Raw genomic sequence first — 106,126 nt, forward strand, 5'->3', positions numbered from 1 at the left:
CCTCCTCCTAACAGTTCTCAGCATTGACCTTGGAGGTGAGGCATCCTTAGAGGGACCTTATTGAGTAATAGGGATAAAGAACACTGAGAAGGGGGAGTACCCAGGCTCTGAGCCCCCGATGAGCAGGGCTGGTAGCGAGGCGTCCCATTACATCCTGGAGCTATTACCTTGGGGAAATGGAATTGGACAAGCCTGCCTTCCCATTATGCAAAGAAAGGGCTTTTCAAGTAAATTTCCATTTAAGTATGAGCTGAGATCAGTGAAGATGGGGCCATAATAGCTTAGACGGTCATCGCAGCTATTAAAAATACATTTTTTACCATGTGCTCAGGCTGCCTTGTCATCTTCATATCATTCATCCCCAGAAGACTGTGACTCAACCTTTTGTAAGCTTCTGGGAGGCAGGTTAATGTGCATCTGTATTTTCAACTTTTTAATTCTTTGACATACACAGTGGATGAAATTTACATCCTTGACACAGCCCATGGATGTATTCAGAATGTGATAAAAAGTCGGTCCAGGATGGAGATGGAGATGGGTGGTGGGTGGTAAGTAAAGCACTTCACTCACTGGTCATTGCCTGCAATGCTGGGCTTGCCTCTCTCTTTAGACCATCTCGTGCCACCATTCCCTGCGTAGGACCTCAGACAAACACAGTTCCATTTTTAGCTCAAGGCCTTCAAATGGTGGTCTCTGCTGCCTGGATACTCTTCCCCCATGCTCTACCAGGCTGACTCCCACTTATTCTCCAGGTCTCAGCTTGAACCTATGTCTTCAAGGAAGCCTCCCCTGACCCACTCCCTGCCCCCAGACCAGGTTAGGGCCTTCAACTGGATTTCTGTCTTTGGATAACAAACTGCCCTTAGCCATTTGCTCGTGATTCTGCCGTTTGACTGGGCTCAGTCTTGCCTGGGTGACCTCTGCAGCCGCTGTCAGTTGTTGGATTGACTGGCTGCTAGCTGTTCCTAGATAGCCTTGCTCATTGTAAGGATCCTCAGCCAAAATGGTGGAAACAGCTGGGACAGCTAGAATGCCTGAGACAGCTAGGAGGCTAACCTGGGGCTTCCTTACATGGTGGCTTCAGGGCAGCAAGAGGGTGAGAGTAGAAGCTGTAAGGTCCCTTGATGCCTCCTCCAACTCTCAAGCATTGGAAACTGGGCTTTCAGGGCAGGTGGCCCTCAGAGTACATCCCTTGAAGGTCCCCAGAAGTCATATAATGTCACTTCTACTGCAATTTGTTTTACCAATAGGTTAAAGAAAGTCATAGGGCCAGCACAAATTCAACAGCAGAGAAATAGACTCACTTCTTGATGAAAAGTCACCTTGTAAAAGGGCATGTATCTAGGGATAGAAGGACTTACAGCCATCTTTGGCCATAGTCTAGCACAGGTCTAGTTCCCTAAGTGTTTCCTTCACTGCTCTTATAACTGTTGTTGACTAATTCCTTGTATGATTGTTTCTTTGTCATTTTTATCTCCCACTAGACAACACGGTCCATGAATGTAGGGACTGACTATCTTGTTTATCACTCTATTCCCAGAGCTTGGCACATAGTGGAAACTAAGTAGTTGTTAAATGAACAGATGGATGAATGAATGAATAAATAAGGCTCCAGGAGTCCCAAAGTTGCAGCATAAGGCTTTGGAGATAGTCCTGGGTTTGAAATCTAGTTCTATCACTTCCTAGGTGTTTGACCTTAGGCAAGTTGCTTGATCGCTGAGCCTCAGTTTCTTTATCTTTAGAGATTAAAATAAACCACACCTGGGGACTTCCCTGGTGGCGCAGTGGTTGGGACTCCATGCTCCCAATGTAGGGGGCCCGGTTTCGATCCCTGGTCAGGGAAATGGATCCCACGTGCATGCTGCAGCTAGGAGTTTGCATGCCACAACTAAGGAGCTCACCTGCCGCAACTAAGACCCGGTGCAGCCAAATAAATAAAATAAATATTTTTTAAAAATAGGGACTTCCCTGGTGGCGCAGAGATTAAGAATCCGCCTGCCAATGCAGGGGTCACGGGTTCGAGCCCTGGTCTGGGAAGATCCCACATGCCGTGGAGCAACTAAGCCCGTGTGCCACAGCTACTGAGCCCACGTGCCACAACTACTGAAGCCCGTGCGCTTAGAGCCTGTGCTCCGCACCAAGAGAAGCCACTGCAAGGAGAAGCCCTCGCACCACAACGAAGAGTAGCCCCTGCTCGCCGCATCTAGAGAAAGCCCGCGCGCAGCAACGAAGACCCAATGCAGCCATAAATAAATAAATAATTAATTAAATAATTAAAAATAAAAAAATAAACCACACCTCACAGTCTAATCCTAACCATGAGGGTTTCAACTCCACATTTGCTCTCTTCCCTTCTCTTTGTGACCCCCTTAGCTTTTCTTACTCAACAGGTGAGGGCTAGTTTCCTTGTTTTAAGGGCCTTCCCCCAACTCCCAAGCATTGGAAACTGGGCTGTCAGGGCAGGTGGCCCTCAGAGTACATCCCCTGAAGGTCCCCAGGAGTCTATTCTATATAGACCATTGCCCCAACACTATTAGTGGCTGCAAACCAGTGGTTCTCAAATAGGAGTGATTCTGCCCCACAGGGGACGTTTGGCAATGTCTGAGACATTTTTGGTTGTCACAGGCATTTTTGGTTGGGGAGGGGAATGCTACTGGCATCTAGAGGCTAGCAGCTAGGGATGTTAAACATCTTAAAATGCACAGGACAGCCCTCTCCCAGCCCCAACAAAAAACTAAACGGTCCCAGATATCCGTAGGGCTGAAACCCTGATGGGAACTGACTGTTCTTTCTGTCCTCACCAGTTTAGATGTAATAGATTCTTCCTGGTAGTAGTCAGCCCTCACCCTTCTTTAGCTCTGGTGTCTGGTGATGGCCACAGTTCTCCCATTCCTGGACCACACATCTTTTGAGCAACAGCTTTTCTGCTTAGGCAGTTTGAAGAGAAGGGAGGGAGGAAATGGCTCTATCTGTTGGCCAGAGCTGGGATCACAGCAGGAGAAGACAAATGGAGTTTATTCTGGGAAAGGCCTCAGGTGTGTCAACCTTCCCTGTATTACAAACCCCTAGGGCAGCTGGAGAATGTTAGTTGGGACAGCACATGACTGGATAAAGTTGTTACTGAAGCTATCGTGTGTGACAAGCTTGGGGTTAGGGCCTAGAGTTGTATTCAGCAACTTCTTATTCTTTCTTCTTTTTTAGAAATTATTGAAAAAATTATCCCAGGGGTCCAGACCCAGGCATGGAGATGATCCTAGAACTTCATTTTCTCAAAGGGGGTTAGTGTCCTAGGCGTAACAGCACACCAGCCAGGAAGGTGTTTGTAGCCACCTAGTGGGTGCTTGTTAAACACTTGCTGAACTGAATCCAGAGTTTAGGAGAAACTGCACAAGCACACAGCTGCTTTTAATACCCCTGTTGGGAAGAAAATTTATCAAAGAAAGAGGAAGAAAAGGAGAGAGGAAGGGAAAGGTTTTAACTGATTACTGGGTACTTTATGTGTCATTTCTTCTGATCCTCACAACAACCCTGTGTGGTCAATTACTGACCATTAGTATCATCACCCCCATTTTATAGATGGAGAGGTTTAGTGACTTTCATTAAGCCACTGCTGGTATATAATGGAACCACAATTTGAACCCAGGTCTCTATGACTCCAAAGGCCTATTTCCATTATACCACAGAAATCTTCCATCAGAGAAGAAATGATTTTAAAATAATAATAAATATATAAACAACTATTTATTGACTTCCAACCATATGCCAAGGTCTGTGCTAAGGTTTCACATAGATTATCTCATTTAACCCTCACACAAACACTATCTCATTAAATTTTACCATAAGCCTGTAAGGTAGGTATTGTTCTTATTATTCCCATTTTATAGATAAGGATACTGAAGTCCATAAGAATTAAGTATGTTGCTCTAGGTTTCATAGCTGTGAAATAGCAGAGTGCGGAAAGAAAACAAAAGAGGGAATTCTTTAAAAGGAGGAGAATGGAAGAAAGAATGTACAGAGGGAGGAAAGGAAAAGAGAAAGAGCAAAGGGAAAGGAGGGGAGGAGGAAGGATAGTGTCACTGGAGGGGCTTCTAAAGAACTGGTAATCTCTTTGGTCTTGGCCACAGAAGAGGTGAGGAAGGGGATGTCATCACTGAGAAAGCGTCACAGTAAGGTGCATACATTGTGCCGCTCCCACCTTCAGAAGTCAACCTGTGGCAGATGTGCCTACCTGGCCAAGAGGAAGAGAAAGTATAATGGAGTGCAAGGCTAAAAGACAAAATATTGCCTTGACCAGTGAATGAGGCACCTAAATATTGTATGCTGTGGATTCAGGCATGGATTCTGTGAAGGAGCAACACCTAAACCCAAGAGGGCAGCTGTTGCAGCATACAATTCATCTTATGGGTTTCAACGGTTAGTCATGCATTAAGTGTTCTGGTTTAAAAAAATTTTTTTATAAATAAATAAATAAAAAACTGGTAATGTTCTTTAAAAATTTTTTTTATTGGTGTATAGTTGATTTACAATGTTGTGTTAGTTTTAGGTGTACAGCAAAGTGAATCAGTTATACATATACATATATCCACTTTTTTAGATTCTTTTCCTGTATAGGCCATTACAGAGCATTGAGTAGACTTCCCTGTGCTATACGGCAGGTTCTTATTAGTAGCTATCTGTTTTATATATAGTAGTGTGTATATGTCAATCCCAATCTCCCAACTTATCCCTTCTCCCCTTATCCCCTGGTGACCATAAGTTTGTTTTCTACATTTGTGACTCTACTTTTGTTTTGTAAGTCAGTTCATTTTTTTTTTTTTTTTTTTTTTTAAATTTATTTATTTATTAATTTTTGTCTGTGTTGGGTCTTCGTTTCTGTGCGAGGGCTTTCTCCAGTTGCGGCGAGCAGGGGCCACACTCTTCATCACGGTGCGCGGGCCTCTCACTATCGAGACCTCTCTTGTTGCGGAGCACAGGCTCCAGCCGCGCAGGCTCAGTAGTTGTGGCTCACGGGCCCAGCTGCTCCGCGGCATGTGGGATCCTCCCAGACCAGGGCTCGAACCCGCATCCCCCGCACTAGCAGGCAGACTCTCAACCACTGCGCCACCCGGGAAGCCCCGTCAGTTCATTTTTGTATCCGTTTTTTAGATTCCACATATAAGTGATATATGATATTTGTCTTTCTGTGTCTGACTTACTTCACTCAGTATGACAATCTCTAGGTCCATCCATGTTGCTGCAAATGGCATTATTTTGTTCTTTTTTATGACTAATTTATTCCATTGTATATATGTACCACATCCTCTTTATCCATTCCTCTTTCAATGAACATTTAGGTTGCTTAGGAACTGGTAATGTTCTATTCCTTTTTTTTTTTGCGGTACACGGGCCTCTCACTGTTGTGGCCTCTCCCGTTGTGGAGCACAGGCTCTGGACGCACAGGCTTAGCGGCCATGGCCCACGAACCCAGTCGCTCCACAGCATGTGGGATCTTCCCGGACCGGGGCATGAACCCGTGTCCCCTGCATCAGAAGGGGGACTCTCAACCACTGCGCCACCAGGGAAGCCCTGTTCTATTCTTAATCGAAGTAGTGGGTCATGGGTGCTCTTTTAATTTCCTCCCTTCCTCCCTCCCTCCCTCCCTTTCTTCCTTCCTTCCTTCCTTCCTTCCCTCCCTTTCTTTTTTGGCTGCGCTGGGTCTTCATTGCAGCATGCTGGATCTTTTAGTTGGGGCATGCAAACTCTCAGTTGTGGCATGCACGTGGGATCTAGTTCCCTGACCAGGGATCGAACTCGGGTCTCTGCATTGGGAGCACAGAGTCTTACCCACTGGACCACCAAGGAAGTCCCTTAGTATTATTCTTTAAACTGTTCTTATATACTGTATGTTATGTATAAGCATACTTATATACTGTATCTGAAAAAAATGTATCATACCTGTAAACTGCTTTGCAGAGTTGTCCTGCAAATTAGTGATCTGATATGTAAAGATCCCAGCAGAGAGTAAGTGTTCAAGAATATCTTACATGTATCCAGTGCTCATTGTGTTAACAATTGCTCTAACTATATTACATGGATTATCTCATTCAGTTCTTACCCCAACTGAATAGCAGGAATTATTGTTATGGTCCTCATTTTATCATTGAATGACTTAAAGGACATAGAATAAGTGATATTCTCAAGATCTTGGGAATACTGGTAATGTTGGAGTTAGGGTTTGAACCTAGGTAATATGGCTTAGGGCCCACATTCTACAGCTCTCCACTCAACTGCTTCCCAGTAAAGAACTCATTATTACCACCATTGTACCCCTGGAGAGAGAAGAAATGTAAAAGGAGGACTGATGTCAGCTTGGAAATAAAACACCTTTGAACTGGGCTGAGATTGGTGGTGTTGGAAAGGCAAGGAAGTAGAGATCAGGAGTTCACAAAGGTGTTGGGGGGGTGGTCCACATCATTAAAGGTGGTGATTATGGCTTTCATTTTTTAAACATTTGACAAATAAGATAATTATTAAAATATTTTCTCCTGATAAAAGGAAACAGTTTGGGTCTTGAGTGAATGAAAGAATGAATGTGAGGTGGTTCTTGGTGATCAGAGGAACATGAAACAGTTTACAGTTGACATCTGAACAACATGGGATTTAGGAGTGCCAGCCCCCGCCCCCCAGTCAAAAATCTGAGTGTAACTTCTTTTTTTATTTGGCTGCGTTGGGTCTTCATTGCTGCACGCGGGCTTTCTCTAGTTGCAGAGAGCAGGGGCTACTCTTCGTTACGGTGCGCAGGCTTCTCATTGCGGTGGCTTCTCTTGTTGTGGAGCATGGGCTCTAGGCGCACGAGCTTCAGTAGTTGTGGCACATGGGCTCAGTAGTTGTGGCTCACGGGCTCTAGAGCACAGGCTCAGTAGTTGTGGTGCACGGGCTTAGTTGCTCCACAGCATGTGGGATCTGCCCAGACCAGGGAAGCCCACGTATACGTATTTATTGAAAAAATCTGCATATAAGTGGATCTGCACAGTTCTAACCCATGTTGTTCAAGGATCAGCTGTATTACTCAGCTGAACACTGGAAGCCTCCGTGGTGGATTTGACTGTTGTAGTGTTTTATTTTAAGTCATATATACTTTAAAAATTTACCCACAATGGGCTTCCCTGGTGGCTCAGTGGTTCAGAATCCGCCTGCCAAGGCAGGGGACATGGGTTTGATACCTGGTCTGGGAAGATCTCACATGCCGTGGAGCAATTAAGCCCGAGCACCACAACTACTGAGCCCACGTGCCACAACTACTGAAGCCCATGCACCTAGAGCCTGTGCTCTGCAACAAGAGAAGCCACCACAATGAGAAGCCCGTGCACTACAACGAGGAGTAGCCCCCGCTCGACGCAATTAGAGAAGATCCCGTGCACAGCAACAAAGGCCCAATATAGCCATAAATAAATAAATAAATTTATTTTTAAAAATTGTGTGACAATTATATCCAACTTATCTTTTCATTCATTGGGACAAAAGACTGGCTACACTAAAAATGTGTTGTTTGTAAATAAGTGCTTGCCAAAAGCATATTGAAATCATCTCTATTTTCTTGTTATTTAAAAACAAAACAAAAACATAAAATTAAAGACAATTATAAAAATAAACAATAACATTTTAAAGGGCAAATATAAGAATTCTAAACAAGTCATAAAAGCATTATCTATCTATAATGCCATAAACAGTTACATTTCATTCTATGTGTCAGTATTTATTCAGTTTATATTCAGTATATATATATAAATATATATACATAGATACACATAAGTAGATGTATGATATACTGTAATTTTTGTATTTGCTAACAAATCATTTTTTCTTAAATTATAAATTTAAAACAAATACAAAGTGTGCAACACTTATGAAACAAGAATAAAGTAGAATTTTGCCTTCATGCACTGTATAGTATGTTGCGATAAAGTTGACTTTAGAATACAATCTTTAGTAATACATGTTAATCTAAACAACATGATTTACTTAAAATCACTTCTATATAACACCCAAAGAATGGGTTCAAAACATTCCCAAGGGAGTTGGTAAAACCATATATTACTATGAAAGGGTTAAAAACAAAACAGGTTGAAAATGTTCATGTAGTGTTTAAGAACTCTGGGTTTTGGAGTCAGAGCTGGGTTATAATCTAAACACTCTCCTTGGAAGAGTGATGCAAACTCTCTGAGCTTTCGTTTTCTTCATCTGTAAAACTGGGATGATACAATATCATAGAGCTGTTTTAACGGTTAAACCCGATTATGTATGTAAAAGTACAGAACCTGTCATAAGGTAAGCCCTCAATAAATGTTAGTTACCCTCCCCACTCCCCCGGGGTAAGAAAAAGGTGGGTAAAGAGGAAGAATTCACCTGTGGCCATACAATTTACTTCTTTAAGAAAAAATCTAGAGGATACCAGACATCCTTGCTACACACATACACCACTATGTCATCCAGCGGCACAGAATCTGCCCAAGAACTACACTCTTATCTTTCGTCCAATCACATCATTCTGCACTCTCTTGCCCCTGTTCCCAACCCTAGTTTCCCAAGCCACTTTCCCAATCACTCATTCCTCTCTGCCCCGCCCAGAAGTCGTGGCTATCCCCCCTCTTTCTTGTTCTAACTTTCGCGCCCCACTAGTTCTTCGCCAATCGGAGAAGTAATTGCCTCTTCCCTCCCCGCCTCTTACTGACGTTACGAGAAGGAAGATTTCTGATTGGTTTTTCTGGAGCAAGAGCGTGCCAATAACAGACAGACTTTTTTGGTGCGGAGGGGCAGCTAGTATTTTCGCTGGTGATTGGCTGGGGTGGCCAAGACGGGAAAATGGCTGCCAGCTCTTCTGTAGTCCCGGTGGTAGTGTCGGCTGCTGTGGTCCCCGCCCTGTCATCGAGCGGCGATTTCTCAAATTTGCGGGAAATTAAAAAGCAGCTGCTACTTATCGCGGGCCTTACCCGGGAGCGGGGCCTACTGCACAGTAGCAAATGGTAAGATGTCGGAGTCCGAGGGGACCGGGCTTGGATCATCGGCCTTGGGAGTCTTTAGCTGATTCAGTTTGTGTGGGTGTTCCAGGTCTGCGGAGTTGGCCTTCTCCCTCCCGGCGTTGCCTCTGTCCGAGCTGCAGCCGCCGCCGCCTATTACAGAGGTAAGCACGTCTTCACATTGAGTGCTCCCCATCATCAGAAGGGATACTGAGCGCTCTGTCACCGGAAGGGAGCATACTGCTTAGCAGGGATGTTTGTAGGGGAAATGCAAGCATTCAAAGAGCTGGGTGTTTTAAGCGATTTTATCTGTATGTTTTTGCTGAGTTTTGAAAGACTTAGTGGTGCTCTTACTTAAGCTGGAGAGATTAGTAAACAATCCTTGCTTAAGATTTCAGCCTTTAAGGTTTTCTAGCTCAACCTAGACAGTATTCATAACGGGGAGAAGCGTCAAAGGTTTTTATTGGGTTGGCCAAAAAGTTCCTTCGGTTTTAAAATAAAAATACAAATCACGCATTTTCACCAAGAAGTTTATTGAACAACGTATTCACTGTTTCACTACCTCCTCACATTTTTCAGGCAACTTCATAATTCCATCTTACCAAAAGTTTTTATCTTTTTTTTTTTTTTGCGGTTCGCGGGCCTCTCACTGCTGTGGCCTCTCCCGTTGCGGAGCACAGGCTCCGGACGCGCAGGCTTAGCGGCCATGGCCCACGGGCCCAGTCGCTCCGCGGCATGTGGGATCTTCCCGGACCGGGACACGAACCCGTGTCTCCTGCATTGGCAGGCGGACTCTCAACCATTGCGCCACCAGGGAAGCCCCGAAAACTTTTTATCTTTTTGAGCAAAGAACTGTTCCAGGTGCCTTTTACAGTCTTCCAGGGAATTGAAATTTTTTCCATTAAGAGAATTTTGTAAAGACCTAAATAAATGGAAATCCAAAGGTGCAATGTCTGGTGAATACAGCAGTTGAATCAGAACTTCCCAGACAAGCTGTAACAGTTTTTGCCTGGTCATCAAAGAAACACGCAGTCGTGCGTTATCCTGATGGGAGATTATGCGTATTCTGTTGACTAGTTCTGGAGGCTTTTCATCAAGTGCTGTTTCAGTTGGTCTAATTGGGAGCAGTACTCGTTGGAATTAATTGTTTGGTTTTCTGGAAAGGAGCTCATAATAAAGGACGCCTTTCCAATTGCACCATATACACAACATCACCTTCTTTGGATGAAAACCGGCCTTTGGTGTGGTTGATGGTGGTTCATTTCGCTTGCTTCACGATCTCTTCTGTTCCACATTATTGTACAGTATCTATACACTTTTCATTGCCCGTCACAATTGTTTTAAAAACGGAACGTTTTCATTGCATTTAAGAGAGAAAAACACATGCGGAAAAACGGTCAAGAAGGTTTTTTTCCGCTTAACTTACGTGTAACCCAAACATCAAAGCAATTCATATAACCAGGTTGGTGCAAATGATTTTCAACTCTTGATTTGGATATTTTGAGTATATCAGCTATCTCCTGCATGGTATAACGTTGCTTGTTCTCAATTAACGTCTCAATTTGATTGCTATCAACTTCAACTGGTCTACCCAACCATGCAGCCTCATCCAGTGAGAAATCTCCTGCACGAAACTTTGCAGACCACTTTTGACACGTTCGATCAGTCGCAGCACCGTCTCCATACACTGCACAAATCTTTTTTTGCGTTTCAGTTGCATTTTTACCTTTCTTGAAATAATAAAGCATAATATGCGGAAAATGTTGCTTTTTTCCTTCTATCTTCAATATTAAAATGGCTACACAGAAGTTCACCAGTTTTGATAAGTTTTAAAATAAGTTAACCCTGAGGGCTTCCCTGGTGGTGCAGTGGTTGAGAGTCTGCCTGCCAATGCAGGAGACACGGGTTCGAGCCCTGGTCTGGGAGGATCCCACATGCCGCTGGGCAACTAGGCCCGTGAGCCACAACTACTGAGCCTGCGGGTCTGGAGCCTGTGTTCCGCAACAAGAGAGGCCGCGTTAGTGAGAGGCCCACGCACCGCGATGAAGTGTGGTCCCTGCTTGCTGCATTTAGAGAAAGCCCTCGCACAGAAACGAAGACCCGGGCTTCCCTGGTGGCGCAGTGTTTGAGAGTTTGCCTGCGGATGTAGGGGACACGGGTTCGTGCCCTGGTCTGGGAAGATCCCACATGCCGTGGAGCGGCTGGGCCCATGAGCCATGGCCGCTGAGCCTGCGCGTCCGGAGCCTGTGCTCCACAATGGGAGAGGCCACAACAGTGAGAGGCCCATGTACCGCAAAAAAAAAAAAAAAAAAAAAAAAAAAAAGAAACGAAGACCCAACACAGCCAAAAATAAATAATAAATAAATATTAAAAAAAAAAACCCTGATGTGACAGCTGTCACAATACACTAACAAAATTGTTTCAAATGAAGTTAAAAACAACTAAGCACTACTAGAGTCATCTAATGGAAAAAAACCGAATGAACTTTTTGGCCAGCCCAATACAACAGCACGAAACTGATTTTGGATCCAGACAGCTCTGGGTTCAAATCTCAGCCATACTAGTGACTTTTGGCAACTTAATTAACCTCCTGAGCCACAGTTTTCCCTATCTGTGGATAATAGTATTTACTTTGTGGGGATATTGAGACAATTAAATGAGATAGGAATACATTTTATGTATGATCTATAGTATATATGTTTGCATAGTCTGTGTCATCTGAAAGATCTTTATCATAATCCATTTTATTTTTCCTGAAGATGCCATTTCTTGATTACCACCCCCACCAACCACACACACACACACACACACACACACACACACACACACACACACACTTAAAAACAAGGAATGTTCCTTAATCCAAAAGACACAGTGCAGGTGAGAGGCAGGAGAAGAAATAAGTAAATGGTGAGTGTACGTGAAAAAGGCCACCACAATCCTAAGCTGAATGGCCATATTTAGGACATTTTCATCCAATGAAGAAAATATTGAACATAATTTTGGTTCCAGTTTTGTGCTGGTAATATTTGGACATGAAGGATGAGGAGAATGAAATTACTAAAGTTTTAATCAACTTATCCTTAGAATTTGGGGGGATTGTATGTTTTTACCTCAAATGTGCATCATTTCATTTTTTTTTTTTACATAGAGAATTATAGCTGTGTTTTTTTGGTTTTTACAATACTAACATGCAAAACTTTGTTGAAATACAAAAAGTATAAGTAATTCCACAGCATGTTGCATTTATGTGGAAATTTAAAAGTCTGCCGAAGGAAAGGCATGTCATATATTAATGCTAGACATTTTTCATGACTTTCTCACTTTTTCCTCATATCAAATCCGTATTACTGGCTCCATTTTACAGATGAAGAAGTGAATACTCAGAGAAGCTAAGTAAGTTCCCTACTAATGTCTTGAAACCAGGAAATCAAGGAGTCAGAATTTAAATCCAAGTCCCTAACACTAAAGCACATGCAATTTCCCACAACATTTGCAGAAACAATAAAAGTTTCTGAGTGCATTGGTTTAGTTTTTTAAATTTTAATGTTTTCCCCAAGCTTTTATTTTGAAAAAATGTTCTGTGACCTTACTTCATAAACTAATAAATAAGTATTAGGTTTTTGGGAGGAGGAAAATAATTATCTTTTCTTACATCTTGAAATTAATGAATATTCTTGGATTTGAACTTTTGTTATCCTGTTCCTAACCACTTACATTAACTTGTCTCTCTTTTAGGAGGATGCTCAGGATATGGATGCTTACACCCTGGCCAAGGCCTACTTTGACGTTAAAGAGTATGATCGGGCAGCACATTTCCTGCATGGCTGCAATAGCAAGAAAGCCTATTTCCTGTACATGTATTCTAGATATCTGGTGAGGGCCATTTTAAGATGTCATTCTGCTGTCAGTGAAGTATCCATATTTAGAATCCCAGTAGCAAAAGTTTAATCTTCAAATAGTTTAGCAAAAGTCTACTTGGTGAATGTACTTTATAAATACTTAGCAATAATAAAGAAGACATCGTAAGTAAAGTAAAAAAAATGATGGTACGAAAGAAAATATAAAAATATTGGTAATATTCATTATTGACAAAGGTATGGGGCAGTAGACACTCTGTTTCAGGAGTAAAAGTAGTTTGGCGTTGGTTTGGTTGGCGTGCCTGTGGGTGAGATTTGGCACCCAGAGCCACTGGGGCCTCAGCCCACCACCCACTTCTTGGTATGGGGAGATGAAACCCACGCCCCGACATGAGTGGGCCGCTGCTCTGGGCAGATTATGTCAATTTGAAATACTATGCCCAAACAATTCTTCCTTAAGAAACTTAACTTGTCCAATAGAAATACTTCAGTGTGTGCACAAGGATATATATATGTACAGGGCTGTTCATTGAAGGGTTTTTTGTAATAGACAAAAAAATTAAAAACCTAAATAACCATTAGTCAAGAAATTCATTGTTAATTTTTGCCTGAAGTATTCTTTATTATAATGTTGCAAAATGATGATTTTCTACTCCAGCACTCTCTTGAGTAGTAAATTCTAAGCAAGAGCCTGTCTTCCCCTTCTCCACTTATTTATGTATTTATCTAGTATCAGTATGGACTCAAGAATTCCTATATTTTTAATTGTTTATAATTCATTATTTCACTTTATCATTTTGATACTCAGATTATTCCAGATTTGGCCAGTGGGAGCCCCCGAATAGTTGTTTAAAATTAGTGACCAATAGTAGATGTCATTTTGGTTGGACTTTTTGGTCGAATCAGGCTGCTACAGGTTTCAGAATAAGCGGAAAAAAAGACCTATTTATTGATTTTCTCTTACAGTCTGGAGAAAAGAAGAAGGATGATGAAACAGTTGATAGCCTAGGTATGAATTTCTTTCTCTTACCTTTTGGACTAAAACAGAGGTTGCAAACTCTATAATGCCTATAGGAGCCAGGCAGGTAATATAAACATGGGAAGTGGACGGAGGAGGAGTTTGCAAATTGGAGAGCACAACTGGCTGGTTGTCACCCAACTCCCTCTGAGGGTTGCCCTGTGGGAATGTGGGCCTGGTGTTGTCAGGGGCTTTCTTCTGCTGGCCCTAACCTGTTCCCTGCAACCTGAACCTAGAAATTTAGATTTTTAGTTGAGGCTTCTGATTTTTCAGCATTGATAATTAATTCAGATTTTTAAAAACCTGTGTGGGCCTAACAAAATATGACTGCAGACCACTTATAAGTTGCAGTTTCTATAATAAAGTAAGTGGACTGTGTAAGATGTCATTGGAGGGGGCTTCCCTGGTGGTGCAGTGATTGGGAGTCCGCTTGCCAGTGCAGGGGACATGGGTTCGTGCCCTGGTCCGGGAAGATCCCACATGCCGCGAAGCGGCTAGGCCCGTTAGCCATGGCCACTGAGGCTGCGCGTCTGGAGCCTGTGCTCCGCAATGTGAGAGGCCACAACAGTGAGAGGCCCGTGTACCGCAAAAAAAAAAAAAAAAAAAAAAGATGTCATTGGCCACTTGTGAGTGTTTGCTGGAAGTTCCAGGTGTAACTTTGGTTGATGCCAAAGGGAATATCTAGGTCTATGAAATGAAAAACAGCAGTCTACCCTTAGATCAGAAACTCTGTTTCTTTCCTAGGCCCACTGGAGAAAGGTCAAGTGAAAAATGAGGCTCTCAGAGAATTGAGAGTGGAGCTCAGCAAAAAACACCAGGCTCGGGAACTTGATGGATTTGGCCTTTATCTGTAAGTGTTATAGTAATTTGGAACTTATGTGAGATATTCTTCTGAGTAGAGGGGAGATGTTGTTAACTTCTGTGATCATTCCCTTCTTTCCTAGGTATGGTGTGGTGCTTCGAAAGCTGGACTTGGTGAAAGAGGCCATTGATGTGTTTGTGGAGGCTACTCATGTTTTGCCTTTGCATTGGGGAGCCTGGCTAGAGCTCTGTAACTTGATTACAGACAAGGAGATGGTAAATTGAGATGAGCTGTGTGAAAAATCTTCTGCTTCAAGTCTTATGTAATTCTTTAATAATGGGGTAGGGGGAGAAAGTTTTGCTAAACCTTTCATTATAGCTACCTCTTTGCTCCTTCTCTAGTCTCTTTCACTGTTGGGATTTAGGTCTTTATTTGAAAGACTGATGTCTAGATCTTGTTTGGTAGTTGCATTTGCATTCAGTTGACTTAGAGTATCTTTTCATATTCATGTTTTCACATTCAAGTTTTACTGTAACTTGTTTTATAGACTAAATGTTATTATAGTTTCTTTCTTAATTCCAAAGATGCTATAGGAACGATTTCTCTGATATCAAGAATTGAGTTAAAAACATTTTTAATGTTTCTTCTGAGCTGTCATAGGTCTCTGTTGAGATTTAGAGATTTGTTAATTAATGAAATAATGTATATGAAATTGCTTTATAAACTGCATTGTTTTATTAGTCATTGTTAGAGAACATTGTCTACAAAGTTTATTTTGCTGTTATTCAATAGTTAATAGAAGCAACAACACACTTCCTTTTGTTGGCTCTAAAGGACCAAGGGCTGGTTGATTTTCCCCAGTAGTGATACACGCTACTACATTTGTGTCTGAAATCTCAATCTTGGTTTACTTGTATTTACCTATCTCTAACTGCCTACTAGACTTTCATTGAAAGTTTGTTTTATCTCTGAACTCAGAATATGCAAAACCAAATTTCTCATCTTGCCTACCAAATTCTCTTTCCTCCTCCCAACTTGATGGACTCTCAGTTGTATCTCTGTTTCTCAGGATGCACCCAGTCTTGACTCCTCAGAGTCATATTTTGTCTCTTCCCTTTCTCTTATTTCCCTTTATCTAGTCGGTCGCCAGACATTGCCATGGTTACCTTCTTGTCTGCATCTCTTTCTCTTGGTTTCCTTTGTTGTCTTGGTTATCATCTCAAATTTGGATTACTTAAAAGTAATAAATACTTTCTATCTTAGCTTTCCCATTTTTATACTCCCATTTCCAAGCCATCTGGCATACTGTTTCCAAACTTATTCTTAAAGTACCCATGTCATCATGTCATTCTCCTGTCAAAAATTGCAGTGGTTTCCTGTTGCATCCCATTTCCTGTTGCAGCATAGGACCCACCCTATCAGTTCAGTCTTATTTTTCCACTTCTTCCCAACTCATAGCCTCCCCTCAAACTGAGCTAGTTGCCTCATTCTATTTACCCACACTCATTATGACTGTTTTTCCTCTATTTTTGTTGTCCTTACCTAGAATGTTGTCTTTTTTCTCTTCCTCTCCCTTTTTCTATTCAGTTTCTACCCATCCTCCAAGGCTCGCCTCAAATCCTGTCGTTTCTTTGAAGCTGTCCCCAGCTAGACCATTCCTCCCTATTCCTTCCTATTGTGCTTTGAGTCCTGTTCACTTAATTGAACTGCCCTGTGTTCATTATTAGGTACTCTAATAAAATTTTGGTGATAAATTCTTTTAGACAATATAGTTCCTTGATGTTCATTTGGGAGAGAGGTCAAAGTATATTAAGTGTGTTCCTCTCTCTCCTGCTGCCAGCTGAAGTTCCTGTCTTTGCCAGACACCTGGATGAAAGAGTTTTTTCTGGCTCATATATACACAGAGTTGCAGTTGATAGAGGAGGCCCTGCAAAAGTATCAGAATCTCATTGATGTGGGCTTCTCTAAGAGCTCATATATTGTTTCCCAAATTGCAGTTGCCTATCACAATATCAGAGGTGAGTGAATAAGGACAACGAAATACCATCAAACCCTGAAGGTAGTGCTGTGTTGTTTTCTGAATTCTCTGTCTTCTTTCTGCAGATATCGACAAAGCCCTCTCTATTTTTAATGAACTAAGGAAACAAGACCCTTACAGGATTGAAAATATGGACACATTCTCCAACCTTCTTTATGTCAGAGTGAGCTCCTTCCTTTGCTTGGACTTAAGCTCTTTTGTGCTTTGATCTCCTGGGTTGGATTGTCACCTAGTAGCATTAGCTACAAGAAAAATTATGTAGGGGTTCCTTTTTCATGCTTAGATCGTCTTTCTTTTCTTTCAGAGCATGAAATCTGAGTTGAGTTATCTGGCTCACAACCTTTGTGAGATTGATAAATATCGTGTAGAAACATGCTGTGTAATTGGTAAGAGTCACCACCTTTTTTCATCTTTATTGTGAGTAATCCAAATGTAAAAATAACAATAATATAAAAGTGTCAAAAGAAAAAAAGGGAATTCCCTGGCGGTCCAGTGGTTAGGACTCCGTGCATCCACTGCAGGGGACATGGGTTCGATGCCTGGTCGGGGAACTGGGATCCTGCATTCCTGCATGCCTCACAGCACAGCCAAAAAAAATAAGTGTCAAAGGTAACAAAATTCGGACTTCCCTGGTGGCGCAGTGGTTAAGAATCCGCCTGCCAATGCAGGGGACAGGGGTTCGAGCCCTGGTCCAGGAAGATCCCACATGCCGCGGAGCAACTGGGCCCTTGCTCCATAACTACTGAGCCTGTGCTCTAGAGCCCATGTGCCACAACTACTGAGCCTGTGTGCCACAACTACTGAGCCCACGTGCCTAGAGCCCGTGCTCCACAACAGAGAAGCCACTGTTATGAGGAGCCCACGCACCACAACAAAGAGTAGCCCCCACTCACCACAACTAGAGAAATGCCGTGCGCAGCAACGAAGACCCAACGCAGCCAAAAATAAATAAAATAAATTTATTTAAAAAAAAAAAGGTAACAAAATTATATACAATAGAATGTGAAGGATCACTGTAATCCCACCCCCAATATTGGTGGATATGACTCCAGAATATTTTTCTGTGTGAGTACTAAAAATGGTGTATGTGTGTGTGTATGGTTTGCTTGCAAAAACTGTATCACTATACACACTGCTTTGTAATGTCCTTTTTTTTTTTTTAACATCTTTATTGGGGTATAATTGCTTTACAATGGTGTGTTAGTTTCTGCTTTATAACAAAGTGAATCAGCTATACATATACATATGTTCCCATATGTCTTCCCTCTTGCGTCTCCCTACCTCCCACTCTCCCCATCCCACCTCTCCAGGCTGTCACAAAGCCCTGAGCTAATATCCCTGTGCCTTGCGGCTGCTTCCCCCTAGCTATCTACCTTACTACGTTTGTTAGTGTGTATATGTCCATGACTCTCTCTCGCCCTGTCAAAACTCACCCTTCCCCCTCCCCATATCCTCAAGTCCGTTCTCCAGTAGGTCTGCGTCTCTATTCCTGTCTTACCCCTAGGTTCTTCATGACATTTTTTTCCCTTAAATTCCATATATATGTGTTAGCATACGGTATTTGTCTTTTTCTTTCTGACTTACTTCACTCTGTATGACAGACTCTAGGTCTATCCATCTCATTACAAATAGCTCAATTTCATTTCTTTTTAAGGCTGAGTAATATTCCATTGTGTATATGTGCCACATGTAATGTCCTTTTTTTTAACCTAACAATATATCTTTTCCATCTTTCCATGCTAGTACATGTAGAGTTGTATTGTATTATTTTTGATGGCTATTTAGTATTTTATTATATAGATGTGCCATTATTTTTATTTAATCATTTTCTGTTGTATAAGTTGTGGCTAGTGTTTGTTAACATAAAAATTGCTTCAGGAAACATCTTTGTATGTATATATTTATTTTTGCATGTTTATGCAACTATTTCTGTATAATTAGTTCCTTGAAAGGCTGGATCAAAAACGTGTGTATTTTTTATATATATATGTGGGTTTTTTATTTTAGTAAATTAATTTTATCTATTTTATTTTTGGCTGCGTTGAGTCTTTGTTGCTGCACGCGGGCTTTCTCTAGTTGTGGTGAGCGGGGGCTACTCTTCGTTGTGGTGCGTGGGCTTCCCATTGTGGTGGCTTCTCTTGTTGCAGAGCACAGGCTCTAGGCACGTGGGCTTCAGTAGTTGTGGCGCACAGGCTTAGTTGCTCGGCGGATGTGGGATCTTCCTGGACCAGGGCTCGAACCCGTGTCCCATTCATTGGCAGGCGGATTCTTAACCACTGCGCCACCAGGGAAGTCCCTGTATTTTTAAATTATTATTTTATTTGTTTATTATTATTATTATTTTTTGCGGTATGCGGGCCTCTCACTGTTGTGGCCTCTCCCGTTGCAGAGCACAGGCTCCGGATGCGTAGGCTCAGCGGCCATGGCCCACGGGCCCAGCCGCTCTGCGGCATGTGGGATCCTCCCGGACTGGGGCACGAACCCGTGTCCCCTGCATTGGCAGGCGGATTCTTAACCACTGCGCCACCAAGGAAGCCCCTATTTATTTATTTTTTAGCTGTGTCGGGTCTTAGTGCGACAAGCGGGGTCTTTGTTGAGGCATGCAGGATCTTCTTTTGTGGCGTGGGCTCTTTGTTGTGGCACACGGGCTTCTCTCTAGTTGTGGTGCGTGGGCTCCAGAGTGCGTGGGCTCTGTAGTTGTGGCGTGCGGGCTCCAGAGCACGTGGACTCTAGTTTGCAGCATGCAGGCTCAGTAGTTGTGGCGCACAGCCTAGTTGCCCCATGTCATGTGGGATCTTAGTTCCCTGACCAGGGATCGAACCCACATCCCCTGCATTGGAAGGTAGATTCTTTACCACTGGACCACCAGGGAGGTCCCAAAGCCTGTGTATTTTAAACGTACTAATATTACTAAAATGTTTGTAAGAATTTCCAATCCTATGAAAAGAGATGGGAGTGTATCTTTTTCTGTATCAGGGTGTCTCACTCTTGGCTCTATTGACATTTTTGGCTGATAATTTCTTTTGTGGGGGTCTGTCCTATACATTGCAGGGTGTTAGAAATATACCCAGCTCTACCCACTAGATGTCAGTAACCTCCTTCCCCCAGTTGTGCAGATAAAGCCAAATAACCTCTTGGGGTCAGAATCATCTTTGGTTGAGAACCATGGCCCTATGTACTTGGCCACACTACTGTGACCTGATAATCAGTTGACATAAATAGATGAATGGCCACTCTTGGATAAAAGTAAGCTTGGTTGGTTGTGATTGAAAGCCTAAGTTTCCTGGAGATGAAAGACCCTGTTCCTGGGTCTTTGGTGACACTGCATTGAGAACATACATTTGTATGTTAGGATGTTGTTAGTAAACTGATAGAATTTCAATTCAGTCATTCAATAAATATTTCCAGCCCTTTAGGAAGTTGTAGTATAGTATGGGAAATAAATATTAAAAAAAGAAAAATCCGGGCTTCCCTGGTGGCGCAGTGGTTGAGAGTCCGCCTGCCGATGCGGGGGACGCGGGTTCATGCCCCGGTCTGGGAAGATCCCACATGCCGTGGAGCGGCTGGGCCCGTGAGCCATGGCCGCGGAGCCTGTGCTCCGCAACGGGAGAGGCCACAGCAGTGAGAGGCCGCGTACCAAAAAAAAAAAAAAAAAAAGAAAAATCCTATGGGAACATAGGTAAGAGGAACAAATAATCTTTTCAATATCAGAGCATTGTGAATGAAGTATAACGTCTGTTAAAGTGAGGATGGAACTCCAGTTTATTCAGAAAACATCTTTTGAACATCTTCTGAGTGCCAGATATGGTGGTTTGTGTTGCAGTACCTACCCCATTACCTACTGAGGAAGACCAGTAAGAAACAACTGTAATATAGTGGGTTGAGGATTATGATTGAAGTAAACATAGGATGCTAAGAGAGTACATAGGAAAGGTAGCTAATCCAGTCTAGTTAGGGAAGGCTTCTTGAGAAGGTGATACCTGAAGGATGGGCAGGAGTGAAAGAGTTCACTAAAGGAGGAAATGGATTGACTTGGGAAGGGTATTGCAGTGCAGAGGCATTGAAGTGTGAAACAGACAGTGATCCTGAAATAGTTTAGTGTCCTGAAGCATGGTGTGGGAGGAGGGAATGTATGAACGGGGCCAGATCTTGAAGAGCCTTTTGTGCCTTACTAAAAGTTTGGATTTTATTCTTAAGGCAGGAGAAGTCTTCTGAAGGATTTTAAACCAGAGAATGATAAATGTTTTTAGATTTTCATTTTCAAATGATAACTGGAGACAGTGTGCTGGGAGGATTAGAAAAAGGGCAAGACCAACAAGGAGGCTTTTGCAATAATCCAGTCTAGAGATGATGAGAGCCCAAGCTGAGGTATTGGCAGGAGGAATGAAGAGAAGCGATTAGATTTAGAAGATATTTAGGAAGTAGAACTTAGAGGAATTGGTGAATGGGTAACCAGATTGATAACAGTGTCCTTCACCTGAAGAAAGGAAATAGAGGTAGGGGAGATAATGAACTGTTCCTTTTTTAGCATACTAACTTAAAGCCAGTTAAAATCAAAGGATATGGGCTTCCCTGGTGGTGCAGTGGTTGAGAGTCCACCTGGCGATACAGGGGACACGGGTTCGTGCCCCGGTCCAGGAAAATCCCACATGCCGCGGGGTGGCTGGGCCCGTGAGCCATGGCCGCTGAGCCTGCGCATCCGGAGCCTGTGCTCCGCAACAGGAGAGGCCACGGCAGTGAGAGGCCCACGTACCGCAAAAAAAACCAAGCAGAACAAAATCAAAGGATACGTACATACGAAGAGTAATGCTTTAGGAGTTTCTGTTTTTTTTATTTTATGTATTTATTTATTTTTTGGCCATGCCTTGTGGCTTGCAGGATCTTATTTCCCAGACCAGGGTTTGAACCCGGGCCCTCGGCAGTGAGAGTGCGGAGTCCTAACCACTGGACTGCCAGGGAATTCCCATCTGGTTTTTTAAATAATCGTTTGATTGGTAAACTTCTTAATGAACTGTTTTTTCTTCAGTGTATCTGTAATGCCTAGCGAAGTTCCTGACTTATGGTCAATAAATGTTTGTTGAATTCAGCCCACCTATCTTAAAAATCAAGAAAAAGGAACATTAGATATGACAAAAAATATATTTCAGCTTTCACAAAGGAGAAAGAAGGGTGGAGAGAGAAGAGAAGAAACTGAAGACCTGAAAGAGAATGAAACCACTTAAGAATAGAGTGATGGCAAGAATCTCCTACTTGTTTAGTCCTTGCTTCTGCAGTTATGTCTTGATGTGAATTGAATGCTTCCTCTGCATCTTTTCTGGAGTCCCAGTCTCTTTACACACACACACACACACACACACACACACACACACAAATACGTATATGTATGTGTATTTATATATGTATATATTACAGTATAGCATGGTTAAGATTTGGACTCTGGAACAAAACTGCCCAAGTTTAAATCTTGGTTTTGTTACTAACTAGCTGTGTGACATTGGATTTAACTTCTGTGCACTATACTTTCCTCATCCATAAAGGGATAATAACAGTAGAACATTCTCCCATGTATTCATTGTGAGGAGTAAGTAAATTAACATATAAAAAGCACTTATAACAATGTAAGTTGCCCAGCACATTGTAATCATTCAGTACATTTTAGCTGTTCCAACTGGTCAGAAAATCTCATCTACTTAATCTTTGCCCAGAACTTGCCTGTTCTGACTTCCTTAACACCTCCTTTGTCATCCTGACTCCTTTAGCAGCTAAAGCTTATACCCTTGCTACCACTACTTCACTTCTCCTGTTCTATTACAGAAGTTAACCTTTGGACAATCTGCCTAGAGTTTGCTTATTCCTCTGTCTCTGGGTCTGAGTCAGTGGCAGAAGCAAAGGTATCCATTTATAGGACATAAAACCCTCCATCTTGCTTTTTTCCCAGGTGAATGTGAACTTGAATGATCTTAAGTGATACAGACAATTGTTATAAATAATTTCTCCTGAAGCAAACTGACAGCTGAATCTAGACAAATTAAAAGCAAAGACAAACGCATATATAGAAATCTTATTACTTGTTTTTTACCAAAGTGGAATTGTATTATTTCTCTGCAATTTGCTCTCTCCGTTTGACAGTATATCATTATCTCTGTAAATTAGTATATATACATTTAAATCCATCTTTTTATCTAAATTGCACATGCAATTTATACATAAAGGAGATTTTTTTAAAGTGCAGGGTTTTTTTCCCTCACTGCACCTTTCCTCCTTTAACATACTTGTGTTAGCATGTCCCATACCACATGAAACATACACATATGCAGGGTTTAATGGGCTGTTTGCTTACAAAAATAGGATTATATTACACACATTTCTCTGTATTTTACTTTTCTCACTCAACAATATCTCATGAAAAATCCCTCAGAGTCTTGGTATATCTCAAATTGTTTTTTCTTCTTTTTTATTTTTATTTATTTATTTATTTAAATGAATTTATTCATTTATTTAATTTTTGGCTGCACTGGGTCTTTCCTGCTGCACGCGGGTTTTCTCTAGTTGTGGCGAGCGGGGGCTACTCTGTTGTGGTGCGCTCACTTCTCTTGTTGTGGAGCATGGGCTCTAGGCACGCAGGCTCAGTAGTTGTGGCTTATGGGCTTAGTTGCTCCATGACATGTGGGATCTTCCCGGACCAGGGCTCGAACCCGTGTCCCCTGCATTGGCAGGCGGATTCTTAACCACTGCGCCACCAGGGAAGCCCTCTTCTTTTTTTAAAAATTGAGGTATAGTTGATTTATAGTATTAGTTTCAGGTGTACAACATAGTGATTCAAGTTTTTTATAGATTATACTCCGTTTAAAGTTCTATAAAATATTGGCTATATTCCCTGTGCTGTACAGTATTTCCTTGTAGCTTATTTATTTTACACGTAGTAGTTTGTACGTCTTAATCCCCTATGCCTATTTTGCCCTCTCCACTTCCCTCTCCCGATAGGTAACCACTAGTTTGTTCTCTTTATCTGTGAGTCTGTTTCTGTTCTGTTATATTCATTCATTTGTTTTATTTTTTAGATTCCATGTATAAGTGATAATAGATAGTTTGTCTTTATCAAATTGACATTTCACTAAGCATAATACCTTCCAGATCCATCCATGTTGTTGCAAATGGCAAATTTTCATTCTTTTTAATGGCTGAGTAGTAGTCCATTATGTATGTATACCACATCTTCTTTATCCATTCCTCTGTTGATGGACACTTAGGTTGCTTCCATATCTTGGCTATTGTAAATAATGCTGCTGTGAACATTGGGGTACATGTATCCTTTCAAATTTGTGTTTTTGTTTTCCTTGAATATATACCCAGAAGTGGAATTGCTAGATCATATCGTAGTTCTATTTTCAGGTTTTTGAGGAACCTCCATACTGTTCTCCCTAGTGGCTGCACCAATTAACATTCTTACCAACAGTGTACAAATGTTCCCTTCTCTCCACATCCTCACTAACATTTGTTATTTGTGGTCTTTTTGATGATAGCCATTCTGACAGTTGTGAGGTGATATCTCATTGTGGTTTTGATTTGCTTTCCTTTTTTAAAAAAAAAAAAAATTATTTATTTATTTTTGGCTGCGTAGGGTCCTTGTTTCTGCACGTGGGCTTTCTTTTAGTTGGGGGCTACTCTTCGTTGTGGTGTGTGGGCTTCTTATTGCGGTGGCTTCTCTTGTTGCGGAGCACAGGCTCTAGGCACGCAGGCTTCAGTAATTGTGGCGCATGGTCTCAGTAGTTGTGGCTTATGGACTCTAGAGTGCAGGGTCAATAGTTGTGGCACACGGGCTTAGTTGCTCTGCGGCATGTGGGATCTTCCTGGACCAAGGCTCAAACCCGTGTCCCCTGCATTGGCAGGCGGATTCTTAACCACTGCGCCACCAGGGAAGCCCCATGATTTGCTTTTCTGATGATTAATGATATTGAGCATCTTTTCATGTGCCTATTGGCCATCTGTACGTCTTCTTTGGAAAAATGTCTATCAAGTCTTCTGACCATTTCTTGACTGGGTTGTTTGTTTTTTTGATATTAAGTTGTATGAACTGTTTATATATTTTGGATATCATTTGCAAATATTTTCTCCCATTCAGTAAGTTGTCTTTTTGTTTTGTTTTAATTAATTAATTTATTTTTGGCTGCATTGGGTTTTTGTTGCTGTGCACAGGCTTTTCTAGTTGTGACAAGCAGGGGCTACTCTTTGTTGTGGTTCACAGGCTTCTCATTGTGGTGGCTTCTCTTGTTGTGGAGCATGGGCTCTAGGCGCGCAGGCTTCAGTACTTGGGCTCGTGGGCTCTAGAGCACGGACTCAGTTGTTGTGGTGCATGGGCTTAGTTGCTCCACGGCATGTAGGATCAAACCCATGTCCCCTGCATTGGCGGGCGGATTCTTAACCACTGTGCCACCAGGGAAGTCCCTGTCTTTTCGTTTTGTTGATTGTTTTGTTTGCTGTGCAAAAGCTTTTCAGTCTAATTAGGTCACATTTGTTTATTTTTGCTTTTGTTTCCTTTGCCTTAGGTGATGGATCCAAAAAAGTATTGCTATGATTCCTGTCAAAGAGTGTTTTGCCTCTGTTTTCTCCTAGGAGTTTTAATGGTTTCTGTTCTTACATTTAGATCTTTAATCCATTTTGAGTTTATTTTTTTATATGGTATGAGAAAGTGTTCTAATTTCATTCTTTTACATGTAGCTGTCTAGTTTTCCCAGCATCACTTATTGGAGATGGTCTTTTCCCCATTGTATATTCTTGCCTCCTTTGTCATGCTTAATTGACCATAAGTGTGTGAGTTTCTGGACCAGTACCATACTGTTTTGATCACTGTAGCTTAGTAGTATAGTCTGAAGTCAGGGAATGTGATGCTTCCTGTTTTGTTCTTCTTTCTCAAGATTGTTTTGGCTGTTCAAGGTCTTTTGTGTTCCCATACAAATTTTGGGATTATTTGTTCTGGTTCTGTGAAAAATCCCATTGGTATTTTTTTAAAAAATATTTATTTATTTATTTGGCTGCGCTGGGTCTTAGTTGCAGCACACGGAATATTCATTGCTGCATGTGGCGTCTTTGTTGCAGCATGCAGGATCTTTAGTTGTGGCATGTGGGATCTTTAGTTGTGGCATGTGGGATCTTGTTCCCTGACCAGGGATTAAATCCGGGCCCCCTGCATTGGGAGCCCAGAGTCTTAACCACTGTACCACCAGAGAAGTTCCACCGTTGGTATTTTGTTAGGGATTGCATTGAATCTGTAGATTGTCTTGGGTAGTATGGTCATTTTAATAATATTAATGGTTCAAATCCATAAACAAAGTATATCTTTCTGTTTGTGTCTTAATTTTCTTTCATCAGTGTATTATAGTTTTCTGAGTACAAGTCTTTTAACTCCTTAACTAGATTTACTCCTAGGTATTTTATTTTTTTGGATGTGATTGTAAATGGGATTGTTTCATTAATTTCTCTTTCTGGTAGTTTGTCATTAGTGTATAGAAATGCAACAGATTTCTGTATTAATTTTGTAGTGTGCAACTTTACTGAATTCATTGATGAGCTCTAGTAATTTTTTGGTGACATCTTTAGGATTTTCTATGTATAGAATCATGTCATCTGTAAACAGTGGCAGTTTTACTTCTTTCTTTCTAATTTGGATTCCTTTTATTTCTTTTTCTTATCTGATTTCTGTGGCTAAGACTTCGAGTACTACATTGAAAAAAGTCACAAAAGTGGGCATCCTTGATTTTTTTCCTGATCTTAGAGGAAAAGTTTTTAGCTTTTCACCTTTGAGTATGATGTGAGTTGAGTAGATGTTATCATATATGGCCTTTATTATGTTGATGTTCCCTCTATACCTACTTTGTGGAGAGTTTTTATCATAAATGCATGTTGAATTTTGTCAAAAGCTTTTTCTGTATCAAGATGATCATATAATTTTTATTCTTCATTTTGTTAGTGTGGTGTATCACATTGATTGATTTGCAGATATTGAACCATCCTTGCATCCCTGGGATAAATCCCACTTGATCATTATGTATGATCCTTTTAATGTATTGTTGGATTCAGTTTGCTAATACTTTATTGAGGATCTTTTCATCTATGTTCATTAGTGATATTGGCCTGTAATTTTCTTTTTTTGTGGTATCTTTGGTTTTGGTGTCAGGGTGATGCTGGCTTTGTAGAATGAGTTTGGAAACATTTCTTCCTCTGCAATTTTTTGGAATAATTTGGAAAAGATAAGTGTTAGCTCTTATCTAAATGTTTGGTAAAATTCACCTGTGAAGCCATCTGGTTCTGGACTTTTTTTGTTGGATGTTGTTTTATTACTGATTCAATTTCATTACTGGTAATTGGTCTGTTCATATTTTCTACTTATTCCTGATTTAATCTTGGGAGCTTATACATTTCTAGGAATATGTCCATTTCTTCTAGGTTGTCCATTTTATTGGTATATATTAAAAATAGCTTTATTGAGGGATAATTTACATAACATAAAATTTACTTATTTTAAGTTTACAGTTCACTGAGTTTTTGCTAATTTATACAGTTGTGTAACCATAATCATAATCCAGTTTAGAACACTCCATCATCCCAAAAAGTTCCCTTGGGTCTATTTGCAGTCAGCCCTACTCCCAGTCCCCAGCAGATCTGCCTTCTCTCTGTATAGTTTTGCATTTTCTGGAAATTTCATATAAGTGGAATCTTGGAATATTTAGTCTTATTGTCTAGCTTTTTTCACTGAGCTCTTTTTCGAGGTTTGTCCATGTTGCAACATATGTCAGTAGTTCTTCTCTTTTTACTGCTGAAAAGTATTTCGTTGTCTGGATATATACTACATTTCGTTTATCCATTTACTAGTTAGTATAAGAAAGATGGCCTTTATTCCCTTTCTTCAAAGAAAATTTTTTATAGAATCTTAAAATCTTTCATATATTCTTTTTAAGACCAATTATAATAGAACTTCCTTGATTCTTGTGGAAGAGGGGAGTTCAGAGTGCTACCTTTTTAATCCTTTAGGTACCTCCTTAGAAACCTAGGAAGATAGTTGGAAAACCACCAATCTAAAGCATACTCTAGGAATTTCCTACCCTTTATTAAGGAAATATATGTATAAATGCTATATTGAGAGGAAATAAAATGAAGAAAATCTTTGTGGTGTTAGGAAACATTTTTTTTTTAAAAAAACCAGAATGTGTGATAGATAAAATATATTTTCCAAGGGAATGATGATGTTGCCCATATGTAGAATTTGGCTTTTCTGCAAGGACTTTGGGGGAATGGGTTATGGTTCATGCCTACTCTGTGGAATGCTGCCTATTTTAGTGACTTATTTTTGCCTTTCTAGTTATTTATATATTTTGTTTGTTTGTCTTTCAATTAGGCAATTATTATAGTTTGCGTTCTCAGCATGAGAAAGCAGCCTTGTATTTCCAGAGGGCACTGAAATTGAATCCTCGGTATCTTGGTGCCTGGACGCTGATGGGACATGAGTACATGGAAATGAAGAACACATCTGCTGCTATTCAGGCTTATAGGTGAGCATTTAGTTGGAGGGAGAGATGGAGCAGATTGTTGTGATTTTAGGAGTCTCTATTGAGCCTGCAAGTCGCTAACTTTGATTCTGCTCTCTTACCAGTCTCTCTTCCATTTCTTAGGCATGCTATTGAGGTCAATAAGCGGGACTACAGAGCCTGGTATGGCCTTGGGCAGACCTATGAAATCCTTAAGATGCCATTTTATTGCCTTTATTATTATAGACGGGCCCACCAGCTTCGGTAAGTCGGGCCACTTGATGATGTGTTTGTTGTGGGAAGGACTGACACTCTTCTTTCTCTTTTGATAGATATTGAAGAATCACAGTGAATGGTTTTGACTCTTAGAGACCTAAATTTAAACATGCCATATGTTGTTTAGTCATTTTTATGTAGTGTATTCTACTAACGTGTTAATAGTATAATTGTGAACACAAAATAATATAATTACATGAAGTATTGGATTAAAGCCCATTCCCTTCATAGCTTTGAAATAGTGGTGGTGGTTCCTCAAGGGAGGACTTCAGTTTTTGCTTGGATTTCCTATTTCTCTTCCCTCTCAGGCCCAATGATTCTCGTATGCTGGTTGCTTTAGGAGAATGTTATGAGAAACTCAATCAACTAGTGGAAGCCAAAAAGGTATCTGAAATTGGGTCCTGAAGAGTTTGTGTGGAAATCTGCTGTTTGGATGAGGGGTTGAGCTATCTGTGCTTAATTTTCCTTCATGTAGATCTATCTACATAGGGAAGTCTGAATATTTATAGGCACATAGGGTGTATAAAGCAAAGTGGGGCTGACATCATTAGTGGGAATGTTAGTATGTAGCCTGGACCTATCAGATCTGGTAAAAATGCTTTGTATTCTTCAAGTCTGAACTTCTGGGAGGCTTGCAGGACCTGAGTCTCTATGTGATTAGTCATGGCACATGGGGCAGTGGTTGAAGTGACCAGTTTATTTATTTTTTTGACAGTGCTATTGGAGAGCTTATGCCGTGGGAGATGTGGAAAAGATGGCTCTGGTGAAACTGGCAAAGTGAGTGAAAGAGTGACACGCTAGTGATATTTCTGTTGGCTTCTCTGGTGAGGTGGGTCCTGCACATTCTAGAGCTTCCCATCCATCATCTACATGAATGAGGGGGTGTAGCACAGTGTATGATTACTGGTCTGGAAATTTAGCCATCTTGACTCAAGAGAATGCTACTTCTCTTTGAAGAGGAATTGTTTTCCTATTTGGAAAATTCAAGAATGAATTGAAAGAAATGAAATTTTTATGTCAGAGCAGTCTAGGAAAACTACTTTAGGTACTAATCTCCTCCTGATAAGGCCCAGGAAAATAAGGAATAACTCAGAAATGATAAGGAAAGAGGTTCTTAAATGCAATTTCATTCCTGCCTGTTCTTTTCTGGATTCTTACAAAAAATCTGAATTGCTTGGTATCTTTTTTAATCTCACTCAGGGTATTACCAGGGAATTTTTGCAATGGTATATTATCCAGCTTAAGTGTTTACTAACTTTCCCTCCATCACCAGTAGCAGAGTAATGATTCTAAGCTTTGATGAAGTAACCACCACCTCTGGGCACTAATACTATTCTGGGTCCCACTGTGTCATTTATGTCAAAATTTGTACTTGTCTATGTATTATCATTTTTTTATCTTAACTGTGTGCTTTTACTTTTTATCACTAGCTTGCTTTGAGATATGATTTATACTTAAAGACCAATTTCTTTTGTAGGCTTCATGAACAGTTGACTGAGTCAGAACAGGCAGCCCAATGTTACATCAAATATATCCAAGATATCTATTCGTGTGGGGTATGTGTCATGAGCATGAGAATTGGGTTGCTGATCTTATTCTTGTCACCTCAGTCATTCTTGATTTCCTTATCTAGGAAATAGTGGAACACTTGGAGGAGAGCACTGCTTTCCGCTATCTGGCCCAGTATTATTTTAAGTGCAAGCTGTGGGATGAAGCTTCAGCTTGTGCCCAAAAGTGCTGTGCATTCAATGATGTGAGTATCAGTTCTTTAGTAAAAGGTTTGGATTTTAGGTTCTAGCACATGACTTTACTATGATCTGGGGGTGGAAAGTGGAAGGTGATTAAGAGGGTGAGTGGTTTGCATTCAATCTGTAGATTGCTTTGGGTAGTATAGTCATTTTCACAATATTGATTCTTCCAATCCAAGAACATGGTCTATTTCTCCATCTGTTTAAGTCATCTTTGATTTCTTTCCTCAGTGTTTAATAGTTTTCTGAGTACAGGTCTTTCACCTCCTTAGGCAGGTTTATTCCTAGGTATTTTATTCTTTTTGTGTGATGGCAAATGGGGTTGTTTCCTTAATTTCTCTGATTTTTCATTGTTGGTGTATTGGAACGCCAGAGATTTCTGTGCATTAATTTTGTATCCTGCAACCTTACCAAATTAATTGATTAGTTCTAGTAGTTTTCTGGGGGCATCTTTAGGATTTTCTATGTATAGTATCACGTCATCTGCAAACAGTGACAGTTTTACTTCTCTTCCAATTTGTATTCCTTTTATTTCTTTTTCTTCTCTGATTGCCATGGCTCAAGAGGGAGGGGATATGGGGACATATGTATGCATATGGCTGACTCACTTTGGTGTGCAATAGAAACTAACACAGTATTGTGAAACAATTATACTCCAATAAAGATTAAAAAAAAAATAAAACAGGGTGACTGGAAAGGCTACCTTGTTCTGTGGAACTTGGTATGTCAGTATTTTAGAAACTGTTTTTGAGAAAAGCCTTGGACATATTTTGACACATTTGCCTGACTTTGTTTCAGACCCGGGAAGAAGGTAAGGCCTTGCTCCGGCAAATCCTACAGCTTCGGAACCAAGGCGAGACTCCCTCCACCGAGATGCCTGCTCCCTTTTTCCTCCCTGCTTCACTGTCTGCTAACAACACTCCCACACGCAGAGTTTCTCCACTCAACCTGTCTTCAGTCACACCATAGTTGGCTACTTTCAAGCCAGCGCATTGCCAGACCCATATTAAGCCTTACCTCCATGTAAAGAACAGCCACGTCTATTCTTCCAAGGACCTTAGTTCTTTTTGTTTGTACACATGGAAACAGCTCCTTGGGGAGTTTATAGAATCACCTGCACAGTAGACTGACAGAAGAATCCTGGCAGGAACAGATACTGTCTTTGCCAGTTTGAAGCACTTCTATCTCCCTTCTGTTCAGAGTGGCTATAGATCTTGGCCTTTTTCCCCAGACCTTTTTGCCCCCCCAAAACATCCCTTTAACAGCACTTTAGCACAGGCAAGGCTACAGGGACAAAGTTTAAATGCTGCTGGGAGTGGGAGATTTCTTTAGAGAGGCAAGGAAGAAAGAAGGGAGAATAGCTTGCAACTCTACCCTCTGCTGATAGTAGGGCACTGGATACCCTAGGAAGGTCAGGGCACTGGATAGACATGACTCATCATTCTTTGATTTGCTGAGCATGACTATTCTGATATCAGAGATTAGGTTTAAATGGGGTGAAGGTATACTTTTGTTCTTCTGCCGTTTTCTTTTTTTTTTTTTTTTGGCGGGACGCAGGCCTCTCACTGTTGTGGCCTCTCCTGTTGTGGAGCACAGGCTCCGTGGCCATGGCTCACGGGCCCAGCCGCTCTGCGGCATGCGGGATCTTCCCGGACCGGGGCACGAATCCGTGTCCCCTGCATCGACAGGCGGACTCTCAACCACTGCGCCACCAGGGAAGCCCTGGCATTTTGGTTTTGAGGCGTCTCTTAGAAGCTTTCAAATTGGAAGTAACTTACTAGAGTTGAACAAAAGAAGGGGCAAAAGGACTCTCACTGAGTGTGGAACTGCTGATGGCTCCTACTAAGGGGAAAAGATGTCTATAGAGTTAGCTATACACCTACTAAAGCAGAGCAAGGAGGCAGGGTTACAGAGTTTCATGGACATTTGGGTGTGATAACTTCTGTGATTATACAGATAAAAATAAACTCTTAGAGTCGGTCTGTTTTAATAAATATTTTGCCATAATTGTCTCCCCCCCACATGCCCCCCCATCTCCACAAGAATGTTTTTTTTCTAGCCTTCATCTATTAGACAAGGTAAAAGTAATCATTCTTGCTATGCTCTTGGGAGAGTTTCAGGCCTGTGCTTGTGCATTCAGTAGGAGGTAATATGCTATGACTATAATGCCTGCTGTAATGAATTTGTACAGTAGATGCTATGGGTTATTCTGAGCTCAGGGCCCAGCCTTCCTTTATTTTTGTTCCAAAACAAGTTTGTTACCCATTCATCTCCTAATGTATGACACTTCATTTTATTTTATTTTATTTTTTATGAATAACTTTTTTATTAACCTTTTAATCATTTAATTAACCTATTTTTGTTTTTTGGTTTTTTTAACATCTTTATTGGTGACACTTCATTTTATATTAAGGAAGGTTTAGAATATCTAATGTCCCTTGAATTAATTTCTTACCAAGCTTTCTTGGGTTAGTTGTGCACCAGTTGCTGGTCTGCACTGCCATTCCTGTGCAAAGTTCCCAGGGGCCCGAATGATAATTGATTTTCAATTTTTCTGCCCCTTTTATAATTTACTTCAATGATTATGCTAAATTTAGAATTCAAATTTAAAATGTGAACAATATCTTTATTTTAATATAACTTTTGTGTGCATAGAAACCATATAAGTAAAAAAGTGTAAGATTACATAGGTGATTATATTACAAAAGGGAGAAAAACTAGTGTCTGAATATTGCATTCTGGATAGAGTTCCAGGTATATATATAGTAAAGCTTTAAAGAGACCTATTTCTTAAGCTGAGCAGCTGACCCACCTCAGGGCAATGCTCTCTCCTCACAACCTTAGTATTTTTTGCCAAAAGGCCCAGATTTGAGTAAAGGGGAGCACCGTGAGCGCAGGATCCGGGCATAAGGACTGCAGTCTGTTGAGCTTTGGCAGGTGGGTGTTCGGGGCAGTAAGTTACGAAGAAAGGGTTTCTTCCCTGGGGGCTGTTGGTTTGGTTGCTGGTTTTCCTGGTTGGCACCGAGGCGCTTTTTGGTAGAAGCCTGGCCTTGGAGTTTCAGCACAGTATGATACTGCTCCGCGATGCATGCTGCCTTCTTCCGAAGGTCCAGTTTTACCAGCATCATGTTATTCTGCAGCTCAGCCAGGGTTTGATCCTAAGGAAGATCAACAAAGTTATAGAAAACATTTCTGTCTAATCTATTATAGAAACAGGAGGGCAAGGTAATACACACTATCCACTACTAGTTACTAAAACTGCTTTTTACAAAGATTAACTCTTTATGGCCAGAGCTTTTAACTGAATAGGAGGGTATTTTCTTTAAGACCCAAACAAACAGCACTGAATAGAAGGACCTCTTCTAACACATCAGGTGGTATGAGCTTGAATGATTTTACTTAAGCTCCAAGAGCCTCAGTTCCTAGGTATCAAATTAGCCTAGGATGGTTTTTTTTTTTTTACATTTGAATACATCTGGAATCAGGATGCATTTACTGATGACAGTGTCATAGCTTAATTGTTAGTGTTTTGTCTTACAATTAATTGTTTCTTATAATCTAAGCATCTTGGATGAAATATGATAGTATCTACCTCCCTAGGGTTGTTATAACAGAAAAAGCCTACAAATTACTTAACATAATGCCTTGTACTTAGTGAATGGTTATTTTGCAAGGAAGAGAAACTCCCCTCACTATAAGATTAGCCTAAAAATCTTTACCTTTCTCTTTCTCATGTATACTCTGAAGTGGGCTGATGGGAGAAAGTGGTATATAGGCTTCCCTAACCTGTTTGATTAAGATGTCATCACATGTGGCCAAGGCTTGGCGAAGTTTTCCTGCTCCAGTGCTGTGGCAACAGGCTCTTTCTGCTGACTGGAGAGACTCACCAAGTTTCTGAAGCTCTGTCCGCAGCAGCCTTATATTCTGGAAAAGGAGGAGTAGGAACCAAATTGTGGCCAAGATCAACCAGTGATCTGGAGGAGTCGGAGAACCATTTGAAGAGAAGTAAAACTAGAAAGGCTAGTCATTTGAATGAGGTAGCCATCCTCTAGGACTGCAGAGAAAACATCTTGTCCTCATATGAACCAGGGATATAGTGTTGGAAATTGCCTTAGGTGAGAGCTTTGGTAACAGAGAAAGGTAATTACCTTCTGGCCCTCCTCTAACTTCTTGTCCACATCAACGATGAAGGGCTTGGCTGAGGGTGGTGGTTCTAACATTTTCTGATATTTCTGCAGCTCTGAGAGAAGGAAACAATAACCTTACATGTGTAGGCTTTCTAGCCTTGGACTTATCTCTTTAACTGAATTAACAGTAGCTTGCGGCAAACATAACAAGTGATGCTATGTGCATCCTAGGATGAAAGGTCAGGGGGATGTAGCTTGGAGTTAAGGAAATTATGTTGGAGCTGGCACCAGAAGGCCCAAGTTTGAAGAACAGCTCTTCCCTGAAACTTATGCTTCCTGCCCTGTCTCCTTCCTCACCTTCAGTGGTGGAGTTTAGCTCTGCTTTGCATTGTTCCAGTTTAGCTTTAATCTCCTGGAGCTGCTGGGTGGAGGCAGAAGCCACCAACCTTTGTGACCGCCGTAGGGACAGTTCTGACACTGATTGTTGATGGGCCACTGGCTGCTGTCTGGCTTCCTTCAAGAGAGCTTCTAGCTCTTCAATCTTCTCATCCCGCTCCTAAGAAGGAAGCAGAGAGCACAATTCCATTCAGAGTCAGACGAACCCTACAGGAATAGATGACTGAACAATGAACAAAAATTTCCGTGATACATGGGCCTCAAAATCCTGTTTGTTGGCACTTACACCATTTCCTGGCCAATCAAACTCTTAATTAATCAAACATAGACTGACAAGTACAAAGCACTAAGGAGACTATAGAAAGGTGAATTACATATTCCTACCCCTATGAGAGTTTATATAATCTGTTTATATCTCAGGCAAGTAGCGATGGGAATCTGAGCAGCTAGTTGGGACTGGTTTAGGGCAACTCACCTGAAGTTCTTCTTGGTAAAAACTTGTCAGTGATTCCTTGAGGATCGTTAGTTTCTCTTCATACATTTCCTCTAGTAGTTCCTTTTGGGTGTCCAAATGTTCACTGTCAGAGGAGAAGAGAGAAGTGAGTGAAGATTCTGAGGAGTGAGCTTGGAGAGCAGATCTTGAGGCACTACTCCATCCTAGTCTCTGCTTCCCACCGTCAGGTCTAAGTGACAGAACAAGAGGGGTTACTCAGCTGGTACCTGCACCACTGTTCCCGTTGTTGCATCTGCTCCACCATCTCATTGCAAATTTCATCACGGAGCTGCATCTCCAGCCTCAACTTTTCCTGCCGTTCTTTCAAAAGCAGTGCTTTCATGGCTCCCACCACCTGTAGAAGCTCCTAGGAGGGAAAAAAAAAAAAAAAAAAGGCACAGGCCCACCTGGAAGGTAGCATGGAAAATGTATAGCCATCAAGCTGCTGCACCAAAGCTTTCTTGCATTCTCACCTCCTTGCCATATGTGGAGATGTCAACTTCATTTTCAATATCATTATCAAGGCATGGGTCTGTTTTAGCTCCAGTCTCTAAGCTGGGAGATGCCCGCAGACTGTGTTCCTTGATGAATGAATGTAGCGATGGGAATCCCAGTTGCACAGGTGGAGCATGCACAAGCTAGTGAGGGGGAAAAATCTTAACTGAATCCATTACTAGTCCCTAGTAGCTTCCTTAAGTACAGGTACCAGCCCAAAGTGAGCACAGTCATCACACCTATAGCTTCTCACCTGGCTAGTAATGGCTGAGAACTTGGCCACATGAAGGGTCTCATCATAGGTAGATGCACAGGGATTCACATTGACAATCATGCAGGAGCGGCCTCGGCCTGTGAAGAAGCCTTGGAACACTCGAGTCAACTTGCTGTCACGGAAGGGAACCAGGTTCTGCTTTGACCTGGCAGGGAATCAGAGAATAGAGCTGTGAGCAGAACTCCAGCCCTTGGGGGTATCCTAGCACTAGCCCCAGTGATGACCAGGAAGTCTCTTAGCAAACTGCAGAGCTCCAGGCCATCCTGGCTTGCAGTGAAAAGCTTACCGGTTCTGCTGGTTTTGGCGCAGGGCAGTAATACAGCGGCCCAAGGTGTGCAGAGAAGTGTTAATGTTTCCTGCTTCCTTCAGGCGCTCACCACTCTTTTGATCTTTGCAGCGCTCAGAACCAGCCAAATCACAGAGTGATAACCTTGAATGATGGACAGGATCTGACATAAGGATCCCACATGTTATGAGCTTTCTAGCCCTTTGTATAGTTTTAGGGAGGGGAGGACCCATGAAGAATCTCTGTACCCAAGGAAGAAGAGCATGAATCTAACGGAAGTAATTCCCCTGAGGACCACTCTCGTCCCCTCCCCCAATTACCATTTATGGCCAAGAACCCAAATTTCTAAATGGAAAAACTTACTCGCTAATCTTGGGGATTATATCCCCTTCCCCCTGAAGGTGCAGGATCCGGACTGAGAAGATGCTATGACTGGAAGTTAAGAAAGAGAGAAAAGTCACTGCATATCTTCTATGACCAGGTGGAGGACTAATGTTTCCTGGAACACATTGAAAGAAAGGCTGACTCATAACCCACCAACCTGCGGCTGGAGTTCTGGTTCAGGTGGGTGCTGGCAAAGCTCTGGTTTTTACGACCCACTTTCAGGAGTTTCCAGGCCTCCTCAGCATCCTGAACATGAATCCAATTGAGATCTGAGAGGCCAAGGAAAGAAGGGCATACATAAGAGGGAAGCACCTAACTCTTTTCCTAGTCTCTCCCAAGGTCCCCTCCAGGGTTCATGCCAGCCTCCCTGCTTTCCCATACCTTTCACGTAGGGATTGCCATTCTGATCCTCACACAGCCGCAGCGTCTGCCTCTTGCGCTGCTGGCTATGTAGTTCTAACAGGTCATAAAGCAGTTCATTGTAGATCTCAAAGAAGGAGATCCAGATGGAGAAGCGAACATCTGCAGGGACACTTACTGGGGCAGTGTCTGGCTGTGCCCATTGGTGACTCGTTTCTGGGGAAGAAGCCAATGTACAGAGCATCAACTCAAGAGTAGTCCATCTCCCCTTTGGCCTGCAGGGGCCTCAGAAGGTGAAGCTCAGGTTGCAACCTCTGGTCTGTACCCCTGGAAGTTTTGGGGAGTAGAGAATAAGTTCCTACTGTTACTTGGCACAGAGCCCAGTCATGGTACATACCATCCAGCTGGCTACTGCTGGTAAACTGACTGGTGGAGGAGAGCCCAGCAATGCCACTGTCAAAGCTGGTGCTGGTACCCATCCGACTTTCAATGTAGACATTCTTCTTCAAGGAGGTGGACAGCTCCTCCTGGAGGAGTCCAGGGATAACATAAGCACAAAACTTTCTGGAGATTTTGTCCCCCATCCCTGCCTCTGTGAACACCAACACTTTACCTCTTGGAGGCCTCCATTTAGCAGGGCCAGTTTCTTCAATTCCTCCTGCCGGATCTGCTTGCTGTCTAGCCACATTACCTCGTTGGAGAGCACAGGCTTCAGATCAGGTGTTGGATGAAGTTGGCCTTGGAGACTATTGAAAATCAGAGCCAGGGACCGGGGCAGGATCCCACCATCCTTGATGGTACCTGGAGGCATGTGAAAGGTGGACAGCTGTAGTAAGTGCTGTTCCCCAACTCAGAGTATCAAAAGGCAAAGACAGTCAGCAGTTCTGTGAGGCCTATTACTCACCTTGAATTGTGTGGGTTTTCCCTGAGTTGGTGACTCCATATGTATAGATGAGCCAGTTCTGTCCTTTAAGTACATCCTTGACCATCTCCTTCACAGTCAGGTTGAAGAAACATTCCTGGCCCACTTCTGGCCCAAAGATCTAGAGACACACCCAATTTCTCAGAGGCCCATCCTTCGTTTCCCACTTTTCTCTGTGCAGAGCCAGTAGAGATACATCCCTTCCTGGGTGGTTGGCTCTGGAGACTACTCAAGCAACTTCTTCCTGCATTGCTGCCAGCTGCTGCCTAAATACTCTCTGCTAGACCATTTTTCATCCAAATCAACAAATACTTATGGAATTTATCCACTAAGTCCAATGCTGCACACAAAATGGAACAACATAATGGTCACAAGCATGGGCTTGGGAGATAGATGGATCTAGACTCAAGTCCTAACTCTACCAATGATTAGCTACATGACTTCAGCAACATTATACTCACCAAGCCACAGTATCCTTACCAGGAAATTAGGGACAATGATGATAATAATAACAATAGAGTTGTTGGGAATTAATGCACATAAAGTGCTCGACACACTGACTAGCACATAACAAGCATCCCCCAGATTGTAGACCTGCATATATAAGGAGTCACAGTCAAGTAAAAAGCTTTCCTTCTAAAGAGGGAATAAAGTTGCCCCTAGGTGTTGGTCCCTTGTTCACATGTCAGTAACTCCATACCTGGGAAAAGGTGAATCTGTGGGTGGCCTGTCCAATTCCTCGCTCGTTGCTCTTCTGGGCAAAAGAGTCCTTGGGTGCCTGTAGGGCAAGGGTCTCTATATTCTCAATACGGACACAACCCTGAGAAGGGGGAAAACACAGTTGTCACAGAAGGAAACATTCCTGGGAACCTCTACTGTACTATATCATTCCACCTTGAATCCTCCCTCCTCAGAAACTTACCTGATCCTCCTGTCGTTCTAACTCTGAAGATAACAAGGGCCTGACCCTCAGGTATACTTTCACCTTCTCTGTACTATCTTCAGATGGAACCTGTGGCAGAATTCCAGGCCAATATCACAGATTAATCTCAACAGTTACTTCTGAGCAGATGGGCAAATATAGCATATTTCCTGGGAATCATGCTAACACTACCTCTATTCCACCTCAAATGACTCTGTGCCATTACTTGGGTTCCATAATCATTCCAACCCACATGGAGTTTTTCAGTACTTAATCACCCTTCCTTGTCTCTTCACTATCCTGAAAACTTGGCTTACCACAGATTATCTGAGTCAAAACTAGTTGACTGGTATGAAAATCAGCATGTGATATAGCAAAAGACAGTAGTTAAGCACCCTGGAGGCAGACATACCTGAATTTGAGTCCCAATTTCATCATTTAGTAACTATGAGATCTTGAACAAGTTCTTTAAATTCTTTTCACCTCAGTTTCCTCATCTGTAGAGTGGGGTTAATAATAGCACCCACCACGTTCATTCAACAGATATTTAGAGATCTGTCTACTCTGGCCCAGAAATTCTAAGAGCTCTGGTAGTCCACAGTGAAGAACATTAACAAGGCTCCTGCTCTCATGAAACTTCTACAAAAGGGGAGACTTCTGAGTAGAGTTGTTCTCAACCATGGCCATTTCCCTTTCAAGGGACATTTAGTAATGTGGGGACAGGTTTCCCGGTTGTCACAAATGGTAAGCAGCTACTGACATCTAGTGGGTAGAGGCCAGGAATGCTGCTTAACGTCTTACAACGCACAGGACGGCCCTGTATAACAAAGAATTATCTGGCCCCAAATATCAATAATGCTGCAGCTGAGAAACCTCAGCTCAGCAGAAAGAAAAGCTCCTTAAATGGAAGCTGTGGTTGATATTAAAACCTGAATGTACATTCCACCTACTTAATGGCAATATGACCTTGTGCAAATTATTTAAAATGTCTGGGACTCATGGCAAAGGAGACACAACAATTGCCTTCCCTCATAGGATTAACTGAGAGTATGCAATTGAGGATGTTTCATTAATGCAATGCAATTAATAGTTTTCTTATGGACACACAACTGTACATGTTTTACTTGTCATGCTCTTAATTTTGAGTTGATCCCTCAAACCCTAGGATTGCTGGATTTTTTACCTCATGCTACTCTGTATGGACAACTAGTAGGCTAAGGATATCACTTTCTGTCCCCAAGCCACTGTTCAACTCCTTTACCTGCTGCTTGTCTTCCAGGGAGGTGGAGATGACAGAGCAGTCTGACAGCAGGTCCTTGCGTACCACAGATCCCAAATCTGCAGCTGTGGACTCAAACATGGGGGAGACTACGACCTCCTCATCCGACAGCAAGCCGGCTGGTGGAGAAAGGATCCCTTGCGACATTTCAGCTGGGGCAGTTTAGGTCTAAAAAGAGACAAGAGTGGGTAGAGAGGAGAACCTTAAGGGATAAAAGGGGCGGCAAATTCTGGGTAAGAAACAATTCCCTGGCCCCAGGACAATCTAGTCTCGCTGCCTGAATTCTTACTCCCTTTTCCCTTAAACTACTAGCAAAGGGGAAGGGAATGAGAGAAAGAGTTAATAATTTAATCCAATCTGAGGCAGCATTTCGGACTGCGAACAGGAATGAACAGATATCCGGCTCCGAAAGCATAAGGCCACGCTCCAAGTAGGGTGCCTCGCTCAACGGTGTCGTGGAGGCGGTGTCAGTAGCCCTAGGCTCCTGCTCCAACCTCGCCCCCCAGGCCCACAGTGAGGACAGTGGTATTAAGAAAAAAAGGGATGGCGGCAGTTCCGCTTTCTGAAAGCCGAATCCGCCAGGGCAAAAGCAAGTACCTCAGCTGGGCTCAAGCACAGCCGCACACTCACCCGAAGACGCCACACTTCTACGGTACCGGCTCACTCTCACTCCGCGGCCGAACCTGGACTTTCCTAGCCTAAGCACAACTCCGCCCACGAGGCGCACCTTTGTTACTGATACAATGTTTTAAATTACGCGCTGCTTTCGTTCAGCGAATCAGATAGCGAAATCTGCACCTACCAATCGGCGCAAGGGGGCGGGCGAGACCGGGAAACTGCTACGGCTTGACCTCTCTGCTCTAATGCAAGACGGGTTACCAACTGTCGGAGTTTGGAGTTGGGCCCACTGGAACTCCGGTTTATCAGTTTTTCTTGAACCCTAGGCATTTCTTTTCTAAGAAGCCTAAAGGCAATCCTTAGGCTCCAGTCGCCATCCTCTCACAGGAGACCTAGTTTAGGGCGCTTGTTCATCCTGGGGTTGGGGGGTGGGGTGGGGGTGAGGTGGGGTGGGGACTACATTTCCCATGACGCACCGCGAACAAACACCGGAACTCGATTTCCCAGAATCCCGCGGGCTTTAGCCCTACCAGACGGTCTTCCTTCAGGGGTTGGAGACTTCGGGGCCAAGATGGCGACCGGAACGGGCAGTAAGTAATTGCGCTGCTCTTGTGTGGAAGGTGTTTGAAGCGCCAAGGCCAGGCAACAGATTTCTGTCACGCTTTTAGAGAGTAGGAGCAATGATTTGCCTGAGGGCCCAGGGCCGTCAAAGACCTGCGCTCGACCGGCGTTGTGAAGGCCAACGGTTGGGGGCCTAGAAGCGTAGAGTCTTGTGTTTCAGTAAGGCCGCGGAGTTTTTGAGAGAAGCACCTCAGGGAGTTCTTGTATGTTTGGGCGCTCCGCGGAGTGAGAGGAGAAAAGGTTCCTCAGAGGCTCGGGCGTGTGGGCAGACATGTTGTCCACACAACAGCTATATGGAATGGCTGGCGTCTCAAAGAGTCGTTTTCTGACGAACGTTTGTGAGGCCTGTACTTACAGAGAAATGGGGTATCTTAATCGTGAGCTTTTTCTGCCACTGGGGGAAAATTGCATTTCGTGCATCTCAGCCATTTCCCCCTGTTTCACGGAGTGAAAAGGTTTTTTAGGCCCAGCTGCTAAAGGGTAGTGGGTGTTCCTGAGAGAAGTAAACAAGTTTATGCTAAGAAGGAGGTGGGGCAGTGCAGGGTGGGGTGTGGGGGCTGGCCGCTCGGAATCCTGGGAAATAGCCCTTGCATCCAAATTGGAATAAAGCATTCTTGTTTGGCTACGCCGCGGGGCATGCAGAGTCTTGGTTCCCCTCTTCCGGGATCCAACCCGTGTCTCCTGCAGTGGAAGTACAGAGTCTTAACCACTGGACCGCCAGGGAAGTCCCTGGAGTAAAGCATTCTTAAAACTGGGTCTCTGGGGAGAACTGCGATAAATTAATGACTCTTTTTTTTTAAAAAAAAACATAGAGTAACCATGGTATTTGAAGAAAAAATGTTTTGCCATATACTCAGTGCAGTTCTCATGCAATGAATAGGCATCACCCTAGTGGTGGTGTTTACTAGAGAGGTGAAAATGAAGATTTGGTGATAGTGGCTCACTTTGTCCTTACAGGTTGGGATGTTCTGTGTTAGGCTTTTCGTCCTCCCTTTGGGGCTTAGAATTAGTGTCTCAGTGGTTGTCTCCAAGTCTTCTCTCCTTTCAGAACATAAACTGCTGAGTACTGGCCCTACAGAGCCATGGTCCATCCGAGAGAAGCTGTGTTTAGCGTCTTCCGTTATGAGGAGTGGAGATCAAAATTGGTAAGGTATCTGCTTTCTTGGCTATTAGAAACTGTCGGGTATTTTTTTTTTATACCGGTGGATTCCATAAGTTAACCTTTAAGCAGCATTTGTTTTTTAACAGCTTTATTGAGATATAGTTCACTTACCATAAAATTAACCAAGTATATTCACAGAATTTAGTATATTTGGAATTGTAAGACCGTCACTAGAGTCTAATTTTAGAACATTTTAAATACCCCTGAAAGAAGTCTCTTATCCCTTAGCAGTTATTCTACAGTCTCCTCTTTACCTCTCTAACATCTCCCCTCCTCCACCCCCACCAACCACTCATCTACTTTGTCTCTATGGATAACTAACTTTGGACATTTCATATAGATAGAATCATATAGTTTGTGGTTGTCTGTGACTGGCTTTTTTCACTTAGCATAGTGCTTTCAAGGTTCATTCATGTTGGAGTATGTATCAGTACTTTATTCCTTTTTTTTTTTTTTTTTTTAATATTATTTGGCTGCATTAGGTCTTAGTTGCCGCATGCGGGATCTTTTGTTGTGGCGCGCGGGCTTAGTTGTCCCGCAGCACATGGGATCTTAGTTCCCCTGCAGCACATGGGATCTTAGTTCCCTGACCAGGGATCGAACCCTCGTCCCCTGCATTGGAAGGCAGATTCTTAGCCACTGGACCACCAGAGAAGTCCCCTTTATTCCTTGTTTTGATTAAATAATAGTCCGTGTGTGGGTATGCCACATTTTGTTTACCATTTGTCAGTTGATGAACATTTGGGTTGTTTCCATTTTTCTGACTATTATAATTAATGCTGCTATGAACATTTGTGTACAAGATTTTGTGCAGATATGTTTCCACTTGTCTTGAAAGAGTGGAATTGCTAGATCATATTGTAATTCTCTATTCAACTTCTTGAGGAACTGCCAAACTAGGAAGTGGCCCCACTGTTTGACATTCCCACCAGCAATAAATGAGGGCCCCAATTTCTCTGCATGCTTGACAACATTTATTGTTGTCTTTTTTCGTTATAGCTGTACTAATGAGTATGAAATGGTATCTCATTGTGGTTTTGATTTGCATTTCCCTGATGATCAGTAGTGTTGTTGAGCATGTTTTCATGTTCTTATTGGCCATTTGTATGTCTTTTTTGTAAAAATGTCTGTTCAGATCCCTTGGATTATTTTTCATTATTGAGTTTTAAGATTCTTTATATATTCTGGACACAAATCCCTTGTTAGATGATTTGCAAATATTTCTCCTGTTTTGTGTGTTGCCTTTCTTAGGTAGTGTTGATATCTGTTGGTATTGCCTACAGCACAAAAGTTGTTAGTTTTGATACGAGTTTATTTTTTCTTCTGTTGCTTGTGCTTTTAGTGTCGTAGCTAAGAAACTGTTTACGTCTATATTTTCTTCTAACAACTTTCAACTCTCCACATTTAGGTCTTTGATCCATTTTGAGTTAATTTTTGTGTAGGTTGTAAAGCAGGAGTCTCTTTTGCATGTAGGTATGCAACTGTCCCAGGACTCAGTATTTGTTGAAAACATTATTCTTTCCCTATTGAATTGTCTTAGCACTCAGTATTTCTTTTAAGTACCAGAAAATGGGACTGTGTGTGGTTTCCAATCTTTTTTGCTACCAGGACATACGCTTTCATTTTTAACATTAGTCCTTTTTTTCCCCCTCTTTTTTCCCTCAGGATCTAAGGACACCTTTTAATTGTCTTAAGTGTTCAGATTACTTAATATACAAATTTGCATTTGTATGGTATATCTCTACTACTTTAACCATTCAAATGAGTTTACCAAAGCACCATTGCTGGTCACACTTAACACTTAAACAATTTTATGTTTTTTGTTTGTTTGTTTTTTCGGTCTGTGGGCCTCTCACTGTTGTGGCCTCTCCCGTAGCGGAGTACAGGGTCCGGACGCGCAGGCTCAGCGGCCATGGCTCACGGGTCGAGCCGCTCCGCGGCATGTGGGATCTTCCTGGACCGGGGCACAAACCCGTGTTCCCTGCGTCGGCAGGCGGACTCTCAACCACTGCGCCACCAGGGAAGCTCCTTTATGTATTTTTCAAATAAGTTTTCAAAGATGAAACCAGGATCTTCCAGGTAGCAGCTGTTCTCGAGCTGGTAAATCCTGCGACAAAACGAAGCACACTAATTTGGTAAATCTCAGATTGAACTTAAATATAACTCAGATATAAACTGAACTCATTTTTAAACGAAATACCAAGTAAACTGAATTGAAATAGAATCTAATCTCTATATTTTCTTACATTTTTATATAAAAAATAGTAGAACACTTAAGTAAAACTTTAAAATTTTAAATTGTATTTATATTTTGAGGAGGTACTTAAGTCATAAGGTTCAAAATTCAAAACGGTTGGGACTTCCCTGGTGGCTCACTGGTTAAGAATCCGCCTGCCAATGCAGGGGACACGGGTTTGAGCCCTGGTCTGGGAAGATCCCACATGGCGCGGAGCAACTAAGCCTGTGCACCACAACTACTGAGCCTGTGCTCTAGAGCCCGTGAGCCACAACTACTGAGACCGTGTGCCACAACTACTGAAAACCGCGCACCTAGAGCCCATGCTCCGCAACAAGAGAAGCCACTGCAGTGAGAAGCCTGTGCACTGCAACGAAGAGTAGCCCCCACTCGCCGCAGCTAGAGAAAGCCCGCGTGCAGCAATGAAGACCCAAAGAAGCCAAAAATAAGTGAAGAAATAAATAAAAATTAAAATGGTACACAGTGTTTTCCTCCCATCACTGTATCTTATCTCCCAGGGTTAGCAGTTTCTTGTGTTTCTCTGCCATTAAATTTGTATACATGAACAAATAAATATTTTCTTTTCCCCTCTCTTTTTTAAACACAACTGGTTATATATTATGCACAGTGTTCTTTACCTTGTCACTGCTACTTTTTCTTTAACTTAGTACTGTATCTTATAGACCCTTGTATATCTTCATATGAAGATCTAGCTCATTTTTTTTAACAGCTGCATGATATTTTATGCAGTACCATAATTTATTTAACTAGAACTCTGTTGATGGGCATTTGCTAATATAAATATAGCCTTGAGTAGTTATGTATGAATTGTATCTAAGATAAACTGAAAGTAGAATTATTGAGTCAAAGAATATATATGTTTATAAAATTTGATAAGTATTTCAAATTACCCTACTCAGAGATTTGTTTCAATTTATACTCCCATTGGTAATATGTCATAGTACTTGTTTTTCTATGGCCTGGTTCATAGAATGTGGTGTTATGTATTTTTGATCTTTGACAGTATGAGATCAAACTTTGAAATAGTTCTCATATCTTTCATTTGCATCTATCCTATGATGAGTGAAGTTAAATATCTTCTTGTGTTGAAGAGCCACTTTTATTTCCTTTTCTGTAAACTGCTTTTTCCTGTTTTTCTATTTGACTATTAGTCTTTCTCTTTGACTGGGGGTGGGGGGGTGGGGTGGCTCCTTATATATTAGGGAGATTAGCCATTTGTCTATTTTGAGGTGCATTTTTTTAAACCATTTTGCTATTTGGCTTTGCTTAATGTAATATTTTTACATGAAGAGTTTTAAAATGTAGTCTTAATAATTTTCTCTTATAGCTCCTGGATTTTGTGACATAATTAGAAAGTTCTTCTCTAGTGTGAGGTTATAAAATCTCCTTTGATTTCTTCTAGTACTTTTATGGTTATATTTTTTAAAATATATAAATCTTTGATCGATTTGGGGGCTTTTCTTGGTATAAAGAAAGGTGTAATTTACGGATCAAACTTTATTTTTTGCTGATAGCTATCCACATAACAATGTTAAAGTAAATTTTTTTTTTTTTTTTTTTTTTTGTGGTACGCGGGCCTCTCACTGTTGCGGCCTCTCCCGTTGCGGCGCACAGGCTCCAGATGCTCAGGCTTAGCGGCCATGGCTCATGGGCCCAGCCGCTCTGCGGCATGTGGGATCTTCCCGGACCGGGGCACGAACCCGTGTCCCTTGCATCGGCAGGCGAACTCTCAACCACTGCGCCACCAGGGATAAAGTAAATTTTTTATAAAAGAAAAAACTCTGAAACCATTATCCCAACACAAAATTCAAAACTTTTTTGTTTTTAAAGTTGTGAAATACTTCAGCCACATAGAAAAGTAGGGAGAGTAATACAGAGTGCCCATGTATCTGGTACCTGCATTTAAGAAATCTTAATATTTTGTCATGTTTCCTTCAGATCTTTTTAAAGAAATAGACACAGTTGAAGCCCCTTCACGCTCTTGCATCAAACCATTTCAGTCTATTTTCATTTTTGCCTGTTTCTTCCTTTGTCTTTATACCTGTAACATTTTAAAAAGTCATATGAGTGCATCGTAGCAGAAAATTGTGTCACCTTTTTTCAGTTAATATTATGTTATAAATACATTCTGTATCATCATATATTTTATATTTCATAGTTATTTTTATGGGTTGTTTAATATTTTCTAGAGATGAAGTGCCATAAGTTAAATATCCTCTTGCAGGCATTAGGAAAAACCTAACTGTTCATCAGTCTGGTCAAGTCTACATGGTGCTTTCTTCCTGGTGCTTGCTTCTTTTGTTATTTTCTTATATTCCTAAGGGTTGTATTAATAGATCAAAAGATAACTTTTGGGGGGCTGGAATATTTTACAGATTGCTTCCCAAATGACAGATGTTTTCTGAAAGAACCAAGATCAACATAAAAATATTTTCCCAAATGAACAGAAATGATACTTTACTAGGTCCTGATAGCTTCACTTCACTCAGGAAATACATCATGTAGGAAAACTGTTCAGCAATGATGCTTTCCCTCTAAAATGACTTTTCAGTAGCTGTGGCATTTTCCATAGTCACATATTGCAGAATATTTCCTAGTGACAATTTTTTACTCCAAAGTTTGTACTCTAAACCTTGAACTCTCAGTACACCTTCTCTCTTTTTTTTTCAATTTGGTATGTGATAAGGCTTTTCTAATTTTGTAGGGTATCAGTTAGCAGAGCAATCAAGCCCTTTGCAGAACCTGGCCGCCCTCCAGACTGGTTCTCTCAAAAAGTAAGTTCCCAAGTAAATGTTATTTTAGAGCACTTTTTGAGATGTGAAGTGGGTTCCCTTCCAGGTCCTGCCTTTTTTCTTTTTGGTCTTTAAGTATCTTATTTATTTGTTCTTATGTTTATTTCTTTTTTAAATTTTATTGAAGCATAGTTGACTTACAATGTTGTGTTAATTTCTGCTGTACAGCAAAGTGATTCAGTTATACATGCATATATTCTTTTTCATATTCTTTTCCATTATGGTTTATCACAGGATATTGAATATTGTTCCCTGTGCTATACAAAAGCACCTTGTTTATCCATCCTGTATATTAATAGTTTGCATCTGCTAATCCCAAACTCCCCATCCTTTCCTCCCCCACACCCCCTTCTCCTTGGTAACCACAAGTCTGTTCTCTATGTCTGTGAATATCTTCTTTATCCATTCACTTGTCGATGGATATTTAGGTTGTTTCCATGTCTTAGCTTGGCTATTGTAAATAGTGATGCTATGAACATAGGGTTGCATGTATCTTTTCAAATTATAGTTTTGTCTGGATATATGCTCTGGAGTGGGATTGCTGGATCATATAGTAGTTTTATTTTTTGTTTTTTGAGGAATCTCTGTGCTGTTTTCTTCAGTGGCCGCACCAATTTACATTCCCACCAATAGTGTTAGAGGGTTCTCTTTTTCTCCACACCCTCTCCAACATTTATTATTTGTAGACTTTTTAATGATGGCCATTCTGACCAGTGTGACCAGGTCCTACCATTTTAATCACAAGGCTTTTGTACCATGAATAGTTTGAGAATACTTTTCCTTTTTCTCAATATTTGCAGATCCATCCATATATGCCCACACTATTACAAACTATTCTTGTCAGTGTAGCATAACAGTTAAAAGACCAGTCTTGTACATTAGATGGATCTGGGTTTAATATGACTCTACTTGAAAACTTTGAACCATGAGCCTCAGTTTTCTGATTTGTAAAATCGGGATAAAAGTTGATTCAGGATTGTTGAAAGTATTTAGTTGAGTTAATACCTAGAAAGCATTTAGCACAGTGCCTTGCATACGGTAACTACTCAGTGGATATTAAGTATAAATATTGGCTCTTAGCTTGTCTTTCCTCAAATAGACAAACTCCCGGCCAGAAGACTCCCTTTTCTGTGTTATGGTATTGATTATTTTGAACTAATTTGATTGCAAAGTAATTTGTCCTCCTAGAAGCTACTCCTACCTTAAATATAGCTCTCCTGTCTAAACCTTAGTCTAATATGTTGAAACTTTGAAAGGTCATTCCTTTTTAGGCTTGCTCATCATATTTTCACTTTTTTCCATAGCATTGTGCTTCCCAGTACTCAGAGCTCCTAGAGACCACTGAGACCCCAAAGTGAGTACAAAGCCAGGCACTTGAGCCAAATCTCTTTAGTGGAGAATATTTACTGTGGAAGTCTGGTTTTTTTATGTTTATATCATGGTGTGATAAAAGTTAGAAATTATCTCTGGTTAGATGTTGGAGAAGGCTCAAAGAAAGCAAGTGGGAGTAGGAAAAAATGTTCTCTTATTCAAGTGTGTTTTTTTTTGTTTTTGTTTGTTTTTTAAATTTTTCCATAGACGGAAACGGGGTGAAAAGGGAGAAGTGGTAGAAACCGTTGAAGATGTCATTGTTCGGAAACTGACTGCTGAGCGAGTTGAGGAACTAAAGAAAGTGATAAAGGAAACCCAGGAAAAATATAGGTACTTATCAGAGAATGCAAAATGGTTGGGAGAGACAAATCAGGCTGGCTTATACTAGTCAGAATTTTTTAAATAGATTAAAAAACGCAGTCTACCTACCTCTCATCCTACAGACGGCTGAAAAGAGATGCAGAACTAATTCAAGCTGGGCACATGGACAGCAGACTGGATGAGCTTTGCAATGACATTGCGATGTGGGTTATATTATACTGTTCTTCCATCTGTACTCCTTTTTCTCTTTTTATCCTCTTTACTTCTTAAGTAATCTGGCTTATTTCCTATATCTGTCATCCCTTTAGACTTGAGAGATTCTAGAAAGGGAAAGCTGCAGAGTGGCCTGGTGGCTGGGAGGGGGTAGTGAGTCCTAGAAGGTAATGTGATAGAATATTTCAGTGTGAGAACATAACTTAGTTCTAACTTAAAAGTGGCTCTAGTTTGCCTGGGTAAAGAACTGGTAGTTAGGCAGTATACTCAAAATTCCCTATTTTGCTGATAAAGATTTATTTTTTAGGTTTTTCCTCTAGAAAGTGCTAGCCTGGCAAAAAAACTTCCCTGTGAGGGCACTGTGAAGGAGCTACAGCCGGCTAGGATCTAACCCTTAATTTCTGCTTTAGGAAAAAGAAATTGGAGGAGGAAGAGGCTGAGGTAAAGAGGAAGGCTACAGATGCGGCTTATCAGGGTAAGTAAGGTGAACCTAGTGACTGTTGAACAATTTGACTGTACACTACTGCCTGATGATGACAGTTGAAGACTGTTAACACAGAATCTACTAATTCCAATTGCATGCTTTTCTCTGTCATCTTCTCTTTTACTAGAATAAAAACGTCCCTTTATGTCCAGGAAGAAACTCTTAGAAAGTGAGCTCTGATGAGATCTCACTAGACCTTGTGTTCTTTTAAGACACAAAAGCCTGATAATAACATATTGAACATAAACAAGGTTTTAGAAGTCAAAGCCTGTAAAAAGATTGAGAATAACTTAGTCATTGGATAAGGGGAGGAACTTCAGCATTTGTAATTCTAGGAATACATGCTTTGAGCCATTGAGGTCTTTCCCTCTTGTTAAAAGTAGAATCTTAAGTTGTTGAAGAGGATATTGAGGGATGTTTAAACTACTTTCCTACTCCAAGGACCTTTAGGGTCCACAAGTTTGCTTAGGGTGAGAATTGCTCATAGGAAAAATTAGGCTAAAAACTTGTAAAGAAAACTTTCTAATCCATATTCTTAATGCTGCCTTAGTAATGTAACATCCCTATTTGTCCTTTCTTATATAATAGCAGAGTCTAGCTTTATTTATTTAATCTTGAAGACAGAAATTGTTCTTTTGTATGTTCTAGCCCGTCAAGCAGTAAAAACACCCCCTCGGAGGTTACCTACTGTGATGGTTCGCTCTCCTATAGATTCTGCCTCCCCAGGAGGTGATTATCCACTTGCCGACTTGACTGCAACCACTATGGAAGAGGCCACCTCTGGGGTGAGTATATTTCCATCCACAGGAATTGATCAGCAAAGGGGCAGTAAGCCAGCAGAGAGCTGAGTGATGAGGAAACCACTTTTGGCTTAGAGGCAATTTCCTCTCTTGGTCTGAATTCTAAAGACATAATTTACCATGTTCTGTGCTCTAAGATAAGAATGGACCTAAAAACATTGAGGCTTTTGACATTTTTAGAGATAGGTAAAAGACTAACTTAAGGAATTACTTGTAAGTGTACTGGTCTTACGAAATTCCTGCTGAAATATAGGCTGATTTCTATGTAAATATAATATTGGTAGTGGGTAAGGAGTTTATAAAAGGCAAGTTGGGTGGAATGATTGAGTCACTTTGGGTTTGAGTGAGTAGAAGAGAAAAAATTGTGGGGAAGAAAGGTGTGGTTGAGAGCAAGACAGGTAGAGGGTTTCTGGGCAGTTCCACTCAGGACTAATAAAGTAATAGGTAGACACACTAACCCATCCAGATGAGTAGGGAACCTTCCTGAGTTTGAGAAGTCAGATAAAGGTTCTCTGTTGTCTCTTAGGTAACCCCTGGGACTTTGCCGAGTACCCCAGTCACCTCGTTTCCTGGAATTCCTGACACCCTTCCTCCAGGCTCTGCACCCTTAGAAGCCCCCATGACCCCAGTAACAGATGATTCACCCCAGAAAAAGATGCTTGGACAGAAAGCAACTCCACCCCCCTCCCCTCTGCTGTCAGAGCTCTTGAAGAAGGGCAGCCTCCTGCCTACTAGCCCCAGACTGGTATGGAGACTTCTGTGGGTGTTTGAGAGCTGTGGTGATTAAGTAATTTGGAAGGGAGTGCCTGGGACCTAAAATATAACATGGAAAAAAAGTTCAAAAGAGGAAGAGATCTCCTAGTTAAATGTTAATTTAAAAACACAACAAAACAAAATAGTTGATAGTATCCTTGGGTCCTGAGGTATCTGAAGCCATAATTATTTTGGTTCTCTTCTCCAGAGAACTCTTGTCAATAAGTTTTGAAAATCAGAGTTTCCCTTGGGTCTGAAATCATTTTCTTTGGATATTAACTTTTAGTTTCATGAAGTTTGGCCAACTGCTGGAGCTTTTTTGGGAAGTGGTAATAAAGGAAAGCTTGAGTGTAGCCTTCACCTCTATTCTTCCCTGGTAGGTCAATGAGAGTGAAATGGCTGTGGCTTCTGGCCACCTGAACAGTACAGGTGTCCTCCTGGAGGTAGGCGGGGTCCTTCCCATGATACATGGTGGGGAGATGCAGCAAACACCCAACACTGTTGCAGCCTCCCCAGCTGCCTCAGGTAAGTCACTACTTTTCCGTTGTCGACTTTATTTTAGAGATGTTGAACATGGCATTGACTGCCCTTGGTTTCTAGCCTTTGTTATTAATCAACTGTGAATCCTAGATTTAAAGCCCAACCTTGGAGCTACTTTACCTGTTAAACCACATGGTGCTCGAAATTGTAAATCCATGTCATCTTCAAAATACTGATTGTCCTGGATGACCACAGCATAGATACTGAATGAAAGGAATAGTGAAGTTAATGGTGAAGGTGCAAAAATCACAAAAGGGTGCTAGGGATACCTGAGACTAGCATAGGCAGGTAAGATTTGGAACTAGAACACTAGACTTAAAGAGTCTCAGGCCTGCCACACACTGGTTTCGTGACCTTGGATAGGTAACTTAATTCTTAAGCCTCAGTTTCCTCTTAATTAATTGCAATATATATACTTCACAAGGATGTAGTGAGAATTAAATGAGGTAGAAAATGTAAAGCAAAAAAGAGTTTTAAAAATTGCCAAACATTTGATTTTAGTATTTGAGTGGTGTTAAATTTGGGTGGTTTATAGCATGCTTAACTTCAGCAGGAGGGACAGATTTATTCATACCTTTTTTTTTTTTAATTACCACTCATTTTTCATGTGAGTTATATATTCTAGTGCTTTGAGTCATTCCTAACTTGGCAGAAGATCTTAAGTAAGGTTTGAAAAAATAAGGCTATAGATAATGAGCTTATTTAACAGAGGAGTTACTTTCATCCTTTGAGACTAAAAATTTTCTTGGTTTGAGTCTTAAAGTGGCTATTGTTTGCTTCTTGCTCATGTGCTTTCTTCTTACCTCGTTTGTGTACCTCTTTGTCTGTTAGGTGCTCCCACTCTTTCCCGGCTTTTAGAAGCTGGTCCTACACAGTTCACCACACCTCTTGCTTCCTTCACTACTGTTGCCAGTGAACCTCCAGTTAAAATTGTGCCACCCCCTGTAGAGTCTGTGTCCCAAGCTACCATTGTCATGATGCCTGCGCTGCCAGCACCATCCTCTGCTCCGGCTGTCTCCACTCCTGAGAGTGTAGCTCCAGGTGCGTCCTTGACCTACGCCCTGAGCAGCAACTAGATCCAAAATTTCATTTTGAGCTTCAGTTAGAGAAAGGCGACCAAGAGCATCAGCTTCTGTTCTCTGTGGACATGTGCATCTTTATTCTTAAAAAAACAAGGATGTGAGAAGAAGTGGGTGGGCATTTATGTGTTGGGGCAAAAGGGCTAAGTGTACATATATGAATGGGCTTGAGAATGTGTTTTCATCTTTCTAGATAAAATTGAGGAGAAGAAAACATGGGCAGATGTAAGATAACTTTTACTGAGTTTAAGTGTATGGGTGCTTGACATCTGTCCACAGCTTTGGTGTGATCTCCAGGTGGGCAGTTGGTACCAAATAAGCTTCTGAGATGGTTTCTTTTCCTGTTATTCAGTGAGTCAGCCTGACACCTGTGTTCCCATGGAGGCTGTGGGGGATCCACATACTGTGACTGTCTCCATGGATAGCAGTGAAATCTCCATGATCATCAATTCTATCAAAGAAGAGTGCTTCCGGTCAGGGGTAGCAGAGGCCCCTGGAGGATCAAAGGCTCCTAGCATTGATGGGAAGGAAGATTTAGATCTGGCTGAGAAGATGGATATTGCTGTGTCTTACACAGGTGAAGAACTGGACTTTGAGACTGTTGGGGACATCATTGCCATCATTGAGGACAAGGTAACTATTCAGCAAAGCCCCAAAGAATGTCTCATGGGTCCTACATAGGCTTCTCTCCTCAGCCTCTCCTTGCTTCTTGTAGTAAGAATTACATAAACAACTCTCCTGCTTCTTCCCATCTCTATCTCTGTAGTCCCAAAGCCCTTTGATGCTGACATACTAGTCATCTACCCAGCCTTTCCTATGTTACTGGTTTGCACCAGACAGGTACCTGTCCATTGGTTGCTTCTGCTACATGGAGAGAGAAGTTTCAGATTCAGGCCATCTTATTTGGTGCTAATGAATTGAGGGACTTGGGCTTCTTTTTGTGACTTCAACAGTGTTTGTATTATGGGACAGGTAGATGATCATCCTGAAGTGCTGGATGTGGCAGCAGTGGAAGCAGCACTGTCATTCTGTGAAGAGAATGATGATCCCCAATCCCTGCCTGGCCCCTGGGAGCACCCTATGCAGCAGGAACGGGACAAGCCAGTACCTCTCCCTGCACCAGAGATGACGGTCAAGCAAGAGAGGCTGGACTTTGAAGAAACAGAAAGCAAAGGAATCCATGAACTGGTGGACATCAGGGAACCCAGTGTTGAGATCAAAATGGAACCTGCAGAACCAGAGCAAGGCATTTCAGGTGCTGAAATAGTATCTGGAGTTGTTCCAGCCACGAGTATGGAGCCACCAGAACTCAGGAGTCAGGACTTAGATGAGGAACCCAGAAGTACTGCAACTGGAGAAATTACTGAAGCAGATGCTTCCAGTAGGAGAGGCGATGAAACTCCAATTACAACAGTGAAGACAGAGGTATTTAACATCAGGGGCTTGGGGGATGGGGGCAGGGGGTGGAGGGTTATATCTTAGGTAAGAAGTGACATTTTAGGCCTTTGGTTTTCCTGTTGCATGCCTGAGTTCTGACATGTTGATGTGTCCAAAGCCCATAGGTATGATCAGTGCTATATATACTTACCCTGTTCTATTAAGGTGACCATTAGAATCATATTACATGGGTAGGAGGACTTAGAATTTCTTGTATAGTCTCATTATCATTGAAGAATAATGTATAAGATGTAGTGATTTACCAGGACTTAAGGTATTTGTTCTTTTTGGTCTTCAGGCATCCCCTGAAAGCATGTTGTCTCCATCACATGGCTCAAATCCCATTGAAGATCCTTTAGAGTCAGAGACTCAGCACAAGTTTGAAATGTCAGGTAAATAATAAAGCCAGGAAATATGTACTCTATAACTAACTTTAAATCATTTGCTTTGGCTTCTGAGGGATTTGTGGGTTGTGGGCAAGTAGAGGAGGTAGAATAGGTCAGCATGGAAAGGAGAGCTGCAGGGGACTATTGTCCATAGGAAGGGGAAGGCTAAGGTGGAAAAATCTTCAGGTAGTCTTTCTCTCCTCTGCAGACTCATTGAAAGAAGAATCAGGGACTATTTTTGGAAGCCAGATAAAGGTATTTCAGACTTTTCTTTATTCCTCTTGCTGTGTGACTAGATTTCCCTATAGCACTACCTTTTAATGAATTTCAGTAAACTCGCATCATTATTCTCTGAGATGAGACTGGTTAAGGAGTTGCATGGGGAAAAGCTGCAGTGGACAGTTAGGCATAGTGGGAGTACTATGGCAACAGGTGCTTCCTAATTGAAAGAGTTTGTGAATATCACACAGACCTTTCTTTGCATATAATGCACAAAGAAGTTTTGATACATCCAGAGTGATTTGGAGTGAGTAGGGATATCAGAGCCAGGGAGAACATATAGAAATCAGATTATTAATTATACTATTCAGAGAAAGTCATCCAAAGTTTTCTTATTAGAATTACTAAAGCAGTAGTAACAAACAGACTTAATGCGATGTGAGCTTGCTCCATCAGATGAGACGCAAAATAAAAACTATTTTTGATAACTTTGTACCCAGGGTCAGAGTTCCTCTCAAGAGCAAGGGGAAAGAAGGAACGCCTCTTAGCTTAGTCTTAAGTAAGTAGCTTTTTTTTTTCTTCCTTTTAAAAAGATCCTGGGTCTTATTCTTTGTCCAGGTTCTAAGTTACTTGATCAGTCAGTATCTTTAAGTAGATGATAGTATAAGTGATAGAGGGCTCAGTCAGGAAACAGTGTGAGGTCATTTTCTAGAACTGATCTAACCCAAAAGACAGATCATGTTTAATGATGCTTTGCTGGATAGCTTTGCTCTCCTTTCCATTTGTTGACTGGAGCACACTATGTCTAAGGATGCCCCAGGTGAGGATGAGGAGGAAGATGGAGTCAGTGAAGCGGCCAGCCTAGAGGAGCCTAAGGAAGAAGATCAAGGAGAAGGCTATTTGTCAGAAATGGATAATGAGCCCCCTGTGAGTGAGAGTGACGATGGCTTTAGCATACACAATGCTACGCTGCAGTCCCACACACTGGCAGACTCCATCCCCAGCAGCCCTGCTTCTTCACAATTGTGAGTATCTGTGATTCTTTCTTTGAGGTCAAGGCAGTGAAGGTGAGAAGTAGGAGAGGATCTTTTCTTTAGTCTTACTTTTTCATCTTCTGTTTCTTGGTCTGGAACAAACATCTGACAAGAAGTAATTAAGACACTTTTTTTGGACTTATGCCAAGTGGGACTCCCATATTTCTTTTATTTCAGCTCTGTCTGTAGTGAGGATCAGGAAGCTATTCAGGCACAGAAAATCTGGAAGAAAGCCATCATGCTTGTATGGAGAGCCGCAGCTAATCATAGGTGAGTGGGCTTTACCAAGTAGTAGGAACATTTTCTGCTGCTCCTCTTCATTGTTGGTAATTAGAAAAACGTCTGAGTATGCTTATACAGGACTGATGGCATTGGCTTTTAAACCTTCAGCCGCTTAGATCAAGTTCCCTCACCTGTGCTTCTTGGAGGATAAGTCAGTAATTGCACCATATTCTTTTTGGACAGGTATGCTAATGTCTTCCTGCAGCCTGTTACAGATGACATAGCACCTGGCTACCACAGCATTGTACAGAGGTAAGCCATGATCCATTCAGCACGCTGACTAGGCCTGAATTGTAAGTTGTTCAGTCTTAGTGGACTTTTTTTTTTTTTTTTTTTGCGGTACGCGGGCCTCTCACCACTGTGGCCTCTCCCGCCGCGGAGCACAGGCTCCGGATGCACAGGCCCAGCGGCCATGGCCCACGGGCCCAGCCGCTCCACGGCATGTGGGATCCTCCCGGACCGGGGCATGAACCCGTGTCCCCCATATCGGCAGGCGGACTCCCAACCACTGTGCCACCAGGGAAGCCCCTTAGTGGACTTTTGCTTTACACAGAAAGTTTAAAGCAGATGTTTTTGATGTAAGTATGACCAAGTGCTAAACTAATTTTTTCACTGACTGGATCACTGACTGAGTTTAAAAGAATTAACCCCCTTTATTACCTTTCTCAGTACTTATTATATAGGCTGAATTTGGTTTTGGGGTTAAGTACTTGTTTTAGGGCTTGGTGTTTGAGTCCTGGCAGCTGGGACTAATGGTATATATGAGGAAATGCATACGGTAATAATATATTCAGAGATCCAGTGGAGTCCTTTTCCCCTCTATGCTCCCATTTCCTCCTGCTTTGTTTTTTAGGCCTATGGATTTGTCAACTATTAAGAAAAACATTGAAAATGGACTGATCCGCAGCACAGCTGAATTTCAGCGTGACATCATGCTGATGTTCCAGAATGCTGTGATGTATAATAGCTCAGACCACGATGTCTATCACATGGCAGTAGAAATGCAGCGAGATGTCTTGGAGCAGATCCAGGTACTTTGAGGATCCTGAGAATTTTAAAATACTCAAGAGAAGGATTTGTACTGATGTTAGGAAGGGGTGTTGTGGTTTTTGCTTGGAATAGCCATCAGGGACACAGGAAGATACAATTTTGTTCTTGCTGGATTCATGATGATTTTCTCATGCTGGTTTGGTAAAAGAGTTGTGAGAGAATATTCTGCCTTTCTTGGGCAAATATCTTGTTTCCTGAAGTTTTTTAATAAAATTTTTGTGAAATGGTGAATGTATATTTTTAAGTGATATGAATTACGTACATGGTAGACGATCCTTTTCATTGCAGGGAACCTACTTCTATCCTGTAGTTACATTACCAGGCACCCTTTGGGATATTGAACTACTTAAATTGCTTACTGATTACTTAAATTGCTTTGGTTCATCTAGTTTTATTTTCTCTCATTCTTAGAGCATAGAAATTTGTTTTTTAGGATTTTTAAAAATTGAAATATAGTTAATTTACAGTGTTGTGTTAGTCTCAAGTGGACAGCAAAGTGATTCAGTTTTATATCTATGGGGTTGGCTAAAAAGTTCAGGTTTTTCAGATAACATTTTACAGAAAAAAATCCTAACGAACTTTTTGGCCACCCCAATTTTTTATGTATATTCTTTTCAGATTCTTTTCCATTATAGATTATTACAAGATACTGAGTATAATTCCCTGTGCTATAGAGTAAGAGCATAGAGATTTTTTTTTTTTTTTTTTTTTGCGGTACGCGGGCCTTTCACTGTTGTGACCTCTCCCGTTGTGGAGAACAGGCTCCGGACGCACAGGCTCAGCGGCCACGTCTCACCGGCCCAGCTGCTCCGCGGCATGTGGGATCCTCCCAGACCGGGGCACGAACCCATGTCCTCTTCATCGGCAGGCAGACTCTCAACCACTGCGCCACCAGGGAAGCCCGAGCATAGAGATTTTGATGCTATAACAACAAAAAAAAATTAGAGCTATTTGGCATTTTCCGATTCCTTAGCATGCACAACTAGAATTAAAACCTAATGTGCTAAAACTCCTAATCATTCAAGACGTATTTGAATGTTGTTTGCAGAACAGTACTGTACTCCTATTTACAAAGCCTAAGGTGTCTTCATTCTTCCTTGATGGATCAGGTCTCTAGGGCCAACTCTGTTTCTTCTCCCTACAGCAATTCCTGGCCACACAGTTGATTATGCAGACATCTGAGTCTGGGATCAGTGCTAAAAGTCTTCGAGGGAGAGATTCTACCCGCAAACAGGATTCTTCAGAGAAGGTGAGGAGACCAAGGAAGAGCCTGTGTGCCAATGTTCCAGTGATAGAAGTTTGAAGCATCCAAGGAACCTTATGTTACTACTTGGTACTTCCAGGCTTCTACATTCCAATGGTATACAGACATAAAGGTTTTAAAATGGTAGTTGTTTGCTCCCATCCAAACATTGAAGAAACCTGCTGTGACTGGAAGACCCAGTCACATGGGAGAAATTGTGAGCTGAGTGCATGAATTATCATCTCCTCTCGGAGAGTGCTCACAAGGTGGGAGAAATGACATAGCTTGCAGCATTTGGGGACCATCAGTTCCTATTCCAGAGGCATAATGGCCAGATTGCTTTTGGATCTCTTTCCTCTTACTCTTGAGTTTAAAAATTTTTGTCTTTGTGTGTGTGGTGCTTGTGTCTCTGTCCTGAGGTTTGGGGTGCTTGCAGCTGAGAGTTTCCGTGGAACCTGATCAGTGTTTGTTTGTCCTCTAACAGGACAGTGTCCCCATGGGCTCTCCTGCCTTCCTTCTCTCTCTCTTTGTAAGTATTGAATGGCTGCAAGGGGTGGTGTTGCCACAAAGTTTCTCAGCTCTTGCTGGGGGTGGGTGGCAGAGGGAAATCGAACATGCAGACTGTGGCAATGTCTTAAACTTCTGCTTATTCAAGTCATCGAATAAGAAACTCTCTCTTCTGCACTCCTGTCTTTCTGCATGTGTGTGTGTGTGGGCTGGGTAGGGACCATTTATGACTTCACTGAGCTGAAATGAGGTATTATTGGTAAGGATCTAGGATGCACCTTCTCCTCATTTCTTGACTGCACCTTTTGACAGTTCTTTTCTTACAAATAGAAGATTGCTCAGAGCAGCAACTGCTAGCTGGCTTTTAAAAAGTGTTCCTCATATCTACAGATACTCAGCACATGGGTTTTTTCTTTTCCTCTAATACTAAGTTGCAAGAGTGATGACTGATACACAAACATTCAGTAAAATTTAAGATAAAGATCTCAGTAACAGTGACCACTACATAACAGTAGTGGCTGGTGGAATTAGAGATAAGCTTAGTAAAGCTAGCCTAAAGACTTCTAATCTTTTCCTCTGTGATTTGAACAATACTCTGACTCTCTGTTGTTCATTATGAGGCACTAAGTCGTGATGTAATGGAAGGATATCAGCCTAGAAAACCACATGATCTTAAAACTCTGGATTATCTCTTGGAGCTTTGTTTTCCTCATCTGTGTGCTGGAGGTAATATAATGAGGTGCCTGTCCAGCGTACCTCACAGGGATGTTGTGAGGATAAAATGGCTTGAAAAAAAAAAAGGAAGTGTTATACAAATGCAAGGGTGGTATTTTTATACTTACTGTTGCCTCAAAGGCAACTTGTGTTCATGAGATCTAAGAATTTTAGAGTCCTTGCATGTTAGAAATGTAAAAATGGCCTGGCCCAGCAAAAGTGTTCACTAGCTCATCTTACCTACAGGCCTTAGTCCGTACCACAGTCCGTAATCTCCATTCTTTCCTACCGGCCTGCAACAGTGACTGAATCCCCAAGCAATTGGCTGGTCGTTGCAAGGCTGGTTAATAGAATCTTTTATCTATTGAAGACAGCAAAGTATTGCACAAGAGGAAGGAGCTGGGCTGCAGGGAGAGAGCAGCAGATGGAAAGAAGCCTTCTGATTGTCCTGATCTCACGGAAAACAACTCAGGAGGTGCTAGGGAACTAGTGCCAGGGTCAGTCTGCAGGAAAGGCCTTTCTTATAGGGATCAACAGCTGGACAGGTATGTTAGCCAAGAATCTCACTATCCACTGCCCTTTCTGACTCTCCCACCCATCTTTTACTCTTCCTGTTCCTTTGCATATGATTTGGGGCCCGGGTGGGATGACTGATAGTCATTCTGTGGGACCCCAGGTGAACTCCAGTGACCTTTATGGTGGGCAGAAGCAAGGTACTCTGTCCTACATTTCCTCTCACACACTACTACCAGGTGCTTTTTAGCCCACTCTGTGGGAAGACAGATAAATGCCCCTCATTTCCTGGATTTTTCTGCTGATTCTCCCCCCTCTTCCCCCCAAAAACCAAATCCCCAGCATTCTTGTTGCACCTTTTCTCTTACCGTATAGCTAACTCACTCATGCTCCCTTTCTTTGTCTGCCTGTCATCTAGGATGGGGGAACCAGGGGGCGCCGCTGTGCCATTGAAGCAGATATGAAGATGAAAAAGTGAAGCCTCAGAGTATCTGCACTGAGCTGAACATGAAATAGAAGTAAAGATAGAGCTTGGGCTTGTGGAAGTTCCAGAAGTGGAAGTTACAGAAGAGGAGGTGTCTGGGCCACATGACATGAGCTGGAAAAATCTCTCTCAGAGAGCTGGAGTAGCACAATTGCCTGTTTTAGGGCAAAAATTATGGGATGTGTTAATGTCCTGATGTGTTGCTAGCAGATTGTAGCTAGTTTGTACTGTCTTGTGAAGTGTACAGACTTAAAAAAAAACAAAACCTGTGAAGTGTATGTGTACACAATAAACTCTGAAAGAAAAGAAAACTCTAGCCTTTGGTGTGTTCTTTGAGTGTGTGAATGTGTGTGTGAAACTTGTGATTTCTTCTGTAAAGAAACTTTTGTCATTTGTGGGAATGAGATTGTTGGGGGGAAAGTGGTATTATAATATGAACTGTTCTACTACAGGTCAGAGAAGGTAAGTAACCAAGATTGAGTTTATAATGTTTAAAAGTACTGCATTGTGCTGTAAGTACTGCCTTATTCAGCCTTTCTTCAATGTTTGGTAAAACTTAAGGTTTTCAGAGTTCTCTGTTCATGTCATTGCTTAAAGAAGATTAAAGCATGGATATAGGAAGCATCTTTATCCTTGGCATTTGTTTTACTTATACTGTCTTTGCACATGGTATTTCTTGAATAGTATATTGTTATTCCTTTCTATGTGTAGGGTTCTTGTGTATTTTAGAATTCATAACATTACTGTTTGAAGGCTAAACTCAGTTATCAAGTTTATCACCTGAGTTTATTCCAACTTCTGTTACTAAATAAAAAGTAAATCAGTGAAGTGAGCTAGTGAGCTTTTTATTAAAAAGAGATGGAGATTAATAGGGTATTGTCTAGTATTTTGAGCCTTCTTGAGAAAGATATAGAACTTTATGATTGGAAGTCACGGATCTTTTTGGCTTAAGTAAAACTATAAAGCTTGCTAGGATCCTAAGGAAGTAGAAGATACCGTCTTTGTGAGTGGTAGTTCAATCAATCCAGGAGTTAGAAAATTAAATATAATTACAGTACATTCCCAAAGCAGTCTGCAAACATGCATGTGATATAAGCAGCGGAGCCCTAAAAGTTGGAGAAGTTTGTGGAGGAAGAGGCCCATTAAAGGACGTAGATTTTGGGTTGGTAGAGAACGTGATTTACAAGCTTAGCAAGCTAAGTTAAGGTATAGGCATCTGAGGTGGGAGAAATAAGGAGACTAATGTAATTAGGAATCATATTAAAGAATAGTGAATTACAGGTACCAGGCTAAGGGGACGAAACAGAGCTTGATTTATGGAGGGCTTTGAGTGACAGATTGAGAAATTTGAGGTGATAGCTATTGTAAAGCATTGAATAGGGAGACTATTCAGAGCAGGTTGGATTAAGAATAGAGAAACTGACCAGGAGGCTATCACATTTATTCAGATGTAAAGGATGGGCATTAAGAAAAATTATTGTGGAAGAAAATTGGCAAGTGGACTTGTTTACTGAATATAAGAGAAGAAAGAGTCAAAACAGGACTAAGAAAATAGTGTTGATGATCGGCATAAGGAATTTTGGGAGAGCAAATTATTGGGAGATGTTCAGAAAGAAAAGTGATTTTAGTTTTATAAGTGTTGAGTTGAAGGAGATGGTAGGGCACCTAAGGGAGTTGACCTTTGGGTACATGGAGAAATGAGACCAGAATGCATATAAAAAGTAAAGGTGGAGAGATTTGGAAGCCACCTTAATAAAGATCAAAGTTGAAACCTCAAAGTAGCTGCATTTTTTAAAGGACATATTAAGGAAGCAGAGGCCCAAACAAGAACATAGAAGATGGATGTATTAAAGTAGTAAAAGGGAGAGGATGAAGGACTAAGAAAACCAGGAGTGCAATGTACTGAAGCAAGGAAAGATATTTTTAAAACTTGATTTGCAGTTCTCTTTCTGAGAAGTGAGAGCTGGATATGACCAGAAGGATGCCACAGGTATCTTAGTATGCATTGAGTATTTAATGGTTGATAGGTTAAAAATGTCTGTATGCTGAGGAAAAGATCCCTTGTCCATCAAAATTGTTGCCTTGCAGTTGAGTTTAAGGGTGGTTTGGGATAGAGGCATTCATTTCAGCTAGCAATGCTCCAGTTTTTTCTCTTTTAGAGTATGAGGAAATCTAACAACAAATAATTATTGGGTGATAATTCTATTATACTGCTTGACATAGGGCTTTTTCTTTATTCCCAATGACGGATCACTTTTTCTCTTGATGTCTCCCTTCAGCTAGTTTTTACTCTTCCTAATGTTGAGTCGAAAAAAATTTCTGACCCCTTATCTTTCTCCCAAAATTGGGAGATGGAAATGCCTTAGGAATATTGATTTGAGTGAATTTAATGCATTTTTTTCTGTGTATTTACAGATGGGGCATGAATGGGTTTGGTTGGATTCTGAACAAGACTATCCCAATGACTCTGAGTTGAGCAACGATTGCAGGTCACTCTTCAGCTCATGGGACTCCAGTTTGGATCTTGATTTGGGCAGCTGGAGGGAAACTGAGGAGCCAGGGGCTGAGGAACTAGAGGAAAGCAGCCCAGGGAGAGAACCTCGTGAGCTGCTTGTGGGGGACAGTGGCAGTGAGGAATCTCAGGAAGAGGCGGAGCAAGTCAGCCGCCAGAACCTCCACCGCTTTCTCTCTGAGGTAATGGGGAGCCATTATTTCCAAAGGTGGGAAGAATCTCAACTTCCTAAGAGAATGTTTACCCATATATCTACTACTCTCATTATTGTTTACTAAAATATAAGGTCCACATAGGCGGGAACTGAGTTCATTTCTGTGTCTCCAGCACTTGGTGCTGATACAAAACATGTGCCAAATATGTACTTTTTGACTGAATGTTCTAAGATCCCAGTCATTAGGAGCCTGATCAGAGGAAGTGGTATTTCTGTATATAGGCCTGTCTTTAGGAGTATCCTTGTAATTCATTCTTTCAGAGTCATGGGAGGTGACACTTGCCCAAACTCCCCTTGAAGCTTATAATGTTAAGACTTCCAGGCAATATTTTGCAGTGTTCGTATTTCCCTAGTGAAGGGCTGAGGACCAGAAATAAAGAGAGTTGGACAGAGAGTTTATATTTATGTGGCAACTCTACATATTCAGTAGAACCTAGGTCAAGACCAGCAAGAATCTGGTCTTGCCAGTTGTTCACATATTGCCAATTCTATCTGCATTGTTTGTGGCAGACGAAGTTTTCAGCAGTTTTTTAGACAGTCGTTACCAGTTGATTCGAGTTGACACTTGAGATGAAAAATTAGAACATAAGCTCCTTGAGGCAAGAATCATGTCTATCTTGTTTACTGTTAGGTCCCAACCAATTAGCCCAGTACCTGTGTATGTAGGATATTTGATAAATTTAAAATGACTGAATGAATCAATTAACCCTTACCATCTCAAACTTAGTCACAGTGGTAGTGTAATGATATGGCATTACTGATATGTAGATGATGATTTCCACTGGTGTTCTTATACATCTAACAGTAAACTATGATTGCAGGTAGTCTATTTAATGGAGCCATTATGCATTAGCAGCAAAGAACCAGGTGAAGGCTGCTGCCCTTCATCTGGCACCAGACAACAAGAGGCGAGGGGAATTAAAGCTACTGAAGGAGAGGGGGAGCCCTGCAAAGAGCCTGAAGAGCTTTCAGCCAAGGTAGACCCCTTGGTAACTGAGAAGTCATTACTGGGAGAAAATGGAAGGCCAGAGGTGACTCCACCTCCCTCAGATATTTGGGCACTTCAGGAACAACCCACAGCGAGTGAAGAGGTAAGTGAATAACTTAAACCAGCTGTCTGATCAGTCCTCTGCACAAAGAGGCAGGCAGAATGGTTAGAGAACATAGGCTAACTCCAGAGAGTTCAGTTACCTGGGTCTAAATCCTGGTTTTAGCATCAGTTAGCTGTGTAGGCTTAGGCAGGTTAGTGAACTTTTTTTTTTTTTTTTTTTTGCGGTATGTGGGCCTCTCACTGTTGTGGCCTCTCCCGTTGTGGAGCACAGGCTCCGGACGTGCAGGCCCATCGGCCATGGCTCACGGGCCCAGCCGCTCCGCGGCTTGTGGGATCTTTCTGGACCGGGGCACGAACCTGTGTCCCCTGCATCGGCAGGCGGACTCTCAACCACTGCGCCACCAGGGAAGCCCTAGTGAACATTTTAGAACCTCAGTTTTCTCTGCTGAAATGGAATAATAGTGCTCTACCTTACAGGTATACTGTGAGTTTTAAATGAGATAATTCACGTGCAGCACTTAGCATAGTCCCTGGCTCATAGTAAGCAATCAGTAAAATTTAGAATACCATTATCATTAATATTATCTGGCCAGCTAGACTAGTTAGGTCCAGGGCCACAAGTAATAATGACAGTTTTAAAAGAAAACAACATCTATCTAGAATAGAGTATATTGCTTTTTCATTTTTTCTTGGGATACAGAGTCAGAGTTCTCTAAGAATTCTTTGTCTTAGGTCTAGTTAAGTCACCTTTCTCCAACTTATTCTATAACTTTATATAACTGGCCTATTCTTACCTTAAGGTCAGCCTTCGTTTACCCCATACAAGAAAAATTACCTTGAAGATAGTAAATCTCTTTCTAAACTTTCCTTTGTTTCCTGGCATTCCCAGGGGGAGGTTCAGCAAGAATCCAAAGAGCAGGACCAGAGTGAAGGGTATGTGTCAGAGATGGAAGACCAGCGTTCTTCAGGTGAGTGTGATGATAGCTTCAGCATCCAGGAGACTCCTCTGGTGGATATCCTTTTCAGCCATGCTACCTCCTCAAAGCTGTAAGTATAGACTTTTATCCCATGTTGTTAGGATTAATACTTTTACATCTGTTTACGCCTACTTGAATTTGTTGCCATGGACATTGATTACTTTTGTAAATTGAAAAGTAGAGAATTAGAGCTCGAAAACACTAGAAATATAATTAAATATAATTTTACTGTATAAATAGAAGTCTATATGCTTTCATCTTATAAAACAAGACTGTTTTATCAACATTAAGAATCTCTTTCATAAGTAATCCTTCTCTCTGTATTTATTCAGGAAACGTTGCTGAGTCAGATTGTCACTCAAGTCTAATATTATACAAACTATACTTTTAAAAATACTAAAACATTTCCTATTAACTTGAAATTAAAAATTATTTTTAAGTTATTATCACCCTTGTTCCTTTTTCACACATCTTGGGAAATTGTTTATATAATTGTCTGATTTTAACATAAATAACTATGGGGCCAGAGGTCACATTTTAGAATCTTAATTTTTTTCAGTAAAGTGAATTTCTTTTTAAATCAGAAAAACAAAGTTATTTTTGTTATGTAACAAATAGTTCATCTTCTGGGCCTAGTTTTGTGTCTAAGTATTGAGAGAAGATAGTATGAACTGTTTTTTTTTCTTTGATGTATCCCAGATCCACCCACATTATCTGTGGGGAGGCAAACCAGTAATTATTTTAGCCTTCTTTTGTTTAAGGTATACAACTGAACCGTGCATATATATTTTTGTAAATAGCAGATTACAAATTTTTGTTACACAAATAGAATACAGCTAAAAACCTAGCTTGTTGAAGAATTGCTTCCTTTGCTTTTCTATAACTCCGTTTGCGAGTATGAGCAGATGGCATATGATGACTATCCCCAAAACGGGAAATCTTTAATAATCTGGGATGTTTTATCTCATGACATTTCAGCATCTTGAAACGCAAACACCACACTCTTAGAATTTAGGTTAAACATGAAATCTTTATTAGAAAGCAGTAGATATTAGTAATTGAGTCTGCTTGGCTAGATAGCTTAAGGGGAGATAGGCATTTGAGTTCTTGTGCTATCACTAGGGAACCTTAAAACTACTTTGAAAGATAGACATTCCCTAGGCCCCTCTTTTCTGGCTTCTTCCTTAGTCTGTACTGACTCTCAGGAGTAAAGTAGAACCTTTGGAGTACCAGTCTAAGTGCATATCCTTTCCACTCACACACTTTCACGTGTAGTTGCTTGGCATGCATTTCCAAATAGATGGAAATAAAGGTAAGCAAGGGATTGTTTCTTAAAATATTGCCAAGGTGATTGATTATGAAGTTACAAAACCTATTGTAGTACCTTTCACGTAATGGAAACAATAAATACCTGTTCTGTGGCTATATGAACAAAATTGCATCAGTACCAAGGACCTATTGTTTATTCTGACTGACTGATCAGAGACAAAGGAAGAGGTTTGCTTTGGGCTTTAAGTCCCTTGTTCTTATAGGGTTCTGGGCTTAAGGTAAAATTGATTTTTGTGGTATGTAATTTAGATACAAGTGAGATAGTGCATCATGAAAATGAATAGTTATGTGGAGCTGTTCAAATTGGAGAATGATAAGGTATGAGTTGTGCTCAAATGGATGCACACATGTGGTACATAAAGCAAAATGAGGGTGTGAAACCTTAGGTGTGAAGAGAGTCTATTTAGAGAGAATAATGCAGTGTATAAAGTGTGAAGTGTAACATGATGTTTAACTTTGGGGTAAGTAGAAAACTTGCCAACTGGGAAAATTATAAAATGAAATAAAACATTGAGCAGTTGCACCTCTAAAGAAAAACTAAATAAATTAGGCAGTTTAGCCCAGAGAAGGAAGGACCATGAGGAGAAATGGATTTTTCTTGGTATTTTAAAGATTACTATACAGAGGAGAGTGAAAAGGAAAAATATTTAAATTGTATAGCATTCAGATGAAGTGTAAGAGAATTCCTTGGGATATGAAACCAAGTATTTTTTCCTCTGGAAGTATGGGAGAGATACTTCTTAATGTGGCATATTTCTGCATAAAAAAACAGGACCAGATTCATTTATCAAATACTTATTTGAGCACCTAGTATGTACCAGGAACTTGGGAGACATCAGTGAACAAAGACTACTTTTGTAGACCACTTCTTTAAAGTCACAGGTGCTAAAGGGCAAATCAGCAAGATTCCAAAAGGCAAAGGCAGTTGCCTATTTTTAGTACACTTTACAAGAATTTAACCACTTCATTTGATAATACTGATCAGTAAGAGAATATTTATAGAGTCTGGGGTCCTTTATGAAAGCATGTTTTCATTCCTGTGGTGTTATTTCCTTCAGATGTTAACTAGGAGCACTATGTGTTGAGGAAACCTTATCAAGCATCTAGGGGGAACAGAATACCATTTGTGAAGTTACTGTTTGTTTTCTGCTCTGCTTTATCCTATAGGCCTGATCTAGGCCATAGTGACCCTGTTCAGGATCACTTGCTATTTAAGAAGACTCTCCTGCCAGTCTGGAAGATGATAGCCAGTCACAGGTAGGACTCCAAGCCACTCTTGGTATTCACAGCCACTCTTCTCATTTAGGGTGACTTTCCAGGGTTTCTTCATCCTCTCTGGGTTTGTCCGTTAACAGGTTCAGCAGTCTGTTTCTGAAGCCTGTGTCAGAAAGGCAGGCCCCAGGATACAAGGATGTGGTGAAAAGGTCAGTGGCAAAGGGGTCAAGAAAGGTTGGTTGCTTTTATATCTGTCTTTTCATACTTTATTTCACATCTGTTTATTTCATTTACAGTATTTTATTTTATTTATATTTATTTATATTTATTTTATTACATTACTTTATTTCATTTACATTACTTAAGCTCAAGATATATTTTACAGCTGAACAAGTTTATAAAGTTATGGTAAGGTAAGCTCAGTCCTCATTTGAGAATATAGGGAACAAAAGGATAAAGAGGCTTTTATCAGTATTGACTTTTAAGTAATATCCATTTATTATAATCTTATATATAATCTTATATATAATCTTACATTTGCCTTTGGTAGTTTTTGGCACTGTTATTTCAGAGCAGAACTTTAAAAGGAACACTGTATTCATTCAGGCAGTTATAGGTATGCTAAGGCAAAGATGGTAATCCAAATGGATTATAAACACTGGTTGATTGCAGTACTTTGGATTTTTATAGCATAGTTCATCTAAAATGCTCTCATAAACCAGTGTGTGTTAGTAGTGTATAAAAGATCAGAAAAGAACCTTTGGAGACAGACTCCTTAATTCTGTAGATGAGGAAACTAAGACTCAGAGGTGGTCATGACTTGTCTGTGATCAACAGTGAATAGCAGAGCTAGAACTAAACCCCAGAGTCTTACCGCCCAGTTCAGTCCTCTTTCTACGCTGCTATGCTGCCTTTTATATACCCACTCTCTGTGTCGCATTATATAATATTTACCTTAATATTTTTTTTTTTTTTTTTTTTTTTTGTGGTACGTGGGCCTCTCACTGCTGTGGCCTCTCCCGTTGCGGAGCACAGGCTCCGGACGCACAGGCTCAGTGGCCATGGCTCACGGGCCTAGCTGCTCCGCGGCATGTGGGATCTTCCCGGACCGGGGCATGAACCCATGTCCCCTGCATCGACAGGCGGACTCTCAACCACTGCGCCACCAGGGAAGCCCAATATTTACCTTAATATTCACTTGATTGTCTTTTCATCTCCATGAAAGAAGAAAAAAACCTCTGAGCTTTTGATGATACAGTAAAAACAGTTGATTAAATACCTAGTATATGACTACACATTGTAAACAATCGGTCAGTAACTACCCTGTGACAAACTGATCATTGGAGCTCTTTATAACTTTGATACCTCCAATTGTAAAGTGAAATGGCTGGGCCTGTGGGCTCTGGAGTCAGGCTGTTTCTGAATTGGAAACTAAGCTGTGTGACTTTGGTCAAGTACCTAACTTCTTTGATTTCAGTTTCCTCATTGCCAATTGTGACAATGGTACCTACCATATAGGTTTATTGAGAGGATCAAGTGAGTTCATATAGAAAGTATCTAGCATAGCACTTGGCTTATTGTAAGCAGTCGTATGTTAGCTGCTATTGCTATTTTATTATCTGATGGGGATTGTTATCTTTACTACTGTTTTCATTAAGAGCTGGTTAGTTCTTCAGGAGAGCATGTTAGGTCACCACATGTTCCACATGAAGGTTTGATTTCCTCTGGTTTCTCTTGGCCACCTGTAGACCCATGGACTTAACTAGCCTGAAAAGGAACCTGTCTAAGGGACGTATTCGCACCGTGGCTCAGTTCCAGAGGGACCTGATGCTGATGTTCCAGAACGCTGTGATGTACAATGACTCTGATCATCAGGTGTACCGTATGGCTGTGGAGATGCAGCGAGAAGTCTTGGAACAGATTCAGGTACTGTAGGTAGAGAGCTGCAAGAAAAAGGAATGTAGTTTCTGGAATCTGATTTTAGAAAGTCTGTGAGAATAAGGGTGGTGTTGAAGTGACCTTGCGTTCCCAGAGTTTATGTTCAGAGGTGATTCAAGGACCTGAAGGACTGACATTGTACCTGCTGGTTTGGAAAACTCTGAGCCTCTGTGGGACTAGCTTTAATAGATAGTGAAGTAAAATAGTCTAGGAAGGCAGGCAGCAGTGAAGAGCTCTTAAGAGACCTGGGGATAGATAAATAATGGGCGCATCTGCTTCCAGAGCCTCAAGTCAGAGGGCTAAACATGCAAACCAGAGGCTGGAGTCACTGTCCATTTTTTGGTTGCTGTACCTGTTGGTATTAATATATGTTCACATTGTCCCATCTATAGGAGATAAGATATGGTAGCCAGAAGAAGACATTTGAGGGTTTCTTTTCTGGGCAGCTTCTTACTTTAAAGAAAAAAAGTGTAGTTGAATCTCTGCGGAGAAAGAAATAAAACTGCTTTCAAACCTCCATAAAGATTCATAGCTTGTTGTCTGCCTTGACCCTGTAGGTGCTGAGTATTTGGTTAGATGAAAGAAGAGTCTTAAATAGTCTGGAATGAGAACTAACCAACCCCATGGATGATGGAAAACCTGTTTTGCTAACTTGGAGCTGCTACCCTGAACTTTTCTGGAATTTGGATCTTTCATTGAGACTCTGACCTAGAGAAGATCCCAGTACTTGTTTACCACTTCTCTGTTTTCTTTTCCAATAAGAATAATGCCTTAACTTACAACCAGAGAATTAAAGGTGCCCGTGGACATAATATAAAGAAAACACAGAAAGCTGAAATTTGGGGTTATGCCATATATGTTGCCCATGTCTTTGTTTCATAGGCTTAATTTAGAGGTAAACAGATGAAACTTCTTTTACTGCTCTTTAAATAAATGTTATTTCACAAGTCAAAGATTGCCTTTTAATGTTTACAGAAGCTTGGAATAGAGGGGATAGCATTATCTGGTGAAATAAGGAAGGTATTTAACATGGGTTTTCTTACATACACTGGAAGGGGCTGGGGTAGGACGAGGGAAAGTGTGTATGATTTGTCTCATCATTTATAAAGTGGAGATAATTGAAGAGTCCTTCGAATGGCTAGGAGGATGAAGTAAGATAAATTATGAGGGAAATGTTAGAAAACGTCTGTTGCTTTTAAGATGTGCAAGGGGAATAAAAATGCCTGTGGCTGGTTCCCTTTCTTGAGCTAGCCAAAGGCTGCCAAGCGCTCTGCTGGAATTGGGCCTCTGCAGCCACCGTCTCTAAGCTGGGTTTCCGGTCTCCTAGCAACAACATGTGGTGACTCCAGGAGCCCGGGCTGAGGTGAGTGCCCAGATGAGGGTCGGATTCGGAAGGAATCTGGGGGTGCAGCCCACAGAGGGTCAGGGATTCTGCTTTCCAACCGGGCCTGATGCTAAGCTTCCCCGGGGCGGGGCGCGGGCCGCTGAGCGGCGCGGAGGGTTGCAGACGTAGTCTCCTCCTGGGTCCCCAGGGTCCTAAGCTTTCGCCTTGCTCCTTGGTCTCTCCACCTCCATGAAAGTGCTTAGGAAAACTCACCGCAAGACTTAGACGCAGAGTAGAAATCGTATTATTGAGACGCTGCTTGTTGAAAAAGGTATGACAGTTTCCAACTTTATAAATTAATAAAATTAAGCACCTGATAATGCTCTTTAGTCACAATTACATTAAATTTGGGTTGGGGGGGTGCCTGTCATTACAGTTGATACCAGTCAAGAATCTCTTAAATTGTACACTGAAAAGCCAGAATGGAGCTATCAATGCCCCCACCTCAGATCTATGTAGAAAAGACTCTGGCCATTATCAAACCAGATATTGTTGACAAAGAGGAGGAGATACAAGATATTATTCTCAGATCTGGATTCACCATTGTTCAGGTAACTTCTGGGCAGGATCATCATGTTTTTTTTCTCTCTAGTGAATTAGGCTTTTCCTCCTTAGCTTTTAACTAAAATAGAATTTAAAATTCACTTAAGTAGAAGATATATTTGGAAACTCTTCTTAGGCATAGGGTTATATCCCTAAACTGTTATTTTAGATTACCTTATTTTTTTTAATTAATTTATTATTATTTATTTTTATTTTGGGCTGCATTGGGTCTTCGTTGCTGCACACGGGTTTTCTCTAGTTGCAGTGAGCAGGGGCTACTCTTCGTCGCAGTGCGTGGGCTTCTCATTGCGGTGGCTCCTCTTGTTGCGGAGCACAGGCTCTGGGCACGCAGGCTTCAGTAGTTGTGGCTTGTGGGCTCTAGAGCACAGGCTCATTAGTTGTGGCGCACGGGCCTAGTTGCTCCACGGCATGTGGGATCTTCCCCGACCAGGGCTCGAACCTGTGACCCCTGCCTTAGCAGGCAGATTCTTAACCACTGCGCCACCAGGGAAGTCCAAGATTACCTTTGATTTTACCTTTTAAAAATGTTTATGTAAATGTGTCAGCCCATTTAGATCCTTAGTATTTAGCATGAAATTTAGGTTTATTCTTGTAAGTATAAAAGTTATATGTGATAATATTACAAAAGTTTTTTCACATTTCAAAAGGATATAAAATGAGAAGTAAAATTTCTTTTTCTTCCATCTCTCCTCTCCCAGCTCAAGTCCTAAACTCCAGAGAGAGGCAACCACTTAATACTTCCCTGTTCTTCCAGGATTTTTTTTATGCATTTACAAACATTTTTCCCCCATAAAGTAGGGCAGTCCCCTTCCCTTGACCCTCTTTACAGAGTCCCTCAGATAGCATTCCAGATCATTACATCTGAATCTATCTCATTCTTCCTAACTTCTGTGTAATACTCTTCTGTACAGATGAGTCACAGTCTATTTACTTGGTCTTCTCTTGACTGTTGGGTGTTTTTATGCGCAGGCTCAGCGGCCATGGCTCACGGGCCCAGCCACTCCGCGGCATGTGGGATCTTCCTAGACTGGGGCACGAACCCATGTCCCCTGCATCGGCAGGCGGACTCTCAAACACTGTGCCACCAGGGAAGCCCCTGTTGGGTGTTTTTTTGGTTGGTTTTTTTTTTTTTTTTTTCCAGTTATTTACAGACTTTTAATGTTTTAAGCCTTATACTTGTTCTGCAGTTGGTAGTTTTGAAAATGAATATAGAGTGTTGTTAAACATTATCATATTTAAAAAAACTTAACAAATAGAATGGAATTTTTTTGAACATCTTTATTGGAGTATAATTGTTTTACAAGGGTGTGTTAGTGTCTGCTTTATAACAAAGTGAATCAGCTATACATATACATATATCCCCATATCTCCTCCCTCTTGCATCTTCCTCCCATCCTCCCTATCCCACCCCTCTAGGTGGTCACAAAGCACCGAGCTGACCTCCCTGTGCTATGCAGCTGCTTCCCACTATCTATCTATTTTACATTTGGTAGTGTATATATGTCCATGCCACTCTCTCACTTTGACCCAACTTACCCTTTCCCCTCCCCATGTCCTCAAGTCCATTCTCTATGTCTGCGTCTTTAGAATGGAATATTTTTAATCTTCCTTTTTTCTCTACCATCCTTATTTGAAATTTCAGTTTTTTATTCTCTAATAAATATACAGTGTCATATTGCCTATTGAATCTTTTAAAAAATAGAAAAAGGAGAAAACTCGGGCTTCCCTGGTGGCACAGTGGTTAAGAATCCACCTGCCAATGCAGGGGACGTGGGTTTGAGCCCTGGTCCGGGAAGATCCCACGTGCTGTGGAGCCACTAAACCCATGTGACACAACTACTGAGCCTGCACTCTAGAGCCTGCGAGCCCCAACTACTGAGCCCACACGCCACAACTACTGAAGTCCGTGTGCCTAGAGCCTGTGCTCCGCAACAAGAGAAGCCACCACAGTGAGAAGCCCATGCACTGCAACGAAGCGTAGCCCCCACTCGCCGCAGCTAGAGAAAGCCCATGTGCAGCAATGAAGACCCAACCCAGACATAAATAAATAAATAAATAAATAAATTTACTTAAAAATAAAGTCTAGGTACTGTAAAGGAAAAGGTTGATAAAAGTATAAATATAGGGGCTTCCCTGGTGGTGCAGTGGTTGAGAGTCCGCCTGCCGATGCAGGGGACACGGGTTTGTGTCCCGGTCCAGGAAGATCCCACATGCCGCAGAGCGGCTGGGCCCGTGAGCCATGGCCGCTGAGCCTGCGCGTCCAGAGCCTGTTGCTCCACAACGGGAGAGGCCACAACAGTGAGAGGCCTGCGTACCGCAAAAAAAAAAAAAAAAAAAAAAAAAAATATATATATATATAAAAATATAAAAAACTTGCACATGGCCAAATAAACATAATAAGCAAAGTCAAAACACAAATGGCAAGACTTGGGAAGAAGATTTGTAATTCATATCACAAAGGCTAATCTCCCTAGTATATAAAAAGCTGCTAGAACAGGATAAAAATTCGCTTGAAAATGGGCAGTGCATGTGGATGGTCACAGAAAAAGAAAAACAAATGCTTCTGAAACATAGGAAAAGATGCTCAATCTCTAAGCAGGAAAAAAGCAAATTAAAATGACACTGAGATACCATCTGGCAAGAATATAAAAGTAAATGACATAACCCCTATGGAAGGGGATCTGGCAATTATCTATCAGTATTACAGATGCATATACCCTTAAACCCAGCAGTACTCTTCTGGGAATCTCTCCTATAACCCATGTATTAATATGAAGTGACCTATATCTAGGTTATTTTTTGCAGCATTATTTATTTACAAGCAAAAGATTGAAAACAACCCAGCATTAGAAGATTGGTTAAATTGACCCTGGCGATCCACCAAATTGAATACTATGCAACTAATTATAAACCTCTCTGTGTCCTTTTATGGAAAAAAGCAAGATGCAGTACAATGTGTGGCTACTTTCTATGATAGAAAGAGAAAAAGTAATATACATGTTTGCCGGTATTTGCAAAATGAAACTAGGAGATAAATAACCATTAAAAAATGGTTGCATATTGAGGGTGAGGAAGAACAGGCTGGGTTAGGACAGGGATGGGAATGAGATTTTTCATATAAACCTTTTTATATTGCTTTGAATTTTTTAGCCCTGTAAGTATATTACTCATTAATTTGAGAAAGAAACAAAGTATACAAATAATATAAAGTTTCCAATTTGTCTTTTAAGTCCATATTTTGAAAAGAATTAGTGAAAAACTTAATAATTAAGGAGTTAATGATAACTATAAATTAAAACAGTGTTAAGAAAAAAACCAACTTAGTGTAAATGCTAATATTTAACACTTTTCCCTAGTCAGCAAGAAGTTTCAAACCAAAGAACGCCTTGGTATATTGTATGCTTCTTTTTTGTTTTAATTGTGATAAAATATACACAACATAAAATTTACCTTTTTAACCATTTTTAAGCATACATTTCAGGGGAATTAAGTATCTTCACACTGTTGTGCAGCCATCACCACTATCCATCTCTAGAACTTTTTCGTCATCTCAAACTGAAACTCTGTACACATTAAACACTAGCTACCCGTTTAGCCCTCTCCCTATCCCTGGTAACTACTATTCTACTTTCTGTCTCTATGACTTTGCTATTCCAGGTGTCTCATGTCAGTGGAATCATTTGTCCTTTGTATTGTATGCTTTAAAAGTAGGCTCTATTATAGGTGGGAGTTCCTTGAACTTGAGGCTTTCTTGTCCCATCTAGGAAAAAACTCCTAAAATATGATGTATTCTTTCAGTAGGTGGCAGCCTTTCCTGTGTTACAAACTAATGACTCCTCTTTGTGAAAATATTTGTTGTTGTTGATTTCTATTTATTTTTTGGCCGCGGCTGCGGGATCTCAGTTCCCCTACCAGGGATTGAACCCATGCCCTTGGCAGTGAAAGCACAGACTCCTAACCACTGGACTGCCAGGGAATTCCCTCTTTGTGAAAATATTAATCTAAATTCCAAAAAAGTTATCTGATCTAATTTTAAAGCAACTGATGGAATCACTGATTCAGTATCAACTTTAGTTTAAGATGAGCCGTTAATTTTTAAAATTACGCTGCATTAGCTAGCATACCTGCAGAATATAGCTTCCCTTGCTTGTTAAGGGGTATAATGGCAGATAAGGGCTTACAATGCAGAAAAAAAGCACTCAAATCAATATGCATAAGAATCACAAATACTGGCATATCTTAATTTTAAATAATAGAATCAAGGATTATACTAAATCAGGCACTGTTATAACTTCTCAAATTTCTTCTATTTCTTGACTATATGAATTTTAATATGTGAATAGATGTCAGCACCTTTTTTTTTTTTTTTTTTAAAGTACTGTAACTGATCCTTGACTAGTGAGAATGTTATGTTTGTCCAGTAGAGCCTGTTCATAGCATTGCTGACCTACCTAGTAAGCATCTCTACAAGATTCTTGCTCTGGGCAGTTTAGATCCCTCTCTACAAACCAAGCAATTTTATCAAGTTTCTGAAACTTGAAGACACATGATAGTTTTGGAAGGGACTTTAAGAGGTAGGTCACTTGGTAAAATTCACACTGTACTTTCAGGAAAATCTAACCCATTTTATTTTATTTAGTTAGTTAAATAAATATATTTATTTATTTTTGGCTGCATTGGGCCTTCATTGCTGTGCTTGGGCTATTCTTTAGTTGCGGCGAGCGGGGGCTACTCTTTGTTGCAGTACACGGGTTTCTCATTGCAGTGGTTTCTCATTGCGGAGCATGGGCTCTAGGCACGTGGGCTTCAGTAGTTGTGGCACACAGGCTCAGTAGTTGTGGCTCACGGACTCTAGAGCGCAGGCTCAGTAGTTGTGGCGCATGGGCTTCGTTGCTCCGCGGCACGTGGGATCTTCCCAGACCAGGGCTCAAACCCATGTCTCCTGCATCGGCAGGCAGATTCTTAACCACTGCGCCACCAGGGAAGCCCTCTAACCCATTTTAGAAAGATAGATATCTGCCTTAATCTTGGAGATTTTTAGCCTTCCCCTAGTAATTTATCTCCATGTCTCATCATCCTTACTCCAGCAAGTTTTCCTTGATGTCTACTTTGAATCCCTCTATTCTATTTTGAGCCCTTTCCCTCCTGATCCACCTTTAGTGGATTTGATAAACAGTAGTAATGGAGTGATTTTTTAAAAAATGTACTCAAGGGACCTCCCTGGTGGCACAGTGGTTAAGAACCCGCCTGCCGATGCAGGGGACACGGGTTCGAGCCCTGGTCCGGGAAGATCCCACATGCCACGGAGCAACTAAGCCTGTGCACCACAACTATTGAGCCCACCTGCCACAACTCCTGAAGCCCATGTGCCTAGAGCCTGTGCTCCTCAACAAGAGAAGCCACCGCAACGAGAAGCCCGTGCGTGGCGACAAAGAGTAGCCCCCTCTTGCCACAACTAGAGAAAAGCCCGTGCGCAGCAACAAAGACCCAACGCAGCCAAAAATAAATAAATAAATAAGATATACTCAAATAGTTGCTCTTAGGGAAAATATGATGCTTTCTAATTGGAAGAATGACTCAGCTTCTATGGTTTTTAAAATTTAATAATTCATATAGTTTCTCATTTGTGAACAAACTTAACATTTATTTGTCCCAAACATTTCATATTCTTTCAAATTAACAAACTTAATGCTAACTAATTATTCTTAAGATCATAGTGAATCAACATATTTATGGCAGAACCGGAATAAAGAATATACAACTTTCATGTTCAAGTGAAAAACTTGTTTACTGCATCATTATACTGCATACTATTTCTAAATACCATAATGAGACCCGCTCCCTAAAATATGTAGGAAAATTTCACAATGAATAGGAAAATATCACAAATAGGGAAAGATGAATTTGGAATATTCTAAAGTCCAATTTTGTTACTTTTTTTTTTTTTTTTTTTGCGGTACGCGGGTCTCTCACTATTGTGGCCTCTCCTGTTGCAGAGCACAGGCTCCGCATGTGCAGGCTCAGCAGCCATGGCTCACGAGCCCAGCCGCTCCGTGGCATGTGGGATCTTCCCAGACCGGGGCACGAACCCGTGTCCCCTGCATCGGCAGGTGGACTCTCAACCACTGTGCCACCAGGGAAGCCCCTCAATTTTGTTGCTTTGTACAAAGTATGTATTAACAGAATATTGATGATTGGCGTGTTTTTACTTTAAGAAGGAGATATGATGAATTTGTTATTAACATACCATATGTTGAAAGAGGCTGCCCAACAGGAATAGTTTTTCTTAAGTAGGTTAAATAATTCTTATTTACAGCCTACATTTAACTTTCTTATCTTGCCCTTTGTTCATAATACAAAAATAAATCTCAAATTTGTGGTCAGATTGGTACTAATTTCAAGTTATTAATGACTTAATGAGGTATTATTGAACTGTCAATAAAGCTTTTGTTGATTTTGTTTCTCTTTTAGAGAAGAAAACTGCATCTCAGCCCTGAGCACTGTAGTAACTTTTATGTGGAACAGTATGGGAAAATGTTTTTCCCCAATTTAACAGCTTACATGAGTTCTGGACCACTTGTTGCCATGATATTAGCTAGACTTAAAGCCATCTCTTACTGGAAAGAACTCTTGGGACCAAGTAATAGCTTAGTAGCTAAGGAGACACACCCAGACAGGTAACTTTCCTGGGGGAAAAATGGAATCCAACTATGAAAGTGAAAAAAAAAAATCTGATTTCACTGTAATAGGAATTTCCTTTAATTTGTAAGTTTTCCTAAATAACCTGATTTTTTTTGGTGGTGGTGGAGGGCTGGGTGGGGGAGGTCCATTTTGTGTTTTAACTACTTAAATGTGTATTTTAATATCAAATACCACAAAAGGTCTCAGAGGATTTTGATTTATGGTTGACTAGCCTTATTTTTCTCTCATCCTTGAACTAAACTGCCACTGGTGTAGGATTTTTCATGGGAAAATTGGTATGGTATTTTATAGAATATTGGTAATGCAGGACCAGAAACTCAGATTTTCAGCATTATCATTAATGTCTGGAAACCAGAGGGCATTGAGTTCTTGCACTTTGAAAATGCATTGCTTTTTCAGTTGTCACAAAACAACACCTCTTTTTCACCCAGGTAACTCTTATTTTTCCAGTGTATCCCTCCCACAGATTTAAATATACTTGACCCTCATGTAGATAGATTTATGCTTAAATTCAAAATAGATTAAGACCTCCATATGTGAGAAGTGGCGATGCTTCTGTAAAATTCCTAAATAGAATGCATATGTAAAAAGTAAAGAAGGTATGTCAGATTGGATGGTCATCATCTCTAACTTGCTTTTAGTCTAAGGGCAATTTATGGCACAGATGAGCTAAGGAATGCACTTCATGGAAGTAATGATTTTGCTGCAGCAGAAAGAGAAATGCGATTCATGTTTCCTGCAGGTGAGTTACAGATGAGTAATTAGTTGCATCTGCTTGTTTGCTTTCTCTTTTATTTTGGAGATGAAGCTGGGAAGGAAGATAACAGGGTTTTTCTCCAGTATATTCTGTCATATTTTCAAGTTGTAGTTACTTAACTTGAAGCCAAGAGTAGAAAACATTTTTCTCACAACTAAATTGTGACCTCTAGGGAATATTTTGAGAAGAGTTTACTTTTTTTTCTTTCTTTTCTCTTGGGTTTTTCTTCTTCTGTGTTGTAATTCCTTTTAGTTATCCCTAAATGCATCAGTCAAATTTGTTACACTTGAAAAAAGAATCTTCTTTGGAAATTATGACTAATTTGCCATTTTCTCTAACAGTTTACTGTTTGTTAACAAACTCATGGTTTTATGAAATTAATAGTTCTCAGGCCCTCTTTTTGTTTCCAACCTGTTATGAAAGTTATAAACCTTTTATAAGTGGGTATAATAAGGAGCAGCAATAAGTTTTTAGTTTATTTTCAGTAATATTTTTAGAGCAGAAAGGAATTTTGGTGATTTTCATTATAAAGAAAAGTCAAAGCATTGGGCAATTTTGAATTTTTTTTGGCTTTTTTTTTTTCTCTAAGTAATTTAGACCTGTTCCTCAGTATTTTCTGCTGAAGATTTATTCAAAGAAAATTGAAAATTGTCTTGGAGATTTAAAAGTTCAGATTTTTGAACAAAAATTGTTTTAAAGATATCTATACACAAAAAGGATTTGCCTACTACATACTTTATTTCTGTGACAGAAATTTCTGTCGTATCCATCCCATTAAGATATTTTTTTTGTTGGAACTGTTTATTGTGGAATATTTACACAAAAGTAGATAGCATGGTATAATAAACCCCTAATGAACCCATCACCCAGCTTCAACAATTTTGGTCAGTCTTTTTTTTTTCTAATTGAAGTATAGTTGGTTTAGTTCAGTATTATTTCATCTATAACCCCTGCTCCTACTTTTCCTGCTTCCATATTATTTTGGAGCACATCTTAAACATGAGATGTCTTTTTAATGTGGTAGATCTTTAGATTTAGTCCTACTAGTGAATTAGACTTTTCCTCTTTAGCTTTTAACTAAAATAGAGTTAAAAGCTAATTTATCTTAAGTAGAAGATATTTTTGGAAGCACTTCTTACTCATAGGGTTATATCCCTAAACTGTTATTTTAGATTGATTTTACCCATGAGTTAATCCTCTAGATACAGTTAGACATTTGAGAAGCAGCAGTTGTAGGATAAAGATAAATGATTTATTACCTACTACCTTGCAGATCTCTTGCTATGAGAATGTGAAGTTCTTGAGAGAAAGTTCTCAGAGTTTATGATATGAACTCCCTCTTGCTTAGCAGTCAGTCAGGAACTATATGCAAAACCCTATATGATGAGGAGTCACTAAAACAAGTTACAAAGATATTCTAAAATATATTCCTAATCCTTGAAAAAGCTAGTGCTCTTCCCTTCCCTTTTAATAGGGATGGCTGATTCAAAGCTTTGCTATATTCCATTCATTCAACAAATTTATTGAGTTAACTACTGTGTGCCAGAAATACAAAGATGAATAAGATGTCTCTGCTCTTTTCAAGAAGACTGTATTTTAAAAGTCTATAAAAATAAATATACAAAGCAGTATATAAATTATGCCATGAAAAAGCTTTTAAAAGTACATTAAGGGGCTTCCCTGGTGGCGCAGTGGTTGGGAGTCCGCCTGCCGATGCGGGGGACGCGGGTTCGTGCCCCGGTCGGGGGAGGTCCCACGTGCCGCGGAGCGGCTGGGCCCGTGAGCCATGGCCGCTGGGCCTGCGCGTCCGGAGCCTGTGCTTCGCGACGGCAGAGGCCGCGGCGGTGAGAGGCCCGCGTACCGCAAAAAAAAAAAAAAAAAAAAAAAAAAAAAAAGTACATTGAGGGCTTCCCTGGTGGCGCAGTGGTTGAGAGTCCGCCTGCCGATTCAGGGGACGCGGGTTTGTGCCCCCGTCCGGGAGGATCCCACATGCCGCGGAGCGGCTGGGCCCGTGAGCCACGGCCGCTGAGCTAGCGCGTCTGGAGCCTGTGCTCCACAACAGGAGAGGCCACAACAGTGAGAGGCCCACGTACCGCAAAAAAAAAAAAAAAAAAAAAGTACATTGAAAGTTTATCTATGTAAGAAACATGAAAACACTTTTTAGTTTCTCATTAATTCATCCAGCCCTATTGTCAAAAATCAGTTGGCCATAAATGTAAGAATCTAATTCTAGATTCTCACTTCTGCTTCATTGATCTTTATTGTCTATCCTTAATGTCAGTACCATACAGTCTTAATTATTGTGGTTTCATAATAGGTTTTGAAATCAGGTTAGTGGAAGTCCTCCAACTTCCAAATAATAAGTGGTCAGAGACAAATAATAAATGGTCAGCAAAAACAGAGAAACAAACAATCCAAAAATGAAGTTAAGGAAACAGTTTTATTCACAATAGCATCAAAAATAAGATATTTAATAATAAATTTAACAAAAGAATTGAAATTCTTGTGCACTGAAAAGCACAAAATGTTGCTGAGAGAAATTCAAGAATATCTAAATAAATAGACATCCCTTGTTCCTGGAAGAGTCAATATTGTCAAGATGGCAGTTCTCTCCAAATTGATAAATTTAATACAGTCCCTGTAAAAGTCTATGAATGCTTTTATGTAGAAATTAACAAGCTGATTCTAAAATTTATATGGAATTGCAAAGGATCTAGAAGAGCTAAAACAATTCTGAAAACAAAGAACAAAGTTGGAGGACCTCCACTAACCTGATTTCAAAACCTATTATGAAACCACAATAATTAAGGCAGTATGGTCCTGACATAAGGGTAGACATAAAGATCAATGAAGCAGAAATGAGAATCTAGAATTAGATTCTTACATTTATGTACAATTGATGTTCGACAAAAGTATGTAGAAAATTTGATGGGGAGAGGGTGGGCTCTTCAACGAATGGTGCAGAGACATCTGGATACCCACATGCAAAAACAAACAAAACAACTTAGACCCTTGGTTCACACCACACACAAAATTTAACTCAACATGGATCATCAACCTAAACATAAGAGCTAAAAACATCTAGAAGAAAATATAAAAAATCTTCATTACCTTGAGTTGGACAAAGCTCTTAAATATGACATCAAAAGTATGATCTATAAAGGAAAATATTGATAAATTGGACTACATCAAAATTCAAAGCTTTTCTTCTTTAAAAGCCATCATTAAGAGTATGAAAAGGGGACTTCCCTAGTGGCACAGTGGTTAAGAATCCACCTGACAATGCAGGGGACATGGGTTCTATCCCTGGTCCAGGAAGATCCCACATGCCATGGAGCAACTAACCCCGTGCACCACAACTACTGAGCCTGCACGCTATAGCCTGCAAGCCACAAATACTGAGCCCATGGAAGCCCACACGCCTAGAGCCCGTGCTCTGCAACAACAGAAGCCACTGCAATGAGAAGCATGCGCACCGCAGTGAAGAGTAGCCCCCCCGCTCGCCACAACTAAAGAAAACCCACACGTGGCAACAAAGACCCAATGCAGCCAAAAATAAATAAATAAATATTTTTTTAAAGTATGAAAAGATAACGACAGACTGGGAGAAGATATTTGCAAATGATATATCAGGTAAAGCACTTATATCCAGAATATATAAAGAACTTTTACAATTCAATACTAAGACAAACAACTGAATTAAAAACTGGGCAAAAGAATTGAATAGGCATTTCACAAAAGAAGATGAATGGCTAATAAGCACATGAAAAAGTGTTCAACATAATTAATCATTGGGGAAATGCAAATTGAAACAATGAGATACCACCTGCATACCCGCTAGAATGGCTATAATCAATGGCAAGGGTATAGAGATACTGGCATTCTCCATACATTATTGTAAAATGGTACAGCCACTTTGGGAAACAATTTGGTGATTTCTTAAAATGTTAACACATCCACGTAACATGTAACTCCACTACCAGTTCTACTCCTGGCAGCATGTACCCACACAAGAGATATGAAAACATAACTCTACTTAAACACATGTGAATATTCATGGTAGCATTATTTACTACAGCACCAAACTGGAAACAATCCAACTGTTCACCAATGGATAAACAGCATTTAGTATAGCCATACAATGGAATACTACTCAACAATTAAAAGGAACAGACTCCTGATACATGCTACAACATGGGTGAACCTCAAAACATTATGCAAAGTAGAAGAATTCAGGCACAAAAGACCATATATTATATGATCCATTTATCGGAAATGTCCAGTAAAGATGTTTTTAGAAACAGAAAGAAGCTTCATGGTTGCCAAGGGCTGGGGGTGGGAGTGGTAGTGGTGAATTGCAAATGAATACAAGGAAACATTTTTGCAATGATGGAAGTTTTCTAAAACTGGACTGCGGTTAGGATCACACAATTATAAGTTTATTAAATAAGTTATATACTTCAGTGGAAGAATTTCATGATAAGGGAATTATACCTCAATAAAACTTTAAAAAATAAAATTATAAAAAATAGATGAGGTTTCTGCTTTCTTGGAGTTTATAGTTTAGTGTTCAAAAGATAGCCACTAAACAATAATTACCTATATAATTGCATAGTTATTATCTAACAGTTGCATAGTTATTGTGTGGTAAGTACTATATGGCAATTAGAGGGTATCATGAGAGACTGGTAACAAGACAGGCCCGACTGAGGAGTGACATTTTAGTTGAGATCCAAAGGATAAATAGTGGTTAACCAGAGAAAGGGAAGAACATTCTAGCAGAAGAACAGCAAGTGCTCAAGTGATGAGCAGGAAAGAATATGGTACATGGCATATATATAAACTGAAAGATCTGAAGGAAGAGACACTAAGATGAGGTTGAAGAGGTAAATAGAGGACACATAGTGTAGTCAGTGGGCCAATGTATGGAATTCTGTCCTGAATATAAGTGCAGTAAGGAATCAATGAAGCAAGAAGCAAGAAGAACTACAGTCCTGCAGCCTGTGGAACAAAAAACACATTCACAGAAAGGAAAGATGAAAATGCAGAGGGCTATGTACCAGATAAAGAAACAAGATAACACCCCAGAAAAGCAACTAAATGAAGTGGAGTTAGGCAACGTTCCAGAAAAAGAATTCAGAATAATAATAGTGAAGATAATCCAGGACCTCGGAAAAAGAATGGAGGCAAAGATCAAGAAGACACAAGAAATGTTTAACAAAGACCTAGAAGAATTAAAGTACAAACAAACACAGATGAACAACACAATAACTGAAATGAAAACTACAGTAGAAGGAATCAATAGCAGAATAACTGAGGCAGAAGAACGGATAAGTGACCTGGAAGACAGAATGGTGGAATTCACAGCTGCGCAACAGAAGAAAGAAGAAAGAATGAAAAATGAAGACAGCCTAAGAGACTTCTGGGACAACATTAAACACAACAACATTTGTATTATAGGGGTCCCAGAAGGAGAAGAGAGAGAGAAAGGACCCGAGAAAATATTTGAAGAGATTATAGTCGAAAACTTCCCTAACACGGGAAAGGAAATAGCCACCCAAGTTCAGGAACCGCAGAGAGTCCCATAAAGGATAAACCCAAGGAGAAACACACAGAGACACGTAGTAATCAAATTGGCAAAAATTAAAGACAATGAAAAATTATTGAAAGCAGCAAGGGAAAAACAACAAATAACATACAAGGGAACTCCCATAAGGTTAAGGTGATTTCTCAGCAGAAACCCTACAAGCCAGAATGGAGTGTCATGATATACTTAAAGTGATGAAAGGGAAGAACCTACAACCAAGATTACTCTACCTGGCAAGGATCTCATTCATATTCTATGGAGAAATCAAAAGCTTTACGACAAGCAAAAGCTAAGAGGATTCAGCATCACCAAACCAGCTCTACAACAAATGCTAAAGGAACTTCTCTAAGTGGGAAACCCAAGAGAAGAAAAGGACCTACAAAAACAAACCCAAAACAATTAAGAAAATGGTAATAGGAACATACATATTGATAATTACCTTAAATGTGAATGGATTAAATGCTCCAACCAAAAGATACAGGCTTGCTGAATGGATACAAAAACAAGACCCATATATATGCTGTCTACAAGAGACCCACTTCAGACCTAGGTACACATACAGACTGAAAGTGAGGGGATGGAAAAAGATATTCCATGCAAATGGAAATCAAAAGAAAGCTGGAGTAGCAATACTCATATCAGATAAAATAGACTGTAAAATAAAGAATGTTACAAGAGACAAGGAAGGACACTATATAATGATCAAGGGATCAACCCAAGAAGAAGATATAACAATTATAAATGTATATGCACCCAACATAGGAGCACCTCAATACATAAGGCAACTGCTAACAGCTATAAAAGAGGAAATCGACAGTAACACAATAATAGTGGGGGACTTTAACACCTCACTTACACCAATGGACAGATCATCCAAACAGAAAATTAATAAGGAAACACAAGCTTTAAATGACACAATAGACCAGATAGATTTAATTGATATTTATAGGACATTCCATCCAAAACCAGCAGATTACACTTTCTTCTCAAGTGCACACAGAACATTCTCCAGGAGGGATCACATCTTGGGTCACAAATCAAGCCTCAGCAAATTAAGAAAATTGAAATCATGTCAAGCATCTTTTCTGACCACAATGCTATCATATTAGAAATTAATTACAGGAAAAAAAATGTAAAAAACACAAACACATGGAGGCTAAACAACACGTTACTAAACAACCAAGAGATCACTGAAGAAATCAAAGAGGAAATCAAAAAATACCTAGAGACAAATGAGAATGAAAACACAATGATCCAAAACCTATGGGATGCAGCAAAAGCAGTTCTAAGAGGGAATTTTATAGCTGTACAAGCCTGCCTCAAGAAACAAGAAACATCTCAAATAAACAATCTAACCTTATACCTAAAGGAACTAGAGAAAGAAGAACAAACAAAACCCAAAGTTAGCAGAAGCAGAGAAATCATAAAGATCAGAGCAGGGCTTCCCTGGTGGTGCAGTGGTTGAGAGTCCGCCTGCCGATGCAGGGGACACGGGTTCGTGACCCGGTCCGGGAAGATCCCACATGCCGCGGACTGACTGGGCCTGTGAGCCATGGCCGCTGAGCCTGTGCGTCTGGAACCTGTTCTCCACAGCAGGAGAAGCCACAAAAGTGAGAGGCCGGCAAAAAAAAAAAAAAAAAAGATCAGAGCAGAAGTAAATGAAATAGAAACAAAGAAAACAATAGCAAAGATCAATAAAACTAAAAGCTGGTTCTTGAGAAGATAAACAAAATTGACAAGCCATTAGCCAGACTCATCAAGAAAAAGAGGGCGAGGACTCAAATCAATAAAATTAGAAATGAAAAAGGAGATTACAACAGACACCACAGAAATACAAAGCATCCTAAGAGACTACTACAAGCAACTCTATGGCAATAAAATGGACAACCTGGAAGAAATGGACAAATTCTTAGAAAGGTATAACCTTCCAAGACTGAACCAGGAAGAAATAGAAAATATGAACAGACCAATCACAAGTAATGAAATAGAAACTGTGATTAAAAATCTTCCAACAGGGGCCTCCCTGGTGGCGCAGTGGTTGAGAGTCCGCCTGCCAATGCAGTGGACATGGGTTTGTGCCCCGGTCTGGGAGGATCCCACATGCCGCGGAGCAGCTGGGCCCGTGAGCCATGGCTGCTGAGCCTGCGCATCCGGAGCCTGTGGTCTGCAACGGGAGAGGCCACAACAGTGAGAGGCCTGAGTACCGCAAAAAAAAAAAAAAAAAAAAAATCTTCCAACAGGGCTTCCCTGGTGGCACAGTGGTTGAGAGTCCGCCTGCCGATGCAGGAGACACGGGTTCATGCCCCGGTCTGGGAAGATCCCACATGCCATGGAGCACCTGGGCGTGTGAGCCATGGCCGCTGAGCCTGCTCGTCTGGAGTCTGTGCTCCACAACGGGAGGGCCACAATAGTGAGAGACCTGCATACTGCAAAAAAAAAAAAAAAGTCTTCCAACAAACAGAAGTCCAGGACCAAATGGCTTCACAGGTGAATTCTATCAAACATTTAGAGAAGAGCTAACACCCATCCTTCTCAAACTCTTCCAAAAATTGCAGAGGAAGGAACACTCCCGAACTCATTCTATGAGGCCACCATCACCCTGATACCAAAACCAGACAAAGATAGTACCAAAAAAATTACAGACCAATATTACTCATGAATATAGATGCAAAAATCCTCAACAAAATACTAGCAAACAGAATCCAGCAACTCATTAAAAGAACCATACACCATGTTCAAGTGGGATTTTTCCCAGGGATAAAAGGATTTTTCAATATACGCAAATCAGTCATTGTGATACACCATATTAACAAATGGAAGAAGAAATACCATATGATCATCTCAATAGATGCAGAAAAAGCTTTTGACAAAATTCAACACCGATTTATGATAAAAACTCTCCAGAAAGTGGGCATAGAGGGAACCCACCTCAACGTAATAAAGGCCATATACAGCAAACCCACAGCAAACATCATTCTCAATGCTGAAAAACTGAAAGCATTTCCTCTAAGATCAGGAACAAGACAAGGATGTCCAATCTCACACTCTTATTCAACATAGTTTTGGAAGTCCTAACCATGGCAATCAGAGAAGAAAAAGAAATAAATACAAATTGGAAAAGAAGAAGTAAAACAGATGACATGATACTATACAAATAGAATCCTAGAGATGCCACCAGAAAACTACTAGAGCTGATCAATGAATTTGTTAAAGTTGTAGGATACAAAATTAATGCACAGGAATCTCTTCCATTCCTATACACTAATGTTAAAAAAATCTGAAAGAGAAATTAAGGAAGCACTGCTATTCACCATTGCAACAAAAAGAATAAAATACCTAGGAAGAAACCTACCTAGGGAGACAAAAGACCTGTATGCAGAGAACTATAAGACACTGATGAAAGAAATTAAAGATGATACAAACAGATGGAGAGATATACCATGTTCTTGGATTGGAAGAATCAATATTGTGAAAATGACTGTACTACCCAAAGCAATCTGCAGATTCAATGCAATCCCTATCAAATTACCAATGGCATTTTTCACAGAACTAGAACAAAAAATCTTAAAATTTATATGGAGACAGGAAAGACCCCGAATAGCCAAAGCGGTCTTGAGGGAAAAAAACAGAGCTGGAGGAATCAGACTCCCTGACTTCAGACTATACTACAAAGCTACAGTAATCAAGACAATATGGTACTGGCACAAAAACAGAAATATAGATCAATGGAACAGGATAGAAAGCCCAGAGATAAACCCACGCACTTATGGTCAACTAATCTATGACAAAGGAGCCAAGGGTATACAATGGGGAAAAGACAGTCTCTTCAATAAGTGGTGCTGCAAAAACTGGACAGCTACACGTAAAAGAATGAAATTAGAACACTCCCTAACACCATACACAAAAATAAACTCAAAATGGATTTGCGGCCTAAATGTAAGACTGGACACTATAAAACTCTTAGAAGAAAACATAGGAAGAACACTCTTTGACATAAATCACAGCAAGACCTTTTTTGATCCACCTCCTAGAGTAATGGAAATAAAAACAAAAATAAACAAATGGCACCTAATGAAACTTCAAACCTTTTGCACAGCAAAGTAAACTACAAACAAGATGAAAAGACAACCCTCAGAATGGCAGAAAATATTTGCAAATGAATCAATGGACAAAGGATTAATCTCCAAAATATATAAACAGCTCATGCAGCTCAATATTAAAAAAACAACCCAATCCAAAAATGGGCAGAAGACCTAAATATACATTTCTCTAAAGAAGACATACAGATGGCCAAGAAGCACATGAAAAGCTGCTCAGCATTACTAGTTATTAGCGAAATGCAAATCAAAACTACAATGAGGTAACACCTCACACCAGTTAGAATGGGCATCATCAGAAAATCTACAAACAACAAATGCTGGAGAGGGTGTGGAGGAAAGGGAACCCTCTTGCACTCTTGGTGGGAATGTAAATTGATATGGCCACTATGGAGAACATTATGGAGGTTCCTTAAAAACCTAAAAATAGAATTACCATATGATCCAGCAATCCCACTACTGTGCATATACCCAGAGAAAACCGTAATTCAAAAAGACACATGCACCCCAATGTTCACTGCAGCACTATTTACAATAGCCAGGTCATGGAAGCAACCTAAATGCCCATTGACAGATGAATGGATAAAGAAGATGTGGTACATATATACAATGGAATATTACTCAGCCATAAAAAGGAACGAAATTGAGTCATTTGTTGAGATGTGGATGCATCTAGAGACTGTCACACAGAGTGAAGTAAGTCAGGAAGAGAAAAACAAATATCGTATATTAACGCATATATGTGGGACCTAGAAAAGTGGTACAGATGAACTGGTTTGCAGGACAGAAACTGAGACACAGATGTAGAGAGCAAATGTATGGACACCAAGGGAGGAAAGTGGCGGGGGGTGTGGTGGTGTGATGAATTGGGCGATTGGGATTGACATGTATACACTACTATGTATAAAATGGATACCTAATAAGAACCTGATGTATAAAAAAAACCCCAGGGGCTTCCCTGGTGGCGCAGTGGTTGAGAGTCCGCCTGCCGATGCAGGGGACGCGGGTTCATGCCCTGGTCCAGGAGGATCCCACATGCCGCGGAGCGGCTGGGCCCATGAGCCATGGCCGCTGAGCCTGCGGGTCCGGAGCCTGTGCTCCACAACGGGAGAGGCCACAACAGTGAGAGGCCCACGTACTGCAAAAAAAAAAGAAAAAAAACAGAAAAAGAAGGAATCAGTGAAGCATTTTAAGGATGAAAGCGACGTAATCAGATTTTCATTTTTATTTTTATTTTTTTTCAGATTTTCATTTTTAAAATAATATAAAAGGACCTGGGGCCAGTGAACATGATAAACATTGTCTTAACATGGTCTTACAGAGTAGAAGAGACAGATGACAAATATTTATATCATCAAAATAAAACAGAATTATTACAGTAATCAGTGTAATAAAGGGTACTATCATGAGACTAATAGGAAAGGAGCCTGTTACCCAATACCTGTGAGACTTCTCCCAGTTCTTCATGGCATCCTGGCAAATGACTCCCATTGTTAGTCTTTGTCTCATTGAGACTGAGCCTATACACATATACATACAGTCATACAGAAATTATCCTCCCACCTTCCTTTGCCTTCAGTCAATGAGGATTTAGATCTGAACACGTGAGACTAGTTGTTTTGCTTTCTTATCTTTATGAAAAGTAGCACATTGGGACTTCCTTCGTGGCACAGTGGTTAAGAATCTGCCTGCCAATGCAAGGGACATGGGTTCAAGCCCTGGTCTGGGAAGATCCCACATGCCACGGAGCAACTAAGCCCGTGAGCCACAACTACTGAGCCTGCGAGCCACAACTACTGAAGCCTGCACACCTAGAGCCCATGCTCTGCAACAAGAGAGGCCACCACAGTGAGAAGCCCGTTCACCACAACGAAGAGTAGTTCCACTTGCCACAACTGGAAAAGGCCTGTGTGCAGCAACGAAAACCTAGCTCAGCAAAACATAAATTTAAAAATTTATTTAAAAAAAAAAAGCACATTGATGGAGATCAACCTCAAAAGACCTATGAAGAGTTACACATTTCTTTCTGGTAGAAATATATTTTTTGTTGTACTGCAAGTCTGGTTCACCTACATAGTGTTCAAAAAAGCACACTAAAATTTCCCTAAATCTTACATTATTTATTTTTAAACCTGAAAAATAAGAGCAGGAATATTCAGACTATTATAGAAATAGGTTTTATGTGTATATTCAGTAGTCTGTAAGAGAGCAAGAAGCATGTATTATTCACTGTTGTATCTGTAACACTTTGCAAAATGCCTACCATTTTGTTGACAGGAGTTAATTTTTGTGATGAATTAATCTCCTAGATTATACACATTCTTCATATTTTTCTTTTTCATAACATTGTCCATTATGTATTTACTGTAAACAACATGGAAATGTAAATGCAGAAAAGGAGATTGTTGAAAATATCATCGGAATCTTATGTATGAGCACTGTCAGCATTTTAATGGTTTTTTTTGCCAGTCTTATGAGTCTTATTATTTTCTATATGTGTGTGCTTGTGTGTTTTTGAACAAAATATTAGGTATATAGTTCTGTTTCCTTTTTTAAAAAAAATAACTCTTAAGTATTTCTCATGCCGTTAAAATTTATTTGAAGGTGTCCTTTTTAATGATTGTGTAATATTTCATCATTTATATTAGCTTTAATCATTTGTATTTGCAGTGATTGTTGAGCCCATTCCAGTTGGACAAGCTGCTAAGGACTATTTAAATGTGCATGTAATGCCAACTCTGCTTAAAGGACTTGCGGAGCTTTGTAAGCAAAAACCAGCAGATCCTTTTGTAAGAAATCTTCTTATTCATACTAAACAATATTGTCTATAGTTTTCATAGTTAAAATATTATATTCTTTGAAACATATTGAGAGTCATTTAAAAAAACTTTTATATACATTTTAGATACTTCATTTTGTATAACTTTTGATTGTAGTTGACCCTTGAGAGTCGGGGTTAGGGGCACTGACCCTTTGTGCAGTCAAAAATCTGACATAAAACTTATAGTAGACCCTCGTATCCTCATTTCCTCTGTATCTGTGATTCTGCATCCTGAGTTCAGCCAGATTTTTACTATTGGAAAAAATCTGCGTGTAAATGGACCCCCTGCAGTTCAAACCTATGTTGCTCAAGGGTCAGTTGTACTTATTTTCTTGCTGTGTTTTAACTCTTAAAAAAAAATTCTTCCTAAGTACATTTTCAGTCATTGCATCCTTTCATTGCTGAGCATTGTTTTTGTATATAATTTATATAATCAAATGATAAAATTATTTACTTGAATTGTGTTCAACATTTTTGTTTCTCATGCTATCTAAATTTTTTAACAGAAAACATTTATTCACATACCTAGAGGCCTCAACATTGCTCATTCAGGGGGAAGAACGGTTGAGTATGAGGACCTAGGATGATTGTCCAGGGCCAAGTGTCAGCCGGGGTCCTTCTTTATAGATACTCCCACCCATCTGAGATAATCAAGGAAGGTTATTTTAATACCAGCCGTACCAAAATAATATCTCTAGCCTTTGTTAGCATTCTCAAAGGGAATCCCCTTTGGAAGACAAAAGATTTAATCTTTCCCACTAACATTACCACTTTTACCAAAAAGAAAAAGATTGACAGGTTATTTCTTTAATATGTCTTTTTTCATTGTGAAAATAGTATATTTTCATTTAGTAAGAAACCTGAAACTACTGAAAAATGTAAAGAAGAGAAGAAAAAGATACTCCTGGTTCCATTTCCTAAACATGGTCTCCCAAGTCATCTTGCTTAGATTCAGCTCTGACTCCAGACACCTAACCTCTCTCTGAGTCTCTTTATTCTCATCAGTAAGATGTAGGTATATTGGCAACTGTCTACCTAGTAGGGATATTGTTAGGATTAAATGTATTAGTGCATGTAAAATTCTTAAGGTGCTTGGTGCGTAAGTGCTCAAACATTAGCTGCTGCTATTACTGGTTTTGTTTTGTTTTGGTTTTGTTTGGTTTGGTTTTTAAAACCTATATCTCCAATGAAACTAATCCTGTTTAGTTTCAAAAAAACTAGTCCTGTTTTTTTTTCTTTGCCCAGATTTTATTTTTTTATATCACTACATATAAACACATATCCCATAAATATTGCTATATTTAAGTATATATTTTGTAGAGATTATTTTAATAGTTACATGATGTTTCTTCTGTTACCTTTACCATTCTTTTGCTGTTTGAGTTTGCTATTATAAATACTGTAACAATAAACATCTCTGAGTATAACACTTTTCACACATTGAGATTATTTCATTTGGAAAGAGATCAAAAAGTCAAATTTAATTCAAAACATGAAATTAAAAAAAATTTTTATCCCTTAAAAAACTTATTTTTTAAGCTGTTTAATTTTTTGAATAAGCAATGTTGGAATATGGTATAAAATTTAAAAGTTCCAAAAGGATATATAGTGAAAAGTAACTCTCCATTCCATTCCTCTTCCTCAACTACCCAGTTGTTCCTTGGAGTTGATTATTGTTACCAGCTTCTAGTATATCCTTTCAGAGAAACTCTATACATATATAAGCATAAAATAAAATACTTATTATTTATATGTACTTAAAAACACATATAGATACAAATGCTAGCTACTAAACACACTATTTGACACTTTTTACCTTATATACTTAATATGTATTATAAATTATTAAATAGCACCATAAACAAAATTGCCCCATTTTAAAAGAACAGCTTATAGCATTCTGTTTTATGGATTTTCTACAAATTAAAAAAATTTTTTTTTGGCCGCGCAGCTTGTGGGATCTTAGTTCCCTGACCAGGGATCGAACCTATGCCCCCTTCAGTGGAAGGGCGGAGTCCTAACCACTGGACCGCCAGGGAATTCCCTACAATTTATTAATTAGTCACATATGGATGGTTGTTCAGGTTGTTTCCACTCTTTTGTTATTATAAACTGCTACAGTGAATATCTTCATTCATTTGTCAGCATACCATTTATTTGTAGAATAAATTCCTACAAATGAAAATACTAAGTCAAAAAGAATGTTATTTTGATGTTTTTGATATGTGCATTTTTTTTTTTTCAGTACGCGGGCCTCTCACTGTTGGGGCCTTTCCCACTGCGGAGCACAGGCTCCAGACCCGCAGGCTCAGTGGCCATGGCTCATGGGCCCAGCCGCTCTGCGGCATGTGGGATCCTCCCAGACCGCGGCACGAACCCGTGTCCCCTGCATCGGCAGGCAGACTCTCAACCACTGCGCCACCAGGGAAGCCCGATATGTGCATTTTTAATTTGGATAAATACTGCCAAATTACCTTTTGTAGTGGTTGTACCATTTTATACTCTGATCAAAAATGAATGAGAGGGGACTTCCCTGGTGGCGCAGTGGTTAAGAATCCACCTGCCAATGCAGGGGATACAGGTTCGAGCCCTGGTCCAGGAAGATCCCACATGCTATGGAGCAACTAAGCCCAAGAGCCACAACTACTGAGCCTGCACTCTACAGCCCGCGAGCCACAACTGCTGAGCCCATGTGCCACCATTACTGACGCCTGCACTCTAGAGCCCGTGAGCTACAACTACTGAAGCCTGCGTGCCTAGAGCCTAAGCTCTGCAATAAGAGAAGCCACCACAATGAGAAAACCACGTGCAGCAACAAAGACCCAATGTAGCCAAAAATAAATTAATTAAATTTTAAAAAGTGAATGAGAGTACCTGATGTTTTTTCAAGTTTTGTGGGTTTTTTGTTTGTTTTTTTTTTTTACCAATCTCAGGTGAAAAAACGGTTATCTCGTAACTTAATTTGTATTTCTTTTGTTATGAGTGAGTTTGATTATCTTTTAGTATATGCTACTTAAAGCCATTTGCATTTCCTTTTCTGTGAACTTCCTACCCCAGGCCTTTGTCCATTTGCCAGCGCTTGATCATCTAGGTCTTTTTTTACTGTATTGGTACTCTCTATGTTTAAGAAATTAAGCATATTTTAACCAACATATTTTGTTGGTTAGTAGATTTTCTCAGTTTATCACTATTTCCATGATATATTTTAATTTTTTTGTACTATATTTGTTGAGCTCTTTTATGCCTTCCAGGTTTCTCTTATATTTGAAGAACATTTTCTGTTTCAAGATTATAAGTAACATTCTCTCATTCTGCCTTCTAGTACTTTTTAATATTTCCTTTTTCTCCCCCCACGTATATGTCTTTGATCATCTGGAATATTTTTTTGCTATAGGGAGTGAGGTAGAGAGCCACATTTTATTTTATTTTCCACTTGGTTACTCAATTGACAAAAACCATTTATTGAACAGTATGTATTTTCTTCATCGATTTAAAAACCCACTGTTAATATATACTAAGTTCTTACATGCATTTAGTGGGTTTCTCTCTTTTTTTGTTTGTTTGTTAATTTCATCTGTTCATTTGTAAGTACCACATTGCTTTAAGTCTTATAGGTTTGTAATATATTTCAAAGTCAGTTCTAAACCTTTCAATTACTCTTTTTTCAGAATTTTCTTAATTTTGTTTTGCATTATTATTTCTAATGTGAATATTTTCAGTCACAATACATACTCTCACATTGCTTTCTTTTTTTTTAAATAAATTTTATTAAGTTAAAAACACTGGAGTGGGAGTGGGACTGATTTGATGAGAGGAAAAATAGATTAAAGATGGTAATTCAATTGTTTTAACTTCCATTCAGTTGTTTTAACCTCACACAATGGTGAGGTTAAACATTTCCCCCTATGTTTAGTTGTGTTTCCTCCTTTGTGAATTGTCTGTTTATCTTTTGTCCAGTTATCTGTTGGAGTTTTGTATGAATTCCTTTTTTATTACTGAATTATAATTAATCTACAACACTATATTAGTTCCAGGTGCATGACATAGTGATTTGATATTTCTGTACACTACAGAATGATCACTATGATTAAGTCTAGTTACTACCTGTCACCATACAAAGTTATTGAAATGTTGTTGACTATATTCCCCATGTGGTACATGTCATCCCTGTGACATTTTGTAACTAGAAGTTTATATCTCTTAATATCCCTCTCCTCTTTCACTTATCCCCAACCCCACTTCTCTCCGGCAATCACCTCTTTGTTCTATCTATGACTCTGTTTTGTTATATTTATTCATTTGTTTTGTTTTTAGACTCCACACATAAGTGAAATCATATGGTATTTGTCTTTCTCTGATTTATTTCACTAGTGTAATACCTTCTAGGTTTATCCATCTTGTTGCAAATGACAAATTTTCTTTTTTTTACGGTTGAGTAATATTCCATTGTGTGTGTGTGTGTGTGTGTGTACATATGTCACATCATTTTTTTTGAATTTTATTTTATTAATTTTTTTATACAGCATGTTCTTATTATTCATCAGTTTTATACACATCAGTGTATACATGTCAATCTCAATCACCCAATTCAGCACACCCCCACTCCCACCACCCGCCACTTTCCCGCCTTGGTGTCCATACATTTGTTCTCTACATCTGTGTCTCAATTTCTTCCCCGCAAACCAGTTCAACTGTACCATTTTTCTAGCTTCCACATATATGCGTTAATATATGATATTTGTTTTTCTGACTTACTTCACTCTGTATGACAGTCGCTAGATTCATCCACGTCTCAACAAATGACCCAATTTTGTTCTTTTTATGGCTGAGTAATATTCCATTGTATATATGTACCACATCTTCTTTATCCATTCATCTGTTGATGGGCATTTAGGTTGTTTCCATGACCTGGCTATTGTAAATAGTGCTGCAGTGAACATTGGGGTGCATGTGTCTTTTTGAATTACGGTTTTCTCTGGGTATATGCCCATTAGTGGCATTGCTGGATCACGTGGTAATTCTATTTTTAGTTTTTTAAGGAACCTCCATACTGTTCTCCGTAGTGGCTATATCAATTTACTTTCCCACCAACAGTGCAACAGGGTTCCTTTTTTTTTTTTTTTTTTTGCTGTATGCGGGCCTCTCACTGCTGTGGCCTCTCCCATTGTAGAGCACAGGCTCGGGACGCGCAGGCTCAGTGGCCATGGCTCACGGGCCCAGCCGCTCTGTTGCATGTGGGATCCTCCCAGACGGGCATGAACCCGTGTCCCCTGCATCGGCAGGTGGACTGTCAACCACTGCGCCACCAGTGCAGCCCGAGGGTTCCTTTTACTCCACACCCTGTCCAGCATTTGTTGTTTGTAGATTTTCTTATGATGCCCCTTCTAACTGGTGTGAGGTGATACCTCATTGTAGTTTTGATTTGAATTTCTCTAATAGTTAGTGATGTTGAGCAGCTTTTCATGTGCTTCTTGGCCATCTGTATGTCTTCTTTGGAGAAATGTCTATTTAGGTCTTCTGCCCATTTTGGGATTGGGTTGTTTGTTTTTTTAATATTGAGCTGCATGAGCTGTTTATAAATTTTGGAGACTGATTGATTCCATTGATTCATTTGCAAGTATTTTCCATTGATTCGTTTTCAAGTATTTTCTCCCATTATGAGGGCTGTCTTTCATCTTGTTTATGGTTTCCTTTGCTGTGCAAAGGCTTTGAAGTTACATTAGGTCCCATTTGTTTATTTTTTATTTTATTTCCATTCCTCTAGGAAGTGGATCAAAAGAGGTCTTGCTGTGATTTATGTCAAAGAAAGTTCTTCCTATGTTTTCATCTAAGAGTTTTATAGTGTCCGGTCTTACATTTAGGTCTCTAATCCATTTTGAGTTTATTTTTGTGTATGGTGTTAGGGAGTGTTCTAATTTCATTCTTTTACATGTAGCTGTCCAGTTTTCGCAGCACCACTTATTGAAGAGACTGTCTTTTCTCCATTGTATATCCTTGGCTCCTTTGTCATAGATTAGTTGACCATAAGTGCGTGGGTTTATCTCTGGGCTTTCTATCCTGTTCCATTGATCTATATTTCTGTTTTTGTGCCAGTACCATATTGTCTTGATTACTGTAGCTTTGTAGTATAGTCTGAAGTCAGGGAGTCTGATTCCTCCAGCTCCGTTTTTTTCCCTCAAGACCGCTTTGGCTATTCGGGGTCTTTCCTGTCTCCATATAAATTTTAAGATTTTTTGTTCTAGTTCTGTGAAAAATGCCATTGGTAATTTGATAGGGATTGCATTGAATCTGCAGATTGCTTTGGGTAGTACAGTCATTTTCACAATATTGATTCTTCCAATCCAAGAACATGGTATATCTCTCCATCTGTTTGTATCATCTTTAATTTCTTTCATCAATGTCTTATAGTTTGCTGCATACAGGTCTTTTGTCTCCCTAGGTAGGTTTCTTCCTAGGTATTTTATTCTTTTTGTTGCAATGGTGAATAGCAGTGCTTCCTTAATTTCTCTTTCAGATTTTTTTAACATTAGTGTATAGGAATGGAAGAGATTCCTGTGCATTAATTTTGTATCCTACAACTTTACCAAATTCATTGATCAGCTCTAGTAGTTTTCTGGTGGCATCTCTAGGATTCTATTTGTATAGTATCATGTCATCTGTTTTACTTCTTCTTTTCCAATTTGTATTTATTTCTTTTTCTTCTCTGATTGCCAAAACTATGTTGAATAAGAGTGTGAGATTGGACATCCTTGTCTTGTTCCTGATCTTAGAGGAAATGCTTTCAGTTTTTCAGCATTGAGAATGATGTTTGCTGTGGGTTTGTTGTATATGGCCTTTATTACGTTGAGGTGGGTTCCCTCTATGCCCACTTTCTGGAGAGTTTTTATCATAAATCGGTGTTGAATTTTGTCAAAAGCTTTTTCTGCATCTATTGAGATGATCATATGGTATTTCTTCTTCCATTTGTTAATATGGTGTATCACAATGACTGATTTGCGTATATTGAAAAATCTTTTATCCCTGGGAAAAATCCCACTTGAACATGGTGTATGGTTCTTTTAATGAGTTGTTGGATTCTGTTTGCTAGTATTTTGTTGAGGATTTTTGCATCTATATTCATGAGTAATATTGGTCTGTAATTTTTTTGGTACTATCTTTGTCTGGTTTTGGTATCAGGGTGATGGTGGCCTCATAGAATGAGTTCGGGAGTGTTCCTTCCTCTGCAATATTTTGGAAGAGTTTGAGAAGGATGGGTGTTAGCTCGTCTCTAAATGTTTGATAGAATTCACCTGTGAAGCCATTTGGTCCTGGACTTCTGTTTGTTGGAAGACTTTTCTTTTTTTTTTTTTCTGCGGTATGCAGGTCTCTCACTATTGTGGCCCTCTCGTTGCGGAGCACAGGCTCCGGACGAGCAGGCTCAGCGGCCATGGCTCACAGGCCCAGCTGCTCCACAGCATGTGGGATCTTCCCAGACCGGGGCACGAACCCATGTCCCCTGCATCGGCAGGCGGACTCTCAACCACTGCATCACCAGGGAAGCCCTGCTCTGATCTTTATGGTTTCTCTGCTTCTGCTAACTTTGGGTTTTGTTTGTTCTTCTTTCTCTAGTTCCTTTAGGTATAAGGTTAGATTGTTTATTTGAGATGTTTCTTGTTTCTTGAGGTAGGCTTGTATAGCTATAAACTTCCCTCTTAGAACTGCTTTTGCTGCATCCCATAGGTTTTGGATCATTGTGTTTTCATTCTCATTTGTCTCTAGGTATTTTTTGATTTCCTCTTTGATTTCTTCAGTGATCTCTTGGTTGTTTAGTAATGTATTGTTTAGCCTCCATGTGTTTGTGTTTTTTACTTTTTTTTTCCTGTAATTAATTTCTAATATGATAGCATTGTGGTCAGAAAAGATGCTTGACATGATTTCAATTTTCTTAATTTGCTGAGGCTTGATTTGTGACCCAAGATGTGATCCCTCCTGGAGAATGTTCTGTGTGCACTTGAGAAGAAAGTGTAATCTGCTGGTTTTGGATGGAATGTCCTATAAATATCAATTAAATCTATCTGGTCTATTGTGTCATTTAAAGCTTGTGTTTCCTTATTAATTTTCTGTTTGGATGATCTGTCCATTGGTGTAAGTGAGGTGTTAAAGTCCCCCACTATTATTGTGTTACTGTCGATTTCCTCTTTTATAGCTGTTAGCAGTTGCCTTATGTATTGAGGTGCTCCTATGTTGGGTGCATATACATTTATAATTGTTATATCTTCTTCTTGGGTTGATCCCTTGATCATTATATAGTGTCCTTTCTTGTCTCTTGTAACATTCTTTATTTTACAGTCTATTTTATCTGATATGAGTATTGCTACTCCAGCTTTCTTTTGATTTCCATTTGCATGGAATATCTTTTTCCATCCCCTCACTTTCAGTCTGAATGTGTCCCTAGGTCTGAAGTGGGTCTCTTGTAGACAGCATATATATGGGTCTTGTTTTTGTATCCATTCAGCAAGCCTGTATCTTTTGGTTGGAGCATTTAATCCATTCACATTTAAGGTAATTATCAATATGTATGTTCCTATTACCATTTTCTTAATTGTTTTGGGTTTGTTTTTGTAGGTCCTTTTCTTCTCTTGGGTTTCCCACTTAGAGAAGTTCCTTTAGCATTTGTTGTAGAGCTGGTTTGGTGATGCTGAATCCTCTTAGCTTTTGCTTGTCGTAAAGCTTTTGATTTCTCCATAGAATATGAATGAGATCCTTGCCAGGTAGAGTAATCTTGGTTGTAGGTTCTTCCCTTTCATCACTTTAAGTATATCATGACACTCCATTCTGGCTTGTAGGGTTTCTGCTGAGAAATCACCTTAACCTTATGGGAGTTCCCTTGTATGTTATTTGTTGTTTTTCCCTTGCTGCTTTCAATAATTTTTCATTGTCTTTAATTTTTGCCAATTTGATTACTACGTGTCTCTGCGTGTTTCTCCTTGGGTTTATCCTTTATGGGACTCTCTGCGGTTCCTGAACTTGGGTGGCTATTTCCTTTCCCGTGTTAGGGAAGTTTTCGACTATAATCTCTTCAAATATTTTCTCGGGTCCTTTCTCTCTCTCTTCTCCTTCTGGGACCCCTATAATACAAATGTTGTTGTGTTTAATGTTGTCCCAGAAGTCTCTTAGGCTGTCTTCATTTCTTTTCATTCTTTCTTCTTTCTTCTGTTGTGCAGCAGTGAATTCCACCATTCTGTCTTCCAGGTCACTTATTCGTTCTTCCGCCTCAGTTATTCTGCTATTGATTCCTTCTAGTGTAGTTTTTTTAATTCTTATTTTTTGGCGGTACGCGGGCCTCTCAATGTTGTGGGCTCTCCTGTTGCAGAGCACAGGCTCCGCATGCACAGGCTCAGCGGCCATGGCTCACGGACCCAGCCGCTCCACGGCATGTGGGATCTTCCTGGACTGGGGCACGATCCTGTGTCCTCTGCATCGGCAGGCGGACTCTCAAGCACTGTGCCACCAGGGAAGCCCTAGTTTAGTTTTCATTTCAGTTTTTGTATTGTTCATCTGTGTTTGTTTGTACTTTAATTCTTCTAGATTTTTGTTAAACATTTCTTGCATATTCTCGATATCTGCCTCCATTCTTTTTCTGAGGTCCTGGATCATCTTCACTATCATTATTCTGAATTCTTTTTCTGGAAGGTTGCCTATCTCCATTTAGTTGTTTTTTGGGGGTTTTATCTTGTTCCTGTATCTCGTACGTAGCCCTCTGCCTTTTCATCTTGTGTATATTTCTGTGAATGTGGTTTTTGTTCCACAGGCTAAAGGATTGTAGTTCTTCATGCTTCTGCTGTCTGCCCTCTATCACATCTTTTTAATCTGTTCATATATTGACTTAGGTTGCTTCCAAATCTTGACTATAGTAAATTATACTGCAATGAACATAGGGGTGCATATATGTTTTCAAATTAGTGTTTTTGTTTTCTTCAGAAAAGTACCCAGAAGCGGAATTGCTAGATCATATGGTAGTTCTGATTCTAACTTTTTGAGGAACCTCCATATTGCTTTCTGTAGTGGCTGTATCAAGTATTTATATTCCCACCAACAGTGCACCAGGGTTCCCTTTTCTCCATATCCTTGCCAACATTTGTTATTTTTTCTTTTTGATGATAGCCATTCTAATTGATGTGAGGTAATATCTCCTTGTGGTTTTGATTTGCATTTCCTTGATGATTAGCGATGTTGAGCATCTTTGCATGTGTCTGTTGGCCATCTGTTTGTCTTCCTCGGAAAAATGTCTATTCAGGTTCTCTGCCCATTTTTAAATTCATTTTTTGTTTTTTTGATGTTGAGTTGTATGAGTCACTTGTATATATTGAATATTAACCTCTTATCAGGTATATTGTTTGCAAATACCTCCTCCCATTCAGTAGGCTGCCTTTTCATTTTGTTGATAGGTTCCTTCACTGTTCAGAAGCTGTTTAGTTTTATGTCATCCCATTTGGGTTTTTTTGCTTTTGTTTCCCTTGACTGAGGAGATATATTCAAAAATATATTTCTAAAAATACAACATTGTGAATCAACTGTAATTCAATAAAATTTTTCAAAAATATATTGCTAAGATTGATTTCAAAGTGCATAATGCCTGTGTTTTCTTCTAGGAATTTTATGGTTTCCTGTCTGCATTTAAGTCTTTATTCCATTTTTAGTTTGTTTTTGTATATGGTGTGAGAGAGTAGTCCAGTTTGATTCTTTTGCATGTAGCTTTTCAGTTTTCCTAAAACCATTTATTGAAGAGACTGTCTTTTCCCCATTGTATTTCCTGTCTCCTTTGGCATAGATTGATTGACCATATAAGTGTGGGTTTATTTCTGGGCTCTCTGTTCTTTTCCATTGATCTATGTGTCTGTTTTTGTGCCAGTACCATACATTTTATTTTATCTTTTTTGACCATGCTGCACGGCATGTATGGTGTGAGATAGGGGGTCCAACTTCATTCTTTTGCATGTGGAAATCCAGTTTCTTAGTACCATCTGTTGAAGAAACTATATCTTCTCCACTGAATGGACTTGATACGATTGTCAAAAATCAGTTGACCATATATATATGGGTTTATTTCTGACTCTCAATTCTATTCCATTGATCTATAGGTATATCTATATGCCACACTGTTTTGATTACTGTAGCTTTATAGAAGATTTTGAAATTGGGAAGAACAAATTCTACAACTTGATTTTTTTCTTTTTTCATGATTGTTTTGGCTATTTGGAGCTCCTTGAAATTCCATATGAATTTGAGGATTGTCTTTTCCTTTTCTGCAAAAACAACTGTTGGAAATTTGATGGGGATTGTGTTGAATCTATAGATCACTTTGAGTAATATTGACATCTTAGCATCTGAATGTTATTAAATCTATCCATGGACATGGGATGTCTTTCCATTTATTTAGGTTTTTAAATTTCTTTTGGCAATGTTTTATAATTTTCAGGACACAAGTTGGTTAAATTTATTCCTAGATATTTTTTTCAAATCCATTATAAATGAATGTGATTTCCTAATTTCCTTTTTGAATCATTCATTGCTGATATATGGAAACACAACTGATTTTTGTGTATTGATCTTGTAACCTACAACTTTGCCATATTAATTTATTAGCACTAGAAGCTTTCTTTGATTCTTTGGGATTTTTAAATACAGGCATACCATGGAGATGTTGTGGGTTAGGTTCCAGACCACCACAATTAAGCAAGTATTGCAGTAAAGCAAGTCATACCAATTTTTTGGTTTCCCAATGGGTATAAAAGTTATGGTTACACTATTCTGTAGTCAGTTAAGTGTGCAATAATACTTTATTGCTAAAAAATGCTAACCATCATCTGAACCTTCAGTGAGTCATAATTTTTTTGCAATAGTAACATTAAAGACCCCTGATCATAGACCACTATAACAAATATAATAATAATGGAAATGTTTGAAATATTGTGAGAATTAGCAAAATATGACATGGAGACACAAAGTGAGCAAATACTGTTGGAAAAATGGTGCCAATAATCTTGCTCTTGCTCAGTGCAGAGTGATCAGAAATCTTCAATTTGTACAAAAAAAATACACTATCTGCAATATGCAATAAACTGATGGAGATCTGCCTATATATAATAGGGTCATGTCATTTGTGAATGGACATAGTTTTACCTTCCTTTCCAGTTTGGATCTATACTTGACAATATTGCATAATGTAAAACTTATTGTTTCAATTTTTTTTAAATTAATTAATTAATTTATTTTTGGCTGTGTTGGCTCTTTGTTGTTGCGCACAGACTTTCTCTAGTTGCGGCAAGTGGGGGCTACTCTTCCTTGTGGTGGGCGGGCTTCTCTTTTTACAGAGCACAGGCTCTAGGCACATGGGCTTCAGTAGTTGTGTCACACACAGGCTCAGTAGTTGTGGCTCACGGGCTCTAGAGTACAGGCTCAGTAGTTGTGGCACACGAGCTTAGTTGCTCCACAGCATGTGGGATCTTCCCAGACCAGGGCTCAAACCCGTGTCCCACTGCACCACCAGGGAAACCTCCTGTTTCAATTTTTAATGCTCATTTTCTTATTATTCTTAAAGTGATTTTGGAAACTGTTTTTGAATTGAAATAGTATATATTGAAGAAATATGTAATCATTAATTAACGTAAGGGTTTTTTTTTCTTTTTTCCATAGATTTGGCTGGCTGATTGGTTGCTGAAAAATAATCCCAACAAACCCAAACTTTGTCATCATCCAGTTGCAGAAGAACCTTATTAAAATAAAGCTCTCAAAGAACAAATCACGAACTATCTCACTGTAAAAGGCATGCTTCTACTTAAGAAAGAAGTAACTCCTAAGGGTTTAAGTAACTACATGTGACATAAATTATTTCTTAAAAATAAATTTTAAAAGAATAACTATTTCATGCAGCAGATAACATTATCTAAAGTAAAATATTGGTTTAGAGTATGATTTTTTTAATAAGAAAATTGTATTAGCAGGATTTAGAATGTCAACAAAGTAACTGCAACTTTTTATTTTTACAGTTACAAAGTGGTATTCAGTTAAGAGAACAACAATTCATATAGGATGCAACAGAGACAACCGAAGATAATAAGATACCATTTCTATATATAACTGATTTTTGCTGTGCACCAACAAGAACCTACTTTAAATTTCTCTGCCAATTTACAACCTCCATAATGTACTAGGCAAGGTTAGTAGCTATTGAAAATACCACCAGGACAGGGATAGCTAAAGACACATTTGGTAGTATGTTAACTATACACAAAAGACACTATACAGTTTAAAAACAAGTTTTGCACAGCTTTACAGTGCAAGACATGGTCCTCCATCTCTCTGAGGACTTTTGGAAAACTCTGAGAAGGTGACTGGGTACTTCTTGTGCTCCTTCTGGCAAGTTTGCCCGAAGAATGCATATGATGGTGCTTCTCGGTCTCTTAGGATATCCTTTCCCATATTTAGTTATTTTTCCTCCGTGAGTCACAGTCATCCAGTGCCCATCTGGCTCTCACTTGCCCTGGTGAGGAGGAGCTCATTGTGTTGCAATGGCTGTCGATTTAGGATATGATTTTAACAATGATGTAAGCATTAAGTAATAGAAGGCTGATGTAAGATATTGCTTATTATTTTTTAATTTCGAGAAGATATGGAATTTTCGTTATGTTTTCCCTAGCCTATATCTACATGCATAATTAATGCATAGTTCAGACAGCTGAGTTTAAAAAGTATAAGTATATAAATAATTACGGGTTTTTTCCGGTATCCAATAGTAGAGTGTTCCTATGAAACCTTTCGTAAGCTGAAAGGGTGTAATGTGAAGAATCAATTACCTTAGTTCACAAGTTGCTAACAGATTCACAGAATCAATTGGGATAAAGGCCAGGTGTTCACTGAC

General features: G+C 40.2%; 5 protein-coding genes and 1 non-coding gene across 12 annotated transcripts; 5 read left to right on the plus strand and 1 right to left on the minus strand.

The window, feature by feature from the left end:
- Nucleotides 1–8,827: 8,827 nt before the first annotated feature.
- CDC23 (cell division cycle 23) lies at nt 8,828–32,254 on the plus strand. Its single transcript, XM_032628387.1, has 16 exons — nt 8,828–9,002; nt 9,088–9,160; nt 12,735–12,872; nt 13,823–13,865; nt 14,619–14,724; nt 14,819–14,951; nt 16,517–16,694; nt 16,780–16,877; nt 17,019–17,100; nt 28,107–28,260; nt 28,381–28,500; nt 28,821–28,896; nt 29,228–29,289; nt 29,990–30,068; nt 30,146–30,265; nt 31,059–32,254. Exons 1-16 carry the CDS (start codon nt 8,842–8,844, stop codon nt 31,227–31,229), a joined length of 1,794 nt encoding a protein of 597 aa, XP_032484278.1. The 5' UTR covers nt 8,828–8,841; the 3' UTR covers nt 31,230–32,254.
- LOC116752438 lies at nt 13,129–13,250 on the plus strand. Its single transcript, XR_004349507.1, has one exon. It is a non-coding gene; the product is annotated as a small nucleolar RNA ACA64 (small nucleolar RNA).
- A 109-nt stretch (nt 32,255–32,363) lies between the features above and the next one.
- KIF20A (kinesin family member 20A) lies at nt 32,364–40,998 on the minus strand. 3 transcript variants are annotated; one of them, XM_032628386.1, is made up of 19 exons: nt 40,829–40,998; nt 40,181–40,366; nt 38,920–39,009; nt 38,698–38,817; nt 37,980–38,118; nt 37,689–37,876; nt 37,473–37,602; nt 37,097–37,291; nt 36,873–36,984; nt 36,695–36,763; nt 36,332–36,475; nt 36,025–36,190; nt 35,750–35,857; nt 35,504–35,643; nt 35,259–35,361; nt 34,745–34,943; nt 34,409–34,500; nt 34,047–34,184; nt 32,364–33,418 (listed from the first exon to the last, which is right to left on the minus strand). In XM_032628386.1, the coding sequence occupies exons 2-19, from the start codon at nt 40,343–40,345 to the stop codon at nt 33,101–33,103; spliced, it is 2,616 nt and encodes an 871-aa protein (XP_032484277.1). In that variant the 5' UTR covers nt 40,346–40,366; nt 40,829–40,998; the 3' UTR covers nt 32,364–33,100. The 3 variants fall into 3 exon arrangements, with proteins under 3 accessions (XP_032484277.1, XP_032484276.1, XP_032484275.1); XM_032628385.1 differs by having other exon boundaries at nt 32,369–33,418; nt 35,750–35,914; nt 40,796–40,898; XM_032628384.1 differs by having other exon boundaries at nt 32,370–33,418; nt 35,750–35,914; nt 40,829–40,988.
- A 292-nt stretch (nt 40,999–41,290) lies between these two features.
- On the plus strand, nt 41,291–61,389 carry BRD8 (bromodomain containing 8). 5 transcript variants are annotated; one of them, XM_032626647.1, is made up of 22 exons: nt 41,291–41,406; nt 42,486–42,582; nt 47,561–47,630; nt 48,953–49,002; nt 49,227–49,349; nt 49,463–49,543; nt 49,964–50,028; nt 50,686–50,822; nt 51,364–51,582; nt 51,971–52,115; nt 52,962–53,171; nt 53,562–53,842; nt 54,182–54,634; nt 54,945–55,038; nt 55,241–55,287; nt 56,062–56,276; nt 56,463–56,555; nt 56,751–56,819; nt 57,421–57,598; nt 58,762–58,866; nt 59,345–59,389; nt 61,013–61,389. In XM_032626647.1, exons 1-22 carry the CDS (start codon nt 41,388–41,390, stop codon nt 61,070–61,072), a joined length of 2,856 nt encoding a protein of 951 aa, XP_032482538.1. In that variant the 5' UTR covers nt 41,291–41,387; the 3' UTR covers nt 61,073–61,389. The 5 variants fall into 5 exon arrangements, with proteins under 5 accessions (XP_032482538.1, XP_032482539.1, XP_032482540.1 ...); XM_032626648.1 differs by lacking the exon at nt 59,345–59,389; XM_032626649.1 differs by lacking the exon at nt 52,962–53,171.
- A 2,104-nt stretch (nt 61,390–63,493) lies between these two features.
- Nucleotides 63,494–71,267, plus strand: LOC116751029 (bromodomain-containing protein 8-like). Its single transcript, XM_032626512.1, has 7 exons — nt 63,494–63,772; nt 64,626–64,895; nt 65,745–65,902; nt 68,329–68,418; nt 68,517–68,585; nt 70,125–70,302; nt 70,872–71,267. The coding sequence occupies exons 1-7, from the start codon at nt 63,494–63,496 to the stop codon at nt 70,920–70,922; spliced, it is 1,095 nt and encodes a 364-aa protein (XP_032482403.1). The 3' UTR covers nt 70,923–71,267.
- Nucleotides 71,268–71,375: 108 nt separating this feature from the next.
- NME5 (NME/NM23 family member 5) lies at nt 71,376–105,025 on the plus strand. The gene is made up of 6 exons (XM_032628035.1): nt 71,376–71,969; nt 72,075–72,249; nt 78,734–78,939; nt 79,606–79,706; nt 92,076–92,194; nt 104,902–105,025. The coding sequence occupies exons 2-6, from the start codon at nt 72,121–72,123 to the stop codon at nt 104,983–104,985; spliced, it is 639 nt and encodes a 212-aa protein (XP_032483926.1). The 5' UTR covers nt 71,376–71,969; nt 72,075–72,120; the 3' UTR covers nt 104,986–105,025.
- The last annotated feature ends 1,101 nt before the right edge of the window (nt 105,026–106,126 follow it).

The sequence above is a fragment of the Phocoena sinus genome, chromosome 3, assembly GCF_008692025.1.
Source record: "Phocoena sinus isolate mPhoSin1 chromosome 3, mPhoSin1.pri, whole genome shotgun sequence".
Classification (NCBI taxonomy): domain Eukaryota; kingdom Metazoa; phylum Chordata; class Mammalia; order Artiodactyla; family Phocoenidae; genus Phocoena; species Phocoena sinus.

Excerpts from the sequence above, each read along its gene's own strand:
- BRD8 (XM_032626647.1), top strand. Across the intron at positions 53,172-53,561 it reads TCCTGAGAGTGTAGCTCCAG|TGAGTCAGCCTGACACCTGT; the intron begins GTGCGTCCTTGA and ends CCTGTTATTCAG. Across the intron at positions 56,277-56,462 it reads AGCCCTGCTTCTTCACAATT|CTCTGTCTGTAGTGAGGATC; the intron begins GTGAGTATCTGT and ends CTTTTATTTCAG.
- NME5 (XM_032628035.1), top strand. The coding sequence starts at position 72,121 with ATGGAGCTATCAATGCCCCCACCTCAGATCTATGTAGAAAAGACTCTG. Across the intron at positions 72,250-78,733 it reads CTGGATTCACCATTGTTCAG|AGAAGAAAACTGCATCTCAG; the intron begins GTAACTTCTGGG and ends TTTCTCTTTTAG. Across the intron at positions 78,940-79,605 it reads AAGGAGACACACCCAGACAG|TCTAAGGGCAATTTATGGCA; the intron begins GTAACTTTCCTG and ends ACTTGCTTTTAG.
- KIF20A (XM_032628385.1), bottom strand. The coding sequence starts at position 40,345 with ATGTCGCAAGGGATCCTTTCTCCACCAGCCGGCTTGCTGTCGGATGAG. Across the intron at positions 37,292-37,472 it reads CAGCAGTAGCCAGCTGGATG|AAACGAGTCACCAATGGGCA; the intron begins GTATGTACCATG and ends CTTCTTCCCCAG. Across the intron at positions 35,644-35,749 it reads TCTCCACATATGGCAAGGAG|GAGCTTCTACAGGTGGTGGG; the intron begins GTGAGAATGCAA and ends TTTCCCTCCTAG.
- LOC116751029 (XM_032626512.1), top strand. The coding sequence starts at position 63,494 with ATGGGGCATGAATGGGTTTGGTTGGATTCTGAACAAGACTATCCCAAT. Across the intron at positions 68,586-70,124 it reads TACAAGGATGTGGTGAAAAG|ACCCATGGACTTAACTAGCC; the intron begins GTCAGTGGCAAA and ends GGCCACCTGTAG. Across the intron at positions 70,303-70,871 it reads AAGTCTTGGAACAGATTCAG|GTGCTGAGTATTTGGTTAGA; the intron begins GTACTGTAGGTA and ends TTGACCCTGTAG.
- CDC23 (XM_032628387.1), top strand. The coding sequence starts at position 8,842 with ATGGCTGCCAGCTCTTCTGTAGTCCCGGTGGTAGTGTCGGCTGCTGTG. Across the intron at positions 9,161-12,734 it reads CGCCGCCGCCTATTACAGAG|GAGGATGCTCAGGATATGGA; the intron begins GTAAGCACGTCT and ends TCTCTCTTTTAG. Across the intron at positions 28,261-28,380 it reads GCTGCTATTCAGGCTTATAG|GCATGCTATTGAGGTCAATA; the intron begins GTGAGCATTTAG and ends TCCATTTCTTAG.